The 144,179-nt window shown below is 38.2% G+C and overlaps 7 protein-coding genes, 1 non-coding gene and 3 pseudogenes across 11 annotated transcripts; 7 read left to right on the plus strand and 4 right to left on the minus strand.

Annotated features, from left to right (window-relative positions):
* The first annotated feature begins 24,167 nt into the window (after positions 1 to 24,167).
* LOC107824269 (uncharacterized) lies at positions 24,168 to 24,887 on the plus strand. The gene has a single exon (XM_016651019.2). It carries the CDS (start codon positions 24,168 to 24,170, stop codon positions 24,885 to 24,887), a length of 720 nt encoding a protein of 239 aa, XP_016506505.2.
* A 5,733-nt stretch (positions 24,888 to 30,620) lies between these two features.
* On the plus strand, positions 30,621 to 34,559 carry LOC107824268 (uncharacterized; annotated as a pseudogene).
* A 40-nt stretch (positions 34,560 to 34,599) lies between these two features.
* On the minus strand, positions 34,600 to 39,448 carry LOC107824275 (MLO-like protein 13). Its single transcript, XM_016651026.2, has 14 exons — positions 39,265 to 39,448; positions 38,831 to 38,888; positions 38,535 to 38,737; positions 38,270 to 38,386; positions 37,897 to 37,957; positions 37,704 to 37,780; positions 36,424 to 36,498; positions 36,227 to 36,315; positions 36,080 to 36,129; positions 35,906 to 35,946; positions 35,560 to 35,769; positions 35,392 to 35,459; positions 35,234 to 35,294; positions 34,600 to 35,007 (listed from the first exon to the last, which is right to left on the minus strand). The coding sequence occupies exons 1-14, from the start codon at positions 39,382 to 39,384 to the stop codon at positions 34,795 to 34,797; spliced, it is 1,443 nt and encodes a 480-aa protein (XP_016506512.1). The 5' UTR covers positions 39,385 to 39,448; the 3' UTR covers positions 34,600 to 34,794.
* A 7,395-nt stretch (positions 39,449 to 46,843) lies between these two features.
* Positions 46,844 to 52,126, plus strand: LOC107824274 (uncharacterized). The gene is made up of 8 exons (XM_075217560.1): positions 46,844 to 46,944; positions 47,176 to 47,292; positions 47,374 to 47,489; positions 47,587 to 47,686; positions 48,110 to 48,468; positions 48,666 to 50,412; positions 50,870 to 51,007; positions 51,085 to 52,126. Exons 2-8 carry the CDS (start codon positions 47,215 to 47,217, stop codon positions 51,865 to 51,867), a joined length of 3,321 nt encoding a protein of 1,106 aa, XP_075073661.1. The 5' UTR covers positions 46,844 to 46,944; positions 47,176 to 47,214; the 3' UTR covers positions 51,868 to 52,126.
* Positions 52,127 to 54,108: 1,982 nt separating this feature from the next.
* LOC107824273 (uncharacterized) lies at positions 54,109 to 58,238 on the plus strand. Its single transcript, XM_016651025.2, has 3 exons — positions 54,109 to 54,901; positions 56,217 to 56,651; positions 57,617 to 58,238. Exons 1-3 carry the CDS (start codon positions 54,376 to 54,378, stop codon positions 57,799 to 57,801), a joined length of 1,146 nt encoding a protein of 381 aa, XP_016506511.1. The 5' UTR covers positions 54,109 to 54,375; the 3' UTR covers positions 57,802 to 58,238.
* A 705-nt stretch (positions 58,239 to 58,943) lies between these two features.
* On the minus strand, positions 58,944 to 59,028 carry TRNAM-CAU (transfer RNA methionine (anticodon CAU)). The gene is given in 2 exon segments: positions 58,944 to 58,979; positions 58,991 to 59,028. It is a non-coding gene; the product is annotated as a tRNA-Met (tRNA).
* Positions 59,029 to 59,793: 765 nt separating this feature from the next.
* Positions 59,794 to 68,142, minus strand: LOC107824272 (NADPH:adrenodoxin oxidoreductase, mitochondrial). 4 transcript variants are annotated; one of them, XM_016651023.2, is made up of 14 exons: positions 67,865 to 68,142; positions 65,971 to 66,158; positions 65,755 to 65,859; positions 65,271 to 65,384; positions 65,108 to 65,161; positions 64,833 to 64,949; positions 64,041 to 64,150; positions 63,882 to 63,955; positions 63,663 to 63,724; positions 62,593 to 62,791; positions 62,101 to 62,161; positions 61,414 to 61,481; positions 61,010 to 61,152; positions 59,794 to 60,501 (listed from the first exon to the last, which is right to left on the minus strand). In XM_016651023.2, exons 2-14 carry the CDS (start codon positions 66,085 to 66,087, stop codon positions 60,268 to 60,270), a joined length of 1,458 nt encoding a protein of 485 aa, XP_016506509.1. In that variant the 5' UTR covers positions 66,088 to 66,158; positions 67,865 to 68,142; the 3' UTR covers positions 59,794 to 60,267. The 4 variants fall into 4 exon arrangements, with proteins under 4 accessions (XP_016506509.1, XP_016506507.1, XP_075073662.1 ...); XM_016651021.2 differs by having other exon boundaries at positions 62,101 to 62,164; XM_075217561.1 differs by having other exon boundaries at positions 65,971 to 66,101; positions 67,865 to 68,042.
* Positions 68,143 to 70,300: 2,158 nt separating this feature from the next.
* On the minus strand, positions 70,301 to 73,435 carry LOC107824267 (F-box protein At5g03100-like). Its single transcript, XM_075218593.1, has 4 exons — positions 72,389 to 73,435; positions 71,937 to 71,955; positions 71,434 to 71,603; positions 70,301 to 70,824 (listed from the first exon to the last, which is right to left on the minus strand). The coding sequence occupies exons 1-4, from the start codon at positions 73,421 to 73,423 to the stop codon at positions 70,684 to 70,686; spliced, it is 1,365 nt and encodes a 454-aa protein (XP_075074694.1). The 5' UTR covers positions 73,424 to 73,435; the 3' UTR covers positions 70,301 to 70,683.
* Positions 73,436 to 127,871: 54,436 nt separating this feature from the next.
* Positions 127,872 to 129,209, plus strand: LOC107795709 (uncharacterized). Its single transcript, XM_016618389.2, has one exon. The coding sequence runs from the start codon at positions 128,106 to 128,108 to the stop codon at positions 129,075 to 129,077; it is 972 nt and encodes a 323-aa protein (XP_016473875.1). The 5' UTR covers positions 127,872 to 128,105; the 3' UTR covers positions 129,078 to 129,209.
* A 7,368-nt stretch (positions 129,210 to 136,577) lies between these two features.
* Positions 136,578 to 144,179, plus strand: part of LOC107823808 (uncharacterized) — an 8,146-nt pseudogene continuing 544 nt past the window's right edge.
* Positions 143,041 to 143,105, plus strand: LOC142162520 (U6 spliceosomal RNA; annotated as a pseudogene).

Genomic DNA, 144,179 nt, shown 5'->3' on the forward strand with positions numbered 1-144,179 from the left:
AGCTGTCTCTTACAATTTGTTGTTAGGTCGACCTTTGATTCATGCCGCCAAAGTAGTCTCGTCCACTCTGCACCAGATGGTCAAGTTCTAATTGGATAGACAGGAGATCGTCGTGCATGGCGAAGATAATTTGTGTGCTCACAGTGACACCTCTGTCCCGTTCATTAAGGTTGATGATGATAAAGGGCCCTGAGTCTATTAGGTTTTTGAAACAGTGCCGGACGAGAAAGTTCCAGAAGGGAAATATGTCCCAACTCCAAAGATAACCTCCGCATCAGTCATGGTGGCCTTCGAAATGCTGAAAAATGGCTTCGTGCCCGGTAAAGGCCTGGGTGCATCTCTGCAGGGTATCATACAGCCAATGTCCCTCCCTGATAATTTGGGTACATTCCATCTTGGATTCAAACCTACAGTGGCAGATGCGAGAAGGACTAAAAGGTTGAAATAGAGGGCTTGGGCACTTCCAAAGCCTATCCTGCATCTCTCCGGGTCTTTTGTCAAGCCCGGTGCTAGGAAACGCCCAGTGACAACAGTTCCAAGTTCTGTGGTCGACATTGATGAAGAGTTAATTGAAAGGTTCCAGAGGTTGTTTGATGATGTGAATATGGTAGAAGTTGGAGAAGGTTCTATCAAAGTAGATGTGCAGTTTGTCGGGCTGAATGCAAAGCTTAACAATTGGAAGGCTACTCATCTCCCTACCCAAAAGGAGTTTTGGTAGTTTGCTTTGATTTTCTTTCAGTTTATCTAGATTATTCTAGGGTTGTAATTCAGATTTTATTTTCTGTCCATTTGGATGTACAAACCCTGTTATCTTTTATTTTCAATGAAATGCAATTTCCCTTTTCCATCATTCCTGATAGTTTTATTTTTGTTTTTCTTTTCTTCCCTGTACAGTTTTTTTATGCTGGTTTCAATGACATGACATGCCTGAGGAATCTTCGGCCCAGTCTTAAAAGTCAATCTAATTCTAAAATAATAGTTCAAGAAATAGAATATGATGAGGAATCAGAATATGATAAGGAATAGGCATTTGAAGAGATTAGTAAGGACTTAAATCATTTTGAAGAGAAACTCAAGCCTAACCTAAATGATACAGAAGCAATCAATTTAGGGGACCCAGATAATGTCAGAGAAACTAACAATAAGTGTCCATCTTGAACTGCAAATCAGGGAAGAAATAATTAAAGGGTTGTTTGAGTACAAGGATATTTTTGCATGGTCATATGATGACATGCCAGGCTTGAGTACTGATTTGGTGGTCCATAAATTGCCAATTGATCCAATATTCCCTCCCGTCAAGCAAAAATTGAGAAAATGAAAAACTGACATGAGTGTGAAGATTAAAGAAAAGGTCACAAAGTAGCTTAATGCAAAGGTCATTCGGGTCATGCAGTATCCCACGTGGTTAGCCAATGTTGTGCATGTACCAAAGAAGGATGGCAAGACCAGAGTATGTGTTGATTACCGTGATCTCAACAAGGCAAGTCGAAAGGACAACTTCCCACTTCCAAATATCCACATTTTGATCGATAATTGTGCCAAGCATGAGATTGGGTCTTTTGTGGATTGATATGCCAGGGAATCATCAGATTTTAATGGACGAGGAAGATGTAGAAAAGATGGCATTCATCACACCGTGGGGAACATACTGCTACCAGGTCATGCCTTTTAGTTTAAAAAACGCTGGGGAAACGTACATGAGGGAAATGACAACCATATTCCATGACATGATACATAAGGAGATCGAGGTTTACATGAATGATGTGATCATAAAGTCTAGGAAGCAGTCTGACCACGTCATAGATTTGAGAAAGTTTTTTCAAAGGCTCCGCAGGTACAATCTTAAGCTCAATCCTGCAAAGTGCGTATTTGGTGTCCCATCGGGGAAATTGTTGGGATTCATAGTCATTCAGCGGGGCATTGAATTGGATCCATCAAAGATCAAAGCTATCCAGGAATTGCCACCGCCAAGGAACAAGACCGAAGTGATGAGTCTGTTAGGGAGGCTGAACTACATTAGTAGATTTATTGCTCATCTCACGACAACTTGCGAGCCTATCTTTAAGTTGCTGAAGAAGGATATTGCGGTCAAGTGGACTGATAAGTGTTAGGAAGCATTTTATAAGATAAAGGCGTACTTGTCAAACCCACATGTGTTGGTCCCGCCGGAACTAGGGAGACCTTTGATTCTTTACTTGACAGTCCTGGATAACTCATTTGGTTGTATGTTGGGTCAGCATGATATCACTGGCAGGAAAGATCAAACCATCTACTATCTCAGCAAGAAATTCACATCTTATGAGGTTAAGTATACTCCCCTTGAGAGGACATGTTGTGCCCTGACTTGGGTAGCACAGAAGTTGAAGCATTACTTGTCGCCCGACACTACTTACCTTATCTCTCACTTGGATCTCTTGAAGTATATCTTTCAGAAGCCCATGCCCATAGAGAGGCTCGCAAAGTGGCAGATCTTGCTCACAAAGTTTGACATCGTATATGTGACTCGGACAGTGATGAAAGCCCAAGCATTGGCCGATTATTTGGCCGAGAACCCGTCGATGAAAAGTATGAACCATTGAGAACTTATTTTCCCGATGAAGAGGTGATGCACATTGACGAGTTGGAACAGGTTGAAAAACTAGGTTGGAAACTTTTCTTTGATGGAGCTGCTAACATGAAAGGCGTTGGGATAGGAGCTGTACTCATTTCTGAAACATGGCATCACTACCCTGTTACAGCTCAGCTTCATTTCTATTGTACCAACAACATGGCTGAGTACGAGGCATGCATTTTGGGGTGGAGGTTAGTTGTAGACATGGGTGTCTAGGAAGTCTTGGTCTTGGGAGACTCAAACCTCCTGGTGCACCAGATTCAAGGGGAATGGGAAACACGGGATTTAAAGCTCATACCGTACCGACAATGTTTCCATGATCATTTTGTCAATAGTTTCGATCAGTAGAGTTCAGGCGTATTCCAAGGATCCATAATGAGGTTTCTGATGCTTTGGCTACCTTGGTGTCAATGTTGTACCATCCGAACAAAGATTATGTCGACCTCTTCGTATTCAAGTCCGCGATCAGCAAGCTTACTGTAACATAGTGGAAGAAGAACTTGATGGTGAGCCGTGGTTCCACGACATCAGGGAATACATCAGAATGGGGGTGTATCCAGTACAAGCCAAGGGGGATCAAAAGAGAACAATTCGACGTTTGGCAAGTGGGTTTTTCTTCAGTGGAGGAGTTTTGTACAAAAGGACTCCAGATCTTGGTTTGTTAAGATACATAGATGCTAGACAGGCATCAACTATCATGACCAAAGTACATTCCGGGGTTTGCGGGCCGCATATAAGTGGGTATGTTCTGGCAAAGAAGATTCTCTGAGCAGGTTATTATCGGCTCACCATGGAGCGAGATTTTATGCGCAAATGTCATCAATGCCAAGTACACAGAGATTTGATTCATTCTCTGCCATCTGAATTACACATAATGTCCGCACCATGGCCCTTTGTAGCTTAGGGTATGGATGTCATCGGACCAATTGAGCCAGCAGCATCCAATGGGCACAGGTTCATTCTGGTGGCCATTGACTATTTCACTAAGTGGGTTGAAGCTAAAACTTTTACATTTGTGACCAAGAAGGCAGTGGTTGATTTTGTTCATTCAAATATCATTTGTCGGTTCGGAATCCCAAAGGTGATCATCACAGATAATGGTGCTAATCTTAACAGCCACTTGATGAAAGAAGTGTGTCAACAGTTTAAGATTACGCATCGCAATTCCACCCCAAACCACCCCAAGGCGAATGGAGCAGTTGAGGCAGCCAACAAGAACATAAAGAAGATACTTCGGAAATGGTGCAGGGTTCCAGGCAATGGCATGAAAAGTTACCATTTGCGTTGTTGGGTTATCGCACTACTGTTCGCACTTCAGTAGGGGAAACTCCTTATTTGTTGGTATATGGCACAAAAGCAGTGATACCCGCAGAGGTTGAAATTTCATCCCTTCGGATCGTTGCGGAAGCCGAAATTGATGAGTTTGATTTATGAGAAAAGATTGGCAGCAGTATACCATGTCCAGTTGTATCAAAAGAGAATGGCAAGAGCATAAACCAAAAAGGTGCGTCCCAGGAAATTTGAAGTGGGTCCGCAAGTATTGAAATGCATCCTTCCACATCAGGCTGAAGCAAAAGGCAAGTTCGCCCCAAATTGGCAGGGGTTGTTCATCGTAATGAGAGTGTTGTCCAATGATGCTTTGTATTTAATAGATATAGAAGGCAAATGTGTAGATATGGCTATCAATTCTGATGCAGTCAAAAGATATTATGTATGATTTCTTTGGTTTAAATTGTGTTTGTTTGTACTTGGCATGTTTTGAAGATTGGAATGACGAAGGCATTTTGTTCTGCTATCTAAAAACTTTATCCTTTGTTACCCGTTTGAGCCATAATTATTTCCTTTCATACCCCTCTTTTGGAATTAGTAACAAAATTCAGAAACACGAACGCAAAAGATAAGTAAAGGATAAGAGAAAAGAGAAAGAAAAGAATGAAAAAGAGTGGGGAAAAAAAAGAGAAAAATCAAAACAACAAAGTAATTCCTATGACATGAACTACATTCGACCTGATTCCTTTTAAGGATATGTAGGCAGCCTCACGGTTTGGTCCCATCAAAATAAAAGTTCAAAAGTCCCCAAGCAAAGAAACTGAGGCAGAAGTTGTGGTTGTAGTAAGAAATCTGATTCCAAAAGTTGTAATTTTGAACCGAGTTGAGTTGTTTTGAGCCTTTTGATATCTTTTCTTTCTAATCCTATCCAAAAGCCCACGTTACGGCCCAAAGAAATACATTCCAATCAATCTTTGAGAGATGCCAAGTCGAGCAAGCAGAAGTGATCCAAACTAGGGGCAACACTCCGGTCTAAGCAGGAAAAATGGGAAAATGAGAGAGTCTTATTGGTGATAACCCTCACGGGCACCGTAATGCGATGGAAATCTGAGAGAAATTAAAATGAGAGAGTCTTATTGGTAAAACTCCTTACGGGCACTGTAAGGTGAAAGTGAGTTGAGAGATGAACAAATGAGAGAGGTTTGTTGGTGAAAACCCTTCAAGGCACCACAGGCCGAACAAGGTCAGTGCTTTAGTGACGAAAATGAATTTTGGAGATCTCGGGGCACAATGTATGACAACTGAAAGTTGATTGGTTGGATAGACTGGGCTGATTAATCCAAAATGCATGTCATGATCATTGGCACCAGCTACTCCACTCAGATAAGTCTCTTTTCTTTTTCCCCTTCAAACAGTCATCCAATTTTGGATTTTTCTTCCTTATTCCTAACTCTCAAAGTCATTGCATTTCATTTCTTTTGGGTTTATTTCTCTAAGATGTTACCAATGTCAGCTTTGTTTAAGCAAATAAGAAAGAATTTCAAAGCTCACTACCAACTTCCAAAATTACACAAAGCATAGAAGGGTCAGAAATATAAAACAACGGTTTGGGTATAGAGCACTCGAGTTATCCAGGGTCCTACGGTTGAGGGACAGTCAGAAAGTCAAACAATTCTTGGCCAGTTCAAGGCAGCCTGTCAAAGCAAAGCACGGCAAGGGAAGAGCCACCTTCAGCAAGAATGCCACAAACTAACTATCACATTTTTAAACTGACAAGATTTTTCTTTGATTTGAAACAGGGGCAGGAAATTTTGTTTGTTTCGGAGAAACCCTCCGTAAGGAAAAGCAAGCACCAGACAGGTTTGACCGTAAATTCTCAGGACCTTCCTGGATAATGGGACCTAGTTTAAAATTCAAAACATTCATGAGTAACAAGATCTAGCATTAGTCTTACCCCAAATAAATATAAGTTGGCTTTGAAGTTTTCATTCTTAAGATAGGATTCAATTCGAAATTTTCAGGACCCTCCTGAATAATGGGACTTAGCTTTAAGACTTCCATTAGATAACAAGATTTCGCGTAAGTTCTGCTATAAGGAAGTATAATTTAGCCTTAAATTTGTCGCACTTAAGATAAGACTTAATTTTGATTTTCAGGACCCTCCTGGATAATGGGATGTAGTTCTAAGACTTTCTTAGACAACAAGATTTAGCGGAAGTCATACCTTTAGAAAATATAATGTAGCTTTAAAACTGTCATTTTACTAGGAATTCTCAGGACCCTCCTGGATAATGGGATTTATCTTTCAAATTCTTTGAGATTTTCTAGTAACATGGTTCAATTAGCACTCACAGATGTGCCCAGCTACCAAACTGGGGCAGGAAAAATTTTGTTTGTTTTGTCGGTTTTGTTGAAATCAGGCACCCATCTGGAGAGAAAGGGAGAACAACACGAGTTTCAAGGATAGAAAGCAATTCAAACGTCAGTAATCAGGAGCCCACCTGAAGAACAAAGGGAGAAGCAGTTCAAGTGTCGGTAATCAGGAGCCCACCTAAAGAACAAAGGGAGAAGTGATTCAAGTGTTGGAAGTTAGGAGCCCACCTGAAGAACAAAGGGAGAAGAAATTCAAGTGTCGATAATCAGGAGCCCACCTGGAGAACAAAGGGAGAGCAATTCAAGTGTCAGCAATTAGGAGCCCACCTGAAGAACAGAGGGAAACAGCAAGGCTCAAAGGAGTTCAGCAATCAGGAGTCCACCTGAAGAATAAAAGGAATCAATAAGGTTCAAAGGAGGTCAGCAATCAGGAACCCACCTGAAGAACAAAGGGAAAGCAGCAAGGTTCAAAGGAGTTCAGCAATCAGGAGCCCACCTGAAGAACAAAGGGAAGCAGTTCAAGTTTCGAGAAAAAGCAGCGCAAATGTTGGTAATCAGGAGCCCACCTAGAGAGTGAAGGGAAGCAGCAATGTTCAAAGAAAGACAGCAATCAGGAGCTCACCTGGATAACAAAGGGAAGCAGCAATATTCAAAGGAAGATCGGCAGTTAGGAGCCCACCTGGAGAACAAAGGGAGAACAAGGCAAGTTTCGGAGGAAAGGAAGATAATTCAAGTGTTGAAAATCAGGAGCCCACCTGGAGAACAAAGGGAAGGCAATAGTGGTCAAAGGAAGACGGTTCAAGTTTAGCAATCAGGCGCCCACTTGGAGAAAAGGGAAAGCATCTCAGATTACAATTCAAGTCAGCAACAAAGGAATTTCACCTGGAAAGTACGAGTCAACAGAGCAACAGGAACTGCAAGATCAAGTTTGATCTTCTATATAGATAGGATTCGTGTAATTCATAGATTATAGTTTAGTCTAGCTTCTTTTATTTTGTCTTGGTGTAATAAGGAGTTCAGTGAGCAGTAGCAACGGTAGCAACAGTGAAATCACAGCTTCCTGGTAGTCCTAGCTACCGAAACTTCACGAACTACACTGACCTGATTCCTTTATAGCCAAGGATATGTAGGCAACCTCAGAAGCAGGGTGCGGTCAAATCTTTCAAAAATGCTTCCCACTGAATATTCAAACGGGCAAAAATCGCTCGTATTCACTCACTTTTTCTTTGCACGAAAACTCTTCGTGTTTCTGAGCAAAGAGGGGTAGCTGGGAGCACGTGATTTTAGTCCTATGTGAATTACTCTCATAAATTCAAGAAAAATAAATTTTTCCCATTATTTGCAATTTCGTAGATTTTTGTAGCATTTTATTAATTGTTTGCATCTGTCTGTGCATGTTTAATTTTATTTAATTCATGAAAATACAAAAATACATTGCATTTGAATTTAGGATTTAATTCTACATTTTTAGGTTAATTAGCAATTTAGTTGTCTTATAAAAATGATTAAAATCACAAAACATAACTCACTTTGCATTTTTAACTTTTTATTTTAAATTTTATAGTTCTTCATTTTAAATTAGGAGTTAATTAATTATTGTAGATACTAGATGAGTAATTAGCCTAATTTGGTAAATTATTTTAATTTAAGAGTTAATTTGGGTTGTTAATTAATTATAAAAGGAAAAAAAAAGTGGGAAAAGGAAATTGAGAATTTGTCTTAAAACCTTGGAATTGGGCCAGTTTAATTGAAAATCTGCCCAAAAAACATTCCCCAATCTAGGCCCAAACCCGATTCCCACCTGGTCCAGACCTTTCTAGTATTAAGACAACTCAAACGATGTCGTTCTAAGTTCAATAGTGTCAAAAGGATCCTAGCCCTTCATCTCCTTTCATCGAACGGCCATCAAAGCTTCCCCCCATTTAATTAAAATTGTCCGAAAAGAAAAGCCTTAGAACAACTTAGGATGCTTTTCCGTTTCTCCCTCATCGTCCCTATTTAGAGACTAGGAACCCTAGCGCCACCCTAAAAACTCAACATCATCGCTGGTGGCGGCGCAGCCTTACACCACCCCAACCCGCCTCAAAATCACACCATAGAATCCCCTTCATCCCCTCATACCAAATCCACAACCCGCTCCCTTCGAATCGCCCTTAAACTCTTCGAATCTAAGATTGAAGGTCGGACACTCGAACCTTAACCTACCCAAATTTGCCCAAATTTGCACCCTACAGTCACTACATCTCCCCAAACCCAAAACGCCGGACAATTTGCCCAAATGAACCCTGTAAGCACGTGATTTTTGCCCTATATGAGAATTACTCCCAAAAAAATCAAAAATAAAATGATTTTTCTTTGGTGTGCAATTTTGTGATATTTTGTGATATTTTAAATAATTATTTGTATTTGTCTGTACATGTTTATTTGCTAAATTAATAAAAAATACAAAAATATGTCGCATTTTGCATGTAGGATTTAATTCTACAATTGTTAGTAATTAAATTTGTTTTAAAAAAATTAAAAATTACAAAAATAGGCATCGTTTGCATTTTTAGCATTTAATGTCCAAATATACAATTTTATGCTTAATTATTACTTAATTGTGCATTAATTGTTATTGGGAGTTAATTTGCGCTTTTATAACTTAATTTAATTCTTAATAATAGTTTAAGTATTTTTATAATTTAGTTTTAGAGAAATAAAAGAAGAAAAAAGAGCGAAAATATAAAGAAAGTCGGAATTGGGCCTCTTCTTCGATTTCAAGCCATAGGCCCAAAAAATGGCCCAATCTTCGGTCGACCCAGTCTATAAACCAAAAGACCCAAACCCCCTTTTGTCTTTCATTTTTTACAAAACAAAAACAAAACAAAACAAAAATAAGAGAAGAAAACCCTAAAAATTTAAACCATCCGCCCCCCTCTCCTATCTTTTTCTTCTTCCTCAAGCTCACATCCCTTCCAACCATGGATGCCCCTCTCCCATTCCCTTCATCCCCACATCACACTCACACACACACTCACCAAACACCTCCAAGCTGACCTCCCATGAACGACCTCAAGAACCTAAGCGACCAAAGCTTCATCGAGCTGCTTCATCTTCCAGTCCAAACGACCGGTTCTTCATCGAGTTGCTTCATCTTCCAGTCCAAACGTGCTGCGGACTGTTGCTGCCATGGTCGCCATTGCTGCTGGCTGCAAGCTTCTGCTTCACGCTGCTTCTCCTTCCCCGCAGACGACGCCATGGCTACTGTCACTGCTGCTCCATCGATGCCGCTGCTGCTGCCGCCGTGCCGTGATGCTACAGCTCGCCATTGACGCCACTGCTGCTGCCGATCCAGCTCGTCCAGCTGCTCCTCATCGACGCAGGCAGCCATGGCTGCTATTGCGTCTCTTCTCTTCAAGCTGCGTCTGCTTCACGTTGCTTCGTCTTCTTCGTTTCGTCAAAAGTTCGAAGGTCTTTCGTTGAGTCGAGGCTCGGATAGATTTGTTTACAATCGTTGTTGTCGTTTCATTTCCGGTTAGTTGGTTTTTGAATCTCATTTATTGTCCGTAATTTTTGTTCGTTATTTTCGGATCCAAAATCAATAAGTGATTTAATTCTTGTTTGGTTTGTTCGTCGTTGAAATAATTTTCTAGTTTGTTCATGTTGTTTGTTTGAATTAATTTTCAGATTTCAAATGGAAAGTTAATTAGTGGTTCTTCATGTTTATTTCATGTTTGTTTTATTGTTTAAGTAAGAATTTGTTAGTTTGATGTTTGTTAGATTCAAATTGAAATTTAATTAATTGTTTCTTCAATTTGTTTCATGTGTTTATGTATTGTTAGAAATTATTAAAATTGTTAAGTTCAAGTTTAAGTTCATAATTGTTTCTTCGTCGATCTTGTTATTTGTCTAAACAATTTAGTTGTGTTAGAGAAATATGTTGGTTTAATCGTTTAAATCCATCATGTTTGTTGTTTAAAATAGATTTAATTCATGTTCATACTTTGTTTGATTGTTCTTGAATCCGAAATTTGTATAGCTTGATTTCTTGTTTACCATTTGTGATTATTTCTTGAATTTGTCTCATAAAGTTTAATATATGAATTGTTGGTTGTAATGTTGTTAGAATTGATTTTAAGTTCAATATGATTGAATTTAGAAATCTAAATATACTTGTTTGTTGTTGTTGTTGAATCCGAAAATAGGATTGTTTGTTGCTAAAATATTGTTCAATCAAATTTTAGTTGTTCTTTGTTGTTCAATTTGTGTTCATGTGATTTGTTGTTGAAATGTTGTTGAAATCATGTTCATGTGCTTTGTTGTTGAAATGTTGAAGAAATCATGTTCATGAAATTTGTTGTTTGAACATTGTTAGAAATTAATCATATTGTCTATATTTTGGTTAAGTTTGATTAAATGATGTGTTATAGCTGATGGGTAGTTTGGTAATTTGTAGTACGTTCAGGGGTAGTTTGGTAATTTCAGTAAGGTCGGAGGGGTAGTTTAGGAATTGTACATTTTGTAATTGTTTATATGAAGCATGGGGGACAAAATGAAATGGGGTGGGTTATGATATGGTTATTTAATATAAAGGGGGGACAAGACAAAATGTAGTGGGGAGAATCTTGTATTATTTTATGTTAGGCATGGGGGACAAAATATAATGGGGTGGTGTGATATGTTTATTTAATGTAATGGGGATGAGTGGGAAGATAATGGGTTGGGTAGAGAAAAAGTATTGATTTTAATTAATTGAAAGATTTATGGGATGAGTTATATATAAGAAGTCTTGAAATCAGAATAAGAAGACAGATAGAGAGAATACAGAGAGATACGTGAGAAAAAACACATATAAGAGAAACGAATCTGAGAAGAAAAATAGAAGAGAGAAAAAAAGGGCTGAACATTTAAGAGAGAGAAAATTCCGAAAAATATTTAAACTTTCAAATAAAAAAAACTAAAAAATATTCTGCTTTCTTTCATTGTTTGAAATCAGAATTAATTGTTGTTTCATCAAAGCTTGAAGCTTTTGTTTTTGGGATTACTGCTCTACTGGTTTGCAAACTCTTTTCCTGGGTTGGTACTGTTGCTGGGTTGTTGCTGCTGTGCTATACTGTTATTACTGTTGCTGATTCTCATCTTCATTTTTTTGCTTCCAATATCAGGTACACAACTGAAAAGCTGGTTATTGTAATCCGAAATATGAAGCATGAATACATATGAAGAATGAAATTTTGAAGTTTTAATTTCGTTTTTCTTTGTTTCCTTTTGTTGATTATATTTAAGCTATTCCATGTATTACTAAATAATAACTGGAATAAGGAAAGAATAACTTAAGTTAGTCTTTAATGAATCAGTTCGGCAAAACAGGTTAATTCACTAGTTATGAAGGTTTCAAGATTATCAACAGTAGGTTAATCATGAATAACTAGCTAAATTTAGCTAAGACATGAATTTAAATTAAAACTTCGTAAATTAGGCATTAAGGCATGACTTGAGTTCAAGCAAGACTAGAAGAACGTTTAAGTCTAATAAACTTTCTAATAAGCTTTAGTAATTATGGTTAAATCAAGTTTCAAATGGTTGTGAATAATTAATCTCAATAAATTTTTTTTTAACAATGCTGAGTTTTAATTTAGCTATATTTGATTCTTTTGGATATTAGTTGTTGAACTTTTATTTTATCTATAATTTCGAAATTAAGAAAAAAATTCCTTTTTCATCAATATTTGTATTAATCAAGCAATTAGCATGTCATGTTTTCTTAATAATAATAATAAATAAATAAAAAACGTAATTAATTAGGATTTTCTTTATTCATTTTAGAGACTAATTTTAAATAGCAAAATGTAGTCGCTTTAAGATTTGTCCATTTAAAATAAATGAGACGAGCCTCGCCAAATAAAACACACAAATTGCGGGGCCCTCGATAAAAATTTAATTGATTACTTAAACTTCGGGATGGGCCGTTTAGCAAATTTCACGGTCTTTCCCAAAGTAATAAAGCGCTAATCGCTTTAGGCGCGATATAATAATAATACATTCTTAAACACGGGTACGCATTTATGCGACCCAAATCCAAATCCCAAAACATTGAATAAAAATATGTTCCGGATCGTGGATGCATTTTATGTAACGCAGTCCAAAGACATGTTTTTAAACGATGTTCACATTCTTTAAAAATATAATAATAACAATAAAAGCGGTTAAAAGTTAAAATTGCATTATAGCTTTTTGAACATGTATTAAAATCAGATATTTTAGCCATTACAACAGTTTAAGCGACCGTGCTAGAACCACGGGATTCGGGGGTGCCTAACACCTTCCCTCGGGTCAACAGAATTCCTTACTTAGAATTTCTGGTTCGCAGACTTCATTTGGAAAGTCGAATATTTTCCTCGATTCGGGATTAAATTGGTGACTCGGGACACCCTAAATCTCCCAAGTGGCGACTCTGAAATAAATAAACAAATCCCGTTTCGATTGTCCTTTAATTGGAAAAACTCCCTTCACCCCCGCGGGGGCGGAAAAAGGAGGTGCGACAAACCCTAGAGTTTACCGAATTTGGAATCTAGGGCTCAATCTAATCTCAGAACTGGAGTCGAGTTGACCTTTTTGCTCGTCAGGGTTCGAAGCTCGCCTTGACAGAGCACTCTTGTTTGAGGGAGTTCATTAGGGTGAGTTTCCCACCCTTGATGAAGTAGTTCGAGTTGGCAAGTCGATTCACCTCTGTTTCATTTGTTGTGGTTAGTCGTTTCATTTCTTTTGTTTGCATGTTTCTGTCTTCATCCTCTATTCCTCTTCCTCTCTTCTTTTCTTGTTCAAATCCGTATCTGTTGCATGATAGGCCTTTTAATTTAGAGATTGGTTAATTTAATAATTGTAGTTAGCATGTAGTTAATTTCATTCGTTTCTGCCTTGTTCCTTTTCACTTGTTTTTCTTTTAAAATGAGAGAAAGGGTCCGGAACCCCTTGTGAGTCATTGGGAGTCTAGGCTTGCTAGTGGAAGAAGCCCAAAGGTGTTAGAGTATACTAATGCAGAAGCCCAAGAGGCAGGGTGCATATTGGCTCAAAGGCCTATTTTGGTAGTTAGTAAATCTTTAAAGGTTAGTTTAGGAAAATTGGGCAGGGGAATCTTTTGTAACTGCCTAAGGAAGCTGCTAGGAAAGTGGGGGAAGGGATTGGTTTGTCAAACAGGTTAGAAAATCAGGGTTTAAAATGAAAAAATGAAAATTGGGGAAGGGGTAATTGATAAATGGGTAAAATCATTTCTGTTGCCCTAAAGCCCTCTATATAAGGCTTGCCTTCAATGAGAATGGGTAGAGATCAGAGGACCTAGAGCTAGAAATGACTGAAATATCTTCCAACATTACTTTCTTCACCTAGAACACTAAATACACACACATTGAGAGAGCCTCAGGATCAGAAAACGTACAAAAAGGGTCCAGGGGTACTGTTCCATTGGTCGATTTTCTAGGTTTTTTCAAAAGATCTTTCACTGTTTTTGTTGTTTCTGGGTTCCAAACATGGACTGAATTTTTTAACTTGTTGCTGATCTATTATTGCTTACTTCCTCCTAACCTCAGGTTGTTTTCTTGTTGTTTTGGTGCATTCAGGTACTTCTTAGACCCCTATGAATGTGTGAAATGCAAGTTTGAAGCTATGTAATCGATTGGAAATTTCGAGATGAATACTAGTTTCCTTTTATTGAATGTTAGCTTTGTCTCTTAGAAGTTTCTGTATTAACTTAGTATATTTGTTGTTTATTGTGATCATTCATGCCCTTAGAGTTGTATCTCATCTTAGGGTTGGATTTTGGGCTCTAGGTTATCATTCTGGAATTGTTTTTTTGTCAAAAAACTTCTCTTGTTGAATGCCTAGTCCTTAGCTGTCACGGGCTGATTTTCTTTTGTTTAAAGTTGTTAGGTGTAGTGGTCTTGCTATACTAAGGGATCATGGTATCTATGGACTGTGTTAAGGTCTAAATTGTATGTTAACTTTGTATTTTGGTGAATAAAGTGTTTTGGATTAAACCCTGCTAAGTGTTAATATCATTTAAGGATAGTTTGTATGTAATAGATGCTGAACCATTTTATGATTGGTTAAGCTTGGTTGCATGTGCAAATGTCCAAGCCATTGTTGTTAATATCAGATGTTTAGGTCATTACTGTTAACATCAGCTGGTAATCTGGTTACACATGTGTATTTTTATATATTCGAACTGTTGTGTTATTTGCTGAAGGTGAATTAAAGGGGAAGGAATTAAATCTAAGAGGGCCTTATATTGAAGTTTTCATTTGATTAAGGTTATTGGGCCAACCTTGGCCCAAATCTTGTGATCTGTTGAAATCCTGTTCAAAAAACATTTCATGATTTTCTTTGATTGGCTTTGGGGTCAATCTTGACTCAGGCTGGGCTCATTTGCCACAGTTTGTCAAAGTTTGAATGGTGCAAAATGGAAATACACGTATAATTTCTAAAATTTGATTTGGTTCGTTAAATGTGGGCCTGTCATCGGTCCATAAATTCCTTTCAGGTAATCAAGCACTGAGTATGTTGTTTGAGGCCTTCTGCGTCTGAAAATTCCAAGTTAAGCTTTTAATTAGATAAAATCAAACCTCCTCAAACTCACCTCAGTAATTACAATGACTCCTTTAATTGGATTGAGGCATGCCATATCAACAAATCTATAATTTATGGCCCTCAAAAGAGTAGTTCAAACATCCTTTAAGACTAGACTTGAGGTGTGCCATAAACAAAATTAGATAACCCATGGCCCTCGGATAATTAATATTAACTCTTTAAAATCGAGGTGTGCCATCAATTAAACTTTTCATGGCTCTCACAAATGTTATAATTTAGATATTAAAAATGAACTTCTTAGTTGCTTTAGGCGCGTATATTATATAATTATCACGATTATTACTAAAACTTGGGGGTACATTTCATGTGGCCTGGTTCTAATTTCCAACAAGGTTAAATAGAACATGTCGTGAACCGCGGGTGCATTTCATGTGGCGTGTCTTGCGATATATTTTAAGTAACCTTGAATTAACTCTTTAAATAAATAAAAGCGGTTTTAAAGTTAAAAATACACATAGGTTTAAAAGTGTTTTAGAATCAGATAATTGAGCCAAAAATAATAGTTGAGCGACCGTGCTAGAACCACGGAACCCGAAAATGCCTAACACCTTCTCCCGGGTTAACAGAATTCCTTACCCAAATTTCTGTGTTCGCGGACTGTAAAACAAAATCAATCTTTTCCTCGATTCGGGATTTGAACCAGTGACTTGGGACACCATAAAATCATCCCAAGTGGCGACTCTAAATAAATAAATAATCTTGTTTCGATTGTCACTTAAATTGAAAAAACTCCCTTATACCCTTTTGGGGGGTGTAAAAAGAAGGTGTGACAACGACTAGTCTGATTTTGGATTGTGACAGTATCTACGGGATGAGATGTTTAGGATTCACCTATGTAAGTGTGAAGTGTTAGCCGCTTCAAGGAGAATTTTGCAAGGCCGGTTCTCTATGCACTTATGAAACCAAGTAGTGTTCATGGCTGAAATGAATATAACAATGAGAACAAAGACAGTTAAGGGTTGGTTGTGTGACTTATGGTTGTCTAGGTATACACCAAAGTTTGACGGTTCAAAGATATAAAATCTACCGATTGATCGAGTATATCCGACATAAGTTTACTACGGAAAGTTCAAAGGAAAAACTACTTATCCATATGCAATTAATCCTTTCTTGCGAATCACACAATTTTTCATGCATATTTCCGTGATATAGTCATTCCCCATTCATGTGGGGAATTGTTGGGTTTTAAGTAATGGTTAAAAGAGGGTGAATGGGAAATGGAGGAAAAATGAAATATTTGAGTTTCATTTGAGATTCTCTTCTTGATGAAGGAACATTGTCCCATATTGGATGAGGAAGAGGTTGTTAATGGGTATATAAGCAATTGCTCTTATTCTAGCTCTTAAAGAGTTGAGAAGAAGGCAAGTCTCGCGCTGTCGTCGCTCGCTCGGCTTCGGCTTCAGAATGGGATTTGGTTTTGGATTTGGTCAAATGATCGATTGATTGATTAATTTTTTGGACCAAATTTGTTTGTTAATAGTAAATATTAATAGAAATGTTATTAAATATTCGTTTTAATAACAAAATATTAATATTAAATCCAAGAATATTAATATTAAAATCCAATCATTTTCATTTTTCCGTTTTTTGTTTTGGTAATAGAAAATTAACTACGCTCTTCAATTTTCCCTCATTATTTTTCCTCTTTATTGTTAAGTAAATAGCCATTTATGTTATGGAACTTATGTTGTGGCCATTTTGCATAAACATCCATTCTGAAGAGTTGTACCTCTTCAGATTTCAGCCCAACGTTGGCTATAAATAGAAGTTCATTCTCTCAGATTTTTCATTCGATTTTCTGAGTTTCTCCTCCTTCTTGTGCATTGTTTTAACTTCAAAGAAAGCAACAATAAGTGTGATTTGCTATCGAACTTTGCCTTCACTGAAACACTGGGGTTTGAAGTACCACTACACCAGTGTGTAATCCGTTCTATCTTGGGAGGAAATCATTCATAACCTTGGGCACTAGGAGGGGATTAAATTCCTTAAGGAAACACTGTGAATTTAATGGGCTCGGATTAACTTTTGTTTCGTTTATATTTCTGTTTATGTTATTTTATTTTCTCCAGAATTATTTTACAAATACTGTTTACTAATATTTCCAACTCATGTTGATGCACTTTGTCACCAACACCTAATTTTGTTGAAGCACCTGTCTTCAATACATGTTGATGCACTTTGTTACCAACACTTAATTTTGTTGAAACACATAATCAACTTCCAACTTTTTTAAACCTCTCTCCAGCTTTTAGAGAAGAGTTTTTTCATCTTGTGTCATATCTGTTTGCACCTCTTTAAACTTATTTTTTTTCTTGAATCTGTCTTGAAACTTTTCATCAAATAATCTAATTTTGTTGACAACAATCTATAATTTTGTCAACATATTTTTTGGCTAGACGGGCGCCACACGTTGCCTAGCCGTCGCCCGGCCGGCAGCGGAAGCTACTTGATTCTCCCCCAAGATCGTAGAAGCTCTGATACCAATATGAAGAAAAATATTTTATTATAAATTATAAATTTCTAAAAGATATCTATAAGTCTTTATTTTCTCCACACATAAAATAAGCTATCAATACCCCTATTTATAATAGTATGAAACTTATTTCAACTAGAAACATGAAATTTTATTCCTATATTTATTCTAACTGCAAATCCTATTAAGACATGAATTAAATAAATCAAATCCTAAATAATTAAAGTTTTCTACTACAACTTTGAATTAGTTTTCCATGGTTTAAGTATTCAACAATTTGAAGTATAATTTTTTTGTTTTTCTGTTCTTGATTTCCAATTTGATGAGCATTGAGCTTGCTCAGATAGGAGAAATGGTGTTATGTTTTGCCTTTCTGTTTCCAATTTCTCTTTATTGATCCTCTTTCGGCTTCATACATGCATGCCTTTGGTGGTATTACTTCTTTATGTGCTCAGGACCAAGAATGGTAATGTACTAGTTGTTTTGGAACTACATATGCAAAAACTACTGCTATCTTAAAGAAATTCCTGTATTTTATTATTATTATTATTATTATTATTATTATTATATTGGGGGGAAAGGGAAGTGGGAAGTGGGAAGTGGTGGAGAATAAAATACGGCAATATGAACCTTCACCAGCATGGTAAAAGGTGTGTAAACTCATCAAGGAAGCTATTAACTTGGAGTTTAAGGATCTTGGAGCCATTGACTCTAAATTCTGAGAGGTTTAGAGTTTTTAATTGTTGACCTGTCATAGCTTTTAAATAGGCTTTTGTGTATGTCGTTCCTCCTAGGAAAACTGTTACTCTCTCTATTCCAGTTTAGTTTATGCGAACCTATTTCCTTTTTGGTCCGTTCCAAAAAGAATGTCCCCTTTCTAAATTTGGTAACAATTTAACTTAAACTTACAATTTTACCCTTAACGAGAAGCTTTTATAGCCATACAAATACTATGGGCCACTTTTTGACTTGTTTAGGACCACAAATTTTAAAAGTATTCATTTTTTCTTAAATTTCATGTCCAGTCAAATATGTTCACATAAATTGGAACGGGGGAGTATCACCTTAATCATGTTTCTTTAGTACCATTATTAGGTTATAGGAATGCAGAATTTGGAGTCCAGAATTTTTTAGCTTTGTCTAGATTGATTTCTTTTCAGGGCAGAGACTCCGGGTTTGGAATTTTACAACTCAACGAGTCATTTGAGTCCACCAATTTAATTTGCTGACAAGTCTGAACTATAATGATACTTGATATAAGCTAAGTTCGGTGTTAGCAATTTCCTTCTTTCCATGTATTGGGATAGGATAGTGGGGGTAGATGGCTCAAAAGTTGAATCTCATTATGTCATGAGGAATCAGTGGTATAAAACTATAAATTACTTGGTCCCCACACTCTACGGCCAGTTTCGTTGCTTACCTTATGCAAGACCAAGATGAAACGGTATGTTCTTGGTTCTTGGTTGAGTAAATGTTAGCAGGTCCTTGTAACACCATAACTTGAAGGTGCTTGAAAGGGAAATGTCAAACCAAAATTTCCCGCCTCAACCACTTTAAACTTCTGGTCCGTGGTGTTGCTATTTATTCTTGGCGTTCTAAGGGAATAGGAGCACAACTTTTCCCAAAAGGAGTTTCGAGGTTGTTGGGACATGGCTCTTATCTTAGTGCTACTGTGAATTCTGTTAAGGGATTCTTTTTTCTGGATAAGTTCCACTAATGGATTTTATGGAGAAGAGTACTACTCCCTTTGTTTTTTTGTGTAGAGAAACGTGTCTGTCTCTTTTGTCAATGTAGATGTACTTATGATGTTCTGTGGAATGGCGTTGTTTTTATTTTTAGCTATTGGCTGGTGATTCATTTTTTGGGGGCTTATTGAAAAAAAGGACCAGGTTTGGTATAGTTGGGCTAATCTGAACCAAGTTCAGTAAAAAATATGCTCATATTACGGTTTTAGTTAAGTTACCATTTCATATGATTATCTTGATTGGTAATGGAACTTTCCTTCCTTTTTATCTTTCATTATGATGCAATACGACCCACAGAATTCTGTATACGTATGAGAATATCTTCAGTCTCTATGAGTACATATTTTAATTTGTTCATCTGTCTTTTCATCTACAGGTTTCTGGTCAACAAATGATTCAGACAAAGCAAACACTAACCGTGAGAGTCAAGTAAAGGAAGACAGCGAGTATGTGAGTCTTGTTATAAGAAATGAAAGAACAGCTGAAGTTGAAACTTCACAACCCCAATCACTGTCCAGAAGAGAGTCTATTATATTTTCACTGTCATAATTCTACTAGTTTTCATAAAGTGGGGAACGCCCCTTCTTTTTCAGAAGGTACTCCTGATTTTTCTTTTTGATCATGCTATTATCTATATATATTCCATATGTCCCTATTAGGTCAGTGCTCTTTCATTTTTTTGTCCGATCAAAAAGATTAACACATTTCCATCAAGGTAGGGGTCTATCGGAAACAGCATCTCTATCTTTATAAGGTAGGGGTAAGTTCTGCGTACACACTACCCTTCTCAAACCTCATTTATGGGAGTATACTAGGTTCGTTGTTGTTGTTGTTGTTGTTGTTGTTGTTGTTTCGCTTTAAGGGGTCGTTTGGTAGGGTGCATAAGAATAATGTTGAATATGATATATTAGTAATGCTGGTATTAGTTATGCTTTCATTAGCTATGCTGGTATTAGTTATGCTGAAATATTTCTTATCTATTGTTTGGTTTGATGTATTAAAGCATTGCACAATTTCTAAAAGAATTACTTGTTTACAAAAATACCCTCAAAACCAGTCCATCACTCTAAAACTTTTTAAAAGAAACATATGTTGAGAAATATTTTTATATGAAAGAGTTTAAAACAATTATTTGATTTGTCTACCTATATTGTAATATAGAACTAAATATTTATTTATAAAAAAGGAAATATGCTAAGTATTTATTTATTTACTAGAGATATAATTTTATTTCTCACTATTTGAATTATTTTAAACTTGCATATATTATAACTAGCATATTTTAATCAAGCATAAATTTTGAAGGACAATTTTGTCTTTAACTAAGCTAATGCATGCATTAAAACCCATTGCATTGCTAATACCATGATTTTCAATGCATTAGTTATGCATAGGATAATACCAAATAAGATGTATAACTAATGTTTGCATAACTAATGCATAAGTTCAAAATGTCTATCAAACAAGGTATTATTAATACACAAAGCTAATGCAAGCATTATTTTATCTAATGCATCCTACCAAACGACCCCTTGAGAGTCATATTAGGCAAGAATATGACTTGTAGACTCAATGAGTATAAACTAAATTGTTTGGTACAAGGGTATTTTGGTATTTCATGCATATTCAGCCTATGTTTCAAAGGTCTCCGCCTTGTCCTTTTTGCATAATTTTGTATCCAGTCAAACAATGCCAAACAAATTAATATGGTTTTGCTTGAGTTGTAGGCATATATAAACCTCTTCTGTTGATTAAAATGACTGAATGACATGAGATTCTGGGAGATTTGATGTGTGGCTATAATTCATGATTTTTGCACATTTTATGCCTTGCGTTTTACATGCTTTAATGTTAAATTACACTTTGGTTGTGCGTAATGGAGTTTATTTTATGTGTAGGTATATCGGAAATGAAAATAGAGCTAAAGGGATGCTTGAACATCGAAAGTGCACTCGAGAACGGTGAAAAGGAGAAGTTGGCAAAAGCCAGCCAAGTCAGGCGTTACTCAGGCGAGGCCAGCTTAAAGCCAGGCGACGCCTGGCGTTACCCAGGCATTACCCAAGTGTTACCCAGGTGACGCCAGGTCTAAGGCCGGGCCCAGTCCGAGTGTTGTTGGTTTTGAGTGTTTCCTGGTTCGACCAGAAGTTAACCTGCATGTTTAGGGCTTGTCCCAAACATATAAATAGACCAAAAACGCCACTTTGAAGGACTTTTGCAACTAGAGGCAAGAATAGCTCGTGCCACACATACTTTGGAGTTGGATTCATTGATTTCTACATCTCTTTATCTTTACTCTGTAAATTAATTATGCAAATTACTCTGGATATCGTTCCTATGAACATGAGTAGCTAAATACCTAATCTAGGGTTTTGATGAACCTCTTGGAGGATGAATTTCTTGCTATGTTAATATAAATTTGCCTTAATATTTTCTCTATTTGTTCAACTATATTGTGATTGTTGTTGATTGAAGGGCCCTCTATCAGGTGTGCCTATTTAGTATGCATTACTCGGGAGAGAGTGTATATTTAGGTAGTTGTTGAACAACACCACTCCTAACGTATATGAGGGATCAATATGAAGGGTTTAAAGGTGGGATTAGGGATAACGAAACCTTGGGTGCGATCTAAGTGAACTGTAACTAAGGCCAGCTTGCGTAATTTGGGAGAATATATCTAGTATACTGTTGTAATTACTCGGGAGAGAGTTACAACAGTCAAAATGCTCATGATCGATAGAGAATACTTAGGCAAAATTATAGCCAACATAGCAGAAAGGATTCTGACAAGAAGGAAAATCAGAACCTTAGACCATTCTCATTCTTACTTACAACCAGTTTACAGCTAGTTCTTAATTATTGAATTTTTATTACGTAATATTTAGTTAATAAACACCTAATTTGTTAATCTAATATCTCTGAAGATTGAATACGTGAATTTCTGCGAGTCCAATAGCTGTGATTGATAGGTTAATCCCCTGTGGAATTCGACTCCGGACATGTTAACCGGAATATATTTGCAGAGACCGCTTTGTCTTTTTATAAGGCGTAGTTGGGCGTGATCAAATTTTGGCGTTGTTGCCGAGGAATTAGCGGTGTTATTGATTGCAGTTAAAAAGAAGTGTAAAAATTCTTAGTGTAGACAATTTTCTTCAATATAAATTTTTCATTGAAATTCTAGCGTTTGTAGTCTTGGGTGTTACAGGTGCATGCCTAAAAACTCCTCAAGAACTGGTAAATTTTTTGAAGCATTATCAGATCCTGAGAAAGTTTTCAAGGCATTGAATCGAGCAAACATGAAAGGCAATCAACCACAAAACTCATCCGAAAAATTTGAACCAGATATGGGAGACGAAGTAAACAACACGGACACCATGAATGACCCAAACAATAAAAACAACGCAAATGACCCAAATTATCAAGATGTGGCACCTCTTGTGCCAGAAGCAACACTATATGATTGGTCACAACCCAGAGCTGACAACTTAGCAATTGCTATTGTAGTCCCTCAGATGCAAGCAGATTCATTCCAGATCACAAACAACATGCTACATCTATTGCAGAACAAGGGACTATTCTTTGGGTCATACGTTGAAGATCCACAATAGCATCTCAAGAATTTCCTATCAATTTGTGCTACGCAGAGGCAACACAACGTGACACCGGAAGCAATACGCTTGCTGTTATTTCCATTCTTAGTAACAGGAGCAGCTCAAACTTGGCTTAATTCACTCCCCATCAACTCCATCACTACTTGGGAGGAATTAGTTAAACAATATTTGAGCAAATTTCATCCACCCAATAAGACTGCTTGGCAATATTGAGCTTCAAGCAGAAACCAACTGAGACACTACACGAGACGTGGGAGAGATTCAAGGGTCTATTGGTTACGTGTCCACATCATGGTATTCCGGAGCAGATGTTGGGGCAGAGATTTTACATGGATTTGGCAGATAGCTTGAAAGCCAATGTTGATGCTTCAACAGGTGGAGCATTTTTTAGCAAGACATTCAGGGAGAGCAAGATCGTGCTTAACAAGATGGCACTAAACTCAGGATGGACAACAAGGAATGCTCCAATCACTCATGTGGTTCACTCAGTGGCTCTAGATCCAGCTAACTCTATAGCTGAAAATATGGCTACTCTGATGACGTAAATGAGCATCCTCACCAAAAAAGTTGAAGAATCAGGCCATAAGCAGCAGGTACACATAGTTGATGCAACCAATGGGGGTCCATGTACATCATGCATTAATCAACCATATGTATGCTCATGGGGTGCTGAAGGTGAGAATCAACAATATCATGAGAACATGAATTATGTGGCTAACTACGGGGAACCGAGACCAGGTGGTCAGAATTGGGGTCAGCAGAATCAACAATACAGACCAGCTCAGTAGCAGTACAATAACAACAATAATCATGGGGCTATGCGACCACAGGGGCAAATGGCACCTTACTAAAGGCAACAAGGGTATAACCAGCAAAATCAGCAGCAGGCTTATCAACAACCTCCACAGCAACAGATTATGAGATATGAAGATGGGTTTGCTAAACTTGAGGGAATGATGCAACAAGTGATTGGGACCACTGGGAAACTAGCTGACGGAGTAGACTCACATGAGTCAGCAATTAAGAACATTGAGATACAGTTAGGACAGATTTCTATGGCCCTAAATTATCGTCCTCATGGGACGTTACCTGCAAACACCCAAATCAATCCAAAAGAGCAGTGCCCAAAGCAGCTGATGGCAGTGAGTCTCCAAAATAGTAGGGACTTAGATCTGGAGCAAGCAATTGCTCGCGAAAGTAGGCCAACTGAAATACTGGTGTCAGTACCCATTGAGATAGATAATCCAACAGGTTTAACTGAGGTGACGGTACATAATGCGCAAGAGAACACCAACAAGGAAGATCAGGTTGAGAAAGAGACTGAGGCTACACCGGAACCGACAGTAGAAGCAGTGCCTGAACAAGAGAAAAACCAAATCACAGGGAAAAAGCGACCTCCAGCACCACTCCCATAGAGATTGGCCAAGTATTAGAAAGATGAGCAGTACAAGAAATTTTTGGAGATGTTGAAGCAAATTCAGGTAAATATTCCATTGATTGATGCTTTAAAGAAAATGCCTGGTTATGCAAAGATGATGAAGGACTTGATGTCTTGCAAGTTTGACTTTCAAAACTTGGCCATGGTTACACTAACCCAAACCTGCAGTGCTGTTGTGACGAGACCCATAGCCGAGAAGCTGTCTGATCCAGGGAGTTTTACAATCCCTTACATAATTGACAACTTTGCTTTTACTAAGGCACTGTGTGATCTGGGATCAAGCATAAACCTTATGCCCCTGGCTATCTATAAAAGGCTAGGCATGGGAAGAGCTATACCCATGTCTATGCTACTACAGCTGGCTGATCGAACAGTGAAGAAGCCCTCTGGGATTCTAGATGATGTATTGGTGCAGGTTGGGAAGTTTATGTTCCCAGTAGATTTCATCATCCTTGACTATCGGGTTGACGAGGAAATTTCCATAATTTTGGGAAGACCATTCTTGGACACTGGAAGAGCTTTAATTGATTGTGAAACTGGAGAGCTCAAGATGATATTAAACAATGAAGAGATAACATTCAATGTGCAAAAATCTATGCGGAGACCAAGTGAATATGCTAATTACTCTCTGATAGATGCGGTGGATGTAGTCCTGGAGGAGGAAGATAAGGCACTGAACATTAAAGGCCATCTAACAGCATGTCTCATGAACTTAGATGAAGCTAATGGAGAAGAGTTGGTTTAGTGGGTACTTGCTCTTGAAGGCCAAGGTTTTTGGAAAAGGGAGCTCGAATTTTAGCCTTTACAATTAGAGGAAAGAAAAACTTTTCCAGCTAAGCCATCAATAGAAGAGCCACCAACGCTGGAACTGAAACCACTACCATCTCATCTCAGGTATGCATTCTTGGGCCTCACTCAACTCTACCTGTTATTATCTCATCCAGTTTGTTAGATGTGTAGGCAGAACAGCTTTTGCAGGTACTGACTAAGTGCAAGACTGCAATTGGGTGGACCATTACAGACATCAAGGGGATCAGCCCGGCCTTCTGTATGCATAAGATTCTACTGGAAGATGGGCATAAACCCTCCAGAGAACATCAAAGAAGGTTGAACCCCAACATAAAGGAAGTGGTGAAGAAAGAAGTGATCAAGTGGTTAGATGCGGGAATCATATTCCCCATCTCTGACAACAACTGGGTTAGCCCAGTGTAGTGTGTACCGAAAAAAAGAGGTATGACGGTAGTGAAAACGAGAATAACGAGTTGATCTCTACACGAACAGTCACAGATTGGAGAATCTGTATGGATTACAGGAAGTTGAACTTGGCTACTAGGAAGGACCATTTCCCATTGCCATTCATTGATCAAATGCTAGATAGATTGGCAGGGAGGTCTCACTTTAGCTTCCTGGATGGGTACTCGGGGTATAATTAGATTTTTATTACCCCCGAGGATAGAGAGAAAACATCGTTCACCTACCCTTATGGAATCTATGCATTTCGTCAAATGCCCTTTGTCCTATGCAATGCACACTACATTCCAAAAGTGCATGATGGCCATCTTCAAAGATATGGTAGAGGAGATAATGGAGGTTTTCATGGATGACTTCTCAGTGGTGGGGAATTCATTCGATGATTGCCTTGTGAACCTGAGGCGAGTTTTGAAAAGGTGTATCGAGACTAATCTAGTACTCAACTAGGAAAAGTGCCATTTCATGGTACAGGAAGGTATAGTCTTGGGGCACATAGTGTCAAGTAAAGGTATTGAGGTGGATCGTGCAAAAGTTGATGTGATAGAAAAGCTTCCACCACCCACCTCCGTCAAAGCAATCAGAAGTTTTCTTGGGCATGCCGGTTTCTATAGGAGATTTATAAAAGATTTTTCCAAAATTGCTAACCCCTTGTGTAAATTGCTTGAAAACGATCACCCTTTTGTGTTTCCTGATAACTGTAGGGTAGCTTTTGAGGAATTAAAGAAGAGACTGGTAACATCACCTATCATAATTGCCCCCAACTGGGAGCAACCGTTTGAGATGATATATGATGCTAGTGACTATGTTGTGGGATCAGTTCTTGGGTAGCAAAGAGATAAAATCATGCATCCAATATACTACGCAAGTAGAACGTTGAGTGGAGCCCAGCTAAATTACACCGTGACTGAGAAGGAGATGCTGGCAGTGGTGTTCGCATTTGACAAGTTCAGGTCTTATTTGATAGGCTCAAAGGTAATTGTTTATACTGACCATGTTGCTCTTAGTTACTTAATTGAAAAGAAGGAGTCAAAACCGCACTTGATTCGATGGGTGCTACTGCTACAAGAATTTGATTTAGAGATCCGTGACCGAAAGGGAATGGAGAACCAAGTAGCTAACCATTTATCCAGGCTGGAAGGAGCTGAAAAGAAGGTTGAGGTAGAAGAGATTCTGGAAACCTTTCCAGATGAACAACTACTAACCATGAGTCTTGAGGAAGCGTCATGGTATGCAGACATTGCAAACTACCTAGCGAGTGGTATTGTTCCTTATGACCTTTCCTCTATTCAAAAGATAAAGTTCTTTCGTGATTGTTGTATATATTATTGGGATGAGCCTTATCTATTCAGGATTTGTATTGATAACATGATCTGGAGATGTATCCTCGAGATAGACCAGTCTTCTATTTTGCAGGCTTGTCACGCATCACCATATGGTGGGCACTTTGGGAGAGTGAGGACAGCTGCGAAAGTCTTGGAGTCGGGGTTCTATTGGCCAACATTGTTCAAAGATACACATCTATGGATAAAGGGGTGTGATGAATGCTAACGAACCGGGAACATTTCCCGCAGACATGAGATGCCCATGAACCCAATTCAGGAGGTAGAAGTGTTTGATGTATGGGGAATCGACTTCATGGGGCCGTTCATCAGCTCATATGGCAACAAGTACATACTCGTCACTTTGGACTACATGTTCAAATGGGTAGAAGTTGCAGCACTCCCTACAAATGATGCAAAAGGGGTAATTGCTTTTCTTAGAAAAGATCATTTTCACCCGATTTGGCACCCTTGGGACCCAAGGGCAATAATCAGTAACGGAGGCACTCACTTTTTCAATCAAACCTTTACAAAGTTGTTGGAGAAGTATGATGTATGCCACAAGGTGGCCACCTCATATCATCCACAAACAAGCAGGAAAGTGGAAGTCTCGAATAGAGAAATTAAGAGTGTGCTAACTAAAATGGTGAATGCAACTAGAACAGATTGGGCAAGGAAGTTAGATGATGCACTTTGGGCGCATCGAACCACTTTCAAAACCCCAATTGGCATGTCGCCATACAAGTTGATGTTTGGGAAGTCGTGTTATTTACCCGTAGAGTTGGAGTATAGAGCTTGGTGGGCATTGAGGCAGTTGAATCTTGATATTGAAGCTGCAGGCACAAGTAGAGTAATGAAGTTGCACGAGCATGATAAGTTCAGATATCACACCTTTGAGAGCACAAGATTGTATAAGGAGAGAATGAAGACGATACATGATAGAAATATTATTGAGCTGAATTTTAAACTCAGAGATACGATATTGCTATACAACTCAAGACTAAGGTTATTTCCGGGCAAATTGAAATCACGATGGTCAGGGCCATTTCGTGTGGTTGAAATCCACCCCACGGGTGCCGTAGAGATTGCTGCGAATAATGACTCTCGCACGTTCAGAGTCAATGGGCAAAGATTAAAACATTATGTGGGCATGGATGAAGCAAAGGTAGTGTCAGTGATCCATTTGATCGAGCCTTCGATGTTGAGCGTATTGTGAATGCACGTATCTGCGTCGTTCTACGCGTTAAATCAGGCGCTTTATGGGAGGAAACCCATTGATCTGTTGTATTCATCATGCCGCAATGTTAAATCAGGCACTTTTTGGGAGGCAACCCAATTCGTAGTTGATTTTTAGTGTAGTTAGAATTTTTGTTTTTGTTTTTAGATACTAACAAGTTTGCAGGTGAGTTCGGGCGAGTCATGCAAGATTTAAACATCACGAGAAGTCAGGAAAATGCTAGGGACATCCCGGCCTTAAGCTGGCCTCGCCTGACTAAAGCTAGGGTCAGCCAGGCCTTAGCCTGGCAACGCCTGGCTAACGCCAAGTAAGTGATTTTGCCTTATTTTTTTAAAGTTATAAACGAGCCTTTGGTCGAAAAACTCATTACAAACACACACTCACTTATTAATCTCTTTTCAAAGCAAACCCTAACCTCTCTCCCATCAACGCACACCAATCTCCACAAGAAATTTCACAAGCACACTAACCCATTGCACATATTGATTGTTCAACCACACACAATCACCATTCACATAGAGGTCAAGCTTCATCTTGCTAGCCCTTCACACTCATCCGAATTTCTAAGTCAATCTATTCCTCACAAAGCTTCAAAGGTATAATTTAATCTTGTTTCTTGGTAATTTCGAGTTAGGTACATATGTTGAGTAGTGGGTGTTCTTCATTATTGGTTATGTTTCATTGTTGCTTGTGCCTCATTAAGGGTGGTTGTTCTTCATGGTTTTATGGTGTTTGTGTGACCCAATCCCATAAATCCCTTAGGATTGGTGCTGAGTTTTTGAAAATGTGTGGTAATATGGAACCCCCAAGCCGATTTGGGAGGATGAGGCAATCCCTCAAGTCCACAAGAACTCCTAAAGCATTAGTGCTCGTCAAGTGTTCGATAAAATGCCTCAATTGCATTCCTAGTACCTTTGGAGCCCGAGTCTTCGGGATTGGTAATTTAGTGCTATGTAAAAGTGCACCACATTAACCTCTTAAGTGTGGGGTGGCTCACGAGTAGCCAAAACATTGTTGTGTGACTCTAATATTAAGCAAAATACAAGGTGAAGTCTGAGTAACCTTGGCAAGTTGAGGAAGCTGGTGTGTGTATTGTGTAAAGTAGCATTAACTGACGATTGCTCGCTTGTGCAGGAACGAAGATGCCGCCCAGAAAAGATACAGGCAAGGGAAAGGCCACTTCATCAGCCCAATCTAAAGTAGAGTCAACCTCTGCACCTCCTCCAAAGAAAAGAAATAGGGGAGAGGTTGCTTCAAGTATGACGGGTGCCCAAGCAGTAGCAGTTGTAGCTGCCATGCGCCGACAACCCCCAGGCCAATGGTAATTTGGCATGAACAGCATACCTATGCACACGAGGGATTGGTATAAACGTTAATCATGTCCATCCGAAGGGAGCTATTCAGGAGCGCAGTGTAAAGGCTAAGTATCCGACTATTTGGAAAGAGATTCAGGAGCTGGGGTTAAGCTATGTCTTTCAAAGCACAGGGGACATCAACCTCAACTTAGTAAGGGAATTCTATGTGGGGTTTGATCCTAAGGACACTGAGGAGCTGGTGCCAATCTGGGGTCGCTTGATTGATTTTTCACCCAAGGACATATGCCATTTTTTAGGTGCTCCCAATGTTTCTGTGGAGCCATTGGAACAATTCATTTACAGGCCAACTTATAGAGAGCTAAGGCACACTCTCTGTGGGGTAGACTCTACTGTTGCATGGGTTTGGGACAAGGAAACGAATCGTCACAAGAGGTTCTTTAAGAAGAAAATGAAGGCAGAGGCTCAGGTGGGCTCAGGTTGATAAATGCACGGCTCCTACCGTGCAATCATGACATGCTTATAAGCCGAGTGCGAACCTGTGTGTTATATTTCCTTATGACAGGGCAGAGAGTGAATGTGGGTCACCTGATTTGCCACTAAATGGAACAAGTGTGAATGAGTAAAAGGATTGATCGGATGCATTTCCTAATTTCCTGCCTCGATTCCTACAACATGGGTTGAGGTGGAGCCTGATTTTGACCACACTATCGATCAGTTCATCCGGCAAACAGACACCACGAACTTACGGCTGAAAGGCGAAGCTGGGTCACTGACAGGTGCTGAGCGCAATGTGCGTGATGACAGTCTCATGGCCCATCTTTATGGGATGATAGATTTGCAGCTGAGAATTGGGGGTCACTCGGCCACAGCTGAGGAGAGGGCTGATTTAAAGCATCTATACCCGCTCAATGCTCATGCTCAATAGATGGTTGGCATAGGAAAGGGATGCAAACTCCCCGATGATGAGGATGTCAACACACCAAAGTGCTCTGATGCTGAGCCAATGCATTCGGATGGTGAGGGAGATGGTGACAATGGAGAGGAAGAACATGATGAAGAGTGGAGAGCGTCAGATGATGACGACGCTGCTTGACTAGGGAGTTTTCTTGCACCCTACTCTTTGAATTTTTGTCATGTCTAATTGTGTATGCACTGTGGAAACTGCATGATTTAAGTGCGGGGTGAGAACTTGTAGCTATTGTTGGTTGATAGCATTGGTTTTGTTGTTATTGCTTTTGTGTGTTTTTTTGTAAGTGGTAGAAATTAGTAGTTGTTAGATTGTGTTTATTTTTAGAATTTGCTAAGATTGTTTTGTTTTCTCTCTAAAACAGAAATAGATTGGACTCTTCCGGACGATGGATTTCGTAGGCAGTTTTCTTGAGGGAAGTAAGTCTAAAGAAAATATCAAAAAGAGTTTTTTTTAGGTAGTGTAGTAATTGTCCCTTGGTTTTTCTTTGGGTCGTGGTTCTTTTTCAAGGGTTTTTAGTTGAACCAGGTGTAGGTAGTTTTTAATTTTTAGGAGTAGGAATCACGTGGCTAAGCACTTAATCGCAGCAATATCCCGACCTTGATGATGCCTTGAGAATAATCAGTACTCCGGTTGAGATGCTTAGGCTCAATTTTTGACTCTAGGATAAATACCTTAAATCAAACTCTTAAATTTGCTTAACTGATTTGACTGGAGTGTCGTGATAGAACCAATTCTGAATGAGTTATGTGTCATGTGTTTGTAAGGTTTTGTTGTATTCTGTGCAGTGCAATTGATGTCGAGTACTTGCCCCGTGTGTGCAAAGCGAAATGGAAATCTTGTTCAGTCTGAGAAGTGATATAAGAAGTTCTTTGTTGAGCCAGATATATATAAAGTACCCACCTGAATGTTATGTATCATAGTTAACTTCTTTGAGCTTATAATCATGTTTCTTTGGTAAGCACATTACAAGTCGTACCCTTTTGTTTGAATAAACCGTATATTTGAACCTTGTCACCTCTCGTAAGCACTTGAATTGTGATGAATTATTGAAAAGTTAAAGTGTGGGGTGGTGATTTGGCTTTTGAGTGGAACAATGAAATCAGGAGAAAGGTGCATCGAAAAAAAAAATGTGTCAATAAAAGCCATTTGGATAGAAAAAAATATATTGAAGGTTAAAGAATATTGATGGTGGTGGCTTTGGACATAGTGGTGCTTAAAGAATTAGGGGTAAAATATATTGAAGTTAAGGTGGAATCTTGGTTTGACATAAATAAGGGATTGAAGGTTGAAGTATTTGTATTAAAGTGCTTAAGGGAGGTGTAATCACTTATACCAAATGTATCCTACCTGACCTGCAACCTATATTACAACCAATGAAAGTCCTATTTGATCTTAGACTGAATGAACTCGATTAGTAAAGTATTACACTAAGGGCAAGTTTATGGTACGTCACTTGGGGCATATGAATGTTATTTCTAAGAGCGAGTGAATTTTTCCTATCTTGAATTCCTACAGTCTTAAAATGCAAGGTGTGTGGAACTAAAGCTCTTTGATTGGGTGAGGGCACATGATTCATAAATGAAAGGTAATGTTGTTGACCTCCTTGTTAGAGTAAGTAAGTGAATTGTGAATAAAGCATGGTATTTGTGAGTCAATTATTGAGGCGAGGATGTCACGCCTTTGTGCTTAAACTATTTTAAAGATTCTTGGTATAATAAGTTAAGGGAATTGCTAAATAGGTGGTGTCCATAAGTGTAACTTGATTGCTCGAGGACGAGCAAATGTTTAAGTGTAGGGTATTGATGTGTGGCTATAATTCATGGTTTTTGCACATTTTATGCCTTGCGTTTTACATGCTTTAATGTTAAATTACACTTTGGTTGAGCGTAATGGAGTTTATTTTATGTGTAGGTATATCAGAAATGAAAATAGAGCTAAAGGAATGCTTGAACATCGAAAGTGCGTTCGAGAACGGTGAAAAGGAGAAGTCGGGCAAAAGCCAGCCAAGCCAGGCGACGCCTGCTTAAAGCCAGGCTTAGCCTGGCATTAGCTAAGCGCTACCCAAGCGACGCCAGGTCTAAGGCTGGGCCCAGTCCGAGTTTTGTTGGTTTTGGGTGTTTTCCGGTTCGACCAGAAATTAACCTACACATTTAGGGCTTGTCCCAAACATATAAATAGACCCAAAAACGTCACTTTGAAGGACTTTTGTAACTGGAGGCAAGAATAGCTCATGTCACACATACTTTGGAGTTGGATTCATTGATTTCTACATCTCTTTATCTTTACTTTGTAATTTAATTATGCAAATTACTTTGGATATCGTTACTATGAACATGAGTAGCTAAATATCTAATCTAGGGTTTTGATGAACCTATTGGAGGATGAATTTCTTGCTATGTTAATATAGATTTGCCTTAATACTTTCTCTATTTGTTCAACTATATTGTGATTGTTGTTGATTGAATGGCCCTCAATCGGCTGTGCCTATTTAGTATGCATTACTTGGGAGAGAGTGTATATTTAGGTAGTTGTTGAACAACACTACTCTTAATGTATATGAGGGATCAATACGAAGGGTTTAAAGGTGGGATTAGGGATAACGAAACTTTGGGTGTGATCTAAGTGAGCTGTAACTAAGGTCAGCTAGCGTAATTCGGGAGAATATGTCTAGTATATTGTTGTAATTACTCGGGAGAGAGTTACAACAGTCAGAGTGCTCATGATCGATAGAGAATACTTAGGCAAAATTATAGCAAACATAACACAAAGGATTCCGACAAAAGGGGAAATAAGAACCTTAGACCATTCTCATTCTTGCTTACAACCAGTTTATAGCTAGTTCTTAATTATTGAATTTTTATTACGTAATATTTAGTTAACAAACACCCAATTTGTTAATCAAATATCTCTGAAGATTGAATACGTGGATTTTTGCGAGTCCAATAGCTGTGATTGATAGGTTAATTCTCCGTGGGATTCGACTCCGGACTTGTTAACCGAAATATATTTGCAGCGACCGCTTTGTATTTTTATAAGGCGGGCGTGATCAAGATTCGATCACGTTCTGTTAACAGATGTTACATATGTACTATCTATAATGAAACTGATTAGTTTTGTGAGCTGCACCAAAAATATTGATAATGAAACCGGAGGTGGAGAAAGATAACACTTCCCCGTTATTTATTAAAATCGAAATTAGTGTGATTCAGCTCAAGATTCTCAGACACGGGACTCCGCCTGTAGCTTACAAGTGGATTACTCTTGCAATGGCTATTTTGTTTTTCTTCTTCTGTTTCTTTTGTGTAGAAGATGCATAAGTAAGGTTTCTTTGTTAATCATTGCATTCTTCAATTTACAGATTCTAATTCCAATCCTACAATGGGAAGCCACTGCATTTGGCCGTCCAGTGCTTGCTCTCGTACTGGTAGCTTCTTTGGCACTGTTTCCGGTATTCCTGATTCCTTCTGGACCATCAATGTGGCTCGCTTGAATGATCTTTGGATATGGTCTTGGATTTGTTATTATAATGGCTGGAACAACAGTTGGGATGACCCTGCCATATTTCGTTGGTTTGCTTTTCCGAGATAGAATTCATGTGAGATACCTTCATGTCTTGTCTAGTTTATTAGTTCATTGGTCTTGTGGACTGGTAATAGTAATTTCCTGTATTGTGCTTCATGCTGTTTAGTTGATTGCATCTGCAGCAATGGTTAAAGAGATGGCCTCACAAGACAGCCATGATTAGACTGGTGGGAGAAGGAGTTGGTTTCATCAATTCCGTGTGGTTGCTGCATTTAGGATTTCGCCATTTCCATACGCAATCTTCAATTATGCAGTGGTAGTGACAAAGATGAGGTTCTGGCCTTATTTTTGTGGATCTATAGCAGGAATGATTCCGGAATCCTTCATTTATATCTACAGGTAAATACCCCACACAGCACCCCTCCCTTCTTTTCTATGTTTATTTGCTTATGTTGTCTTCCTGCAATTTGTATTCAGTGGTCGGCTAATGAGGACATTTGCGGATGTGCAATATAGGAACCATCACCTGACTAGAGTTGAGATTGCCTATAATGTTATTTCATTCATTATAGCGGCATTCACAGTCTATGCCAAGAGGACACTGAGTCAACTTGAAAGTGAAGAAGAAAACAATGGTGAAGGCTCTGCCTCCGACCGTGGGAGGTTAGAAATGGAACCTCTCCCAACTGAAAACTCCAAGCGTCCTAGTTTTTGCTCAACTTTGTAGTAAGAGGAATGTTAACCCTCAACTCTGTCTAGGGAACTAGTGTAAATAATTTGAATTGGAGCGGCATGTTTTATATATCCCTCCATATTTGTATCTAGAAATCGAAAGATGCTTATTGAGAAAAAAACAGTGTTATGTAACTAGAGCTGATGCCTGACTAATTGATCCTGGAAAATGAAGACAACATTTGATTGTGGAGCATGAACATCTCTCCTTCTCTCTCAATGCAAAGACAACCACATATACTTTTAAAAGAATAGTTAATTGTTCATTCTTATTATGCTCATCAGAAATGCTAATAACTGTATAACTAAGGAGTTGTGTGATGATTGTTTAGATAAGAAAGTTCAACAGTTGATGAGATGCCTTCAATTGCAGGTCTCTTGGAAACACAGATGCTTTCTAGTGTTTCCATGGCCATCTTATTTTGGGTTGATGAACCAGCTCTACCACCTGTTGCCCAGAACTTGAGAAGCCCTTCTATTTGCTGATCAAATATTCCTTTCTTAAATCTGCTTCCCATCTGTGTCCATGTCAAATTTGCACAATCACACACAATTCTTATTGAAGAATCATCATCACAACAACAACAAACCCAGTGTAATCCCGCTAGTGGGGTCCGAGGAGGGTAGAGTGTACGCAGACCTTATCCCTACCTTAAGAAGGTAGAGAGGTTGTTTCCGGAAGACCCTCGGCTCATTGTCTTTTATATTATATATTGCTTAAAGACATGTAGAAGAACTCTATACCTGTGTGACAAGAGCATATAAGGGCAAAGTACTGTAACTGCAAAGAACTTGGACAATCACCCTGACACAACAAAATGTACATGGTTACTTTAAGCCAAAAACCAATACTAGTGTTTCTTGAAATTAAAAAAAATTACTATGGGATGTGAGGGTTTTACCCAATAACAAGTCTTGGAATGATGAAACCTAATTCTTCCATGATGCATGATTTGAACCCATAAGTACACTGAAGAATTGTCAATTAACATGTTTCATGTTAGAGCACTCAGCTAGGGTGAGACAAGAAGAAAAAAGTGATTGAAGTTAAATAAAGAAAGTGAAGTTACCCAAATCCAGACAAAGAAAGCAATCTCAAAGGAGTTTTGGAACAAAATGAAGTGAATGAGGTAAAGAACTAGAGTTGGACTGTGAAACCAAAACAATTCATCAGAAGGTCTAACTGGTGTGGTTTCATCTACTACTGACGACCTCTCTGCTACTTCTTGAGCCAATTCTGTTATTATGTGTTCCAATTTTGTTCCCACTAGTAGTAATAGCTGCATATATTTTTACACATGTCATAATATATATTGTTATATAAAGCAACTTGACAATGGCTTGTTTTCTTTTGTTATTGTTTTGTGAATTCTTGACATTAAAAGGGGGTGGGGGAAAGAAAGATTTCTCACTTACAACTAGAGGTAAAAATGATAGCCAAAAGTAAGTGTGCCATCCTGCAAATTTGAACATTTCATTACATTATTAGGAGCAGTTCATTGCTCAAAATTAGATATATAATTCCAGAAATGGGAAGAAAAAAAGAAGCAAGATTAGGACTAAGATCCATAGGCTAGGATAGAAAAATACCTGCAATGTTCATCAACAAAAAGAGAACGACAAAAAGCCACAAGTACCAACTGTTCAAGATCATTTTCCAAAATTTAGCTTGATATTATATATAATTGAATCTAAATTATCATCTTAGCTATAATTAGTATATGTATGCTAATTTACCTGATTCCGACAATCTTTTTGAAATCATGCTCTAGTGTCCGCATCATATATTTGTGAAAATCAAATTTAGGATTGGTTGGACAATGTTCCTATATACATAAACGAACGTATTGTAGGTAAAAAGCTGTAGTTCCAATAAAAACATAGAATTGACACAAATTGATAAATGAAAGATAATGGAAAGAATTACTGCTTACTCTGATAAATGCAGACCGCAAGACAATATAATCTGACTTGGTTACTGAACCATAAAATTGTTTTAAAAATGCCACCTATTATATACACATGAAAAATGTTAACTCTGGTACCAAGAAAAAAAAAGTTATGTTTCCACATTTTTCTTCTGAGGAATACTATAAATTTGTGGTATGAGAAAAATATTTTTCGGAAAAAAGTCATCTTGATATTTGGTCGTCAAAATATATTTTCAAGGAACATTTTTTTTTATCAAACCATGGAATTCTCACTTTGTGTGGAAGTCGTTTTCCTTCGCATCATATTATTGCTCCAAGCCTCCAACCAACAATTAAACATTATCATCAATCTTTAATACTATTAAATCTCGGTTGCACTTAATGAAGATCTGAATCTTAATTATTATTAAGTATGTTTTTTTTTACTTTACCGTCACTTAATGGGTTTGAATAGGTCTGTATGATTAATATCTATAACAAAGACTTAATTTCATTAAGATGATATCATCCACATTCATTACTAACAGCCGTCACCGCCTACCATTATCAACTATTACCACCACCATCACTACCATCCTCAACTGTAACCGCCACTACTACCCTCACCCACCATCTCCACCACCATCATCCTCAACCATAACCACATTTTCACCCACCTCAACTACCACAACCAGTCACCCCATCACCATCCGACATTGTCCACCATTATAAACTACCACCACCCACCATTTCCTTCCTCAATCACAACCACCACCCACCATTATTAACTATCACCATCCACCACCACTATCCTCAATCAAAATCGTACATTATCGCTATCAATCACCACTAGTACTACCTAAAACCACCACTATTAGATTAATTAGTATTTTATTCAAATTTTATGTTTACTAATTTTTTTTAAAAAGATAAATTTTATATATTCAGATGTTAAAAAAACACTCAGTCTTAATCATTTATCAGATCTTAATACACATCTTCATATTCAGTTATGTATCCAGATTCAAACGTTTTAATCTTAAATAAACAAATGAGGCCTAAATTTCTTTATTAAAATATTATCCGATTTGCTAATATTATTATCATTATTTAATAAATATATTTTAGAAAAATTATTATTCACTCTCCAACCAAGCATCAAAAAATAATTATCATTCTTTAATAACTTATTTTCTATAAAATATTCTTCAGTACTCTCTAACCAAATACCGATTATTTAAAAAAAAAATACTTTTTGAAAAATATTTTCAGTCATTCCAAATACACCAGGTCGATCAACTTACCGTCCAACTCACGACAGTGTATTTCCTCCAACGTCTACCAGCTCTATCCATGAATGATTTAAGATGGATAATATGCACTACACAAAGAGGAGATATCATGGTAATAATTAGTTAAAAATCCTATATTGACTTCAGAAAAATTTAGAAAAATGAATATAAACAAATACCAAATAAATATCAACACAAAGTTTACCATGGTGTGGCCTGGGTTCCCTTTGAATTGAGTGCTCCCAATGTCCCCATTGACGTTGTATCTATTTACACAAAGAAGGAGGTGCTAAGTGGTAAATTTTACATTACGTGGTTGCGTACTAATTATTGAAATATATTGTTACAAATTACAAGTAAATAAAAGGACAACACTAACTTAAGGTCATGATATTAATGAGACAATATAAGCTAAGTTATAAGCTTTTGAATAATATTATCAATTTATCATGCGGCATAATATATCCTTTTTCTACTGTCAATTTGGTATTTGCTCAATATGTTCCCTTCCAGAATTTTTTGAGAAGAAATTAAAGAAGGTTGTAATTTTCTGTCAAAAAGATTTAAAGGACACCTACCTTAGCAACTCCAAGAACCATGGTCGTGGCACAAAAGACCACATGTGTGAGTGCCAACACAAATATGAAAATGTGCAGTTGATGCAATGCCTCCAACGATAAAAGTGGAACTTGTCCCTACACAAAAAAAATCAATAAGATACTTAAAACAATTAGTGTGGATTGTGGATCACACTCTATATATGTATACAAATAGACTTAATTTGAGTCGCGCTAAGCACTATTTAAAAAACTATTTTAGAAATGTAACAACATATATATATACCTTATGACGGCTACAATGGTCTACACCGTTACCTCCAGCTAAAAGATGTCTCCCAGTTGTTGTCGTGAGATGATTAGAAGTACCAGATTCTTTCAACATACATGGAAGCATTATTATGGATATATTTTTAGGAATGCATAGTTGGCTTACTGGCCCTTGGAACACCGTCAATAATAAGGAAATAAACCCCAAAAGCATCAATTCTGGAAATTCAAGAGCCAAAAGTTTTTTAAAAAAAATTAACTATATAATCGCGTTTTCCTCAAAATATTGTAACGAAAATGTAAGTGTCAAACCTTCTTTTAATTTCTGCAGGGCCTCAAATAATGCATCTTGTTTCTTGTCCCGGAAGAACTGTATGCAACATGGTATCATTAAAACAATAATAATATGATACTAAATGCTTTTAATTTTGCCAAAATGTACAATAAATTAGGCTCCGTTTGTCCAAAAAAAAATCCTTTTTTAAATTTATTATTTTAAAAAAAAAATGTGTTGGTCCATGAATTTTAAAAGCTTTTTACAAAATTTCGAAAATAAGTTTTTCAAATATTTCAGAAAAAAAAATTCTCCACTTACAAATGTGCAACATTTTTTCAAGTAAAATGCATGCATGTCGAAACATAATTTCAAATTCCAAATAACATTTTTCAACTGAACTCCAAATACCATTTTGTTTTCAAACATTACCATTTTTTATGTCCAAACGCCTACTTAATAAAACAAGTACCTTTCCAAGACGATGAAGGCCACGTTCGGCAAGAAGGGAAATAAGAACAATGACGATACAGACGACGGCGACCACCCATGTTGGTGTATACTCCAGCGACTGTGACTCTTCTTCCGCCATTATATTAATTAATTACTAAAGCTTAATTAATGCACTCATGCCCGCGTGATCTGCAAATCCCTGAACCATTCATTGTATATAAAGGAAAATTAAAGGTAGAGAAACAGCTGCCATGTCTGAAGCTAAGGCAAAGCATAAGTGAGAGAGAGGGAAAGTAAGTAAAGGTGCGCACGCAAAGAACAAATGCTATCACTGTGCTTGTGAGATTTTTCCAATTAAAAAAGACTTAGTATTTGATTAATTGTGACAAGAGGGGTTGCTCTGATGGTAAGCAATCTCCACTTTCAACAAGAGGTTGTGATTCAAGTCTCCCCAAGAGCAAGGTGGAAAGTTCTTGGAGGGAAGGATGCCGAGAGTCTAATTGGAATATACACCAACTAGAGGTGTGTAAAAGTCTCATCAGAAATATATTTTTGTTAATTAAGTATTTTGGAATACTCTCAAAAAATAACTTCTACTAGAAACTAGAGGTATGTAAAACATGTCTTTGCTTTGCACCATATCTTTCTAAGAAATTCTTAATTACTTCTCTAGAAAAAAAAGAAATTCTTAATTACTTTTCTAGAAAAAAGAAATTCAAAAGTACATTGTCCAAATGACACCTTTGTTTTGCTTAAAACAAAAGGCCTAAGGTACTACTCCTGTCATCTCATTTTTGGAACTTTGGGATACTATACCTTGTAAAGGCATATTTTAGAAAGACTGATATCTTCGGATTGATAAACATTCTCAAGATTTGGCATCACACAAAATTCTTGTCGATGGGTCTCGCACTCCTTTGTAGAGCAGTGACAAATGCGCTACAAAGACTCGCTTTCGCTATGGCTCTGGTGGGTTTCATTAACTAAGCCACTGTCTATAAGTCACCGTCTCGTTCTTCAAAAGGCACACGGTCAGAGTCTAAGTTAGTAATGCTTTCAAGTTTCAACTATTGGACTTTCGCCATCTAGGGTGCAACATTCGGGTTGCTTCACCTAGTTGCACGACACTTGTATTGCTCTCCGATCCCACAACCCCCATTATTTTCGCGGTGTAGGCAGCTCGCATTTCGCCCGCATCTACTACCAGAATCGTTTTTGATTTCTTTTCCTCTGGCTACTAAGATCTTTCAGTTCACCTGGTTCTCTCTTGCATGCCTATGGATCAGCAATCGAAAAGTTGCCCTATTCAGAAATCTCAAGATCTATGGTGACTTTCTAACTCCCCGAAACATTTCGTACTATGTGTGAGTGATAGCGTATGCGTCAAGACTTACTAATCATGGTCTAGCCTAAGCTATCCTCTAGGAACGTTTGTGAGAGACGAAGGGGAAGTCAAAGGGTGAAATGAAGGGGTAAATAGATTTGGGCAATTTATTTTCACATATATATATATATATATATATATATATATATATATATATATATATATATATATAATGAAATAGAGAATAAAAGAATCCAAAGAAACATGCATATGTTTTAAAGTTTAAACGTTACACCTTAACACCCTCAAACAAGGATGCATAATCAGTGGGTTCTTATCATTGGGTCCCCAACAACACACTATATAAGTCCTACAATAGCCCAGTTAAGGGAATACTTCCTTATCAAAGAACCACACCCAAGGAAATTTGAGGAGATTGTTGCTAACGCAAGCTCCTAAAAATATTCAAAACAATAAGGCAATGGATCAACTATAATAACAAAATAAATATAAGTCAAAAAGATAAATTTATCGAATAACTAATTAGAAAGAAAAAAACCTTCACCTAACAAAATTTACAACCAACTAATAATAATTACGATCTATTGATTGATACGAGGGGAAATATTTTTCATAGAAAAAGAATTCTCGAAAGATATTATTTTAGTGTATATAGATGTATGGGAGTTGGACGCGAGCGCATAAATACCAACACTATACACACTATCATATGTAAGAAAGCATATACGAGTCAGTCATGCCAACAAGAGCAATTGCCTATAGTGTCGTGATAAAATGTACTCCAGTTAAGTTCATGGAAAAATGGACAATAATTTTGTGATAAAATATGAGATTATTAATCTTGAATTTGGTTGGTTTTTGCCTCAATATAAATGATTCCAAAACCAATTATAACTTCGCTATTATTTTTATATCACATTCATGTGAAATAATAACCACAATGTCTCTCTTGATTCAAAGTTCTTTAAGAATACCATAATTAAAATTGAAAATAGAAGTTCCGATCCGTTTTTATAGCTCTTCTATAAGAGCGGGCCTTTTTCGAGTCCAATTCTTTTCTATTTTAAGACGACCTCGGGTTCCACTAATCCTGCTCTATCCAGTTTGAAGTCCTATAAACTATCCAAATTTGTATATTATAATTCAAACATATATATTTTTATTATAATCAGTGTATCTTTTTCTTTTTTAATTTAATGAATCTATCTATCCAAGAATACATCTATTAAATAATCCGATTATTATTTATTTACTAGTAGTTGTACCCGCGTGATGTGCGGTCAATATTATAATTAAATTGTGATCGGGCTTGTTTGACATTAGATCGTATTGCTTTAATAAGTATCAATTGTCAACTTATTTGTTAATATAATATACTCAATAATAAAATCTCTATTAAATTAAAAGAACTTATATAGTCATTGAATAAATTTTTTGCTTTATATTTTCTTTATTAAATTATTCAATATTTAGTATTCTTACATTGTTAATATAAAATATTACTTTATTTAATATTTTGTCATATATTTTATTACTTTTGAAATATATTTTTATTTTGAAGCTAATTCTATTGTTCTTTATTTTTGCAACTTTTTGACTGAGAGCACAGTTAAACGGTTAATTTTTCTTTTTCAAAATGACAACTCGCTATCCATCTCCATCTCCTTTCTCGCTCGCCGGTCCAAGGCGCCCTTTAATCAGCCCCATAGTTAACCATTTTCACTGAACCGGCCAAACACTCCAACAACCACCAGCACCCGCCGGAAAAGATCCGTCATTATCATCTGAAATTGGGAAGACAGACACTTGGACAAAAAGCGCGATTCAGCACCAAAAAGCACAAAATACATGTACTTATAATCAGATCCATTTCTTAGTTGCTTGCATTTTCATAAAGCATTGGAAAAAATGCTGCGCCTAAGGGCATTTCGTCCGACAAACGATAAGATCGTGAAGATTCATATGCATCCGACGCATCCTTGGCTCGTCACCGCTGATGCATCCGATCACGTCTCCGTTTGGAATTGGGAGCACCGCCAGGTTTGTCTTCTCGTGAAATATTTTCGGTATTATGCTTTCTGTTTGTTGGATTAACAAATAATAGCAAATTGTGTTGCTAGATTATTTATGAACTGAAACCTGGTGGTGTTGATGAGCGGCGTTTGGTTGGTGCTAAACTGGAGAAGCTTGCCGAGGGTGAATCAGGTAGGTCTGCGTGCTTATTAATTTATGCTAATTATTGTTAAATTGGCATTTCAGTAACATTAGCAACATCTGTTACTACGCCTCAGTCGCAGACTACTAGGAGTCGGGTATATGTATCATCTTAAATTGACTAATTTAGGTGGAATTTAGATTGATGTTAATGTTGTATGCAGAGCCTAGAGGGAAACCTACAGAAGCCATACGAGGTGGGAGGTAATTGATTCTTACCTTGGACTTCCATTTTCTTTCAGTTTCTTTAGTGTCTTCGTTGAATCTTAGTATGCCATTCTGGTGCATGGTTCAAGTGTAAAGCAGGTTAGCTTTTACGATGATGATATACGCTTTTGGCAACTCTGGAGGAATCAATCTGCTGCTGCCGAGTCCCCAGCAGCTGCTGGTCATGTCACCTCAACTTTTACTTCTCCTGCTGCATCAACCAAAGGGCGCCATTTTCTTGTGATTTGTTGTGAGAACAAAGCTATATTCTTAGACTTGGTGACAATGCGTGGCCGCGATGTACCAAAGCAGGAGCTTGACAACAAATCACTTCTATGGCAAGTCTTAAATCCGTCAATATCTTTTTTGTGTTATCTACTTTTTGGGACTTTTTTTGTTCTTAACGAATTAAATCTTTTTGAAGCTGCCTAAAAGCTAAATTATCTTGCTGCACTATTTTTTAGGACTACCATTTCCCTTGGAAATTAAGTTTTCTATGCCACTATTTGATAGAATCAGCGTTGCCAACTACCAGCCAAGTTAAAGCATCTCATGTTTGTCCCACTTAATCAACACTTCACTAAGTGTGCTTGCTATTTCTGACTGCTTTTACTCATTACAACAACCACTCCTCATTCCTTGCTCTCCAGTATACTCCTTTTTTAGTCTGGAAAAAGTAGATTTTTGGGACCAGCATCCAGACGATGCAAAAGCAATACAAAAACAGGTGGATCCTGTACACTCCTTTCACTCCTATCTAAAATTCAAGTGGAGTACAAAATCCAAAAACATTAGAGCATTATTTACATTACAATGGTTACACCAAGCAAAAGGATTCAATAAGCATACATGAATTGGAGTTGAGACTCCATCAAAAGATTCAAAACACCTCAGGCTCCTCTCCTTCCTAAGGCTCCAATGCAACAAGATGGAACCACTTGCCATGTATTTCTGATGGATTTCCCAATTTTCGCCAGCTAATAAATACTTCCTTCAGCCTCATTGGTACTAACCATTGTACTCCCAAAATGCAGAAAAACATGTCTCACATGTTCTTTGTTATAGGACAATGCAAAAACAGATGATCTATGTTCTCATTCTTTGTCAAGCATAAGTAGAACCTGTTTCAGATTGCTATACCTCTTTTTGTTAAATTGTCTTGAATTAAATAAACCCCCAAATTGCCAACCAGCTAGAGATGCCACTTTTCGTTCCTCACCGCTAGACTTTATACATTGAAGTGAGGAAAAGTCTCAACAACAATTGGGAAACCGAAAGTGAGGAAAATTACTATGTTTAACAAGCTCTAAGTTGAATTAGGCAGGTATGTCTTCAACACTTCTTTTTGTTTAGGCTAAATGGGATTATGAAATAGTGAGTTGGAAAGAACCTTTCGAGATGACAATGGAGATAACTAAATCATATATCAATGACTTATCACGCAATCACAGTGCAAGCAGAGGGGGGTGAACATGATGTAAACTGGGTTTTAATGGGGTGTATTGACTTGGTACAAGGAAAGACGAAAAATTCTATAGGAAGAGCCGTCTGCGTAAAGAGGGCTTTGGGATTGTTCATGGGTGATCGGTAGAGATCTTTGAATGCTAAATTTACCAAATTCATAAAAGAGTTTGTGGAGATGACACCAGACCTGTCTTTAGTTGATTTGCCTCTTCATGGGGCCAATTTACTTGGTTTAGAGACAATTCTGGCAATAGAGCTTCAAGAATTGAGTCAATAACGATGACTGGGTTCAAGTACATGAAACAGAGAGTTCTTGCCAGAACCATCTCAGATCATTGCCCAATTTTGTTGAAATGCGGACTGGGATAAATCGAGAATGACTTCAAATTTGATAATATGTAGTTGGATGTCAAGGGTTCATTGAATTGGTTGAAAATGGTGGAATTCCTACCAGTTGAATGACAGACCAGATGTTAGAATTGCTAAGAAGCCAAGATTGCTGAAAAAGGATGACTAATTATATAAATAATAGAGTTTAACTTTTACCTTATCAAAAAAAAATTATATAAATAATAGAGTTTGTTGGTTTTTGGTTTGAGCTAAAATGGATACTTCTTTTTCATACTGGTGTTTGGTCTTCTTGCTTACAAAAGTTGTTTTCTGGGTCATGGAAAGTTGAAAGACCATATCTGATTATCTTAATTTGCTTGTTCTTTTGAATCGCTTGCAGTATGGTGTTCCTCTCTAAAACAACTGCTGCTGATGGGCCTCTTGTGGCTTTTGGAGGGTCAGATGGTGTAATTAGAGTTCTTTCAATGATAACATGGAAGGTCTCATTTTAGGATATTTGGTTTCTCAAGTCTTTCTGATATTGTTCCATTCATTGTCAAAATGAGTAGATGAATAAGACTTCTTCTGCAGCTTGCACGAAGATACACAGGAGGTCACAAGGGAGCAATTTCTTGTTTGATGAGTTTCATGGCTGCTTCTGGCGAGGTACTTGTTATGCTTCCAGTGGATGCTTAGATCCTTTTTATCCCCTTACACTATGTAGTGGACTTGAAATTTTGATCCATAACCTAGTATCTCCCATTTATAATTCTAGAGATAGATTGTGTTTGAAAAATCTCTCCTTGATTTATACTTGGCTAAGGCGATGAACATGACTTGGTTAAAGTTGAAAAAAAGAGTATTTGAATTTGAAGTTGAAAAAAAGTTGAAGTTTGTGAGTTGAAACTTAAAATACTCTTGAACGTGTTTTTCAAACTTAAAATTCTCTATTTCAAGTTTGAAGTTGATATAATGGACCAGATTGTTAAAAAAACACTTATTTCAAATATTTGAAATAATATCTAAGCAGCAGATTTTGGTTAAGCTGGTTTCCTTTTTTGATGTGCTTGACATTTTCCTCTTCTCTCTTCTTGAAGAATAGAAGTGTTTTTCGAGAAAGAGATGGTACCATATTATGCCAAGATATGGTGCATCTCTGCAGCTTTCGTATAAGTTAAACCTGCAATTTGTTTGAAATTGATCTTCTGTGTGCGGAGGAATCAGCCAGTAAAGATTGTGAATCACATCAACAATAAAAAAAAATTGTGAATCACTTCTCTTTTAGACTTTGAAGGCTTGCTGGAGCCAAAATAATAATAGATTGATTGTGAAAAGTATGTTTTCCAGTTTTTATGATAAAACACAGAGAGCTTAAAGAGGATTTTCAACCTACAATATAGCTGTACTTCAACTTAAAGAATGGTGTCCTCTCTCTAACAGCTTAAACTTTCTTTTTTGATAAGGAACAACTTAAACTTTAGATTTGGTGGTTCACACAATTCAATAGAAGGTGAACTTAGGTTCTTCTGAAGTATTTCTTGTCTTAGTAATTCATTTACTGTCAGATTGAAAAATCTCAAATGGAGCATATAATTTGTTAGGACAATGTTGGTTTCTCTGTTAGAGAGAAATAAGGGGAAAAAGGGTAACATCGATCTGAGGTTCTTCGCTTGCGTGGTTGTATACCTAGTTCACTTTGTAGTTATACATTGTTAAATGAAACTGGATTACAGAAGTATATATGCTTGTTGTCCATCCATTCCCATCTGAATGTCCCTTGTGTTTCCCTCTCAATATGTTAACTGAGAAAAAGAAACTGAAGTTCCGAAAAGAAAATGAATTGTTGTAATGAAGAACATGGACATTTTACTCTATGAGATTTTTTACTTTAAACAGAACTGCTGTAAGTGTCAATTATGTGTTCTCGTATAATTTACATAAGAAAATTGACTAGGTTCACCAGGCAGAAACTGTTATACTTTTAATATTTTGTCTGTTTGATATCTCATTGCCATTTTCTTTGCTATCATGTGTATGCAGTCTCTTCTAGTTTCTGGTGGTAGTGATGGATTGCTTGTACTTTGGAGTGCAGACAACGCTCTTGATTCGAGAGAGCTTGTTCCTAAGCTCAGCTTAAAAGTATCTTCTTATTCCTTCAGTTTTATCTCCTTTTAAATTTCTATTGCAACTTAATTTCACACTAGTAAGATTTTCATTTGCCGTTGCTAAAAGCAAAAATGAGAACAATTAAGCCCATGGAATGCATCTGGAAAATCACTGATAGATGAAATTTGATAGAACTGCAAGTCCTTACCTGCTTCTATCAAATCCTTGAAGCTTTTCTTCACCTTCCAATGTTATATTTTATAGGCTCATGATGGTGGGGTTGTTGCTATATAGCTCTCTAGAATGATTGGTAATGCACCACAGCTCATTACTATTGGTGCTGATAAAACATTAGCAATCTGGGACACTGTCTCCTTTAAGGTATTGGTGCAAGATCTCTTTGTTTGTAGCTTTACTACGTGGGGATATATTCTGATAATAATAATTTCAACCCAATTGTAGGAACTGCGTCGAATAAAACCTGTTCCAAAACTAGCTTGTCACAGTGTAGCATCGTGGTGCCATCCACGGGCTCCCAACCTCGATATCTTGACCTGTGTCAAAGATTCCCATATATGGTAGGCGTACTTCACATGCCTCCCTTGGAACATTATTAACACTGCTTAAAGTTTTCCCTCTTCGGACAGAACATGATATTCTGTTGCAACTTTGCAGGGCAATCGAGCATCCTACCTATTCTGCTCTTACAAGGCCATTGTGTGAACTTTCTGCACTAGTTCCTCCACAATTGCTTGCCTCTCACAAGAAGCTGAAGGTGAAACTACGGATAAATAACGTTTTTTATTTTAATGTTCTTCTTGCTGTATATCTTGTCTTTCAAATTCGACCTATTTTTCCTTATGCAACTTATTAGGTTTAGGAAGATTGATTATTTGAAATGTTAAATCTACATTATGATGGCTGGAAAAATGAATAACCAATAAGAGTTTAGTGTTTAAGACGAGCAAAGCCTTCGTGTATCAAGTCTGGCAATTGCAATGGGAAAGTAATTTTTATCGTAGTTTCCTTTTTGTAAGAAGAATTTCCACTAGTTTCTTCTGCTAGATAATTTTGAGGATTGTTTACACACTATCATATCGTATAGGGTTAAAATTCTACATTGAGAGGCATCTAGTTATTTGACTTTTTGAAGATGAATTGACTACATCTTTTTCATGTTTTCTCTCTGGTCTTTTAGGTTTATTCTATGGTTGCACACCCTTTACAGCCACACCTTGTAGCTACTGGAACCAATATTGGCATTATTCTGTGTGAATTTGATCAGAAGTCTCTTCCTCCTGTAGCAGCACTGCCAACACCAACAGGAAGTCGTGAACATACTGCTGTCTATGTAGTTGAACGAGAATTGAAGCTGTTGCAATTTCAGTTATCCAACACCACTCCTCCAGCACTCGGAAGTAATGGCTCTTTGAGTGACACAGGAAGGTTCAGAGGAGAGATACCAGAACAACTCTATGTCAAACAAACCAAAAAGCATATTACTACTCCAGCTCCACATGATTCATACTCGGTTCTTTCTGTCAGCAGTTCTGGAAAGTAAGTGGTTCACAGATGCTAGTGATACTCAATCCCCATATCAGCCTTAGTGTAGCAGGCGGCATTTAGTATCTTCAACATTGTCATGATTTGTCTTATTGCCTCATATTGTTAAAAGCCTCATCCATTATCTCTATTATGCCTTTTTTAGGTTGTACCGGACAGTTTTACAAGGTTTGAACTGTAATGTTTTGCAGGTATCTAGCAATCGTATGGCCTGATATTCCTTACTTCTCTATCTACAAGGTCAGCGATTGGTCAGTCGTTGATTCTGGAAGCGCAAGGCTGTTAGCTTGGGATACTTGTCGAGATAGGTTTGCTTTGTTGGAATCTGCACTCCCTCCTAGAATTCCCATAATTCCAAAAGGTTCATCTAGAAAAGCGAAGGAAGCTGCTGCAGCTGCAGCACAGGCAGCAGCTGCTGCTGCTTCTGCTGCTTCTTCTGCTACTGTTCAAGTTCGTATATTGCTGGATGACGGGACATCAAATGTATTAATGAAGTCAGTGGGAAGCCGAAGTGAGCCAGTTATTGGCTTGCATGGAGGGGCATTACTTGGTGTGGCCTATCGAACTTCTCGAAGGGTTAGCCCTGCTGCTGCTACAGCAATCTCAACAATTCAATCTATGCCGTTATCAGGCTTTGGAAGTAGTTCTGTGTCTTCATTTAGCACTATGGAAGACAGTTCTCAAAAATCTGCAGCTGAAGCAGCACCGCAGAACTTCCAATTATACAGCTGGGAAACATTTCAACCAGTGGGTGGTCTTCTTCCTCAACCAGATTGGACCGCGTGGGATCAAACAGTTGAGTATTGTGCTTTTGCTTATCCGCAGCACATTGTCATATGTTCCTTGCGTCCGCAGTTTAGATACTTGGGGGATGTGGCAATTCCTTATGCGACTGGGGCAGTTTGGCAGCGAAGACAGTTATTTGTTGCTACACCAACTACCGTTGAGTGTGTTTTTGTGGATGCTGGGGTTGCGCCTATTGACATAGAAACAAAAAGAAGAAAAGAGGAAATGAAACTTAAAGAGGCACAGGCAAGAGCTGTTGCTGAACATGGAGAATTAGCATTGATAGCAGTCGACAATCCACAAACAAATCCACAAGAGAGGATAACATTGAGACCCCCAATGCTACAAGTTGTGCGGTTGGCTTCTTTTCAACATGCACCCTCTATTCCTCCATTTCTGTCATTGCCTAGACAGTCAAGAGTTGATGGTGATGCATCGAGTGTGCTCAAGGAGATGGAAGCTCGTAAAACTAATGAGGTGGCAGTTGGTGGTGGTGGGGTTGCAGTAGCTGTCACTCGTTTTCCCGCAGAGCAAACACGACCAGTTGGACCTCTTCTAATTGTAGGTGTTCGAGATGGTGTTCTTTGGCTAATTGATCGATATATGTGCGCTCATGCAATATCCCTCAGCCATCCTGGTATCCGTTGCCGATGTTTGGCAGCTTATGGAGATGCTGTTAGTGCAGTAAAATGGGCCAGTCGACTTGGCCGAGAACATCATGATGATCTAGCGCAATTTATGCTTGGGATGGGTTATGCTACTGAAGCACTTCATTTACCTGGAATATCCAAGAGGTTGGAGTTTGATCTGGCCCTGCAGAGCAATGATTTGAAAAGAGCACTTCAGTGCCTTCTAATAATGAGCAACAGCAGAGATATTGGGCAAGAAACTCTTGGATTGGATCTGAACGATCTTATGAGCATGACAAAGAAGAAGGAAAATGTTGTTGAAGCTGTTCAAGGAGTCGTTAAATTTGCCAAGGAGTTTATGGATCTCATTGATGCTGCAGATGCTACAGCACAAGCTGATATTGCTCGTGAAGCTCTTAAAAGACTAGCAGCTGCTGGTTCCATAAAGGGAGCTCTACGAGGTCAGGAATTAAGAGGTGTTGCTTTACGGCTTGCAAATCATGGGGAGTTAACACGACTCAGTGTATGTCACTTGCTTTCTTTCTGCTTTTGTATCCAACTGGTTTTGCTGACACAACTTGGAGTATGTCACCTGCTTCTTTTCTGCTTTCGTTTCAGATCCTCATATACGTAGAATTTTACGAACTGGCTCTTGGCTGCCTTTATACCTTTGCCATTGATAATAAACCTCCCCAAGTCTGGATTGACCATCTATGTTATCAGATTTAAATTGATTTGACCTTCGGATTAACCATTGATTTACATTTCTACATTATATTCTTTTCCCATGCTTCTGGGTCTGAAGGAATAACGGAAGTAGTCAAACTCTAAGGATACATTCAGTTTTTTTCTGCTTCTAGTATATTTTGTCATCCCCCTTTACTCGACTCTACTAACATTATAAGGGTTTTTTGTGAAATTTGAGATCGGTCGAATCAGCTGCATGTCAGGATTCAGAATAACTGATAAATCTTTTGCAGAACTTGGTAAACAATTTGATATCAGTTGGTGCGGGACGGGAGGCTGCATTTGCAGCTGCACTTTTGGGAGACAATGTACTTATGGAGAAAGCATGGCAGGAAACTGGGATGCTTGCTGAGGCTGTACTGCATGCACATGTAAAATTTCATTCTCTAAATGTTGGATTTCAGTCTATTGATTTAGTAATTGTTATTAATGGTCTCATTAATTTCAGGCTCATGGGCGACCTTCATTGAGAACCTTGGTCCAGGCATGGAACAAAACATTGCAGAAGGAGATGGAACACACTCCATCAACGAAAACCGATGCAGCAGCTGCATTTCTGGCCTCTCTTGAGGGACCTAAGCTCACAAGTTTGGCAGATGCTGCAAAGAAGCCACCAATTGAAATACTGCCACCCGGTATGGCATCTCTATATGGTCCTAATCCCGGTCAAGCCAAACCTCTTTTGGGGAAACAGGGCCTTCCACAACCTGGCAAACCACTACTTTTAGAAGGATCTAAAACGACAGCACCAATTGCTTCTGTTCCTGCTGGAAGTGATACAACTGCAACATCAGAATCAGGTGTTCCTCCTAAATCAGAAAATGGGGCTTCAACTACACTGGAATCAAGTAATCCACCTGTGGCGGACTCTGCTGCTGCACCTGCGTCAGAAACTGGTGCTGCACCTGCATCAGAAACTGGTGCGGCACCTGCGTCAGAAACTGGTGCTGCAACTGCTCCAGAAACTGGTGCCGCTTCTGCCGAATCAAGTACAACCCGAGCGTCAAACTCAGATGCTTCTGTTGCAGCTGAATCAGTTGTTCCTGCTGCACCAGCATTGAATGAAAAACCTTCAGACAATCAGGCCTTGGTCTTGTCGACGTCAGCTGCTGTAGAACCAACCACAACAGGTGAAATTATTCCATCGACTTCAGCCGCGGGTCAACCTCCTGCACCAGATAGTAAGAAACCAAGTGTTCCTGGTGAACTTTTGATGATTGATTTTTCTTGACGTGCTCTTGTATTCTCACCTCTCCTCATGCAGATTCTCCACGTATGAGCGGTACAGTTCCTTGCATTACATTTCTTATAATCTTGGAATAGAATCTCTTTACTCTTTCTATTCTTTTAAAGCACTACGCATGCTGCAGCCCGAAGCTGCGTGTTCATTGATAGGAATGTTACCTTAGGTGTTAGATCGGTTTTGTTGTATATTTGTTTGTCCCGTCCGTTCCTTATTCTTTGATTTGGTGAAATTTTGCCATTCACATTATTTTGTGCTCGTCTTCCTTGATTTTATAACCTTTTTCTTTTTTAAATTTGACTATACCCCTAATTAATTTTTGCTCCGCCTTTTTTCTTTTTCCTGTTTCTTTTAATGGATGGAATTAATCTTGATTTGGTTCAAATTCTTAGGGGTAAACATGCTTGTGAGTTGTGACGCTTCGTTTTTGGGGTTTGGCATGCTTCTTCAATCACTCTCAATTTCGTGGTATTCAATGTGATCTCAAGGCTTTGAATGTATCACTCATCAGTTTCCTATTTAATGTGTTTGTGATTCAAACCAGTCAGATAATTAAAAAATCTCATTTCATGCTTGGTATACGGAAAAAAATGAAAAGAAAAGGAAATAAGTAGGTGAGACCTCGTCAAAAATTCGTAAATCAGATGGAGAAGTTTCTACTTAGGTTCGGAAATAATCAACATTTTGGAGCCTTTTATCAAGTTTGACCAATAGTTGTACCAAAAAGAAGCAGTAGGGCGAAGTTTGAAAATGGCCTTTGGCGTTCGATTCACATGGTATTTCTGAGTTCCAACTTCCAACCAACATTGCACTAATTGCTATTTCCTGCGCATATATTTTAAGTACATATGAGAATAGACGTCAAACGTTGAATACTTGAAAGCGAATAAGACTTTAATTTGAACCAAACAATCAAACTATGATCCTAACCTCATTGATTAGTAGGATTTGAAATTTATCTTGCACTAATTAAGGTATTAATTTGTCCATTTTCTTTTTTTCTTGTAACTACTTTAAAATAAAGTTATGATAACAGTGATCTTATTTTCTTATTGAAGTAATTCAAATATCGTAGAATCAATCTCTCAATTGTAAAGTAATTAAATGTTTCCGTATTATAGTCTAACAATGTTGCGGATTATGTGCCGGCTGTTATGTTTCATTGACATAGGGAATTTTATCAAATCTTTATTTCTATACACCAAAAAGAGAAAAGAATCATCCATTTCTATGGGAATGTGATATAGAGTGGTCTCTAATTCCCCCCACTTTTAATTCAAAAATTGCCATACCATCTTTATAGAAATAAAAAGTTATCTCGTCATTAACATGGAAATAGAATATGAATAGAAGACTTTAAATTAAACAAAATCCAAAATGTAGGAGGATTTTGCTTTCATGTTTGACGGAGAGGGAAGAGGAAAGATAACAATGGGAAAGAAAAGTTATACCATCAGATAGAGCACTTGATTCTAGTCTGTCGTATCCCATTCTTTTTAAGGGGCAGAGAAAAGGATGGAATACCGATCGTATTTATTAGTAATAATTTCCAGGCAACTCCATCAATTACAACTTATACTAGAAGTTGATTTTCTTCAAGAGATAAATAAATTAATGTACCTAAGGTGTAAACGTAGCTATGCTGTTAATGAAGTGGGATGAAATTATTACTATAAATTTAGCGAAGTAAGTTGATAAAAGATAAACAGATATAGTCCAATATTACTGCCATAAAAAAAAGGATAAATAGCTCATCTAAGGTATAGTTTTACGTCAAAAGAAATTCAAATTTCAAAAACAAAAAAAAACTCGTGGTCCCTATTTCTTAAAAGATGGTGACACATATTAAAAGAAGTTTCTATTTTGAAATTTTCATTTGAAAGGGAAAAAAAAGAAACTGGAGACAATCTGGATTAGTTTTGCTTTAATTTTTTAACAAGTCCTTGAAAGAGGAAATGTCGCATACTTTTGTGAAACTTCAGTGACCACAACAACAACAACAACCCAATATAATCCCACTTAGTGTGGTCTGGGTAGGTAGTATGTACGCACACTTTATCCCTACCCTAGGGTAGAGAGACTGTTTCCAAATAGACTCCGTCATCCTTCCCTCCAACAACTTCTCACCTTGCTCTTGGACATACTCGAACTCACAACCTATAGACTTAATTTTAATTAAGAAAAATTCAAAAACAAAATGGTTTTTGTGAAAAAAGCGTAACTTGTTCTTGAAGAAGAAGCCAAATTAATAAACCAAAACGTGTTCCCATAACTCCAAAGTCGCTGGACTTGAATCGAACGCCATATAACACGTCTCTTTTCACCTTTATTATTATTCCGTCTTTTCTTCCCCAAAACAAACCCTCGTTGCGGCGGTGAAAGAATTTCTTTTTCTTTCCCCAAAAGCTCCGATGTCCAAAACCTAGCTCTTCTCCTCCGCCGCAGTCGCCGAACCGGGAGCCGAAAATTTCGGTTTTCTTCTGTTCCGTTGCTATTATGCCGACTTACACAGCAATAGCCTTAGAGAATCTTCTCGAACCTCGTGTTCGTAAATCCTACGGAAAGCAACAGCTAAATGACGACAAAAAGGAAGAAGAAAAAGTGTTGGAGAATATTGAGCCAACGCCAGCCCCGGTGAATCACATATACATATCACCGGCTTTGTATATAACACCTGAGCAAGCTCCGATTCCGGAAACTTCTTCTGGCTCGCTGTCTCCTTCTCCGTATGTAGTCAACCACAAGCGACGTGGCGGTGGTGGAGAAGCCTCATTTGCGAACCGGAAACTTGATGAGAAATTGGAGGAACCTGAGAATATTAAGGAGAGAACTGATTTGGATTTGAAATTGAAAGAAGAGGAGTTAGCTGAGGATAATTTGTTTGAGGCAGAAGATGAAGATGAGGGATTTTTGGATCCGAGCTGTGATGTGTTAAGTGTTGGAAGTGTTAATAATGAGGTGAAAGGACTTGATTGCCGCAGCTTTGTTTCTGTTCAAGGCGAGTTCTTTGATGCTGACGAAGGTATAAATATATTTGCTTCTGCTTTGCAATTTAATTCTTTTTTTGTTTCTATGGTTTTCATTCTGCAAATCTATGATAATATGTCCTGTTGTTAGGTTAAGATGTCTAGTTAATTGTCACTATGCATCTGTTTTTATTTTTGTTAAGACCCTTGAGTTTTTTTAATATCTTATTGACAGCAATTCTTGAGGCTAAGTGTGTTGCTTTTTGCGGGAGTCACTTTGAGCAACTTGTCACATACAATGCTCTAGTCTATAAACAGGGTGTAAAAGAAAAGAAATGGTTTGCCCCGTTCAGATCTGACTTGTTGAGTAGAATAGCTCAACCCCCCCCCCCCTTCCTTTTTTTTTAGATTGATTTTTATTGCATAATCAAAGTTCTGTAGAAATGAGAACATTTCACAAAGGGTGCATGTGGCACGTAGAGGATAATGAGGTTTTCATACATGGTTTGGCCATTTCCTTTGTAGGCCTGCTATACACCTTTTCCAGGTGTGGCAATATATTTGAAGTGATGAAAGTTTATGAGGTAGACCTAAGCTTACACGGAGAGAAATTGTCTCCATAGACTTGAATTCTAAAATTATAGGTAAGAGCAGAACAAGATTGAAGGAAAGAATAGATATAGGCGAAACCAATTAGCTGGCTTCAAGGTTTTGTTGTTCATACTCTTAGATTAGGCTTGATTTATGTCAGGAGTCGTTCATTTTGATTTGAGACTTGTACACCATGTAGGTATAATTGTTATATCAGATAAGTTCGTTTGCCAGAATCCCTAATGTGACTTGATAGTCAGATTGGAATCGGGATACTTTATAATTAAAAAAAAGTCAGATTGGAACTAGAATGAGAATAGAGCGGGATGGATCGATTACAACTACTTTCGAATTAAGGTATATTTGATTAATGTTGTCGTAGAAGTATATAATACTAGGGATTTCTACTAGGAGAAACAATACCTGTTAAAAAAAAAGTTGTATGCAAGAAATTCTTATGATTTTGACTTAACATAGTAATGTTTATCAAAACATACTCGAATGTAAGGTGACAATTGACGACAGGATATTCTATTTTGATGGTTGCTCAGACAAAACCTGTCATGTCTCCTCGATAATTTCTGTAGTACAGTGATGAATGTAATTGTTCTTTTATGATAGCTGTCAGACAAAAGAATTCATGTTTCCTAGGTTATTCCTACAGTATTATGCTTGATTGTAATTGTTCAGTCATGGTAGCTGTCAGATAGAAGAAGTTGTGTTTCATAGGTTATTCCTATAGTACTATGCTGATTGTAATTTCTTTATATGGTATCTCAGATTTCTCCTCGGAAGGGTCAGCGCTGAACTCATACGGCCCTAATATTGAATTTGAACTGCGTGCCACAAGGCTCAAACTCCTTGAGGAAATTGACAGGAGAAAAACTGCAGAGGATTCTCTTAATATGATGCAATGTCAGTGGCAGAGCATCAGTAATGTTCTATCTCAGGCAGGGTTAACACTTCCATCACCTTCGGATGTCATTGGTGGTATGCAGCCTGATAATCTTTCAATTGAGCAGCTCTCTCAGGAAGTAATTGTCACAAGATTTGTTGCTGAAGCAATAGCAAAAGGTCAAGCTCGTGTAGAAGCTGAACTAGCTGCAGAGGCAATACTTGAATCAAAAAACCAGGAAATTTCAAGGTTGAGAGACAGACTCCGATACTATGAGGCTGTAAATCATGAGATGTCCCAGAGAAATCAGGAAATTGTTGGTAGGTGTTGCTTCTCTTACTACTTGAACGCCAATTATAACAACTCTGATAAATGTCTTACCATCCAGACATCACCCTTCTGTAAGTAAACACCCGCATCACAGAAATCTGATAGGTTTCTTCATAATCGCTAACTAGCATCTTTGATATTGTTGTGGTCTTTCTTCAGCTTTAGTTTCTTATAACTGAAGGAATCTTATAATCCAATAGAAAAAGATTATCTAGGATAAGTGTCTTGCATTTACTTGAAACACTTCGCTGGCATCTTTTTCAGTCAGCCAGGCATCTTTACTTAAATAAAAGATATATCCTATTTCCCCCACTCAACCAAAAAGAAGTCTATAGACTATGCTTTATAATAAGCTATGGTTGTGGGATACCTCTGAGTTAGCACGAGCTTCATTTATTGTCATACACGCTTTTGGTTGATCAGAAGTTTCTGCATCATGTGATTATGAGAATGAGACAATAATGCTTACTTAAACATAGACTCTGCCCTAAATAAAGTTGAATGGGAGTGGGTTAGTTACTTCTGCCACAAGTCTATTTAACTTGTGCAAACAGTGGCACTGTTATTTGCACCATTGATGTATCTGAATGTTTTGATCAACCTTTTTCAAAAGATCTACCTCATTAGTTGCCCAATCTTGGCTTAAAGAGACCCTTGGTCAGGATTATTTTTCAGTTAAAGTCTGTTGTAGCTTGAGAAAACCACCAAATTTTCATTTATTATTGGCCTATAGTCCCTTGGTCAGGGTTATTTTTGGTCGGAGTCTGCTGTAGCTTGGTAAACCGCTATTTTCATTTAGTGTAATTTAAACATTAATCCCCAACTACTTGTTTTAACTCTCTCTCTCTCTCTCGCCTATAATTTAACTGTTATAATTGAATTATATGCTTATGTGCCACCAGGAATGATGCCATTTCTTTATCAGTTGACAAATTTCATTTCAAACATTCTGCAGATGTTGCTAGGAAGCAGCGACAGAGGAAAAGAATGCAGAGGAAGTGGCTATGGAGTTGTATAGGGCTCTCTGCTGCCATTGGCGTTTCAGCGGTTGCTTATAATTACCTGCCACAGACTAGTAAACATCAACCAATTTCAAAACCTTGTGATTCAACAGGTGCTGGCACTCATGAAACGGCCTAACAATATTGGTTAATTTGCTCGGCCAACACGCACACTCCAGGGTTTTTAGACGAGTTATACATAGGTTAGGTATTGCGGCAGCTTCATGCTGCAGTTTTGCTCTAATAAAAGTTGGACGGGCTAGTTAATCTTTTTTAAGATGCAACAGTGTTGCTGGTACTAAATCAAGAGGGTTTGCTTAGAGCCTGTGCAAATCAGATTTCAAGGTTGTTAGCCATCTTGCAGTTTGCTCACATAATAATTAGTGTCCTGAGTTTGTACTCAGGTCTGTTGGGCATTTGAGAACATAAATGTCTTTCAATGTTGATGTCTGTATTTGGTACTGTTGCAGCCTGGTGGATGATCAGATCAGTCATGTTTGTATACCATTAGCTTGTAGTAGGCGTATTCTGCCTTCTTTCCATCTGCGATATAAAGTTTTTAATCATTTTTTCTGCGAAGAGATTGAGATCTATATAATGTTGTCAGTGCCGCCACTGAGAGATATATTTAAATGGTTTTTGAAGAGGACCAGGGTAAGTTGTAAAAAAAACTAGATAACACTAGGTAGTAAGAACGAATAAAAGAGCTCTTCTTTAATACCAAGAGGAGCTGCACATATCTTGTTTTTCTTTTTTATTGGTCAATGTGAAAAGTAATTATCTGAAAGCCGAACAAGTTATCTGTTAATTCGACTCCACTGTCAAACGAGTTTGGATTTCAAAATGTGAAATGTATCTTCTGTAGGTTAGTTTTATTACCTGTATCGTTTGGATAAAATGGGTTCCTCTCCGAAACAAATTATGACTTGAATAAATAATTTGGAGGCAAGTCTGAATATGATACAAGATAAGGTAGTAGCATTGGAGGACCATGAAAATAAAAAAACTGGTGAAATTCAGAGATTCTGTTAGCATAATAAAGGCGGGGCTGTAGTTCAGTAACAATGTAATAGAGCAATCAGGTACTTGTATCAAATGTCAAAATTATATTTCAGTAAAGAGACAGTTACCACAATAATGATGACAACTATCAGGGTCCAACTCATTTTTCAATCGCTTTATCCATTCCTTTTCTGAAAATGTAAAATCAAAGTGCAATTTGGTGTTGGTTCCCAAGACATGAACATTTTTCTGGAAGCTGTTACTTTTGAAAAAGGCGGATGGGGTGAGAGAGGCTCGAACTCTCGACCTCAGGATTACTCAGAAGCTATGAGACCTACGCGCTAGCCAACTGCGCCACCACCCCTGCTCGTTGTTTATTTTCTTAAGGCAAAGTAGAACCCCCAAATGATAATGTGAATGGTAAGTGCTCCAGTCTAGACAAACAAGTTGTAGTACCCAAGTCGAAATAGATGAGGAACAAACGTTTGAGAAAGCGCATTGGGAAGTACATTATTATATGAAAAGTGTTATAGGTGAGCTCATTCTAACTGAAACACCATTGTGTTATGGGTTCTAGAATTATATTTGGTGAACAAAAAACTCTTGGAAAAGCAAGAGCGGTTGAGTAGGTTAATATCTGATACAAAAGTTGCTTTCCCCCAGATACAATTGGGCAAGTGTTAGTACCTTATAATATATAAAGCATATATGCTAAAGGTGTCAAACATATACTCTTTCCCTTTCTACTCGACGTTCTATTTGTTTAGGCTTACAATGCGAAGGAGCTTTTTGTTTTCCTTATCGGTTTGTAATATCAACAGTTTGACTTCGAAAGGAATATCGAGCAGCACCACATAAGTCTGGAATCTTTTGAAGAAACAAGAAAAGTAACAAAAGTAGCAAAGAGGACCATCAAGGCTTCTAACTAAACCTACCTCCATTCCTTCCACTGGTGAACCATAACGGAGTCTAATTCAGGCTTCAAGCAACCAATTCTTCAAGCGCATTTACTAGCTTGACTTGACGATAAGTATGTAATTTTTAGCCTCGATGATGAACTAGGTAACAAACTCTTACTACCAAATATACGTATACTTCTAGTGGTCAGATCATCCAAATTGCACGGAGATTAACAATGAGACCCCGTAAAAGAGGAATTGGATAAAACGATAAACAAGATGAGCATATGTTAAGAGTGTTTGGATCACTCTCCCCTAGCAATTCCATTTACTACCCTCAACTGAAATGGATTACATTTGAGTGAAAACACACTTGGACAAATGAAAAATGCATATGCTGAGCTTCTAATACAACTGCAGTGCTCAATTTCAAATGATGAATGTGTTACCAAAGCACAACACTCGTTATCTGCCACAACCTGGTTAGTATGTGTCACCACATCAGTAGAAGGTTCAAGAAGAGCCCACAAGGAGTTAATTAGGCAGGACTGATTATTTCTCATGTTTCCTTAAATGCACTGTCAATCCTCTATATGCCGAGGGCCAATCAAAATGCAACACATCTGAAGGCGTTATCAAGTTCATGCTTCACCAGGAAAACGACCAGATGTGAGCAAAATCTGCCATCCTGGACACACTATTCATCACTTGGCGGCAACTTCTAGTAATTCCTGCCAACTGGTAAGTTTTTCCCTGGGTTTGTTTTTCAGACTCCCTCTCCTTTTCTCTTCACTGTCGATCTTTTCCCAGCCACCAAATGGAACGATTTTGACATTCCTGCTATCTAGCAGTTGGAGCAGGCCATCCCTTCCGGGCTTTGATAAGCCAGAGCTTGAAGTTACCAATCCTCTCTGTATGTCTTCTAATATACTAGCGACCTGTTATGTCTTAATTAGCAAAGCTAACTATAATATTCTAGACTTATTGCCTGTTTGGCCAAGCTGTAAAAATCCGCTTATTTTGAGATGTGTTTTTTCTTAAAAGTGCTTTTCTCAAAAGTACTTTTGGTGAGAAGCAGTTTGTGTTCGGCTAAGTAATTTGAAAAGCACTTGTGAGCAGCAATTAGTGTTTGGCTAAGCTTTTAAAAACTGCTTCTAAGTGTATTTTTCTCAAAAGTGTTTTTCAAAAAAGTGCTTTTGGAGAGAAGCTACTTTTTTCTGCTTCTCCAAAACTGCTTCTGCTTCTACGCAAAAGCATTTTTTTCCTTTTAAAAGTTTGGTCAAACACTTCTACTTTGAGCAAAGTACTTTTTTTGAGAAAAAAATGCTTTTGGCTTTGGAGAAACTTGGCCAAACATGTTATTAATCCTATTAGCTTGTAAGAAAATTCCTTGGTCATGATGATGAGAATAGTAAAGCAGCAGGTTTATGAATGATTTGGACTTACAGTTTCTTCAGCACAGTAAAGATTTGTAGCTATTATCCCAGTTGGTCCTCTCTTCAACCACCCACATGCATATAAGCCTTTCTCTACTAGTGCATCTCCAGAAGCTTCGCTTAACACACGTCCTTGAACATTTGGAACAATTCCTGGAAAAGCAGCCTCACTTAATTTGCAACAGTGATGGACCGCACAGCAATCAAAGTTTTCATGCAAATTGAGGCGAATGCTGAAAACACTTACCCATGGGATGGGATAAAGAAGGGAATAAAAACATTAATGTGAACGGAAGTATTTGCAATTGCCAAATAGATATACAAATGATGAATTGGAAACTTAAAATTATAGAGAAATCTATCCAAGCGATGAGCTTTAAGGCAATCAAAATTTTGTCATGATTTAGCACATACCTTTATGGAGATCAAAGGGCAAGCCATCAACAGGTCTCGACTTGTAACCAACGCTCTTCAATACCAGCCTACAAACAATTCAGTAAAACACATCAACATTCAGTACAGAACACCAGACTGCAGAAAAAAAATAAAGGAGCCCACTGGTGCAGCGACCAGTGACTGACCCAGTAATACATATGGCTTTGGAGGCCAGAAGCAAAGGAAGATTAAAACCAAATAAAAGCTAAAAAGCATCTTCCTTGGTCCAAGAGGAGGTGCCCATCGTAGCGTATTGAGTAATTAGTGCAAATAAATTTAGTTGAGGAATCTATCGAAAGCATGGGCTATCTCATTTTCTTTAACTTAAAGGTTTTTCTACTCACTATTATGTCACAGACCCCTACTGGATGTTCAACTACTCTGCTCGCTAGTTGTATCTTCTCAGACATTGCTTTCTTCCGATCTCACCACTTCATCTACTATATTCTTCTTCCCTCTTCTGTATTCTTTCTGTTTTTTTATAAAAAAAAATATGATGGGAATCCAGCGAAAGATACGTTTAGCTGCAAATAAAAAAGGCTCTTCCTACAGCACAGCAATGTGAAATAAAATCTAGAGCTGATGGGTTTCATACATGTTATAAGAGTTGGTAAATCATTTAAGGAAGAAAATTTATGGGAAACAAAGGAAACTAAAGCAGTGTACCCGCATTCCATTTCATCAAAAAGTCCAGTACCAACTGCAATCTGCCTCCCAGAGCCAGCATCTTCTGGAGGTAGACAGAAGTTCAGAGTTAGAAGTGGTTATCTGTCATGAACAAGATCTGCAACATGCACATTTACTAAAATATAATTGTGACATAATGCAAACACTAAGTCAAGTCTTTAACATTTTTTAAACTAGTTTTATGCGTGAATTACACAAACACGGGTTATTTGGTTTTCAACCAAGTTTTGTAGATTATTTCTTTATAGTTAGAAGTGGTTATCTGTATGCGAGATTCCCTCATCATATCAATAAATTTACAACTTTAAATTTCCTCACTGGACAATGTCAACTCCATGCTAAGACCATTAAATAGAACAAAAAGAGCAGAAAATTCCTAGTGAAGAAAATATACCCTCCCCAAAACAAAAAGGCAAGAAAATTTTTATAAGCATGCAGTCTCTTTAACAAGCTTTAACAGCAAACAGTTACCTTTAAGAATTGTCCTCTCCAAGCGCAAACCAGCAACATGACCACTTCTACAATCTGATTCCAGAAACCTGTCTGGTTTTCTGAAGAAGACAAAGTGCAGTTCTTTTTTACCTGGACTACATACGGAAGCTGCAGAAGTGGCTGCCTTGGACAGCAGTTCATGAATTCGCCTTTTAATCCGGTTACTCTTTAGTTCTTCCTTTGCATACAAAACAAAAGAACAGAATACTCAACTTGGGGGAGAGTTAAGCATAACATTAGTGCATCGAAGCAATAGTGAAATTCCTTTTTCTCTTTTTTGATGTCTGATTTGAAGCAATAGTGAAACTCTTGGAGCAAAGCTCATCAAATCCCTCTTAACTTTAGGGTGGTGTTTGCTTAAAAAAATGAAAAAACGTTTTTGGTTGAGACACAGTTTTTGCAGAAATTGTTTTCCATATTTTTGACTTGCACCACCGGCCAGTAGTGAAAACTTTTTTTTTTTGAGTAGTGAAAACTGTTTTAGTCTCTACCCCCGATATCATGTGAATAAACATGAGCCTTGGTTCTAACTCAACCTCGAAAGCTAGCTCATGAGGTGGAACTTTCCCAAAACTATACGAGGAGACAACAACTCACTCCGTCAACCAATTTGGACTCTTAACACATCCGATTAGTTTTCTCAGCCAGATAGGCTTCTCTTTTCTCAACAAGACCCGTCACCGCACATTATTCTTGGTCTTGCATTTTATTTACTTATCTGGACTCTTAACACATCCGATTAGTTATCTTTTTTTTCTTTTATTTACCATTGGGATATCATTGAAGAATCAAATTTACACTTACCCTTGTAGTTAGCCGACCATTTAGGTATTTCTCTCAATCATGTGATTGTATCCTCATTTTCTTTTTCTTGTTTTTTATATGGTAGTTGAGGCATAAAGGAGGGGCAAGTTACTTCCCTTAAAACGTTTCTCATCGAAGAAAAGCAACGGAAGCTATCATGCTACAAAAGAGTAAAGTTTAAGGGCTTCACAATTATACATCATTTCCTTAGGAGCCTGAACTAGTAATACAGATAGCAAGCGTACCTCATCTGCTGGGGTTTTACTTAAATCTGCTTGCTGAATTTCAATGAATAGATCCTTAATACCTGAAACAACACAGATTTCATCTAAGAAGTTAATTACTTTTGCAAACAATATTTGGATCTAATTATCTTGCGAGGGTAAAGTTAAACGAAGATGATGAAGGAAGTGGGAGGAAGGGAACCACCAATCCTAGACAGAAAAAAAGTTGTATGAGCTCACCTAGAACTTCACGCAACTCTTTTGCCGTGAAGGCTGCTTGTGCTGCTCCACGTCGTCCAACCAAATAAACTTTTCTGACAATATTCAAGCATAAGCTCATCATTTAACTACAACATGTGATGACACTTAAATTGCAAAAGCAGAAGACAGAAGACAGACCTAATGGAGCTCTCTTCTAAAGCTGCCAATGCATGGGAGGCGATATCAGTTGTTGCCAATTCTGAAGTTGGTCGTAAAAGGATACGCGCCACGTCAAGAGCTACATTACCCTTAACAGAAGTGCAAAAATCACTTAGCAAGGAGCACTATTTCCCTGTGCCTGTTCATATACAAAGTTCTAAGCAAAATAATAAGTTCTAAGATTATTTCCTAGAGAAGACTTTGCTTCAAATAAAGCCAATATTTCATGAAAAAGATACCATCTCTGATGAAACAATTATGCATTTGCCAATCTCCCCGTAGACATCTCAGACTATAAACTGATGAGTTGATGTGCATACTAATGCAGTAAAGCATCCAATTTGGAGCAAGTTACAGTATGTATCAACTAAGCACCAGAAACTATCCCTTAGCCTCAGTTCTAAACATTAGCAGATATGATGTCTACAAAATAAACTTTGGCTGTGGTTAAATTATACAACAGGACAAAGACATACCAACAGGCATAGAGATAGAAGAAAAGATTTCATACGGCAATTATTAACCCAAAAAAAGAACTTGGTAATGCTATTTAAATTTAAGCAAATAGTGGTTTATTCTCTTGTAGAAGAATCCGCATGTCATTGGAAGTTCAATAAATGGAAAAAGAAAAACAACCAACTTATCCAATGAGATAATCTATAACAACAAAATCAAACTAAAAACATCGGTAGTGTTCCTTAGAAGTACAACTTTACCATAATTGCACTGCGGCTAACACATGTACCAGTATTATGGGCATTATAGACATACCTGACCAATAATTACAGCAGTATCGGAGCTCTTCAAATCTGGTGCCAGATTTCGGCAGTCTGGGTGCCCATTATACCACCAAACAAATTCTCTGGCAGCGTATATACCAGCCAACTCCTACAAGACATGCAGTGCTAGATGGTTAAACAGAGACTATGTTTCTTTAAGAAATAACAAATGCAAAGTAGTAGAAGATTGATAAAATGACACCATCCGTAATATTTATTCCCTAAGACACTAATTATAAAGGAAAGAAACCCATTGAGTACACATACCTCTCCTGCTATTCCTAGAGCTTGATCACTTTCAGCTCCATAAGAAAGCACCACCTGTGAAATGATATGTTAACTTTGAATCTGGTGATTAATACATAATACACTAAACAAGTAAAAAATGTCAGAGATTCAAATGCCTTCTCATCACTATGTAAAGTCTTACCACATCATATAATTCACGCAGCTCAGCCAAGGATATGGAAATTCCAATCGACACATTCCCAATGAACGAGCAACGTCCATTTTGAACAACCCGAGAAAACTGGTTTGTCACAATCTGTTGCAAGTATTCTGGTAAACTAAGCACAAATAAGAGCAGTATCTCATGAAGTTTTAAACTTTAAAATGTCCAAAAGGTTATTGTACAACGCTCCAATTCATTGCTTTCATTGTCTCAAATAGAAGCATTCTGTTAATTACTCAAAAATTGCTTTGATTTACTCGTATAGTGAAATACAAGATGGGAATTCGTTATTGAAAAAATATGGTCACGGCAAAATTTGTGTCCTCCTCCAAATAGTAATATGCCATTATTATTAGAGAACTGCACAAATGATATAACAAGATGCAAACTTGTGCATTTAAATAGAAAATAAAAAGATTTTCAAGCAGCTATAGCTAAATTTATTTCCCAGAAAGTAAAAGACCTTGGTATCAGGATGATCAGGAGCGACTCCGGACCTGACTAATCCAAATGGCGTCGGTAACCGATCCACTATATCTACTTCAGCTCTCTTGTGAGCTTTCAATATCTGTCAAATAGTAGTCGACAAAAAAAAAATCTAGGTTCCTAAATTCAGTTGCAACAATAGGAAATATGCGAAATTTGTAGAAAATTCAAAGCGATGATAGAGGTACGGTACCTTATCAGCAGTGTAGAAACCGGCAGGTCCGCTGCCGACGATGCAAAAGCGTAGTCGCTCCGACGAAACCGTTGAATAGGTTCTCCAGAACCTTCTGAGTGCTCGTGAAACAGCCATCTCTCCAGATTTCTCTATTCCGGCAAGGGAGACTATTAGCCACTTTTAGAGGCTGCTCTTTAAAACATAGCCTACATTTGTAATGCATTTAAAATATAGACAGATATATTTCTTCCAATTCCATAGTAATAATTTTTAGACCACTGTCCTAAATTTCAATTCTCAAAAAAGATGTCTGATTTGGTTTTCCGGCAATGGATACTTTGGATTAAAAGTTAACATTAGCAGATAAATCAGCAAAAATAAAGAAGGATAAGGAAAAAAGAATTCAAGTAATTATCTTTTGTTCTCTCAATTAAATTTTAACTCAACTCGGCCAATACAATAAAAATTGTTTTGTATATACTTTGACTACGTTGTTTTCAGTAATCTCATATTAATCTAAATTTGATACATAATGCGTTTCTATTTGAAAATCAAAGTCACAAGAATTTATTCATTTTCTTCCTATACCAATTTTTATTGTAAACTAATTACTTTTTGTTAGGGGTGTTCAAACCGAACCAGAAAACCCCACCAAACCGAAAAACCAAACCAAATCGATTAAAAAACCCGACTAGGTCTGGTTTGACTTGGTTTAATATTGAGTAAAAAAAACCCGAACCAAACCAACATATAAATATATAAATTTTATTTATATTTTTAAGACTTTATAGTGATTTTTCTTTAGAAAATATAGAAATATTTGGGATCCTCTTATGTATTAATCTTGAAAGCGTAAATTAACTGAAAAATTATTGTTAGACGACTAAGAAAATAACTATCATGTGTTACTAAAAAATTTCTCCCATTAGAATATTTTAATAGATCATATGTTTGTCAATTTTTTCCATATTTACTAAACATATATTCACTTATCAAAGTTTTATCTATAATTTTAATAAAGTAATATTGAAATAATATACATGTAACAAAAAAAACCCGACAAAACCAAACCAATCCGAACTGATATAATTGGTTTGGTTGATTTTGATAAAAACCGAACCAACCTGGTCCATGTACAACCCTACTTTTTGTCATGTGCTTTGTGTTATTATGGATGTTGGTGGTATTCGTGGCAATTATAAGGCGTAATGGGTTCCTGACCACTTAAATTTGTAGAACTTTTGAAAGCTGATACACAAACTTTGGACTTTCTCATTTGAACACTCGAAGTCATGATTCCCTTAACTAATAAACACTTCTAACCCTTGAGCCTATGCGCGTGTATTACACATACACAGACGTGTCCATCTAGTCAGCAAATGACCAATGCAATTGTTACACGTCTAAGGGTGCGAAAACAAACCCCAAGTGATTGGGGTCCCCCATCTTTTAATCAATAGACCAACCAAAATCAGCCATGAACTTACATAAAATCCACCATTTTTCACTTCTAACAAAATTCATATAATCCATATCCCAATTACAAGTCAAAGAATCGATGAGCCACCTTCTATAATTCCGTCGAGGCAAAAAAGAGCCGGCGAAGCTATGTCAAAGAAGAACACCAATGGTGAAATCCAAAAGAGAGAAGAAGTCGGACTGCGTAATTAGAAATTTTCACCCAAAATTCGTATTTTTTTATGGTCTTTCTCTTTTCTCTATCCGTCTTCCAGTTTGAGAGGGAATTAATGTGAGAAAAAAAAATTGACAGAAAATTTTTGATAAAATTTATTGCTTTTCTTTGTTTTTCACCACTGCTGCCTGGTTTGGAACAAACAGATGAAGAAGCGGGGAAAGATTGGAGTGGGGGAGAAATAAAAGAAGGAGGGAGGGGGGAGCAACAGAACCCTACCGATAAATCCTCGTCAAAATCAAACTCCAAAACCGACATCCAATCTCTCAAGCAGGATTCATCATCTTCTTTGGCTTCCAGAGCACTAAGCGACGAGCAAAAAATCGATGATTTAAACCTTCCCCGACAGGAGGTGATTCGCCGCCTTAGGTTTCTGAAACAACCGGTGACTTTGTTCGGAGAAGTTGATGTGGCGGGGGAATAGGGGTTTAATGATTTTGGGGCAGGGCTTATTTTCTTTCTTTTTCTTTGTATTTTTTTTTATTTTAGATTTGTTTAATAAAAATCATTGTAGTGACGCCCTTAGTTTAGGTGATTTGCACATACTTTGTCCATATTATCTCTGTCACTTGTCACTGCCACAAGTGCATGATCAACGTCAAATATGTTTACTAGTTATCAAATACTATACAAGTTTGAGCATTCAAATGTAAAAGTTAAAAGTTTGTGTATCGACTTTCAAAAACTTTACAAATTTAAGTGGTCAGAAAGTTATTACGCCCCAATTATAATTATAGAAACTTAACAGAACTTTAAGAAATGGATGTACTTAGTTCAGTTTTGGTTGAATGCTTCTTAATTGTGGTCACGTTTCAGTTCATCCTTAGACTCTTACTATAATAATAATTACTACGCCTCTTCAATTTTAAATTAACTAGTATTAGGGTACGGGCTTTGTGTGTGTACCCTATATCAATGAATATATAATTTTTTTAAAATACGCTTAAATAATGTGAGTTATTGAATAAAATAAAATAAAAAGTATAAGTTCTTAAATATGATGAACATTGATCATTTTTAGCCCGTTAGCTCGATAAATAAATAATAATATAAAATCTTTAAAAAATACTATAATATTAGAGTTAATACTTTATAAAAAATAATGTAAATATAGGAAGCTGTAATTTATTAGAATGGTTATAAAAAGAAAAAAAAAGACTCTGTAGGTTATCATACGAAAATTTTAATCGAATGGTCGTATAAAATAAAGGTCACAAAAAATAAGGTAGAAAATCAATGTTTATTGTTATTTTATTATAATCATTCAAATTTTAATTGATAAAGTTATTTTTTTAGACCTTTGAATTATAGTAAAAGAGAAACGATAGCTGAAACCATGGTAATATCACAATGGAAGTTTAGCTTTGCTTTGAATGGCAAATAATCACGTTAGTTTTGATTTAATAAATATATTACACATCATATAATTCTATATATTAAGACTTTTACATAGTTCCAATAAAAAAATATAATAAGTAAAATTTCAGCTAATTTTAACGTCCTAAAAGTTAGAAAAATAATTAATAATTATTTTGAGTGTAAAATTAATTTTCTTGATTTCTTTTTATACTTCTTATATTTGTCGAAGGATATCTAACAATGGAAATGTAGCTTTTCTTTGGATGGAAAATTACTCACGTGAGGTTTGATAATTAATGTGTTATATTTACTACGCCTCTTCAATTTTAAATTAACTGGTCTTAGGGTACGCGCTTTGCGCGTGTATCTATATCAATAAATACACAATTTTAAAGAATTAGATTAATATTATTCATATGCTTTAATTTAGTTTAACTGAATACGGAATTTTGAATCTTTTATTTTTATTGACTCTTGCCAACCACTTTTTCTCTCTCTCTTTTATATTCTAAAATTTTTTATTTGTTCTAATTATTTAATGTAGTTTTAAAATAATGTCATATAAAAACCAATGAATAAAAACTTTCTTTTAAATAAAAATAATTTGTTCTATATGATTATGTTAAGTATTTAATTTATAATTAAAGAGAATGTTGAACCATGAAATACGCTTTGTCCAAAAATGAACTATTTTAGTATGTTCCTTCTTGTATTATCTTACTTTGTAGTATGTATGTGTGCTTTTTATTCCTTCATGTATTTCCAAACTAATTTTATCTATTTGTTGATTTCGTGCTAATCAAATAAAAAAGGATTTAATAAATAAAATAAGTTATATAATACTAAAAAAATTAACGTGGAAGGAATTCAAATACGGAAAGGAAACAATTAAGTTGAAATCTTAACAAATTTTAAGGTCCTAAATTTTAGAACTTTCTACATAATTCAAATAAGAAAAGGTTTAATACTTAAAATATTAGTTGCTTTTTAACTCCTAAATTTTAGGAAAAATTATCAAATTACAGTTTTGTTTAATGTGAAATCTAATTTTAAAGGGTAAAAAAGTCGGACGACATTTTGCTATGGAGCTTCGTGCTTTTAATATAGTACTAGTCATACACTATATAAACAAGTCTATTGCAGTAAGTTCATTTCCGGGAAATAAAAATCTGCACTTTTCTTATGTTTGTGTTAATAACATAGGCCAACAGAAAAAAACCTTGGTCACATAATGAATCATGAAATACTGCTTTCAACCTTTAACTTTCCATACTGCAAAAACATGATCATGGTTCTGCAACACGAATAGAAGTTTACGTAACATTTAGAGCAAGATTTCTTACATGAGGATCACAGAATAAACACACTGTTGCTTAGACATGAAGAACTACTAACAACTCCTTGGATACAGACAAGCAGAATCCTAACCATATCTATCAGCTACAAACCAGTGTCTAAATGAAATAACAGCTGTTAAGTACGTCGCAATCAATACAAACAAGAGGGAAAAAAGATTATCGATAACAAAAGACAACTGAAGCGTGCAAAGAGGATCTTGGAAAGCTTAGGAACTCTTGTTCCACTTCAACATAATCCCGGGGCACATCACTCCCTTCATATTTGGCAACAATGACCAACTTTTCTAGAGCTGTTGCATTCTCTAGCAAATATTTTACCAATCAAAGTACAAGATCATTTCCACTTAGTTTTCCATGAAAGTTAATGATCTTGATGACCTTTAGGTGTAGCAATGAGCAGTTTTTATGTGCCTCAAACCTCCTGCTCTGTTCAACCTCTTTTGTGTAACTTAAGAGCCGGTCCTGCAGGAAAAATCCGCTATATTAACCAGTTATTCTCCTAAGATGGAAGTAGAAAGTCAAGGAGTTACTTATGGATAGAATTAAAAAGGAGATGAATTTTCAGATTTAAGGAGCATGTTAAGTGCTTAGCAAATGTTACAAAGTGCTACATGCAAACAACAAATGGAATGTTTGAAAGCTTCATTGAAGCTGATCTTTCATCTCCTCACGTGAAGGTGAGTACTACTACTACCCCTTGTTAAAACATCTTTATCTACAACTACAACAAAGTTGACTACAGAACTGGATGACTCAGAGAATTGATAGTAATAAGATGAAGTTTCTGCCAAAGTACTATTTCCTTGAGGAAAATAAATTGAGAGCAGATTTAGCAAAGAGAAATGATCAACTTTTAAGACTAAAAGCAGATCCGGAACTTCTTGTAAAGTAGCTATTATCATTTATGAAATATACCACCAAGGTGGATCAAATTTTTATAACAAAAATTCAATGATTGTTTTCTCTTAAGTATTAGAGAAGAAATATATTGATACATATTGCCGTCTTCTACCATTAATAGTTGCTTGATAAACATGGAATAACGAGAATAAAGGTCTAAAAGGAACGTACTATTGGTTTGTGATTGTTCCAGTCAATGACCAATGTCTCAAGATCCGATGAACTCTGCACAAAGCTGCAAATTCCAGCGAAGTCCAAGTGTTTTAATGTTGCGTTAAGTTTTAAGAATTTGCAGCCTGATGGTGGAGACCGCCACCCTCTCAACTCTAGTATGGGAAGCACTTATAAACCAAATGCATAAACCAGAATATGTCAAACAAAGGAATGCGATTCACCAAATAAATGACATGCATATTGTTGAATAATTTGTAAAAACAGCTTGGATTATACGACAGTGTTTTGCCACAAGCCACATCAAAGTGTTCAAGGTTGGTTGGAAATCTAATTTGATTTTTAATCACTTGGAGAAACCGATTTTAAGTCAATCGGAATTTTAAATATTTATGTCCATTGCAAACTCTTTATTCTCACAGTTCATCATTAAAAAAATTTGTTTAATAGCCAGTGTCCAACCAAATGGGCAATGAGAATGTTATTCTTCAGGAGTTACAAACTTATAGCCGTTTGGCCAAGCTGCAAAAATCAGCTTATTTTGACAAGTGTTTTTTTTCAAAAGTGCTTTTCTCAAAAGTACTTTTGGTGAGAAGCAGTTTGTGTTTGGCTAATTAGTTTGAAAAGCACTTCTGAGCAACAATTAGTGTTTGGCCAAGCTTTAAAAAATTGCTTCTAACTGTATTTTTCTCAAAGGTGCTTCTCAAAAAAGTGCTCATTTTTTTTTTCTTTCCAAAAGCTTGGCCAAACACCTCAAATTGAGACCAAAAGTGCTTTTGGCCAAAAAAAGGCACTTTTGACCAAAAATAAGTCTGGCTAAACAGGCTATTAGTTATCAGATTATCCTACGTAGTGGAACTGTTCATGTTACAAACGGATAAATTAATAGCAAATAAAAAGTCGCAAAATGAAAAAAGAAAATATGAATAATCAAAACTCAAGAGTATGAATAAACCTCGATGCACAAGGGACCCAATTCAAGATTCTCGACATGGCCAACGCTGAGAAGAAGTTCCTTCAAATATCTAAACTCCTTCTCCAATTTCTCTTCTTCATCTTCAAATTCAATAAAATCAACATTAAAATGAAGGACTGCAGTGACAAGTGAAGCTACATTGCTCTGCTGCAAGCGTATCTCGTTGTATAAGAACCCCGAAAGTACCAAATTTTCAATATACGGGGCGAATATTTCGAGCGGATGGGTATCTTCGTCATGCCACTGGCTATAACAATCATTTTCATCATTTAATATGATCAATTTTCTCAGCTTCACAGAGCTGATTTCCAAACGACTAATGCCCAAAACACTATCCAGTTCCAAGCTCTCCAAGTTAGGGCAACCCGACAATATCTTCTCCAACGTATTATACGTCAATTTCAGGTGACCAATTGAAAGAGAAACGAGACTGGTCCAGGTCACACTACCAGAAGGGTTTAGCTGGCAGCTGCCTAAAACCAAATTCTTCAACAACGTATTTTTATACGCAAATTGGGGAAACTTATACGCGCAATCTGGAAAATTGATAATACAAAATTTAAGTGTAAACTCTTCCACATTAGCAACTTTCATTGCAAAATATACCCAAAAATCATAATCTTTAACAAGATACTCTTTGTATTTAACGGGAAAAACCCTAAATGCTTTGATTTTCTCACAAGACCTCCAATAATGAAGCTCTCTATTGATGGAAGCTACGAAAACAAGAATTTTCTTTTTGGTTCTTTCATCATAGGGGTAATCGGGGACGCCGAAATTGAGTGACACTGAAACGGACTTCCAAAGAAACTGCCATCGCTGAGATAATACGCTGGTTCTCACAACTTCTTTTCCCTCCCCCAACATAGAGAGGATGTAAAGTAGAATCGCGTCGGGTAAATCACTGAGTCGGTCTCGATCTCCTCTCGCCATGATTTTCCACTGCATTTCCATGGAGTTTGAAGAGCAATGGGTAGTAGGGCCGGGCATAATTTGGTAAATACAAATTACCATAGCGAAACCGAAAATTTGGGCATTTGGTATATGGTATTTGGTATGGTTTTTAATTTAAATTTTTTAAAAAATTGGTATTATATATGGTATTTGTTAAAATACCGAAATATTGATACCGTATCGAAATATATATTATATTACACAAAACATATATTATCAATTATAATATAAATATAAAAAAATCTAAAATTTTACTTTTCTTTATTCTCAAAGTTAATCAATTACTCTAAACAAGTAACAAGACATTTCTAATGATCAAATATTCTTTTGTGTACAATTTTCTCTACTTGAGTCGATATTTGCTAGAATTGGACAAAAAATTTGTCGACAAACATTTTCAGTTTTGTATTTTTGAGTACTTTAATTAGAATATTAGAGTGTATGGCTCTGTGCACTAGTTAGTATTCAAATCGAAGTTACCGAATCGAATAAACCGAAATCGAAAGGAGAAAAATCGAACCATACCGAATTTAATTAGGTACGATATTGGTATAGAATTTTAAGGAACCGAATACCAAAAATACCGAACCGAAATGTCTAAATAACGTTGTGATGACCCGAAATGTCATCTTTAAATTAAATAATCATCTCGGTGTTTTAAGAACTTGAAAAGAGCTATCAATAATTTCTCAACTTGCGTGCGCAGTCCGTATAATTTTCTGGAAGGTTTTTGTATGAAAAATGGATTAAATTATGAATTAGAGCTTTAAAACTCAACTGAGTTGACTTCGGTCAATATTTTGAGCAAACGAACCCGGATCCAAGATTTGACAGTCCTAGGAGGTCCGTAGGAAAATATGGGACTTGGGCGTATGCCCGGAATCGAATTCCGAGGTCTCAGGCCCGAGAAATGAATTTTTGAGTAAAATTATTTTCTGAAAATATTTAAGGAAAATGGAAATGAAATTTGATTAGAAAGTGATGGTATCGGGCCCGTATTTTGGTTCCGGTGTCTGGTACAGGTCTTATATATGGTTTAAACACTTTCTGTAAAGTTTGGTTGAAAACGAACGTCGTTTGACGTGTTTCGGACTCAAAATGGAAAATTTGATGTTTTTATGAAATTTGAAAGAATTCTTGGATTTTAAAGCTTAATTCGTGGTATATGATGTTAGTTTGGCGATTTGATCGCACGTCTAAGTTTGTAGGATGTTGTTGAGTTAGTGCATGTGTTTGGTTAGGAGCCCCGAGGGCTCGGGAGTGTTTCGGAGGTGTCTCGGAGTGATTTCGGACTTGGGAAAATAGCAGAAAATTTGCAGAAATAGTACCCCCATGAATAGTACCAGTGTAGAGTACCCCGTGAACAGTAAAAACGCATGAATAGTGCCCCCGAAAATTCTGGGTAGTTAAAGGACGAACAACACGTCTTTTTTTCATTTTTTTGAGTTTCAAACTCGGATTTTGGGCGATTTTGAGGTGTTCTTCACGATTTCAACTCAAGTAAGTGTCCTATACTCGAAAGTGTTTATATTACATAAATCCATGGTTATTTTCATCATTTAATTCGGATTTAAATGGAAGAAATCAAGTTTTTTGCAAAATCTTCCAAAAATGAAAATTTTAAATTTGGAGGTCGAGTTGTTATCGGAATTTGATAAAATTTGTATGGGTGAACTCGTGGTTGAATGGGTTATCGGATTTTGTGAGTTTCGTCGGAATTCGAGACGTGGGCCCCACGAGCGATTTTGAGTTAAATTTCGGATTTTGTTGGAAATTAGTATTTTCATATGGAATTAATTCGTACGATTTATATTGAGTACATTGAATTACTATGACCAGATTTGAAGCTTCGAACGAATTCGCGAGGCAAAGGCTTGTTGGAATTTTGAATTAGTTGCAAAGCGAGGTAAGTGTTTGGTCTAACCTTAGCTTGAGGAATTAGGAGTTGTGTCTTAATTGCTACATGTTAATTGTAGAGTACGACGTATAAGCATGGTGACAAGTATCTATATGTTGGTGTCAAGCATGTCCATGAGTCTTGTATTATAATTGTTATGACTCTGTTGTGGTTTATTGCGCTTCATATGTTATTATCACCATTGGTCCCTTGCCAGGATGTTTGTTTGATATTATTGTTGTCTTGCCAGGATGTTTGCTTTATAGTATTATTGCCTTCCCAGGATGTTTGTTTTGATAGTATTGTTCCCTTGCCAGGATGTTGTTGAAATATTATTGTTCCCTTGCCGGAAAGTTGTTATATTGCTCTTGTTCCCTTGCCGGGATTCCTTGTGATTATTGTTGGCTTGTAACTGGGAGCGGGTGGTACGCCTACCACAAGATATATAATGAAATGGGAGCGGGTGGTACGCCTACCACAAGATATAATGAAATGGGAGCGGGTGGTACGCCTACCACAAGATATAATGAAATGGGAGCGGGTGGTACGCCTACCACAAGATACATGAAATGGGAGCGGGTGGCACGCCTGCCAAGAGATACATGAAATGGGATCGGGTTGCACGCCTGCAACAAGATGTGAAAAGAAAGTGAAATATGCTTTTGTTTCTGTTATTCTTGTTAGTGATTGGATTTTGATTCCTTTATAATTCTCTTGATATTCTATTTTTACTTCTTCTTTTTTATATATGTTCAATACTCCAAATTTCAACAATTGTTACATTTTTTTTAACTCAATTGATTTCTCAACTAAATTTTCCTTAAACCGTTTGAGGTTGTACTTTACAAAAAAAAAAAGAATTTCTACTATGTTTTGATTTATTGATTTCTCGTATTAAAGGTGAAGGATTCATTCGATATTGTACTTTAATTGAAAAGAGTATCTTCTTTATCAAATGATTTCTAAAAATAACTTCATATTTTCTTGTTGATTTCCTAATTGGGTTGGAAGTTGTACTCTACTTTATGTTAAGTGAATGAGACGTCACAAGGTGACATTTACTCGAAAGAATTATATTCGAAAGATGCGTATCTGAAAGATATTTTATTTAAAGGAAATATATTCGATATATATTCATTGAAAAGCATATTATCTTGGAGATTATTACTTGAAGGATTTATAGGCGAAAGATTTATATTTGAAGGACTTGATGAATTGATTGCACTTGTATCTATTATTTGTTGAGAAACATTTATGGTGTTCTTGTGGCCTGCTATTTACATCACTGGTTGGTCATTGTTGCCATCATTGTTATCTGTTTCCTATTATTTTTGTACGCTATATTGTACAGGTTTATTTGGTAGTCTGGCCAGAGACAGTATTGTATTTATTTCTTTCAGACCTTTATTTGTAGTACTCCTAGACAGTCTGTGAAGTTGTGACACCAGTCTTGGGTAGATTTGTTATGGTTTGGTATTAGCAGTATTATTAAATCTCTACAATGCAGTCTTCCGCTTATTCAATTCTGTTGTTATCTAATTGTTGGCTCTTAACCGTTATCGGATTAAAAATGGAAATAAGGTAGATAGTTCAGTTGGTTGGCTTGCATAGCTTTCACTAGTAGGCGCCATCACGACTCCCGAGGGTGGGAAATTCGGGTCGTGACAAGTTGGTATCAGAGTTCTAGGTTACATAGGTCTCACAATTCACAGACAAATTTAGTAGAGTCTGAGGGATCGGTACGGAGACGTCTGTATTTATCCCCTAAAGGCTACAGAGTTAGGAAAAGTTTCACTCTCATTCTTCTCTGTCGTGCAATTTTGTTCTCTCATTGCTAAATTGAAACCTCTACTCTTGTCCTTTCACAAATGGCGAGGTCACGTGCCGCTTTTTCAGCCAAACAATGTCACAGACCGGTGATAGATCAATTACGTCTTCGGAGACTTTGCGGAGGCTGGATATGTCTCACCAAGCTCTTCGCTACCACTTTCAGCGGTGCATCTTTTGAGGACCCGCGGGATTTTCTTGACCGCTGCTATAAAGTATTGCAGAAAGTGAAGATAGTCGAAAGTGATGGGGTTGATTTTGCTGTGTTGGAGATGACAAGTAGAGGTAGTGGAAAGATAATGTATTTACTAGACCAGTTGTGGTTCCGACGAAAGATGTAGACGTATCAAAAGATCACCTAATGAATCATGTTGGGGTTCAACGTACCTTGACGTCTGGTTGATTTATTTGAGTTGTGAAGGTCAAATATTGTGGATTATCGGATGTTGTGACATATGGATTCGTGCCAAGTGAGGGGAGTCCACTATCTACGATCAAATTGCAGGGTCGTGTGTTATACCGATTTTGGCCTGAGATGTATTTATGTGGTATTGAAATGTTTTCCAAAACTTGTATATGATCAAGAGTTGAGATTTGAATGGGATGATGATGAAACTTGAGATATTCCCGCGTCCTTAATAATTCTACATTTTAGTATCAACGGGGTCATGAAAACATATTTAGTATACTCGTAATGCTTAAGTTAATCACAACACTCGCTGGGGCAGTCATCTTTTAATATACCAGTGGCATGAAATTTCTTGCAATGGTTATTTAAGTTATCCGGTACAGACCTAGTATGAGCAACCGAACTGCGGATGAGTTGTTATGAAAATGGAGATACTAGGAACATCTTGAAAAATTATCCTAGACTTGGGAGAGACATATTTCGTCAAAGCACTCAGGCTACATGCCCCATTGCAGTTACTACTCCACTTACATGACCAACCATAGGTAGGGGTCAGGATATTAGAGGTGGAGGTGAGACTCCTAGAGGTGGAGACCCAGTCCGTTGATATGTTTTCTATGGTATAGCTGAGGTTGCTACACTAGACGGTATCGTTATAAGTACGGTCTCGAATTATTATAAACTCAAAATTTCCTTAACTTGATTCGGTTTTGAGTATCGAGGAAAATTCTCCTATTGTGCTCCACTTATGAGTGAGCTTCGTAATTCTTAAACCTACATATGTGAATACTTCTGCTGGGAGATTATATGGAGATAGCCATGTCTATCATTATGTGTTGGTCATTAAAAATAGTTGTGAGGCTAAAAGTGACTTTTGTGAATTAATTCGATAAGTTTGATTTAATTTCTAAATAATTGATTTCCATTGTAAATTATATGCCCTACCGGTAAGAGGGATCATTGTATGTTGTGATTTTGTTTAACCGAAATTATTTGAAAGAAGGAAGAAAGGAAATGGAAAATTTTAGTTGGCACAATGTGTAAAATACTTGTGATTCAGAGTTGAGGATGAGATCCTCATATTTTTATATGATATGAAATATTTAAATCGGGCTACAAGCTGCGGTGGATGTTATATAAGGACGAGGTCCTGGTGGTGAAAATTTTATGTGTTTAAATTCTCTTTTTGTGAAATTAAAATTTGTGTTGTAGCACTTGTAGGGAGTCATGCCTATTAGGCTTATTTGAAAATTCTTGTATGAATATTTCTGTGCATAATTTGCCAAAATTGTATTGTAACTATTGCGTTTTAGCCTACAAGGTGAGAGCCCAAGTGGTGTTAAATTGTGATTCGTTATTTCGGGTAAGTAATTATAAGATCTTCATGCCTTGTTGTTAGTAATCTGGAGGTTTGAAACAAAATTTTGTTAACATGAGGTTAATTGGCGATGTTGTAATCTATTATGAGCAACCATTAAGACCAGAGATGTGGTTATGGTCATACATATGGTGCGTTTTATGTCAAGATATCATTGTGATAATGTCGTGCTTGTAATGCAGAGATTAGTGTTATTGATATATACTTTGTGTTGCGTTGTTGGGTTGTGGACATGTTATTAGGAGTTGTTTTGGCGTTACTCTGACATGTGGATAGACCCAATTACAGGGGAGACTCTGCCGAAATTTCTGAAAAATTTGGGAGTTAGAAAAATTTGGGATATTGAGATGTGCAAAGAAAGAGATAAGTTACATTATGTGTTTGAAGATGGACTCTACTTCTCATTTAAGGACGAATGACCCTAAGTGGGGGAGAATGTAATACCCCGTATTTGATGGGTGCGTAGGCATGAGTTGCTATAGCCAGTCGTGACTAATATCGTGTGTTGACGTAAAAATCGGACCTTTCTAGAAATGATTGGAGTGTAAGAAATTTGGTCTTGAAGTTTACGAATATGGATAAAGGAAATGATCTCAATTGAAATGGTGTTGTCGGACTTATGTCGAATGCGATAATGTGGGATCAACCGCGAATAATTGTGTAAAAGTAAAATCATCAATTTGGTAACTTGAGAATAATTCTTAATACGTTAGAGGACGAACGTTTGTTTTAGAGGTGGAGAATGTGATGACCCAAAATGTCATCTTTAAATTAATAATCATCTCGGTGTTTTAAAAACTTGAAAAGAGCTATCAATAATTTCTCAACTTGCGTGCGCAGTCCGTATAATTTTCTGGAAGGTTTTTGTATGAAAAATGGATTAAATTATGAATTAGAGCTTTAAAACTCAACTGAGTTGACTTCGGTCAATATTTTGAGCAAACGAACCCGGATCCAAGATTTGATGGTTCCAGGAGGTCCGTAAGAAAATATGGGACTTGGGCGTATGCCCAGAATCGAATTCTGAGGTTTCAGGCCCGAGAAATGAATTTTTGAGTAAAATTATTTTCTGAAAATATTTAAGGAAAATGGAAATGAAATTTGATTAGAAAGTGATAGTACCGGCCCGTATTTTGGTTTTGGTGTCCGGTACAGGTCTTATATATAGTTTAAGCACTTTCTGTAAAGCTTGGTTGAAAACGGACGTCGTTTGACGTGTTTCGGACTCAAAATGGAAAATTTGATATTTTATGAAATTTGAAAGAATTCTTGGATTTTAAAGCTTAATTCGTGGTATATGATGTTAGTTTGGCGATTTGATCGCACGGCTAAGTTTTTAGGATGTTGTTGAGTTAGTGCATGTGTTTGGTTAGGAGCCCCAAGGGCTCGGGAGTGTTTCGGAGGTGTCTCGGAGTGATTTCGAACTTGGGAAAATAGCAAAAAATTTGCAGAAATAGTACCCCGTGAACAGTACCAATGAACAATACCCAGTGTACAGTACCCCGTGAACAATACCCCGTGAACAGTAAAAACGCATGAATAGTGCCCCCGAAAATTCTGGGCAGTTAAAGGACGAACAACACGTTTTTTTTTCTTTTTTTTGAGTTTCAAACTCGGATTTTGGGCGATTTTGAGGTGTTCTTCACGATTTCAACTCAAGTAAGTGTCCTATACTCGAAAGTGTTTATATTACATAAATCCATGGTTATTTTCATCGTTTAATCCATGGTGTCCTCATCGTTTGAGTTGTTATCGTAATTTGATAAAATTTGTATAAGTGAACTCGTGGTTGAATGGGTTATCGGATTTTGTGAGTTTCGTCGGAATTCGAGACGTGGGCCCCACGAGCGATTTTGAGTTAAATTTCGGATTTTGTTGGAAAATTAGTATTTTCATATGGAATTAATTCGTACGATTTATATTGAGTATATTGAATTATTATGACCAGATTTGAAGATTCGAACGAATTCGCGAGGCAAAGGCTTGTTGGAATTTTGAATTGGTTGCAAAGCGAGGTAAGTGTTTGGTCTAACCTTAGCTTGAGGGATTAGAAGTTGTGTCTTAATTTCTACATGTTAATTGTAGAGTATGACGTATAGGAATGGTGACGAGTATCTATATGTTGGTGTCAAGCATGTCCGTGAGTCTTGTATTATAATTGTTATGACTCCGTTGTGGTTTATTGCGCTTCATATGTTATTATCACCATTGGTCCCTTGCCAGGATGTTTATTTGATATTATTGTTGCCTTGCCAGGATGTTTGTTTGATATTATTGTTGCCTTGCCAGGATGTTTGTTTTGATAGTATTGTTCCCTTGCCGGGATGTTGTTGAAATATTATTGTTCCCTTGCCGGAATGTTGTTATATTGCTCTTGTTCCCTTGCCGGGATTCCTTGTGATTATTGTTGGCTTGTAACTGGGAGTGGGTGGTATGCCTACCACAAGATATATAATGAAATGGGAGCGGGTGGTACGCCTACCACAAGATATAATGAAATGGGAGCGGGTGGTACGCCTACCACAAGATATAATGAAATGGGAGCGGGTGGTACGCCTACCACGAGATACATGAAATGGGAGCGGGTGGCACGCCTGCCACGAGATACATGAAATGGGATCGGGTTGCAAACCTGCAACAAGATGTGAAAAGAAAGTGAAATATGCTTTTGTTTCCGTTATTCTTGTTAGTGATTGGATTTTGTTTCCTTTATAATTCTCTTGATATTCTATTTTTACTTCTTCTTTTTTATATATGTTCAATACTCCAAATTTCAACAATTGTTACATTTTTTTAACTTAATTGATTTCTCAACTAAATTTTCCTTAAACCGTTTGAGGTTGTACTTTACAAAAAAAAAAGAATTTCTACTATGGTTTGATTTATTGATTTCTCGTATTAAAGGTGAAGGATTCATTCGATATTGTACTTTAATTGAAAAGAGTATCTTCTTTATCAAATGATTTCTAAAAATAACTTCATATTTTTTTGTTGATTTCCTAATTGGGTTGGAAGTTGTACTCTACTTTATGTTAAGTAAATGAGACGTCACAAGGTGACATTTACTCGAAAGAATTATATTCGAAAGATGCGTATCTGAAAGATATTTTATTTAAAGGAAATATATTCGATATATATTCATTGAAAAGCATATTATCTTGGAGATTATTACTTGAAGGATTTATAGGCGAAAGATTTATATTTGAAGGACTTGATGAATTGATTGCACTTGTATCTATTATTTGTTGAGAAACATTTATGGTGTTCTTGTGGCCTGTTATTTACATCACTGGTTGGTCATTGTTGTCATCATTGTTATCTGCTTCCTATTATTTTTGTACGCTATATTGCACAGGTTTATTTGGTAGTCTGGTCCTAGCCTCGTCACTACTTCGCCGAGGTTAGGCTAGGCACTTACCAGCACATGAGGTCAGTTGTGCTGATACTACACTCTGCACTCTTTTGTGAAGATCCTAGTGTTGTAGACTTTGGACTGCAGTGAGATTGATGTTTTCTTGTTCATCAGGCGATCCGAGGTAGTCCTGCAGGCGTCTGCAGGCCTTGGCGCGTCTCCTTCTATCTACTATTCCTGTTTCTTTCATGTATTTCCAGAGACAATATTGTATTTCTTTCTTTCAGACCTTTATTTATAGTACTCCTAGACAGTCTGTGAAGTTGTGACACCAGTCTTGGGTATATTTGTTATGGTTTGGTATTAGCAGTATTATTAAATCTCTACAATGTAGTCTTCCGCTTATTCAATTCTGTTGTAATCTAATTGTTGGCTCTTAACCGTTATCGGATTAAAAATGGAAATAAGGTAGATAATTCAGTTGGTTGGCTTGCGTAGCTTTCACTAGTAGGCGCCATCACGACTCCCGAGGGTGGGAATTTCGGGTCGTGATAACCGTATTTTACCGACCGACGAACACCCCGGATGGGTAGAGAAGAAGATTGTAACTGATTTTGTATACGCGCTTTAGGCGTGTTTCCCTGTTAATAAGTAAATAATTTTTTTAAAAATACACAAGTATTATTAAACAATGTATTTGAGTTATAATAAAAATAAAATATATAACTTTCTATATATATCCTTAGTGTTATAAATCCTGCAAATGGATCCATCCACTTGCAACGATGGATGTCTCCCATGACAGGTTTTGGATTGGTTATGTATCTATAACTGGTTTTAGATTGGTTATGTATCCAAAACAAGTTTTAGATTGGTTATGTATGCATAGCAGGTTTTAGATAGTGTCATCAGAGATGAAATTTCGAATGTCTTTAACGCCGAATAAATAATCAACATTACTGCAACTAGAATTGTCACGATTCCTCCAACTATGAATGTTTTTCACTTTTCGATTTGGATCTTCATTATTATTTTCAATAGGACCAAGACTGCCCATTGATTTATTTAGCCCATACCTACGTTCGAACTCCTTCTTAAACAACATCGAATTAAACCACCATCTTTCCATTGAGCTACGACACAATCAAACCCGAACGAACAAAATGTTGAATTGAATCGTACCAGTCTCTACTGGGGGTTATTACTCATTTTTGTACTTGTTGTTTTATTGCTAATTATTTCTTCAATTAAGAAAACGAAAGAGAATCAATAAGATTCTCTTAGCTCATTTGGAAGGATCTCATAATTTAATTATCCATGACTTTTATGTCTCTAACATGACCACTTGATGAAATCTGGAAGGAAGTGGGGGTAAATGGCCGATACTACTGGAAGGATTCCTCTTTGGATAATAGGTAATGTAGCTGGTATTTTTGTAATCGGTTTAATAGGTATTTTCTTTTGGGTTTGTAAAAACGAAATGCCTCTATAAATAAGTTCACTGATGAACTTATTCCACACTCAAAAATGAAGAAATAAATCCTCTCTTCTGATGTTATCATTCTCTTCTATTATTAGTCCTAATTAATTGCATAGTTCTTGCTATATTGCTTTTATTTTATAACACGTTATCAGCACGGGGCTCTAATCTGTTCCATTACCATTTTAAGGTTTATTTTCATATATCCTCCAGGTATGTCTTAACACATGTTACATATTTTATATTAATTCAACTTCTTATAGTAGTTGTTATGTCGTCACAGAAAAGAAATTGGTAGACATAAAATAATTATATAGTAATTCATTATTCACATGTATATCAGAAAGCATTTGGTTAGAGATATTGTAAAAATCTGCCATGATTTTTAATTGATAGGAATACTCGTTAACTCCTCTTAATTGAAGATGACCTTAGTAATTTTATTTAACCAATTTCTTTTAGATCTATATTCAGATATAATATTTTTTTAAAAAAGGATATATTTATATGTAATTGAAATGACTTGATCAAGTGTTTTGATTCATTCAATAACTATTGGACATGCATATGTTTCTCACTTGTCATGAAAATCTAACTAGGCTACTAATATATTGTGAAAACACTTAGAGTTGTCCAGTAAAAATTTTGTTTATGTGTTCTATAATATTTGTCAGATACCATCATAATTTATTACAAGTTATTTGCTGCAAATTTAAAGCCTATAAATACACTAATAATTCTGAAGATGGTTCTCTCATTTAAAGAAGAGAATTTTAAGATTCATTTTATTTGGAAGATGAGAGGATAAATAGTAGTTGGCATATGTGAATGCTTGGTTATACGTTTTACTTGTCAATGAATCATAATGATCTCTTAATCAATTTTTACATGGTTGTTACTACTTTGCTGATGGTTTGCCAGTGCCTAAAATTTATCAACCAATAGTTAATTATTTGTATTAGAAGATATACTTGAACTATATTCAGTTTCATGATATACATGACTAGCAGAAGTGATTATATTCTTATAACTAATTTTGTTTTGGCTTATGACCACAAGAGTGATAATTGATATTTTCATAAATGCTCAGGGATAAGTCCCATGACACTCCGAGAATAATGCATCAAGTTCATGTGCACCGTAATAATAAGATGTTGGGTTCGAGTCCGAATGATTAAGGCATAATATGAATTTATGAAGGTAAGCCATTGAGTTCAAGTCCCAATGCACCATATTGATGATGATTTTGAAAAAGAAAATATAATTATCGTGGCCATATGAATTGGCATGGTCGTGGCAAGAAACGAAATAATAGTCGTTGTCACACCTCCTTTTTCCGCACCCGATGGGGCGCAAGGGAGTTTTTTCCAATTAAAGGACAATCGAAACGGGATTGGTTTAATTATTCCAGAGTCGCCACTTGGGAGATTTAGGGTGTCCCAAGTCACCAATTTTAATCCCGAATCGAGGAAAATAATGACTCTATATTACAGTCTGCGTACCAGAAATCCGAATAAGGAATTCTGTTAACCCGGGAGAAGGTGTTAGGCATTCCCGAGTTCCGTGGTTCTAGCACGGTCGCTCAACTGTTATATTCGGCTTATTTATCTGATTTTTAATACAATTATGAACCATGTGCAAATTTTATCTTTTAACCGCTTTATTAATTATTATTATTAAGAAATGTGAACATCGCTTAAAACATATCTTTGGACTGTGTCACATGAAATGCACCCACAATCCGAAACATATTTTATTTGATGTTTTAGAATTTGGATTTGGGTCGCATGAAATGCACACCCGAGTTTAAGAAAATTAAATTATTAAAGACGCACCTAAAGCAACTAGCGCATTATTATTTTGCGGAGGCCGTGAAATTCGCTAAACAACCCTCCTGAATTCTAAGTAATTTAAACACGTATTTACTGAGGGCCCCACAATTTGTGTTTTTATTTGGCGAGGCTCATCTCATTCTTATTTTTTTTTAAAAGAATTTGCAACGTCATGAAATGCATCTCGGGCCACGCCACAATCAATGCGCCCGTGACTAAAGACATATTTCGACTCCGTTGAGATTTGGATTTGGGTCACATAAATGTGCACCCGAGTTTAGGGAGATAACATTATTAAAGGCGCGCCTAAAGCAACTAGCGCATTATTATTCTTGGGGTAGGGCCGTGAAACTTGCTAAACGGCCCGTCCCGGAATCTAAGTATTTAATATATACGTTTAGAGGGCCCCGCGGCTTGTGCCTTTTTTTTTCTTTTTTTTTCTTTTTATTTTTTGCGAGGCTCGTCTCATTTTCACTTTTTAAGGGCAAACTTAAAACAACTACAATTTCCTACTAGTGAAGCCATCCGAGATTAAACAAAAAAACGATTCTAACCGGTAATAATATCCATGAAAAAATGAAAAATAGAATAACCTCGTTCATATGCTCACATTAACTTTGAGCATGCAGTAACTAAACATAAAATACCATTTTTGACACAACAACAAAATTGCATGGTTGACATTCATACATATCGAATATTTTCATTTATTGCCTTGAACCATAATATGCAAAATGAATGAAATGAAACAAAGGATGAAGAACACCAACCTTCGAACCTCGACAATCCTAGAACGACAAACAGTGCTTCCTACGGAACTCGAACCGGACCTTTCTGAACGAAGAACAACGACGGAACCTCGGACAGCGCCTCGACGTACCGGACCTCAACGAACAAAATAACCTCACCGGACTGAAGCAACGACTGAGCTACTCAGCAACGCAGCGACGCAGCAACAGCTGCTGTATTTTTCGACGCAGCAACTGTTGCGAGAAGCTGCAACAAAGGGGTCGTTGGAGGTGATGAAAGGAGCAGCTATGGAGGTCTGTTTGGTTGTTGACGGAGCTGGTTGTTGCTGCATTTGGAGAGGTTGTTTGGGCAGTTGACGATGGGGGCTGGTTGGACGACGATGGTGGTAATGGAGGTTGACGACGGGCCTGTTTGGTGGTCCGTTTGGCGCTGGTGCTGGGTCGTGGACGCGGGTGGTTTCAGGCGATGGAGGAGGCTGGTAGGAGGAGGGTATGCTTGGTAATGGAGGAGTTGGTCCTCGCTGCGACAGTAGGGGTCGTTAATGGTGGTTTACCGACGGGGGGTGGTTGGACGACGATGGTGGTAATGGAGGTTGCTAGTGGCAGACTGCTTGGAGGTTGACGACGAGTGAGTAGGGGCTGTTTGGTTCAGACGGTGGTCGACGAGGGTTTTTTCGGACAATAGGGTTCTTGTTTCTTCTTCATCTGAAGAAGATGATGAAACAGTACCTTTTCCAAAAAAAATCAAAATCTTTCAGTAGGGTTTTTTTTTCTGCTTTTACCGTAGGGTCTCTTTTGTTTTTCAGAAAGAAGAAGATGAGGCTACAGTGGTCACGTGGGGGGGGGGGAAGCTGGGATCGTTTTTTGCAGTAGTCTCTTTTCTTCTTCTTCTTGTTGAAGAAGAAAAAGGAACAGTCGTTCCTTTCTCCTTTTTTTTTAGGTTTACTCACTTCTCCCCTTTTTTTAAAATTTCCCCCCTGTCCTTTTATGCTTTTGTCCGTGTTTTGCACTGGGTTCTGCCCAGAAAAATGAGCCCACGCGTGGTGGGGTTCGAGGCATATGTCCCCCACGCGTGGTGGGGTTCCCCATGTGTCCTGGACACGGTTTATTATGGGCTAGGTCCGAAAATTAGGCCTAAAACCGGGTAGTTTAAACCCGAATATTATTCTTTTGCCCGGACCCGAGAAATAGGAACACGTTGCTTAACTAGTCCTATGTAAGCAAAATAACTACCAAAAATAAGACTAGTATTCAAACAAAACTATATATTTTTTAAATATTTTTCAAGATTTTAAAATAGCTACAAAATATTAATAAAACTATTTTTTTTGTAATTTTCGTTTTAAATATTAATATAAAATATGAGGTAATATTTTTGTATTTTTCCAAGTTAAAAATGACTATAGAATATTAATAAAACTATTTTTTGTAATTTTTGTTCTTTAATAAAGACAAAAATATGACGTAATATTTTTGTATTTTTCAAAGTTAAAATGACTATAAAACCTTAATAGAACTATGTTTTTTTTTTTTTTGTAATTTTCGAAATTATACAAAGTACAAAAATAAAGTGCAAATTTTTGTATTTTTCAAGTTTATGAGAAATACATAAACTAAAATTATATTTATATTTTTTGTGATTTTCTTTTTTTCTTTGAAATAAAGTAAAAATAGTTAAAATAGCTATTCTAGACCCAATTTCACATATTCACGCTAAAAATGTGAAAATTCTCGGGGAGGGTCAAAAATCACGTGCTTACAGCTGCCCCTCTTTGACTGGAAACACGAAGAGTTTTCCGACAAAGAACGACTAGCCGTGTTTTTGACCCGACCATTACTTGGATGGACTACACTTCAGGAAAGGGAGGGAATGTGACCGAGCCCTGGTATCTGAGCTGCCTACATATCCTTGGTTATACAGGAATCAGGCCACGTGTAGTTCGGGAATGAGAGAGATGGTAGAGTGTACCGAGGTGAAGAGCCGATCGAGGTTCCGTTCCGTTGAGGTTCCGGTCCGCGGTCCTGTCATTACAACAAAAATGAAAACTGAAAAAGACTAACTAAGCCTATCAGCTACTAGTTACAAGGATTCCTATCTCTTAAGTCTTCTGAAACTTGGTCTTGAGTCTTGAATGGTGCTTCATACAGACTTTGGATCTGAACCTTGACACTTGCTAGTTGTAGGCGCTAGTTCTTGAGCAGATCACATCTGTTCTCCTCTTCCGTGCTTTGGATTCATTCATTTTTTTCTTTTTCTTTTTTTCTCTTTTTTTCTTTTTGTGACTAGCTTTTGTTGACCCTCTCAGACTGTTGACTCGCATTATTGGGGCGAGATTCTTGTTGCTTCTATCTTGGATTGAGTGCTGGGGATTTTTGTTGTGTCTTTCTGCCTTCCAATGGGTTACGGCCTGACTTTGAACGACCCCGCTGTTCTACAGGCGGACCCCTAACTTCTTCAATCTTTGACATATAACAATCTTCTGCTCTACAGGCAGGCCCCTGACAATCAAAACAAACAAAACAAACAAAATTTCCTAACTCAGTTTGCACTGGGAAGGTTTGTGAGTCGTTAGCAAAATCGTAGCCCACTGATACTACTGGTGCAATGCTGAGAGTGAACTTAAACACTAGATTAGGATGTATTCCCTTGTTATGCTGGTGGGCGCCTAACTTCAATGCTTGAAATGTAAGGACTGAAATGTATTCCTCTCGTTATACAGGTGGGCGCATGGCTTTAGGAAAACGACTCTTTTTTTTCAAAATGTTTTTTTTTAGCATCTTAGGAGAAAGATTCATCAGACTAAGATTTTGATCCTAGGAGAAAGTTCATCAGACTAGGTCATTTTTTGTTTTTTGGTTATCTTAGGAGAAAGATTCATCAGACTAAGATTTTGATCCTAGGAGAAGGTTCGTCAGACTAGGTCTCTATCTTAGGAGAAAAATTCATCGGACTAAGATTTTGATCCTAGGAGAAAGTTCATCGGACTAGGTCATTTTTTGGTTATCTTAGGAGAAAGATTCATCAGACTAAGATTTGGATCCTAGGAGAAGGTTCGTCAGACTAGGTCTCTATCTTAGGAGAAAAATTCATCGGACTAAGATTTTGATCCTAGGAGAAAGTTCATCGGACTAGGTCATTTTTTGTTTTTGGTATCTTAGGAGAAAGATTCATCAGACTAAGATTTTGATCCTAGGAGAAGGTTCATCAGACTAGGTCTCTATCTTAGGAGAAAAATTCGTCAGACTAAGATTTTGATCCTAGGAGAAGGTTCATCAGACTAGGTCATCATTTTTTTTTTGTTTTTGGTTATCTTAGGAGAAAGATTCATCAGACTAAGATTTGGATCCTAGGAGAAGGTTCATCAGACTAGGTCATCATTTTTTTTTGTTTTTGGTTATCTTAGGAGAAAGATTCATCAGACTAAGATTTGGATCCTAGGAGAAGGTTCGTCAGACTAGGTCTCTATCTTAGGAGAAAAATTCATCGGACTAAGATTTTGATCCTAGGAGAAGGTTCATCAGACTAGGTCATCATTTTTTTTTGTTTTTTGGTTATCTTAGGAGAAAGATTCATCAGACTAAGATTTGATCCTAGGAGAAGTTTCATCAGACTAGGTCATTTTTTGTTTTTGGTATCTCAGGAGAAAGATTCATCAGACTGAGATTTGGATCCTAGGAGAAGGTTCGTCAGACTAGGTCTCTATCTTAGGAGAAAAATTCGTCAGACTAAGATTTTGATCCTAGGAGAAAGTTCATCGGACTAGGTCATTTTTTTTTTAAAACAACTTAGGAGGAAATGCATCTCCTATGGGTAAAACTTAACTTTGAGGAAGTGCGTCTCCTGTGGGTACAATAAACTTAGGAAGTGCGTCTCCTATTGGGATAACTGTTTTTTAGGAGGTGCGTCTCCTACTAGGTGCAATAAACTTAGGAAGTGCGTCTCCTATTGGTAGAACTGAACTTAGGAGGAAATGCATCTCCTATGGGTGAAACTGAAACAAACCTAGGAGGAAATGCGTCTCCTATGGGTGAAACTGAAACAAACCTAGGAGGAAATGCATCTCCTATGGGTAAAATTAAACAAACCTAGGAGGAAATGCGTCTCCTATGGGTGAAACTAAACAAACCTAGGAGGAAATGCATCTCCTATGGGTAAAACTAAACAAACCTAGGAGGAAATGCGTCTCCTATGGGTGAAACTGAAACAAACCTAGGAGGAAATGCATCTCCTATGGGTAAAACTAAACAAACCTAGGAGGAAATGCATCTCCTATGGGTAAAGACGTGGAATGTATTCCCTTATTATACAGGTGGGCGCCTAATGGTAAAGACACAAAATGTATTCCCTTGTTATACAGGTGGGTGCCTAGAATATGGAATGCACAGACAAAAGTATTCCTCTCGTTATTCAGGTGGGCGCCTGTTTAAACTAAGACCTAAAAGTATTCCTCTCGTTATTCAGGTGGGCGCCTGGTAAAGACATGAAAAAATGATATGCCCGCATTATACTGGTGGGTGACCTTGAACAGAAACGAAAAGACAGAAAATGTATTCCCGCATTATACTGGTGGGTGACCCAGAACAAAAAAATGAAAAGACAAAAATGTATTCCCGCATTATACTGGTGGGCGCCTGTTTAAACTAAGACATAAAAGTATTCCTCTCGTTATACAGGTGGGCGCCTGGTAAAGACATGAAAAAATGATATGCCCGCATTATACTGGTGGGTGACCTTGAACAGAAACGAAAAGACAGAAAATGTATTCTCGCATTATACTGGTGGGTGACCCAGAACAAAAAAATGAAAAGACAAAAATGTATTCCCGCATTATACTGGTGGGCGCCTGTTTAAACTAAGACATAAAAGTATTCCTCTCGTTATACAGGTGGGCGCCTGGTTTTAAAACTTGAAATAAAAAGACTGAAACCAACATATCCTATTTGAGGGCGGATGAACCCAACAGATCCTATTTGAGGGCGGATGAACCCGACATATCCTATTTGAGGGCGGATGAACCCGACAAATCCTATTTGAGGGCGGATGGACCCAACAGATCCTATTTGAGGGCGGATGAACCCGACATATCCTATTTGAGGGCGGATGAACCCGACAGATCCTATTTGAGGGCGGATTAACCCAACATATCCTATTTGAGGGCGGATGAACCCGACAGATCCTATTTGAGGGCGGATTAACCCAACATATCCTATTTGAGGGCGGATGAACCCGACAGATCCTATTTGAGGGCGGATTAACCCAACAGATCCTATTTGAGGGCGGATGAACCCAACATATCCTATTTGAGGGCGGATGAACCCGACAGATCCTATTTGAGGGCGGATTAACCCAAAATATCTTTAAGACTTGAAAATGTCTTACCTCGAATACTTGCTGGGGGTTGGGATGAACATATCCTATTTGAGGGCGGATGAACCCGACAGATCCTATTTGAGGGCGGATTAACCCAACAGATCCTATTTGAGGGCGGATTAACCCAACAGATCCTATTTGAGGGCGGATGAACCCAACATATCCTATTTGAGGGCGGATGAACCCGACAGATCCTATTTGAGGGCGGATTAACCCAAAATATTTTTAAGACTTGAAAATGTCTTACCTCGAATACTTGCTGGGGGTTGGGATGAATTTTCCTTTTCTACCTTCCCTATTTTTATTATTATTCTTTTTTTTTTTTTTTTGCATAGCTTCTTCCTTCAAAGACTACCTCCCTTGATTTACTTACCTGTTGGGGGGTAAAATGTTATCAGCTGGGGGTACCTGACTTCCAGAAAATTTTCTAAATGGAAGGAAAATTTTCTGCCCCAGTTTGATAATATCCCTTGTGGCATGCGTTTCTGCCTCAATGTCATTTCCCTTACCTGTTTCAAATCAAACAAAATTGTTAGTTTAAAACGCGGTGGTTGGTTGTGATACTCCCAACGGGATGGCTTTTCCTCTTTTCCTTCCTTGCTTTGTGTTGCACAACTTGTTGGGGACGATTTTATTTGCTGGGTACAATCCCTTTCTGATGGGGATATCCCTCTTCTTTTGTGGCATAGCTCGGAAACTGGCATTTCCCCGACCTTTTAGTCTAGTATGGATTTCGCCAAATCATGCTCACTGCTTTCCTTGCTTTGTCCATGGGCCTTGGCCTTGAGGTTTATAACGCTTGTCAATCCTTCTGTCAATTCCCTTTTGCTGGGGATATCTGTATTGACACTGGCCTCGCGTTTGTTCCCTGCTGACTATACCCCTTGGATGTACTAGTCAGATCTCATTTTTGGAAAGCTGATGGCCTATTCGAAGTCACTTCATACTTGTTCTGACCAGACAGACTCTATTGGGGATTTTTCTATGAAAGGAAAAAGATAAAAGGGAACAGAATAAAAAGACAAAGGAAAAAACATGACTCTTTTAACAAAAGAAACTATAAATAAAAACCCTATCAAATGCAGATGCCGACTCTAATGGCCATGACATGCATATGGGGCCTATCCTTTACCGTCAATCCTCTTTCAAGATCTTCAATTGGCGATTCCCCATCTGATTCTCACTCTTATTCGACTTGTAGTGCCCGAAGGGTTTTCACTATCAAGCCTCTCTCATTTTGGTTTTCTCTCAGCTTTTATCGCCTTATGGTGTCTGTGAAGGTTTTCACCAATAAGACTCTCTCATTTGTATCACTTTCCAGCTGGGAATTTGGAGTGTTGCCGGCATGACTCTTTTTGTTGGAGATTAGAGTCCATTCTGTTGTGGAAACAGAATGTTATGTTCGCCGGTAAGAATCTTATTTGTCTGACTTGGCATCTTTTGAAGACTGGTCAGAAGGTCTTTCTTTGGACCGTAATGTGGGTTTTGGATAGGGCTAGAAAGAAAGGGTATTAAAGGCTCAAAAATGCATTAATTTTGGGTTATTAATTACAACCTTCGGAATTAGATTTATTTACATCAAACGCAACTTTTGCCCCAGTTTCCTGCTTGGGGATATTTTAATTGTTTTTTTTTTCATTTTTCAAAACTATGACCGAGCCGTGAAGCGCCTACGTATCCTCTTTGAGGAATCAGGTCAAACGTAGTTCCCAATTCCTCTTTTCATTTGACTTTCTTTTGTTTTTTTTTCATTTTCTGTTATCATTTCTCTTTTCTTTTCTCTTTTTTTCATTTTTCTTTTGTCATTTTGCTATTCTTTTTTTTCATGTTCGTATCTTCTAGTCGTTGCTACTGATTCCGAACGAGGGGTATGAAAGAAAAACAAGTAAGGCTCAAAAGGGGTAACGAAGGATAAAGTGTTTAGGTAGCAGAACAAAATGCCTTCGTCATTCCAGTCTTCAAGACATGCCAAGTGCAAACAACACAATTAAACAATAGATTTATAGTCTCTTCCGATGGTGCTAGACTTGACAATTATATTCAACATTTGTTTGTTCATTTGTCACTTCTAAACACCGCTGGGCGATACTCTCATTATCATGAACACCCTTCATGCCAATTTGGCGAATCTTGGTTTTAACGGTTTTTCTTCATATTTTACTTGCCCCAGTTCCACATGACTCGAGCTCTGAATAATCTCAAACCGTCCTTATTTTCTTTAAATGGTCTGGTCGCCTTTCCAGAGTTTTATGATTAACTTTAAAGACTAGGCCCAAAGTGTGTGCGCATGTCATGTCCCTAGAATCGGCATTGACCGAAATGATAACACGACTAAACAAAAAGATGACCGGGAATAATCAAAGACCGGATTTTGCATTAGACTACCGGCGAAATGGTTTGAATAAAAAAACAAACAAAACAACCAGAATAAAATCCTAACACAAACTGGACAAAATTTAAACAAATTGCTATGACAGAATGGAAAGATAAGAAGGTTTGACACAGGACAAAATCCAAATTACAACCTTAATAATCCGGACAACAGAAATGACAACAAAATAAGCCACTACAAGCTTCTCTCTTGCTGACCAAGGAACAAAACGTCCTCCCACTTTATCAAAATTGGCATTTTAGCCACTGAGCTTTGCATCAATATTACCAGCTTCAACCTCATCAACCTCCGCAGGCAAGTTCTCGAGGAGGTTCGAGTGCTCCATGTCACTGTTATTAATCACAATCCGCCCTTCTTGGATCATTCTTTCTATTTCTCTTTTCAAATCCCGACAGCTTTCAACATTGTGCCCCTGGACATTGGAATGGTATTCACACCTTTTAGAAGGGTCAAAGCTTCTTGCACGTGGGTCCACACGATTTGGAAGAATAGGTGCAATCATGTCATGATTCTTTAATTTCTCAAATAAGCTTTCATAGGACTCTCCTATTGGTGTAAAATTATCTTTCAGCCTTTGTTCACCTTTATACCACTGGCTTGGCTGTGGGTTATAGGGCACCTGAAAATTTTGTGGAGACTTCTGGAGATTTTGTGATGCTCGTGCTCGCCTCCTGGGGTGCTTTGGTGGCTGGACAACATACTGAGGTGGAGCGACAGAGTATTGAGCGTCCTGAGGTGGATAATACTGCTCAGAGGAGCCATAGAAAATCTGAGGAGGCTGCTCATACCTTCGAGATGTACTCCTGGGACCTCTTCTAGGCCCTGATGTCATCATAATTTCTTCAATCTCCTCATTTGTGCCGCTAAGATTATCTGACTCAACCCGGACAGCCTGAGTTGCGGCCTTAAGAACAGCTTGACTTATAATTTTGCCTGTCTCAAGACCATTCTCTACCATTTCTCCAATCTTGATTGCTTCCGAGAAGGTTTTGCCAACTGCGGACACCATGTTTTGAAAGTAATCTGGCTCTTGTGCTTGAAGGAAGACAGTAATTAGCTCGTGGTCATCCATGGGTGGCTTAACTCGAGCTGCTTGCTCTCTCCATTTTATGGCATATTCCCTGAAACTTTCACTTGGTTTCTTCTGCAGGTTTGAAAGGGACATGCGGTCTGGGGGAATGTCGATGTTGTATTGGAACTGTCTGACAAAGGCCTGTGCCATGTCATCCCAGACATACCAGCGAGACGTGTCTTGATCCATAAACCATTCGGAGGCTACTCCCGTAAGGCTTTCCACAAAATAAGCCATCAATAATTTTTCATTTCTTCCTGCCCCTCTCAGTTGATTGCAATACCTTTTCAGGTGGGCTATGGGATCTCCATGTCCATCGTACTTTTCAAATTTTGGAGTCTTGAAACCAGGCGGCAAGTGGACATCGGGGAACATACATAGATCTTTGAAGGCAACACTCTTTTGGCCTGCCAACCCTTGCATGTTTTCCAACCATTGTTCTAAGCTTTTCACTCTTCGGGTCATTTCTTCCTGTACCATCTTTCGGGCAGGCTTCTCAGTTTTTGCAGCAAGATCAAACGAGTACGAGTGGTACTCAGGAGAGTGGTACTGCTCTTGTTGTGTCGCAAATTGTGACTCATGACGAGGAACCTTCCCACTTTGAGTCTCTGGAGCACTTGTAACAGCTTCGACGTTAGTCGTCATTTTTCTTTGAGGCACAAACCAACCACCTCAATTTTCTTCACAATTCAAAACCAAATATGTTAGAATGGACTCAGTCGGTCCTTATTATTATCAATATACATATATATATATTTATTTATTTATTTACCTTTGTTTTTCTTTTCCTTTTTTTCGATGTTTTTCTTTTCTTTTTTTCAAAAAATTTTTCTTTCGCTTTTTCCTTCTTTTTTCATTCTCTTTTTCATTTCTTGTTGTGGTCGAATCTTATGGAGATTGCCTACGTATCATGACCCCGCATGAATCAGACCTTGCGTAGTTCGTGCCAATAAAAGATAAACAACAGTAAACATTTTTCAATTTTCATATTAGAACAAACTGGGTTTCAAGGATTTAAAGATGACCCGCAAACTTGAAAATCAAACAAACTGCATGTTCTAATCAAAAGATTGGCAAAAAAAAAACAAAATTCCAGCTCCCTTTCTCTGTTCGACAAATGCAATCAAATGGTTATTTTTGCAAATGTGGCCCCTTCCAAATTTCACATGAATTTTGAGGTCGGGGAGGATTATTTTGACACTTTACAAACTTGTCCATTCTTTTACGAAAATAACCTTTCGACAACTGAAAGATACTCTAAGGCTATTTCGGCAAGAACGGTTTAAGACGCGGCCGAAGCTGGCTCGGCTTATTATGACAAATTTTGAACGGTATTCACTTGACCGTCGACTCTTTGTTTTTTTTTCAAATTATGATAAAACTTGGTGTTGCAAAACACGGCCCTTCAGCGTCTCGGGGACGAAGCTTTTTTAAGGCTGTGTGGGTCAACTGGACCAAAATCCTAAACATGACCCAAAGGTGGCTGTTTATGTAAAGTCAGCCTTCCGGCGTCCCTTTCGGGAACATTTGGCTATTTATGACAAAGCAGAATCACCTGGCTTATTTATGACTCCTAAAATTTGACATATTTGTTTTTGCTATTTTTTTTGTAAAAAGGGGGAAGTTACATCACTAGACTTATTTACGACAAAATTAAAAATCTTTGACACATTTTTTTTATTTTTTATTTTATATTCGTTTTTGGCTTTTTTTAGCAAAAGGTGGGGTTGGACCCGATGAGGGTTGCCTACGTATCTCACATCCGGTGAGAATCAAACCCGCGTAGTTCGGGCAAATAAACTATTATTGAGAAAACCCTTTTCCATTTCTATTTTTTTTTTATTATTATTATTCTTTTTTCACAACAATCATTATTAGACTATTATTTCATTATTTTCATTTATAACAAACAAACGAATTAACGAAAAACATAAAACATTCCTTCTTTTTGAGAAGGTGGGGTTGGACCCGATGAGGGTTGCCTACGTATCTCACATCCGGTGAGAATCAAACCCGCGTAGTTCGGTCAAATAAGAATAAGTAGGCAAATAATAATAAGCAGATGAACTAACTCCCCTTTTTTGAATTTTCGTTTAAAAGAACTACTTTAAAAGAAGTAAGGAAATATTATTTTTTGATTGATTTTCTTTTTTATAAAAGAAAGACTAATGTTTTTGGATTTTCGTTTTTTTTTATTCTAAAGAAAAGAAGAAAATATTTTGAATTTTGAATTTTCTAAAGAAGAATCAAAATATTTTCGGATTTTTATTTATCTATTTTATCTTTTTGAATTTTGAACTTTCTTTTGAAATTTTTTTTGGATTATATATATACTTATTTTTGGAACAAATAATAAAATCACATTCAACGCCGGACTCTTTTTATTTTTATTTCTGGCATTTTCATAGACAAGCAAAATAAAATAAAATAAAACATTTTTTTTTCAAAAAAAAAACAAACTCTTTTTCATTTTCATTTCATGGCAAAACAAACTATTTTCTTTAATATTTTTAAAAAAACCAGACAGAACAATGATGATTTTCTTTTTTATTTTTCCTTTGCTTTTACTATAACAAAATAACAAGACATTTTTTCATTTTCAAAATTTCGGCAGAGTTTCAACTCTACTCGGACTTCTATACTGTTATTTTCTCCTTTTTTCACGATTTTCTTATGTGTGGAAAATGATGACAACATACAAAATCTTTTTGAATTTTCATGCTTTGTTTTTATTTGTATTTTTATTTTTATTTTTTCTTATATTTATTACTTCTTTCAAAAATGTGGCATGGGAGACATAATGATTTCCAAGACTTTTTGGATTCCGCAAATGCTCCCCATGCGCTTTTCCCAACATATGAAGCGTGGGGGACATATGGGAATTCCAAGACTTCTTGGATTCCACAAATGTTCCCCATGTGCTTTCCCAAAAAGCAAGCGTGGGGGACATAGGGAATTCCAAGGCTTCTTGGATTCCACAAATGTTCCCCATGCTTTGATTAAAATAACATCATGCTGGAAATGACCAAATGACTCATACGCCCTTGACTAAATACAACATGTAGCACATAGGATGCCGAAAGATTGTCTATTATTTTCAGGTTGCTTGTCCTAGACGGACCCAACCCCTATGTTGAGTCCCCTAAGTCAAATGCACATGATGCAAATAAACGTTCCTACTAGGGATCCGGCATGTGGCTTTGTTATACTAGGTTCAAAAACCTGGGTCGGTGTTCTAGACAGTGTACCCGAGCGGACAACTCGAGCTGAGGAAGGTGCTCCTTTCCGGGAACCAAAAGGCCAGCCGGCTTAGAAACTTTCCGAGCCTCTTTTATTTAGGGTATGACACTAACAGAATAGGGAGTCTCAACCAGTAAGCACATCCCCGGAGGTAAGAAGAGAAAGGTTTCGGCACAGTTTATATACAGTTCAAATAATATCAAAGCGGTAAAAGCAGCATTTAGCACATTAGGCTCAAAACATGTAATAATCAGATAATAAATAAAGCCAAATAATAACAATTATTCTAAGCTCGAATTCTTAACCCTGAACCAGTGGTTCTGGGTTTTTTTATCCCCCAGCAGAGTAGTCGTTGTCACACCTCCTTTTTCCGCACCCGATGGGGCGCAAGGGAGTTTTTTCCAATTAAAGGACAATCGAAACGGGATTGGTTTAATTATTCCAGAGTCGCCACTTGGGAGATTTAGGGTGTCCCAAGTCACCAATTTTAATCCCGAATCGAGGAAAATAATGACTCTATATTACAGTCTGCGTACCAGAAATCCGAATAAGGAATTCTGTTAACCCGGGAGAAGGTGTTAGGCATTCCCGAGTTCCGTGGTTCTAGCACGGTCGCTCAACTGTTATATTCGGCTTATTTATCTGATTTTTAATACAATTATGAACCATGTGCAAATTTTATCTTTTAACCGCTTTATTAATTATTATTATTAAGAAATGTGAACATCGCTTAAAACATATCTTTGGACTGTGTCACATGAAATGCACCCACAATCCGAAACATATTTTATTTGATGTTTTAGAATTTGGATTTGGGTCGCATGAAATGCACACCCGAGTTTAAGAAAATTAAATTATTAAAGACGCACCTAAAGCAACTAGCGCATTATTATTTTGCGGAGGCCGTGAAATTCGCTAAACAACCCTCCTGAATTCTAAGTAATTTAAACACGTATTTACTGAGGGCCCCACAATTTGTGTTTTTATTTGGCGAGGCTCATCTCATTCTTATTTTTTTTTTTAAAAGAATTTGCAACGTCATGAAATGCATCTCGGGCCACGCCACAATCAATGCGCCCGTGACTAAAGACATATTTCGACTCCGTTGAGATTTGGATTTGGGTCACATAAATGTGCACCCGAGTTTAGGGAGATAACATTATTAAAGGCGCGCCTAAAGCAACTAGCGCATTATTATTCTTGGGGTAGGGCCGTGAAACTTGCTAAACGGCCCGTCCCGGAATCTAAGTATTTAATATATACGTTTAGAGGGCCCCGCGGCTTGTGCCTTTTTTTTTCTTTTTTTTTCTTTTTATTTTTTGCGAGGCTCGTCTCATTTTCACTTTTTAAGGGCAAACTTAAAACAACTACAATTTCCTACTAGTGAAGCCATCCGAGATTAAACAAAAAAACGATTCTAACCGGTAATAATATCCATGAAAAAATGAAAAATAGAATAACCTCGTTCATATGCTCACATTAACTTTGAGCATGCAGTAACTAAACATAAAATACCATTTTTGACACAACAACAAAATTGCATGGTTGACATTCATACATATCGAATATTTTCATTTATTGCCTTGAACCATAATATGCAAAATGAATGAAATGAAACAAAGGATGAAGAACACCAACCTTCGAACCTCGACAATCCTAGAACGACAAACAGTGCTTCCTACGGAACTCGAACCGGACCTTTCTGAACGAAGAACAACGACGGAACCTCGGACAGCGCCTCGACGTACCGGACCTCAACGAACAAAATAACCTCACCGGACTGAAGCAACGGCTGAGCTACTCAGCAACGCAGCGACGCAGCAACAGCTGCTGTATTTTTCGACGCAGCAACTGTTGCGAGAAGCTGCAACAAAGGGGTCGTTGGAGGTGATGAAAGGAGCAGCTATGGAGGTCTGTTTGGTTGTTGACGGAGCTGGTTGTTGCTGCATTTGGAGAGGTTGTTTGGGCAGTTGACGATGGGGGCTGGTTGGACGACGATGGTGGTAATGGAGGTTGACGACGGGCCTGTTTGGTGGTCCGTTTGGCGCTGGTGCTGGGTCGTGGACGCGGGTGGTTTCAGGCGATGGAGGAGGCTGGTAGGAGGAGGGTATGCTTGGTAATGGAGGAGTTGGTCCTCGCTGCGACAGTAGGGGTCGTTAATGGTGGTTTACCGACGGGGGGTGGTTGGACGACGATGGTGGTAATGGAGGTTGCTAGTGGCAGACTGCTTGGAGGTTGACGACGAGTGAGTAGGGGCTGTTTGGTTCAGACGGTGGTCGACGAGGGTTTTTTCGGACAATAGGGTTCTTGTTTCTTCTTCATCTGAAGAAGATGATGAAACAGTACCTTTTCCAAAAAAAATCAAAATCTTTCAGTAGGGTTTTTTTTTCTGCTTTTACCGTAGGGTCTCTTTTGTTTTTCAGAAAGAAGAAGATGAGGCTACAGTGGTCACGTGGGGGGGGGGGGGAAGCTGGGATCGTTTTTTGCAGTAGTCTCTTTTCTTCTTCTTCTTGTTGAAGAAGAAAAAGGAACAGTCGTTCCTTTCTCCTTTTTTTTTAGGTTTACTCACTTCTCCCCTTTTTTTAAAATTTCCCCCCTGTCCTTTTATGCTTTTGTCCGTGTTTTGCACTGGGTTCTGCCCAGAAAAATGAGCCCACGCGTGGTGGGGTTCGAGGCATATGTCCCCCACGCGTGGTGGGGTTCCCCATGTGTCCTGGACACGGTTTATTATGGGCTAGGTCCGAAAATTAGGCCTAAAACCGGGTAGTTTAAACCCGAATATTATTCTTTTGCCCGGACCCGAGAAATAGGAACACGTTGCTTAACTAGTCCTATGTAAGCAAAATAACTACCAAAAATAAGACTAGTATTCAAACAAAACTATATATTTTTTAAATATTTTTCAAGATTTTAAAATAGCTACAAAATATTAATAAAACTATTTTTTTTGTAATTTTCGTTTTAAATATTAATATAAAATATGAGGTAATATTTTTGTATTTTTCCAAGTTAAAAATGACTATAGAATATTAATAAAACTATTTTTTGTAATTTTTGTTCTTTAATAAAGACAAAAATATGACGTAATATTTTTGTATTTTTCAAAGTTAAAATGACTATAAAACCTTAATAGAACTATGTTTTTTTTTTTTTTGTAATTTTCGAAATTATACAAAGTACAAAAATAAAGTGCAAATTTTTGTATTTTTCAAGTTTATGAGAAATACATAAACTAAAATTATATTTATATTTTTTGTGATTTTCTTTTTTCTTTGAAATAAAGTAAAAATAGTTAAAATAGCTATTCTAGACCCAATTTCACATATTCACGCTAAAAATGTGAAAATTCTCGGGGAGGGTCAAAAATCACGTGCTTACAGTCGTCATCATGATAGTACTTATGAAAGGGAGAACAATAATGGTTCTCAATATATCCTTCAAAAGGTGAAGACAATGTTTACCATCAAATTGGTATGGAAAAATAATAAATCATGTCGCAATGATTATACTCCATTCCTTGAAGATGATGTGACTTGTGATAAACATTTAGAATGCAGACTCATTCCTGAAGGTGAATGTAGCAATATGTGTATAATGAACAAAGACATGTTGGATACACACCACAAATCACCTTTAAGGGAGGTTTAAGAGTAAGAAAGATAATGAATATTACTGTGTGGTTACATAATATGTCATTGGTCGCGGACATGTGGTACGTCAAAAATATTTTGACATGCCTTATAAAAGGTTATTAAAGGCAAAACTCATGCAATAAATAATTTTGCTTATGATGACTTTGACCATGACAATTTATTATAATATAACTTTCTTTGTGAAAGATACATTCACCATATGAATGGTGTGACAAAAGATCTTGTAGTACAAAATCAATTAAGAGTTCCGGAAGAACTAATTTATTATTACCTGGATGAGTAAAATTGTTCATGACATTGATATTGTAGTAAGTCTCAAAAGAAATTTTTTAAGTTTCAAATGTATAAGCCAAAGTGGTTGGCATATTGCGACTATAAATGAAAGGAAAGTTGAATATATTCTTATTACTATAATTATACCGGGTAAATATAAAAGGTTATCCGACTTTACTTCTATTTGTACTACACAAGTATAAGTATGATGATGCAATCACATGCCACAAGTAAACTAGAGGTTTACTGAAATAAATATTAGTTGGCATGACTGATAGGCCATCCCGGTTCAATTATGTTGGTCATGTTATTTCGAATAATTGTAATAGTTTTTGGCTCATGACTTAGTGACACCCGAAGTTGGGATTATGTTTTTTCCGCTGGATTTGGATTTATACTTGTATCTTATTCAATTTTTGTTAAAATTATGATTTTTCCTTAAGTATTTATCTGAAAAATGGAGTGTTTGGAAATAAGTGGCTGGCCTAGTATCACGATAGACGCCATCACGACATGGTTAGATTTTGGGTCGTGACAGGTATGGAGTGAGTGAAGATGGTGACAGACACACAGTGAATATAATAATGAAGAGATGCATGTGTAGGACGTGAGGACCTTAATGGAATCCCATGTCCACATGCAATCAAAGCAATAGAACACAACAAGATGAATCCCCTGGCTGAAATACACTGGTGGTACACCAAAGAGGCCTATCTCCTAGGATATTTACATAAGCTTCAACCAGTAAGAGGAGAAAAATTTAGAAGATAGAAACATCCCATGCAATGGATCCACCAGAATTTGTGAAGATGGATGGCAGGCGTAAAGTCAAAAAAATAAGAGAAAAAATGAAACAGTCAACAGACAAGGTGAATGGATGAAGTTTAGGAAGGGGAGGATAATGAAGTGTTCCACATGTAGTCAGCTTGGACACAATGTTAGGGTTGTGTAAGGGTAACATTTTTTATTTTCAACTACTGTGTATTCTGTTTTTACTGATTTACTCGAACTATATCTATTCTATTTCTTTTGTTAAATATCATTCTAATGGAAAACAACCAATGACAAGTAAGAAAAAAAAGGCAAACATGCAAAGAGACAAAGATGTTTAAGAGATGAAGACAATAATAATGAACAATTCATGTTGCCACTTGCTTCAAATACACCAGTTGAGGAGGAAATACAACTTTCAACACTACAATTCAGTCAAGAAGTAAGTTAAGTTACCCAGTTCAAGACAAAAATTTCAGTTTATGAAACTCTTTCAGTGCAAAGGAAACTTCCCAACAACAGTTGTCACACTTCCTTTTTCCGTACCCGCGAGGGTACAAGAGAGTTTTTTTCCAATTAAAGGATAATCGAAACGGGATTGGTTTATTTATTTCAGAGTCGCCACTTGGGAGATTTAGGGTGTCCCAAGTCACCAATTTTAATCCCGAATCGAGGAAAAGGATGACTCCATATTACAGTCTGCGTACCAGAAATCCGGATAAGGAATTCTGTTAACCCGGGAGAAGGTGTTAGGCATTCCCGAGTTCCGTGGTTCTAGCACGGTCGCTCAACTGTTATATTCGGCTTGATTATCTGATTTTATGCAAATATGAACTTATGTGCAAATTTTAACTCTTGACCGCTTTTATTATTATTTTTTACGAGAATTGCAACGTCGTGAAAATATATCTCGAACCACGTTACATCAATGCACCCGTGGTTATTGACATATCTCGACTCGGTTGAGATTTGGATTTGGGTCACATAAATGTGCACCCGAATTAAGGAAAATAAATTATTAAGACGCGCCTAAAGCAACTAGCGTATTGTTATTTTGGGGATGACCGTAAAATTCGCTAAACGGCTTGTCCCGAATTCTAAGTATTTTAATATATACATTTAGAGGGCCCCGCGACTTGTACATTTGTTTGTCGAGGCTCGTCTCATTTATTATTAAAGAATTTGCAACGTCATGGAAATGCATCTCGGGCCACGCCATAATCAATATACCCGTGATTAGAGACACATTTCGATTCCGTTGAGATTTGGATTTGGGTCACATAAATGTGCACCCGAGTTTAAGGAGATAGCATTATTAAATACGCGCCTAAAGCGACTAGCGTGTCATTACTTTGGGTAGGGCCGTGAAATTTGCTAAACGACCCGCCATGGAAAACTGAACGCTTTGATATATACATTGAACGAGGGCACCGCATCTTGTGCGTTTTTATTTGTCGAGGCTCATCCCGTCTTTATTTTAAAAGGATATCCTATAGCAACTACGTTTCTTGTCGCGTTTGTCTCTACTAATTGAAAGCAGAAATAACCCTAGTTAATTACATGCTTGCCGGTAATTTATAGCAGGATTCCGAATACTTTTACAAAATTCAGAAACAGGGCCACGCCTACGGGCAAGCGATCGAATCTCATGGGCCCAAACCCAGCTTGTGCGGGGTTGGCCAAACCCGGGCCACTGACTCTCTGACGAGGGCCTGCTTGGTCCGTTTCAACTTGGGCTCGACCTTCATGAGGTTGAGACCGTAAACTTGTGTTCTTTGTTCTAAAGGTGTGGTTTATCAATTATAATAAGGTAGTTTATCAAAAGGGAAGGAGATTTAACTAATGATGGATAATTTTCATGCATTAATGGACATGCTAATCACAGACATAGCTCATTTATGAGTTATAGCCTATTATACTGTCAAACATTTTATCTATCAACCTACACACATAATAAAATATCAAGTTACCCTACCATTGACATTTGCTATGTATGAGAGCTAACTCAAGTATCCAAACAGAAATGTAAAACTACTATACATTCCGTGATATTCGGTATACAAGCTATGTCTAAAAATAAACAATCTTCAACTCTTCTCTTTTGTATTCATGCTCAACTTTCAAGTTACATGGACAGTATTAATCGTGTACCTGGTATAGCAAAGCAAAAGAAGAAGGAGAATGATCAGCTGAGTAGTATGCAACAAACACAGCAACAGCAGATAAACAACAACAACACAACAACAACAACCAGCCACAAGGATGAAGCTCACAGGTGGTCGAGCAACAAACAAACAATCCCAGAAACAAGATAGTGAACCAGCAGAAAAACCAGAGTATTCAATGTAACAACACCAGCAGTTCAACAATCACAAACAGCTCGGCAAATGAACAACAATTGGCCAAGACAGCTTGACCAACTTGAACTCTTGTGCAGTTTTCAGACAGTGTTTGGGTTACAATATTCTGAAATTTTCTTTATCTTTCTTTCTTTCTCTGAAGACTAAAAAATGTCCCAGCCCCTTTAATGTTCTGAAACAACTTATTTATAAGCTAATCCGGGTCAGTTAAGCTGCCCGAATGCGTGCAGGTTGTAATCTGCCCATACCCCTTAACTCCCCATGCCTAAAGGCATTTTTCTTGGTAAACTCCTCAGCCCCCATGCTTTGTCCTATTGTTCTAATCAAGAGTTATGGGTTTAAAGTATTCATTTACTTCCCATGCTCTTATGTTTTGTTCCCCATTGTCATTAGGTTAATAGTACTTTAATTACCACTTGACATGCTCTTAAGTTAATGCCTGACCAAGCTCTGTTAAATGCCAAAATTACCCTTAGACTTTTGCACATTACTGTATTACCCTAACTCCTAATGGTCAGTATGTAAACCTCTCTGATTTCAACTAATTACTGACCACTAATTACTTAACTTAAACTCAATGCTGACTTCAGGTGGATCTGTTAGCTTTCCACAGCTAACAATCAATTTTCATCCTAAATTCAGCCAATGATTCCAATCCAATCAAACAGGGGTGCCAATTAAAGGGTACGAGTTGGTCATGCTGATACAAGTAATACCAACAAGAAACAGGCATAGTAATCAATACTGAAATTCAACTCCTGATTTTCTAATCTTTCAAGTGAATTTAGTTGACGACACTTATTTAAACGACTACACAAACTATAATATACAGCAAACAATCATCAAAACTATAAAACAAACTAAACATTTAACTCAAAATTCACACACATGGACAGACAAATCAGAAACCAACCCAAACCAGAACATGAGCGACAGATTGATTTTAGGAGGACAAAAGAAAAGGAGAGTTACCTCAGGGAAATGAAATTAAGACTGAAAAGCTCGGAATCGGACCAGATCATTTTGGGGTCGAATGGACTTTAATCGGAGTGTTCTCAACTGAGAACTCCTCGGCAAAAGTCTATTAGACCCTGATCTTGTTGCTGATTCGGACAGACCTCCATAAATCTAAGTTCTAGGGTCCTTGGTGGTCTGATTCGGGATCCGTTCAGTTCCAGTCAGATTCGAACGGAACCAAAGTCATTCAGGGGGTGAGGGAAGTCAGGAGATGTTGTGGTGTGAGTTTGGGGTCAAGGGGTGTAGATCGGGTTTTTGCTCGAATCTTCGATTGAAAATTCGAGAAGCTACGGGGTGATTCGAGGTGAACGGTTAAGGGATTCATATTCAGGGTGGTTGGGTGCATCGGGGGTGTTATTTTGGTGGTCATCGGAATCCGGGTGGCCGGGTTTACGGAGGGGAAACCTAAGGCTGCTTAGGGTTTGAGAGGAGGGGGTCTGGGACGATAGTGAACAATGGCTGAAGAGGGGGGTCTAGTTTGGGGCGTGGGGTAAGAGGTTAGGTTTATATATGGGGAGGGTGGTTCAATCCTGGCCGTTGGATTGATTACAATTGATGGCCAGGATTGGGGAAGTTTAAAAATACGGTACCGTTTTGGTTAAGTAAGGGGTCGGTTTAAAATGGGAATGGGTCGGGTCATGAGGGCCAATAAAGGCCATTGGATCAATGGAGATGAATGGCTCAGATTAACCGTCCCTGAAACGACGTAGTTTTAGTGTTGCACTACGTCGTTTTGATGGCCTGGGGACGGGTTGCTTGGGCTGGCTGATGTGGGTTGATTTGGGGCCTCAATTTTAAAAATGAAAATAGGCCCAAGTCCGATTTCCTAAACAATTTGCACTTTTTCTTTTGTTTTTCTAATTTTAAACACAATTAAAAATAAAAACGAGATAAAAACACCCATTAATTAACACTTAACACATTTATCTCACACATATTAAAATATTTAAATAGGTTAAATCACATCCTAAAATAAAAGATGCATATTTTTGTGAATTTTCTTTTAATGACCGAATTATGGTTTAATTACACATGACATACATATTTTGTATTTTGTTTGATGGGATTAAATGAACAATGGACAGAACCACAAATGACTACCAACACATGTCACGTAAAAATCGAAAATTGTACAGCGAGGCCATTTTCCATTATTTTGATTTCTTTTTTGGAGTGATTGTCCGCGAAGCAAAAGTCACGTGCTTACAGCTGCCCCTCTTTGCCCGAAGACACGAAGGGTTTTCGCGCAAAGATAAAGCGGGCGATTTTTGCTCGTCTGAGTACTCCGTGTGAAGCATTTTTTTGAAGAAGATTGGACCGAACCTTTGCTTCAGAGGTTTCCTACATATCCTGGGCTGAACAGGAATCAGGTCAATGTAGTTCGGGAAGTTTTGGTAGCTAGCCGTGTGACTGTAGTGTTTGCTGTTGTTGTGTGCTGTTACATGCTACTGGAGGATGTTACCGTTTACCAATCTCCTTGTTACATTGTTCTGAAAGGAAAAACAAGAAGCTAGACCAGACTATGGATCATAAGATCTCATCTATCTTCAACTTGTTCTTGTCGGCTTGCGCTTTCCTCCGATGCTTTTATTTTGTGAACTTGGGGGATGACACTGGTCTTTTGCCTTTTCGGAATGTCGGCTTTCATCATTTTGCTTGGTCCGTTGGGGACACGGCCTTCTTTATTAAGCTTTTCAATGGTTCCTCTAGCGGTACGACTCTCTTCATCGGATTTGTTATGTTGGGCATGGTTTAACGTTCGCAAGCCGCTTCTTTCAAAACACGTCTTTTCTTCCTTCTGACGCATGCACTTGAGTTTGCAACCTTCTGCTTCTCGGTGCTGGGGTTTTTTATTGTTTCATGCTAGGCATTCCTGCTGTAACCTTCCGCCTTCTGGTAGGGTTACTGATTTCAAGATCTGCAGTATAAGACTAAAAAGTATTCCTTTTGTTATACAGGTGGGCGCCTGAATGCAAAATTATGAAATGTATGCCCGCATTATACTGGTGGGCGACCTAGAACATGAATGAAAAGACAGAAACGTATTCCCGCATTATACTAGTGGGCGACCTAGAATAGAAGTATTCCCGCATTATACTGGTGGGCGACCTAGAACAGAAAGTATTCCCGCATTATACTGGTGGGCGACCTAGAACAGAAAGTATTCCCGCATTATACTGGTGGGCGACCTAGAACATGAATGTATTCCCGCATTATACTGGTGGGCGACCTAGAACAGAAAGTATTCCCGCATTATACTGGTGGGCGACCTAGAACAGATAGTATTCCCGCATTATACTGGTAGGCGACCTAGAACATGAAATGTATTCCCGCATTATACTGGTGGGCGACCTAGAACAGAAAGTATTCCCGCATTATACTGGTGGGCGACCTAAAATATGAATGTATTCCCGCATTTTACTGGTGGGCGACCTAGAACAGAAAGTATTCCCGCATTATACTGGTGGGCGACCTAGAACATGAATTGTATTCCCGCATTATACTGGTGGGCGACCTAGAACAGAAAGTATTCCTGCATTATACTGGTGGGCGACCTAGAACAGAAAGTATTCCCGCATTATACTGGTGGGCGACCTAGAACATGAAATGTATTCCCGCATTTTACTGGTGGGCGACCTAGAACATGAATGTATTCCCGCATTTTACTGGTGGGCGCCCTAGAACAGAAAGTATTCCCGCATTATACTGGTGGGCGACCTAAAACATAAATGTACTCCCGCATTTTACTGGTGGGCGACCTAGAACAGAAAGTATTCCCGCATTATACTGGTGGGCGACCTAGAACATAAAGTATTTGAATTTGTTTCCTCGTTCCTCCGAGAAAATTTTTGACAACGGCAGAAAAATTTCTGCCCCGGGTTTGGTGTCCTTTCTGACATCGCGTCCTTCTGCCATCATCAGCCTTTATTTTCCTGCAGCAGACAAAAGGACTTTGTTAGTTTTAATCATGGTGGGCAGCGGTGTCTTTTCCCGCTGGGGATGCTTTTTCTCTTTTCACTCTTGCTCTGTGCCCCTCACAACTGGTTGGTGGACAGAGTTGCTTGCTGGGGGTGACCTGTCTGATGGGGATGATTTTCCATTTATCCCCTTTTCTGCTTTTCTCTTTACAGAACCAAACTGCGGGAGTCCGCTTCCCTCCCGAAACCAATTCCTTTAGGAGTTTTATTTCCTCCCGAAACTGCAAGGCATAGAACTTTATTGCCTGGGGATAACCCTTAGGACTGTTAGGGTTATCTTGCATCGGATTAATTTCTCTTTCCTGTGGAGTCTGACCACTTCGGCCTCGGGTCCGTGATTTATCGACATTATGCGGGGAAACCTTCTCGGAACTTGGTCCACAGGTCCTTCACCCGTCGTTTTCCACTCTCTTTCCGTCGCTCTTAACTTTCTATGCAATTCGTCCTTTGGTTTTGCAACCGACGCCTTTTGTCTTATTCTCGGCTTTTGGCCTATCCCTTTCGTATTTTGCTTTTGTACCCCTTCGGACTCTGGTAGTAAACTTTGAAAGATCCTTTCAAAACAGATTTCTAGAAAGAAATGAAAAAGGTAGAAAAGGAGAGAAATCTTTCTGAACCAATACTTGGTGGAAAGAAAAACTTATCTGGATGACCTGACTGGTCCTTATGATCATGACGTGCACCATAGATTCCCGACCCAGTCTATTTGTATCAATCATCTGCCTGATGGACTTACTTGCTGGGGAGAAATGAGTGTCCATTTCTTTGCGAACGTGGACCCTTTTGTCGATCTGTCTTGTCGCCTCATAGCGCCCTTCGAGGGGTTTTCACTAATGAGACTCTCTCTTTTCTCTCAGCTCCCGGCGCCTTATGGTGCCTTTGAAGGTTTTCACCGATAAGACTCTCTCGTTTTATATCTCTCATCTTTCGTCGCCTCGTGGTGCCTGCGAAGGTTTTCACCTGCCAAGACTCTCTCATTTTATTTCTTCACCGGAGAATTGGAGTGTTGTCGATATGATCCTCTCTTTTGGAGATTCCTTTGGACTATCGATTCATTTCCAGTTTTATGATCCTCTTCTTTGCCGGGGACCAATGTATTATTCTTTGCTTTATTTGCCTGACTTGGCACCTCTTGGAGGTCGATCGGGAGGTCTTGTTTGGACATCGATGTTGGTTTTGGTGTGGGCTAAAGGCTATCAAAAATTTGAAATAACTTTGACGGGTGAGTCACTACAACTTTTGGAATCAAACCTTTGCTGGAACCTTAAAACATAACCTCTGCCCCAGTTTTCTTGCTTGGGGGATTTTATTTTTTACACTATGTTGAGCTACGTGCGTTACGCACACTGTGCCTACTATGCACACTTATGTATACTATGCACACTATGCACCCTATGACCGAGCCGTGAGGCGCCTACGTATCCTCTTTGAGGAATCAGGTCAAACGTAGTTCCCACCGGTTTTGTTTTTCTTGTGATTTTTATATCTTTTTTTCTCTTTTTTTTTCTTTTCTTTTCTTTCTCCTTTTCATATATTTCCATTAGTGATTCCAAAAGAGGGGTATGAAAGAATAACTTAAGGCTCAAAAGGGGGAAACAAGGGTTAACAGTGTTTGGATAGAAGAAAGAATTGCCTCCGTCATTTCATTATCCAATAAAGTACCAAGTACAAACAAACGAACCAATAATTGCCATAATTAAAGAAATTAGGCATAATATCTTTTGACTGCATCCGAATTGATAGCCATGTCAACATATCTCCCCTCGATATCCGTCAAACACAAAGCACCGTTGGACAATACTCTGGTCACGATATAAGGCCCTTGCCAATTTGGGGCGAACTTGCCTTTTGCTTCGACCTGATGCAGGAGGATCCTCTTCAATACCTGCTGCCCTACTTCAAACTTCCTGGGGCGTACCTTCTTATTATATGTCCTTGCCATTCTCTTCTGATACAGCTGACCATGGCACACTGCTGCCAATCTTTTCTCGTCTATCAAGCTCAACTGTTCCAATCGAGCTTTGACCCATTCATTATCATCAATCTCGGCTTTAGCGACAATCCGGAGGGACGGAATTTCGACCTCCGCTGGTATTACAGCCTCAGTTCCATATACCAACAAATAAGGAGTTGCACCTATGGAAGTCCGGACGGTAGTGCGATAACCCAACAAAGCAAAGGGTAATCTCTCGTGCCATTGTCTAGATCCTTCCACCATCTTTCGCAGTATCTTCTTGATGTTTTTATTGGCTGCTTCAACCGCTCCATTCGCCTTGGGGCGATATGGGGTGGAATTGTGGTGTGTAATCTTGAATTGTTGGCATACCTCTCTCATCAGACTGCTGTTAAGGTTTGCACCGTTGTCCGTAATGATCACTTTTGGGATCCCAAATCTGCAGATGATATGGGAGTGCACAAAATCCACCACTGCCTTTTTAGTTACCGACTTGAAGGTTTTAGCCTCAACCCATTTGGTGAAGTAGTCAATGGTTACTAGAATGAACCTATGACCGTTGGATGCTGCCGTCTCGATAGGTCCAATGACATCCATGCCCCATGCCGCAAACGGCCAGGGTGCTGACATCGTATGTAACTCTGTTGGTGGAGAATGAATCAGATCTCCATGTATCTGACACTGATGACATTTTCTCACGAAAGAGATACAGTCATGCTCCATGGTAAGTCAATAATACCCTGCTCGAAGGATCTTCCTTGCCAATACATATCCGTTTATATGTGGCCCGCAAACTCCAGCATGTACCTATGCCATGACCGTCGTGGCTTGACCAGCGTCTATACATCTTAACAATCCCAAATCCGGGGTTCTTTTGTACAAAACTCCTCTGCTGAGGAAGAAACCATTTGACAAACGCCGAAGGGCTCTTTTTTGGTCTCCAGTGGTATGTTCCGGATATATCCCCATTTTGAGGTATTCCTGGATATCATGAAACCAGGGCTCGCCATCCGCTTCCTTTTCCACCGTGTTGCAATAAGCATGTTGATCACGAACCTGGATGTGCAGAGGGTCAACATACATTTTGTCAGGGTGGTGCAATATTGATGCTAAGGTGGCCAATGCATTCGCAACCTCGTTATGAACTCTCGGGATATGTTTGAATTTCACCGATCGAAATTGCTTGCTCAGATCGTGCAAGCATTGTCGATAAGGTATGAGTTTCAAGTCCCGTGTTTCCCATTCGCCCTGAATCTAATGTACCAAGAGGTCCGAGTCTCCCAAGACCAAAACGTCTTGGACATCCACGTCCGCAACTAATCACAAACCCAAAATGCAAGCTTCATACTCGGCCATATTATTGGTGCAATAGAAGCGTAGTTGAGCCGTAACAGGATAATGGCGTCCTGTTTCAGAAATGAGTACTGCTCCTATTCCAACCCCTTTTGCGTTCGCAGCTCCATCGAAGAAAAGCTTCCAACCCGGTTCCTCGGGTAATTCCCGCTCACTTGTATGCATCACTTCTTCGTCGGGAAAATACGTTCTTAAAGGTTCGTATTTTTCATCAACGGGATTTTCTGCCAGATGGTCGGCCAACGCTTGGGCTTTCTTGGCTGTCCTTGTCACATAGACGATATCAAACTCTGTAAGCAGAATTTGCCATTTTGCCAACCTCCCTGTGGGCATAGGTTTCTGAAAGATATACTTCAATGGGTCCAAACGGGATATGAGATAAGTAGTATACGAGGACAGGTAGTGTTTCAGCTTCTGAGCTACCCAAGTTAGGGCGCAACATGTTTTCTCGAGTTGAGTGTACTTGACCTCATATACTGTGAATTTCTTGCTAAGATAGTAAATGGTCTGCTCCTTCCTTCTTGTGTCATCATGTTGCCCCAGTACACAACCAAATAAATTTTCCAGGACCGTCAGATAAAGAATTAAGGGCTTCCCTGGCTTAGGCGGGACCAACACGGGTGGATTAGACAGATACCCTTTGATTTGGTCGAAAGCCTTTTGACACTCTGCCGTCTAACTTACCGCAGCATCCTTTTTCAGCAGCCAAAATATGGGCTCACAAGTTGCTGTGAGTTGAGCGATGAACCTGCTGATATAATTGAGTCTACCTAGCAAACTCATTACCTCTATTTTGTTCTTTGGCGGTGGCAAATCTCGGATGGATTCGATCTTGGATGGGTCTAACTCAATCCCCCGTCGACTGACGATGAATCCTAACAGCTTTCCTGATGGGACCCCGAATGCGCATTTGGCCGGGTTGAGCTTGATATCATACCTTCGAAGTCTTTGGAAAAATCTCCTTAGGTCTGCTACATGGTCTTCTCGACGCCAAGATTTTATGATCACATCATCTACGTACACCTCAATTTCTTTATGTATCATGTCGTGAAACACAGTAGTCATTGCTCGCATGTACGTTGCCCCGACATTCTTCAATCCGAACGGCATTACCCGATAGCAGTAAGTTCCCCATGGCGTAATAAAAGCTGTCTTTTCCGCATCTTCCTCGCCCATTAGGATCTGATGATAACCCGCATAACAATCCACAAAGGATCCGATCTCGCGCCCAGCGCAATTATTGATCAGGATATGGATGTTGGGCAATGGAAAATTGTCCTTGGGACTTGCTTTGTTGAGGTTGCGGTAGTCGACGCACACCCTGATTTTTCCATCCTTCTTTGGAACCGGTACCACATTGGCCAACCACTCGGGATATCGAGTGACTCGAATGACCTTCGCCTGCAACTGCTTAATCACCTCTTCTTTGATCTTTACACTCATTTCTGTTTTAAATTTCCTTAGCTTTTGTTTGACCGTAGGGCATACCGGGTCAGTGGGCAATTTGTGAACCACTAAATTGGTGCTTAATCCCGGCATATCATCATATGACCATGCAAAAAAATCTTTGAATTCCACGAGGGTTTTGATCAATTCCTCCCTGACATTCGGCTCAATATGGATGCTAATTTTGGTTTCTCGGACATTATCAGCGTCTCCTAGATTCACAGCCTCAGTGTCATTTAGGTTAGGTTTGGGTTTTCCTTCAAATTGGCACAGTTCTCGGTTTATCTCTTCGAAGGCTTTATCTTTGTCATATTCAGATTCATCATCACAAACGACCTCTTGTATCATTAAGTCAGATGCAAATTGATTTATTAGACTAGGTCGAAGATCCGCTGTGCATGCCATGTCATTAGAACCAGTAAAAAGAGAACTGTTCAGAAAGAAAAAGAACAAAACAAAATTAAAATGAGACAAAAGAAGAGAACTTTATTAAACTTGCGGGATAGAAGGGTTCACACTTTTACAAAACAAAAATTTGGATTACACCCTGGAATAATCCGAACAAAACAAAACAAACAAAAACATAAATCAAAGCCTACTACCAAGACTCCCCTCGGACAGGAAGAGGAGTAACCGTCCAATTGTTGGTCTTGGCCTCAGGCCCCACAAATTGTATCTCCGCTCTGCTGGAACTCTCTCCAGATTCTACCATACTGACATCAGCGAATAGCCTCTCGAAACTCTGATTCAGGTCCCCATCCATACCAATCAATGGTCCTAGAATCTTTGGGACTGGCGGCCCCTTGGCACTTGCTCTGACAAAAGACCTTGAGAGACGTGGCACCGGCTTGGGCAGAAACCAAACCCTTTTCTTCATTTTTCGCGCTTGTTTCCTATCTGCCGCGGTTGGTTTGAACCCCAAACCGAAGTTTGCCAGGTTCTTGGGCAGGGAGACGGTTGGACAATCCCCTGAAGCTCAACCCCCAAGCCTTTTCCCGGCACAAACCCGTTGCCCAGCATCTCCGAGACCATCATGATAGTTGCGGAAGCTACCCTAGGGTACTGAAGGATCTCACCCTCAGAAATCTTATTTGCCGACATTGTATCGAAAATCTGGTAGACCCAAGGACCTTTGTCATCATCGGTCTCTATGAATGGCACAATGGCGCCACCCATGGTGCACGTCGTGTCTTCGCCGTGTAGTACGACCTCTTGTCTATCCCACTCGAACTTAACCATTTGATGTAGGGTGGAAGGCACTGCTTTGGCTGCATGAATCCACGGTCGTCCCAACAGAAGGTTATAAGATACTGTGGCATCTAACACCTGGAACTCCATGGTAAACAGGACTGGACCAATGGTCAATTCAAGTATGATATCCCCCACAGTGGCTGTTCCATTTCCGTCAAACCCTCGGACGCAGATGCTATTCTTGTGGATTCTTCCGTGGTCGATCTTTAACTGGTTCAGGGTGGATAATGGATAAATATTGGCACTTGACCCGTTATCCACCAATACCCGAGTAACTATCGCGTTTTCACATTTGACAGTCAGATAGAGAGCTTTATTATGCTCCGTACCTTCCACTGGCAGATCATCATCTGAGAACGTTACCCTATTCACTTCGAAAATCTTGTTGGCAATGGTTTCCAGGTGGTTTACAGAAATCTCGTTGGGTACATGAGCTTCGTTCAATATTTTCATCAGGGCCCGGCGATGTTCCTCAGAATGGATCAGTAATGATAGCAGCGAGATCTGTGCTGGTGTTTTCCTCAGCTGTTCGACTACGGAGTAGTCCTGCACTTTCATCTTCCTCAAGAACTCCTCAGCCTCTTCTTCGGACACAGGTTTCTTGGTTGTAGCGGGGTTGGTTCTTCTTAGCTCCACCGGAGCAAAACACCGACCTGATCGAGTTAGCCCTTGCGCTTCACAACTAACTTCCTCCACTTGTTTTCCTTTGTACATCACCACTGCCTTCTCGTATTTTCAAGGCACAACCTTACTATCAATCATCGGCAACTGAACTACAGGCTTTATGGTGACCATTTCCCTGTATACCCCTTTTAACACAACTGCAGGTATGGGCGGAGTCCCTGATATTACCAACTTGTTTGGCTCGGGTTTGCTTGTTATGGCGGACGGGCTCTTTCCCAATATCACTACCGGCTTGACGCCTTCTCCCTGGGACTGTACCCCCGTTCCTCCACTGGTCGGTCCTTCTTTCGGAGCGGCCTGGATCATCATCACTGTTTGTGAGGGTTTTATCAACTCTCCTCCCTCATACACCAACTCAATCATGTGAGTCTCGTGGTGCGCTGGCAGTGGGTTCTGGTTGATGTTAGGAGCTTCCGGTGTCTGGACCTCGATCTTATTGGTGTCAATGCATGCCTCAATTTCCAACACTTTTCGGTATCATGCCCCAGCATCCCTGAGCAGTACTCACAACTTATTAATCGGTCCAAATTCTGGGGTGGGGGATTTGGTTCTCGAGTCTGGACAGGACTAACCAAACCCAACTGCCTCAATTTGTGGAACAAAACGGTGTAGGTTTCTCCCAACTCCGTGAAAGTTCTGTGCTTCCGCAGCCTGTCATTTCTAGCATCTGGATTTCCCCGAAATCCTGCCCCTGGAGGGTTTCTATATGCCCTCGGTGGAGGATAGGTGTTTTGGGGTGGTGCATATGTGTTCTGGGGAACCGGCGCGCACCATTGCGGGCGAACCGGAGGCTGAGTGTATGTCTGGGCTTGGTATATGGAGAAATGTGGTTCTCGAGGTGGATAGCAGTGCTGTGGTGGGTCGTATGGGTAGTTTGGCCTGTGAGGTCTAGGTTGGTTGTAGTGTGGCTTGCCAACCCTGGACCAATTGCCTGCCTCGATTGTGGCAATTTCTTCTTTCTTTCTTCTTCCCAGCGCACCTCCTGTGCCGCTCTGAATAGCCCGGGTCGTAGCCTTGAGTGCCGAATAATTCAAGATTTTGTCAGATCAGACCTTCTTCTATCATGACCCCTATCTTCACTACCTCGTTGAAGGATTTTCCAACTGTCGTCACCAAGTGACCAAAGTAGGTTGGATCCAATGTTTGCAAGAAGTAGTCTACCATCTCTCCCTCTCTCATGGGAGGATCGACTCTGGCCGCTTGCTCTCTCCAGCAGAACCCGTACTCGCGAAAACTTTCCCCGGGCTTCTTCCCGGTCCTCAATAGCGTGATACGGTCAGGGACTATCTCGAGATTATATTGAAAATGACCTGCGAAAGCCTGCGCCAGATCATCCCAGGTGTACCATCTGCTGGAATCCTGCCTGGTATACCATTCTAGTGCCGATCCGCTCAGACTTTGGCCGAAATAAGCTATCAACAGCTCATCTTTACCGCCTGCCCCTCTCATTTTGCTACAGAATCCTCGCAAATGCGCCATGGGATCACCGTGCCCTTCATATAAATCAAACTTAGGCATCTTGAACCCAGCCAAGAGTTGGACGTCCGGGAAAGGGCATAGATCTTTGTAGGCCACGCTGACCTGGTTGCCCAATCCGTGCAGGTTCCTGAAGGACTGCTCCAGGATTTTGAACTTCCTCAATACCTCATCTTGTTTTGGGGCTTTAACCGGCTTTTTAATTTCTGCCGGTACTTCCAAGTGCGGATTGTAGGCCTGTGGTTCGGGGGCATGGAATGTGGGCTCAGGGGGATAGTATTGCGTATCGTGAGCCTGAAACAATGGCTCGCTGGTCGCTCTTTGCAGGGTGGCTGATGTGGGTCCCACAAAAGTGGGAATATTTGGTGTTGGGAGAGGTTGATGGGGTGGTGGAGCTTGGGAATCATGGGGGCTTCTTTCCTGATGATAACGGGGATTCGGGAGGCTTGTTGAAGGGCCGGAGTGAGGGTATTCCGGCATGTGCCCCAGTGGCTCAGGGCTCTTTTGCGCTTTGGCTAAAGCTAGCTGCATTGCATTCATCTCTAGTCCCATTCAATCTTTTCCATCGCTTCTTTTAACAATTAGCTCATCGGCCTTTCTTCCTCGTTATTATTCTCTGAAGTAGTCATGCTTGTTGCTACCGGTCCTTTGGATCTGGTTTGGTAAGGGTGTGTTGCCAGAATTCTTTAACAACTAACTGTCTGGTATCAGACAACAACAAACTTTGTTAGCGTTAGAGTTTAACAGATTTGATCACAACACATAGAGGATGCAATGCTCCTAGGCAGTTAACCATTTCTACATGCTTTGCTTCAAACAACATGCGTCATCCCGGCTTGCTCATTTGTCCCTTTTTAAAGTACTTTGGGAAACCCTGTATTTTATTTTATTTTTGTATTTCTTTCTTTCTTTATTAAAAGTGGTCGAATCTTATGGGGATTGCCTACGTATCACGTCCCCGCGCGAATCAGACCAGGCGTAGTTCTGCCATAAGGTAAAGACACACAAAATTCTTTTTTGGAATCATCGAATTCATCATCAAAATTTGCTATTACAAATTACTTCAACCAAAGAATAGCAACAGTACAGACTCCACAGTTTTTAACTTGACTTGGCTAAAAGAAAATAAAACAACATATGGGAAAGCAAAAAGCCAAATGAACAGGACTCGACCGAAGATCAAATTTCCAACTTAAGGGCCCACGAGGCATCATTCGGCCTTTTCGTGGTTCTAGGTGTGAGGTCTCTCTGCAAGCTTTTCAATTCATTCATGATCCGGTGGACGCAGCCCATGATGGAAACAAGGAGGGTTTTCCGAGGCATTTGCTCGTATGCTAGGCATCTCATGTAGATGTAGTGCCCAATCTCGTCGATCCTTCCTCGAATGTTGTCCCTTTCAACGAACAACTGCCTTATTTGTCGGTTCTTCAATCCTAGTGTTTGCGCATTGTTGGCAAGTTGATCCTGGAACATCTCCATTTGCCTTTCCATTCTGGTCATTGCATCGTAATAGCGCCTTCTGTCGGCTTGGGCATCTCGTGTTTGTTTGAAGATCCGCTCTTGAAGAGTGGAATTCGTTTCCCTTAATGTCCCGATGCTCAGTTCGTAATCCCTTATGACTTGTTGCAGGCGCTGCCTCCGGGCCATTGTACCTTTTGCCCACTTGGTCCGTAATCTCGCTGTGCTAGCCTTGGATCTTTCCAATTCTTCCTGGCATTCCGCAACCTGATTTCTTAACCCTGCTATCAACCTTTTATCCGCCCGGCTTCTTAGTTGGTTATCGACCTCTCTTTTCATCTTCCGGATCTAGGTTTTGAGGATCTCGCCTTCTCTAATTAATCTGTTCTTTTCTCCCTTGTGGGCGGCGAACTGTAGTTGGCTTTCAAACTTCATATCTTGGAGTTGTTGTTTCAGTCTTCCTGTTTCGGCAAGATATTTCCGCTCTTTGGCCAACCAACCCCATTGCTCTTGTGAAGACTTGGCAAATTCTTGCAGGTGAGGTCTTTTAGTCGGCCTTCCAGATGATGTTTCCCTTTTGTACTAAGCCTGATACCCGGGCGAAACTTCCCCTTTTGCCCGATTCACTACACAAGTATTTGCTTCTAAGTATTGACATTGGCTCCAAATTTGGCGAACCCTTGCTTCAGGAAACTGGCCATCGGGACTGATCTCAATCACCTGGGTGCTTAGATCCTCGTCTTTCGGCACTATTTGACACCTCCCAAGTTGCCTTAAAACCCGATGCGGCGCATATGGTTGAATGCTCTTGAGTCCCATTAAAAGAAAATGGGGCCTGGCTGCTGGCATGTATATGACTTCGTCGATCGATAACCATCCCAGCGTCCACTGTATTTGACTGGCGTTGAGGGCACAGAAATATGAGGTCCATGCCGAGACTCCTTCAGGTAGGTAGGCCTCATTAACTCTGGTATAGAACTCCTCTATGCAGTCTTTTCAGTGGATCCATGGCTCAGAAACTGGGCTCGGTGACATAGGTGTTCGGTCATCCACATTTGCAACAACAAGTTGCAACCCTCGAAAAAGTTTCCTCCGGCCTTGCAAGATGTGAGAGCCCGGAACATATCAGATACTATCATGGGCGCCAGCGTACTATCTTTCTGTGTGAGCAATGTACTGACGACCCCTGCTATCTTTATGTCGATATTCCCGTCTTTTCTTGGGAATACTAAGAGTCCTAAGAAAGTTATCATGAAAGCAATCCGTCTATGTTCATCCCACTTTTGACGATTACTTTTGCTGCACAACTGGTTTTCTGGCTTGTCGAATCCTCCTATGTGACCATATCTTTGGTATATGAAACTCATAGTGCAAAAACCTTTTGCCAAGTCAGGGTTATGAATTGTTCTGACTATCTTTAATGAGTCTAGAAACCGGTGTATTGCCACAGCTCTTGGAGCAACCAGGTATTTGTGCCTCAATGGAGCCTCAGCACTGCCGATATACCCTGCTATTTCTTCTAAAGTTGGGGTAAGTTCAAAGTCCGAGAAGTGGAAGACATTGTGCGCAGGATCCCAGTGGGGGACCAGTGCCCTTATGATATCTCCCCGAGGCCTGATATCCAACAAACTTGTGAGGCCTTTCAGATATTTCTTGATTTCGTCATGCCCTTCTTTGCCTAAATCATTCCACCAGAGCCGCAATTGGAGGGGAATTTTATTCATGATTGAAAAGGGTTCATTTGGAGTCGTGCTCATTCTGCATATTTATTAATAAGATTTTAACAAACAAAACTTATTTTGATAAAAACAAAAACATATGCTACTTTTCTCAAAAGGATTTCTGAACACGACCTCTCAGCACTTCATGAACGAAGATTTTTAAGGTTGTGTGATAAAAAAACAACAAGAGGTGGCCGTCTGTACAAAGGCAGCCTTCCGGAGTTCCTTTTGGGAACATTTGGCTATTTTTGATATAAGCGGCGTCACCCGACCCTGTGACAGAAAAATATACTTTGGCGTTTTTGCTACTTTTATCAATTTTCAAAAATGGGAGGTTGGACCGACGGAGGTTGCCTACGTATCTCACACCCTATGAGAATCAAACCCGCGTAGTTCGGGCAAATTAACCGAACCATTTTAAAACAAGTCTCTTTTTTATTTTCATTTTTCATTGCAAAACAAACCATTTTCCTTTCCTATTTTTGAAAACAAAACAAAATAACTCTCTTTTTTTCATTTTCAATAAAATATCCTATTTTTCCAAACTAAAATAAAGACTCTTTTTCATTTTCTTTTCAACAAACGACTTTCCAAAAATAAAAGACTTTTTCTTCTATTTTTCATTTTCTAAAATAATCAATTAACGCCTTAACTGTTACTTCTCTTTTTGTTTTATCTTTTCTCCTTTTTTTCAACATTCCCGAGATTCAGAAACCGGTCAACATGCAGGATCGAAACAAATATATGTACATAGCAAGTAAGATGCATCAGGATGGTCTTTTCTATTTCAGGTTGCTATTCCTAGACGGACCCAACCCCTGTGTTGAGTCCCCTAAGTCAAAATGCACATGATGCAGATAAGCGTTCCTACTAGGGATCCGACATGAAGTCACGTCATTCTATGTTCAAAACCTGGGTCTTTGTTCTAGACAGTGTACCCGAGCGGACAATTCGAGCTGAGGAAGGAGCTCCTTTCCGGGAACCAAAAGGCCAGCCGGCTTAGAAACTTTCCGAGCCTCTTTTATTTAGGGTATGACACTAACAGAACAGGGAGTCTCAACCAGTAAGCACATCCCCAGAGGTAAGAAGAGAAGGGTTTCGGCATAGTTTATATACAGTTCCGATAATATCAAAGCGGTAAAAGCAGCATTTAGCACATTAGGCTCAAACATGTAAAAATCAGATAAAATCAAATATAACAATTTTATATAAGCTCGAATTTCTAACCCTGAACCAGTGGTTCTGGGTCCCAAAAAAGTCCCCAGCAGAGTCGCCAGAGCTGTCACACCTCCTTTTTCCGTACCCGCGAGGGTACAAGGGAGTTTTTTTCCAATTAAAGGATAATCGAAACGGGATTGGTTTATTTATTTCAGAGTCGCCACTTGGGAGATTTAGGGTGTCCCAAGTCACCAATTTTAATCCCGAATCGAGGAAAAGGATGACTCCATATTACAGTCTGCGTACCAGAAATCCGGATAAGGAATTCTGTTAACCCGGGAGAAGGTGTTAGGCATTCTCGAGTTCCGTGGTTCTAGCACGGTCGTTCAACTGTTATATTCGGCTTGATTATCTGATTTTATGCAAATATGAACTTATGTGCAAATTTTAACTCTTGACCGCTTTTATTATTATTTTTTACGAGAATTGCAATGTCGTGAAAATATATCTCGAACCACGTCACATCAATGCACCCGTGGTTATTGACATATCTCGACTCGGTTGAGATTTGGATTTGGGTCACATAAATGTGCACCCGAATTAAGGAAAATAAATTATTAAGACGCGCCTAAAGCAACTAGCGTATTGTTATTTTGGGGAAGGCCGTAAAATTCGCTAAACGACCTGTCCCGAATTCTAAGTATTTTAATATATACATTTAGAGGGCCTTGCGACTTGTACATTTGTTTGTCGAGGCTCGTCTCATTTATTATTAAAGAATTTGCAACGTCATGGAAATGCATCTCGGGCCACGCCATAATCAATATACCCGTAATTAGAGACACATTTCGATTCCGTTGAGATTTGGATTTGGGTCACATAAATGTGCACCCGAGTTTAAGGAGATATCATTATTAAATACGCGCCTAAAGCGACTAGCGTGTCATTACTTTGGGTAGGGCCGTGAAATTTGCTAAACGACCCGCCATGGAAAACTGAACGCTTTGATATATACGTTGAACGAGGGCCCCGCATCTTGTGCGTTTTTATTTGTCGAGGCTCATCCCGTCTTTATTTTAAAAGGATATCCTATAGCAACTACGTTTCTTGTCGCGTTTGTCTCTACTAATTGAAAGCAGAAATAACCCTAGTTAATTACATGCTTGCCGGTTATTTACAGCAGGATTCCGAATACTTTTACAAAATTCAGAAACAGGGCCACGCCTACGGGCAAGCGATCGAATCTCATGGGCCCAAACCCAGCTTGTGCGGGGTTGGCCAAACCCGGGCCACTGACTCTCTGACGAGGGCCTGCTTGGTCCGTTTCAACTTGGGCTCGACCTTCATGAGGTTGAGACCGTAAACTTGTGTTCTTTGTTCTAAAGGTGTGGTTTATCAATTATAATAAGGTAGTTTATCAAAAGGGAAGGAGATTTAAATAATGATGGATAATTTTCATGCATTAATGGACATGCTAATCACAGACATAGCTCATTTTTGAGTTATAGCCTATTATACTGTCAAACCTTTTATCTATCAACCTACACACATAATAAAATATCAAGTTACCCTACCATTGACATTTGCTATGTATGAGAGCTAACTCAAGTATCCAAACAGAAATGTAAAACTACTATACATTCCGTGATATTCAGTATACAAGCTATGTCTAAAAATAAACAATCTTCAACTCTTCTCTTTTGTATTCATGCTCAACTTTCAAGTTACATGGACAGTATTAATCGTGTACCTAGTATAGCAAAGCAAAAGAAGAAGGAGAATGATCAGCTGAGTAGTATGCAACAAACACAGCAACAGCAGATAAACAGCAACAACACAACAACAACAACAAGCAGCCACAAGGATGAAGCTCACAGGTGGTCGAGCAACAAACAAACAATCCCAGAAACAGGATAGTGAACCAGCAGAAAAACCAGAGTATTCAATGTAACAACACCAGCAGTTCAACAATCACAAACAACTCGGCAAATGAACAACAATTGGCCAAGACAGCTTGACCAACTTGAACTCTTGTGCAGTTTTCAGACAGTGTTTGGGTTACAATATTCTGAAATTTTCTTTATCTGAAGACTAAAAAGTGTCCCAGCCCCTTTAATGTTCTGAAACAGCTTATTTATAAGCTAATCCGGGTCAGTTAAGCTGCCCGGATGCCTGCAGGTTGTAATCTGCCCATACCCCTTAACTCCTCATGCCTAAAGGCATTTTTCTTGGTAAACTCCTCAGCCCCCCATGCTTTGTCCTATTGTTATAATCAAGAGTTATGGGTTTAAAGTATTCATTTACTTCCCATGCTCTTATGTTTTGTTCCCCATTGTCATTAGGTTAATAGTACTTTAATTACCACTTGACATGCTCTTAAGTTAGTGCCTGACCAAGCTCTGTTAAATGCCCAAATTACCCTTAGACTTTTGCACATTACTTTATTACCCTAACTCCTAATGGCCAGTATATAAACCTCTCTGATTTCAACTAATTACTGACCACTAATTACTTAACTTAAACTCAATGCTGACTTCAGGTGGATCTGTTAGCTTTCCACAGCTAACAATCAATTTTCATCCTAAATTCAGCCAATGATTCCAATCCAATCAAACAGGGGTGCCAATTAAAGGGTACGAGTTGGTCATGCTGATACAAGTAATACCAACAAGAAACAGGCATAGTAATCAATACTGAAATTCAACTCTTGATTTTCTAATCTTTCAAGTGAATTTAGTTGACGACACTTATTTAAACGAATACACAAACTATAATATACAACAAACAATCATCAAAACTATAAAACAAACTAAACATTTAACTCAAAATTCACACACATGGACAGACAAATCAGAAACCAACCCAAACCAGAACATGAGCGACAGATTGATTTTAGGAGGACAAAAGAAAAGGAGAGTTACCTCAGGGAAATGAAATTAAGACTGAAAAGCTCGGACTCGGACCGGATCATTTTGGGGTCGAATGAACTTTAATCGGAGTGTTCTTAACTGAGAACACCTCGGCAAAAGTCTATTAGACCCTGATCCTGTTGCTGATCCGGACAGACCTCCATAACTCTAAGTTCTAGGGTTCTTGGTGGTCTGATTCGGGATCCGTTCAGTTCCAGTCAGATTCGAATGGAACCAAAGTCATTCAGGGGGTGAGGGAAGTCAGGAGATGCTGTGGTGTGAGTTTGGGGTCAAGGGGTGTAGATCGGGTTTTTGCTCGAATCTTCGATTGAAGATTCGAGAAGCTACAGGGTGATTCGAGGTGAACGGTTAAAGGATTCATATTCAGGGTGGTTGGGTGCATCGGGGGTGTTATTTTGGTGGTCATCGGAATCCGGGTGGCCGGGTTTACGGAGGGGAAACCTAAGGCTGCTTAGGGTTTGAGAGGAGGGGGTCTGGGACGATGGTGAAAAGTGGCTGAAGAAGGGGGGGTCTGGTTTGGGGCGTGGGGTAAGAGGTTAGGTTTATATATGGGGAGGGTGGTTCAATCCTGGCCGTTGGATTGATTACAATTGATGGCCAGGATTGGGGAAGTTTAAAAATACGGTACCGTTTTGGTTAAGTAAGGGGTCGGTTTAAAATGGGAATGGGTCGGGTCATGAGGGCCAATAAAGGCCATTGGATCAATGGAGATGAATGGCTCAGATTAACCGTCCCTGAAACGACGTAGTTTTAGTGTTGCACTACGTCGTTTTGATGGCCTGGGGACGGGTTGCTTGGGCTGGCTGATGTGGGTTGATTTGGGGCCTCAATTTTAAAAATGAAAATAGGCCCAAGTCCGATTTCCTAAACAATTTGCACTTTTTCTTTTGTTTTTCTAATTTTAAACACAATTAAAAATAAAAACGAGATAAAAACATCCATTAATTAACACTTAACACATTTATCTCATACATATTAAAATATTTAAATAGGTTAAATTACATCCTAGAATAAAAGATGCATATTTTTGTGAACTTAATGACCGAATTATGGTTTAATTACACATGACATACATATTTTGTATTTTGTTTGATGGGATTAAATGAACAATGGACAGAACCACAAATGACTACCAACACATGTCACGTAAAAATCGAAAATTGTACAGCGAGGCCATTTGCCATTATTTTGATTTCTTTTTTGGAGTGATTGTCCGCGAAGCAAAAATCACGTGCTTACAACAGTGTCCTTCTAAATTTTGAATTTTCTGATACCAGATATTAGTCCAAGGAGTTTTTTTGAAGAAAGGACAAAACTGTTTATGAGACAGCAAGGAACCATACCAGCCATAATAAGGACCATCGACTTTGTTGATGACTCATTTGGTGTGAGTGTGCCCTCAAACCTACCATACTCAGCTAAAAATCTCACTTGGAATGATAAGAAAGCTATAACAGGAAATCAACTTGAAAAAATAGCCAAGATGAAGACAAGAAAGGATAATGGCAAGTCACAAAACTATTATAACTTGAACTAAAGGTAGAAAGTCAATTAAATGGTGAAAGTTTTTGTGAATTTTAACTTTAGAATGCTTGTAATTATTGCTATGACGATACAATTTTAATTTGCTGGTTGATGTAATTACTGCTATGACAGTACATTTATTTTTGTATTTGGTGGTATGGATTTCCATGAAGTCCATTATGTGAATGTTATGACGGTTGGTGATATGAAGTTGGCGATGTAATATGGCAGTTGTTATTATGAATTTATGTCAATGTTAGTAAATTATGAACAGTTTGTGGTATGAATTTTCAAGTTCACCATGTTCCCTTTATTCTGATACACTATGACATTATCTTTTTGTTAATATAAATTGAACACATAAGGATATGGCAAAAATGTAATTGCTGCTATAACAAGTATTTGTGCAGATTAACACCTACTAATTCAAAGTGGAGAATGCTAAAAATCGAAGCCTCATATTCATTCACCATTTCAGGCCAAAAACAGAAGCATCATACTATTACATCTCCAATTGGAGTATCATTCTAAGGGCCTAAACCAATACATGCTGATAAAAAATACATTTCTAGATTCTTAAGAAACTAGTTCCCTACTTCACTAAGCAATACATATCAATTCACTACACAAAGAGAGGGCTGAACTAACACAATGATAATCAACTAAACAAGGAAGAACCATAATGAAATCTACTTCATTATCCAGGCGACAAAGAATCCAATAAACAGTGCCTAAGAGTCAATTATCACCATCATTAATTGTACAACTCTTTCTTCCAACCTTTTGACTTTAGTAGCTTCAGATTTGTTCATGGCTTCCATAGCAATTACTTTTCCCCTCAACTTGTCTCTTTCAATTGCAATCGCATTCAAAGACGACGTCAATTATCTTATTTCAAGCTGGGAACCATCCGTGGATATTTCATCTTCCCTTTCAAAATAACCACATGAATTATTCTGTTAAAGAACCATTTAAAAGATTCAATTTTCAAATCAAAACAGCTAGACATAGTAGAAAGATTAGACAAATTCACTTGCCAACACTTACTTTAGGCCGTGGACATTATAAAATTTCCTACCGGGGTTAGCTGGAGTGGTTGATGTAAAATGGTTGGCAATGATACCACATCAACGCCTTCTCTGAGAGGAAGTATTACTCTGCGACATTGAATCTCACCTGAGAGGACAGAGTAGAGCAAACAAGAGGAAAGAAAATTTTGTGCCCGAACCCTAGTTTTTCATCGACTAAATATGGTCTTATTTAATCCATAAAGGAGACTAATAAACAGGTTATAAGGGTGGGGCGGGTTTCTAAAAGAATGGATCGAGAATTGCCTAGTTGGCAAATTATTATGGGTTCCCGGTGTCATGTTGGACATCTGTTAAGATTAAGGACAAATTTATACACTATATTAATGGTAGATATGATTTTGGATCAAAAGTAGAAATGGATATAAATGTGACTAATTTTCAATAGTAGAGCGGATAATTTTAGCCTTTTTCCCTTTATTAAACAATTGATACAAAAAGGGACAATTGGCGAAATTCTTACAAAATAATTTGAGGTAATTCACCTGAAATTGGGCTTCCACTATTTCATGGGCCAAAACAACCTAATCTAATGGCTTAAGAGCGGGAAAAGGCGTTAACCCAATTCCAACTTCTAGACTCTTCGCTGCTCAAATCAAAACGGAGCTGCTATTATCACATTTAACGCTGTACTCCGTCACATCGTCGATGGCCGGAATAACCATTACCCGGTGGCTCACCGTCTCTCCGGCGTCTTTTACCTCACTACTTCGCCGTCTGCTTTCCCCTTATTCCCTTCGTTACCACCACTCCTCTTTGCCAACACATTTTCCCAAAACAGTGTCCTCTTTTTCAGTCTCCACAATTAGCTCATTCAGAAGCAGACCATTTTCCACCACTACTACCACCCCTGAAACACCCATTTCGAATACCCCAACTCCAGCTCCTCCGAAGCGCAACACATTAGTCAATTTCTCATTATCTGATTCAGAGGACTCCGATTCTGAGGCGGATATGAACGAGGTAACAAAATCGTCGACTAAACAGATAGACAAATCCAAATTACCACCACCATACGACCCATTTAATAAGAAACCCGTAATTGAGGAACCTGAAGACCCAACGAACTTGCAAGAAGTGTTTCAGAAGATGCGTTCAGATGGGCTGATCAACAGTGCAGTGAAGATGTTCGACGGATTGTCAAAGGATGGCTTAACCCATGAGGCATTGGAGCTATTCTCTCAGATCAAGGACAAGAGCCAGATGCCAGATGTGGTGGCTCACACGGCGGTGATCGAGGCATACGCCAATGCGGGGCAGCCCAAGGAGGCTCACAAGGTGTACCTGCGGATGCTGGCAAATGGGGTGCTTCCGAATGCCTATACGTATAGCGTTTTGATCAAGTCGTTGGCAGAAAGTGGAGAAGGGAAGTTGGCGAAAGAGGCGAAGAAGTATGTGTTGGAGATGGTGGAGAAAAGGGGAATGAAGCCCAATCCTGCTACTTGTTTGGGCAGTTACGAAGGGTTGGTGAAGGCAGGAATGGAGGAAGAAGGGAATGAATTATTGGAGATAATGAAGAGCAAAGGAGCTGTGCCTGAAGAGAGTAAGATGAGGGAGGTCTTGAAGAATAAAAGAGGACCAATTCATAGGACCATAATGCAGGTTTTCTATGGCAAGTAAAAGATGTTTTTTTTCTTTTTATTTAATACTAGCTCTTTGCTGTGTAAATTGTTGTATTAGGAAGATTCTTGGTATTTGTCATATGGAAACAAATTACTACAAGAGATGCAGAGAACATTGTGATTGGGGAAATGGTTTTCTAGTTTTTGGCAATTACTCTTTTCGGATGAACTACATATAATATTTGGAATCAACAAAATCTTCTACCAGAAAGACTCATGAAAGCTTCATCCTAGTTCCCGAAGTTCACATAGATCTAGCGGTATCTGTTAATGACCAAAAATGATGTTACTTCTCTATGAAGTATTTTGCTATAGTTTGACGAACTCCACCAAGCATAGCGACCACTTGCTCAGCTGGTGACTCCAAAACTCCTTAACTGATGTAGGACTAACAAATTCGAACTTGCACCTGTTTGTCCTTAAAATTGGATAACAATTAAACTTATAATGTGGTTTTAAGAATACATGTAACTGTGTAAGAGTAATAATAGAAATTAACAGTAATATAAAGCAAACCAGTGTTTGAACAGAATTCAGCCCTCGAGCTTGAATACCCTCGAACTAGTTTGTGGGAGAACAGTTAAAATATAACAAGCTGATAAACAAGAAAATGAACTGTAGAAAAGGCGTTATATTGCTTTGATATCTCAGAGTGTCAGGTGCTTACAAAATGATTAGGACCCTCTTTATATAGTAGAGGAATCCTATTTATGGTACAGTTCTAATTACAGAAGTAAATCCTATGATTAACCTAAACAACTGCCTTTGATTTGATTCGTTCCGAGATTCCCGCCATGATCTTCGACTAGTCACGAATATCTCGCTGGCCTCGATCTCGGCAGACACTTCGATTTTCGAACTCAGTACCTTGCCTTCGTCACTTTGATCTGCTCCACTACAAGGCTAACCGTCGATGCAACTCCCTGGTCTCGATCAAATAGTAAAATCGGGTAAGCCCGGTGTTAGCGGAAACGTAAAAGAAAGAACACAAGATATAACGTGGTTTGGATCAAAGTAATCCTACGTCTACCAGAGAACAGTTGCCTTTTTAATATTAACAAAGGAAGGGGAGATTTCCCAATTACACTTAAGAGAATTTCTCTCTTAACTCTCTACTCACTACAATGTATTGTATTATTTTTGGGATGGTTTCTACAAATGAAGGAGTGCATCTATTTATAGAGGTAAAGACCTCCTCTTGATGTCATTGGTGACATCAAACTACCTCCTCTTGATGTCATGGGTGACATCAAAGGAAGAAGCTTCCTCCTAGCATCCACACAAACTCTTTCCACCAACTCTTCCAATTGACATGCCATTGTTGACTAAACATAAACCAACACTTTCATTCTCCACCTTAGTTTGCGTTTCGAGTGTGAGTGTGAACAACTCTGGCCAAAATTTCTAAGCTTACTCGGCAACCCCGTTGTAAGAAACAAGAAGAATCAAACCATTGTTGAACATACCACCTCCACCTAACAACTGTTCTCTTCGGAGTTGCATCAGTTGATGCACACACCCTCCAAGTCTTTGCAGTGTGCAAACTTAGCGAGCAGGACTATCTTGGTCAATATGTCTGCAACATTATCTTCTGTGATAACCTTCACGACCTTGATAGTTCCCTCTTCAACAACATCTCGAATAAAATGAAATCTGACATCAATGTGTTTAGTGCGCTCATGAAATCTCTTATTTTTCATTAGATGAATAACACTCTAACTATCACATCTAAGAGTTGATTCCAGCTTAACCAAAGTCAATTCCGCTACTAAACCTTTCAACCAGATAGCTTCCTTCACCGCCTCCGCTGCTGCCATGTATTCTGCTTCTGTCGTAGACAAAGTGACAATCGACTGTAGAGTCGACTTCCAACTAACGACACTGCCAAAGTGGGTAAAAATGTATCCAGTTGTGGACCTTCTTCTGTTAAGATTTCCTGCATAGTCAGAATCTACATAACCGAGAATTGAAATACCTCCACCACTTTTTCGAAAGGTTAGACCAATACCAGAAGCTCCTTTGAGATATCTCAATATCCACTTGACAGCTCCCAATGCCTCTTTCCTGGGCTGGACATGTATCTACTTACCACACTTACAGATTGAGCAATATCTGGACGTGTGCATACCATAGCATACATAATGCTACCAACTGCACCAGCATAAAGAATCTTTGACATATGCTCCACCTCATCCTCGGACTGAGGCATTTGTAACTCTGAAGGTTTAAAATGAGGAGCTAATGGTGTACTTACAGGCATGCACGTATGCATATTGAATCTCTCGAGAACCCTTTCAATATACCTCTTCTGAGAAAGATGTACAATACCGTATTCTCTTGAAATCTCCATACCAAGGATTTTCTTTGCAGCTCCTAAATCCTTCATGTCAAATTCCTTACTCAACAGTTTCTTCAAAGCATTTATCTCTGTAATGTTGTTAGCAGCAATAAGCATATCATCAACATACAACAGTAAATAAATCATTGAGTTACCAGACATCTTCTTGTGATACACATAGCTATCAAATGCACTCCTTGAGAATTCATGTGTAGTCATGAATGCATCAAACCTCTTGTACCACTGTCTAGGGGATTGCTTCAAACCATACAAAGACTTCTTTAGTTGGCATACATGATCTTCTTTTCCCTCAGCTAGAAACCTTCAGACTGATCCATATAGATTGTCTCTTCTAGATCACCGTGTAAGAAAGTAGTTTTGACATCAAGCTGTTAAAGCTCCGAGTCAAATTGGGCAACCAATGCTAGTAGCACGCGAATTGAGCTATGCTTCACGACTGGAGAGAAAATCTCATTGTAGTCAATTCCCTCCTTCTGACTGAAACCTTTTGCAACCAATCCCGCCTTGAACCTAGCATTTTCCACTTCAAGAATTCCCTCTTTCTTTCGGTAGACCCACTTGCATCCAAGTGTCCTCTTCCCCTTTTGTCTTTTCACTAAGATCCATGTCTGATTCTTGTGAAAAGACTACATCTCTTCAGTCATGGCTAACCGCCATTGCACAGTATCCTTGCAAGAAGTTGCTTCAATATACGAGGAGGGCTCCAGATCCTTAATCTTTTCTTGTGCAGCTACGAACGCATATGCAATCAAGTTTGCTTGATTTATAAGGCGTTCCGGTTCTTGTGTCTGCCTCTTCTCCCTCTCCTTCGCAATTGTGTATGGTTCATTGACATCAAGTTCTTCAAGGTCTACATCTTCTGACTCATCTTTAACCTGAGTCTCCTGATCCTTTTCCTTGGAAAGCTCCACCGAAAGCTCGTCGTTCTTGTTTCTTGAAAACTCCACAAAAACTTTACGGGGATCAAGTATAGAGGATTCATCGAAGGTGACATCTCTACTAACTATAAATTTGAGTAAAGACAAACACCAAAGTTTGTACCCTTTTACTCCATCCACATACCCTACGAATATGGCCTTCTTAGCCCTTGGTTCAAGCTTTCCTTCATTAACGTGATAATAAGCTGGACACCCAAATACTCGTAAGTATGAATAGTTAGAGGGTTCACCTGACCATACCTCATTCGGAGTCTTAAAGTCAATTGCCGATGCTGGAGATCGATTGACAATATGAGCAGCAGTGTGAACTGCTTCAGCCCAAAATACTTTGGACATTTTGGCTTGTAGGAGCATACAACGAGCCTTTTCAAGAAGAGTTCTGTTCATTCTCTCGGCAACTCCATTCTGCTGTGGGGTATGCCTGATAGTCCTATGTCTTGAGATCCCATGAACCTTGCAGAATTCATTAAACTCTTCATTGCAAAACTCCAAGCCATTGTCTATGCGAAGATACTTGATTTTCCGCTCCATTTGATTTTCAACCAAAATCTTTCACTCTTAAATGCTTCAAAAGCATCACTTTTTGCCTTCAAAAAATGCACCCAAACCTTTCGTGAGAAATCATTAATAAAAGTGAGAAGATATCTCTTTCTGTCCTTCGATGGAAGTTTAGAGGGACCCCATAAATCTGAATAGATATAGTCTAGCACTCCTCTTGTCTTGTGTTTGCTAGTGCTGAAGCTGACCTTCTTCTGCTTCCCTAGAACGCAGTGCTCACAGAAGTCAAGTGTGCTGATCTTCTGACCTTCCAAAAGGTTACGATTGCTCAACATCTCCAGTCCACGTGCGCTCATATGACCCAGTCTCATATGTCATAGTTTTGCCTTGTCATCATTAGATAACTGCACTGTAGATGCATTTGCAGAGCCAACAATGGTGCTTCCGACCAATGTGTAAAGGCCGTTCTCCAGCTTGCCTTTCAGCATGACTAAAGAACCTTTAGTCACCTTTATAGTTTCTGCTTCGCTCATGTACCTGTAGCCTTGTTCATCCAGTGTACTCAGGGAGATCAAATTCTTCTTCAGATCAGGAACATGACAGACTTGTGTAATAGTCCTCACGACTCCATCATGGCAGCGAACCCGAACTGAGCCAATGCCAACTATTGCACAAGTTGCATTATTGCCCATTACTACGGTTCCTCCACTTTTTTCATAGCTGCTAAACCAGTCTTTTCGGAACATCATATGCAGAGTACAAGCAGAGTCTAACACCCATTTGTTTCCATAACTACTATTATTATTACACGATTTTGTTAGTACATAATCATTATCAAAATCATGTACCTGTTCAACTGTAGATGCATTCGCCTTTTCCTTGGACTTTGACATTGGGCAATCTCGTTCAAAGTGCCCCTTCTTGCCACAACCCCAACACTCTGTATTCTTCTTGTTTACACGAGACTTTGATCTGTGCTTTGATTTGCTCTTTCCCTGTTGGCTAGTCCGGCCTCTCACAAAGAGCCCACTTGCCTGGTCATCTCTATCTCCTTCAATGTGCCTCCGCACATCACTAGAGTTAAGTGTCTGCCGCACTTGCTCAAGCTTGATAGGCTCCTTGCTATACATCATTGAATTCTCAATATCACGATATCCTGAAGTCAATGAAAATAGCAAAGCACATGCAAGCGTCTCCTCCTCCTTTTTAATTCCTGCAATCTATAAGTCGATGACAAGTTTATTGAACGCATCTAAGTGATCTTGTAACGAAGTACCTGACCCCATCTTAAATGTGTGAAGACGCTGTTGTAACAACATCCTTGTTGTCACTGATCGGTCTTGGTATAGCCCTTCTTGCTTTTCCCATAACTGTTTGGTCGTCTCTTCGGTATCCGTACTCACTTCACAAAGCATGTTAGGTGCAAGGGATAGTTGGATTGCACTCAATGCATCCCCTTCAATCTTTTCCTTGTCAGGAGATGATATATCCTTAGGATACTTTCCGTCAATAGCATGGATTGAACTTTCCCTCCGCAGTAATGCCATCATCTGGATCTTCCGGATATTGAAGTTGTTGCGTCTACTGAATCTATCAATTTCAAACTTCATGGAACTCATCTTTGCTTGTTCTTCCTCCTTGGATCGTTAAAGAATCTGGTCGCTCTGATACCAATGTTAGCGAAAACGTAAAAGAAAGAACACAAGATTTAACGTGGTTCGGATCAAAATAATCCTACGTTCACCAAAGAACAGTTGCCTTTTTAATATTAACAAAGGAAGGGGAGATTTCCCAATTACACTTAAGAAAATTTCTCTCTTAACTCTCTACTCACTACAATGTATTGTATTATTTTTGGGATGATTTCTACAAATGAAAGACTGCATCTATTTATAGAGGTAAATGTCTCCTCTTGATGTCATTGGTGACATCAAACTACCTCCTCTTGATGTCATGGATGACATCAAAGGAAGAAGCTTCCTCCTAGCATCTACACCAACTCTTCCAATTGACATGTCATTGTTGACTAAACATAAACCAATACTTTCACCCGGTTTTAACCGTATACAACACCCTAATTCACATTCAGGAGATCTGATAGTTAACCTCTGGCTAATAACAGTGCCTTCCTATTCTGCGAGTAGTGTTCAACCAGAGCGATGAACAGAGTCTGTGGATTATAATCCTATAAAGTGGCCTTCTTTAAGGCCTATAAAGTGGCCTTCTTTAAGGCCTATAAAGTGGCCCTCTTCTAGTCTTTGGTGCTTCTGCTACCCTTTTCCCTTCTTTAAGGCCTACGGGATTTTTCTAATGAATTTATTTTGAAAAAACCTTTGTTTTTTCACATCCTAAACATGCAGCTGTCACAGACCAGTAGTAATACGAGGGTCTTTGCTCTTCTATCAGAAATTTACCACCAAAGGGAAAAGAAAAGAAGAAAAAGTAGTAGTGTACAATTGATACTCGCCTAGCATGTTCTGTCTTTGTGTCCTACCTCTTCTCTAAAGAGACATTTTCGACCTTTACCAAATAAGATGGTCTATAAATCTTAGTGTCATCTGTATTTTTGTATTGATATAGTAAGCTGTGCTTTGGAAAAAATAATAAGAAAGGAAGTGTCAGAATCAAACAGGATTGTGATGTTATCCCGTGATAACAAAAGGGTATTAAGCATCAAAATTCATTATATTTTTAATGTTATGAGTCATATCTATTATTTTTGCAGTTTTAATAAATTTAGACCCAAAAGATTTTATTCCGCATCGAGAGTTATGAATTCAGTTGAACTCATAACTAGCACACAACATCCGCCCCTTGCGACAAGTTCTAGAATGTTAGAAAAATATTTGAGAATGTCCAATTGATTAGCTCAACTCGTCTTTGACCTTTTAGCTTGTCTTCCTCGTTGAACACAGAATTAGTTTTAACAGTTAGTAGTTTTATACTGATGCTATGTTTCTTATTTATTTTATCTTATCAAAGAACGCACCTACTAAAAATCCCATCTGTAACTTTTTTAAAACCTATCTTTATTACCACTTCCCCAAAAAGCTTATTCTGTATCTTTCTCACGTATGAATGCTCATTCTTCATTTCCAAAGGAAAATAGTGAAAGCTGATTTTACATGATTGTCAAGTTTGGAATCACTTTTTCCTATGCACATCTTTGTGTATGAAAAATTACAATCTTCTGTATCTTGTTTTTATACAAATAGTCTGCTCTTAAAATTGCTACACAATTATAGTAGGCAGTTCTAATGGTTTCACAGATATTATCTTTTTCTTAGATTTAAGAAGAAAACATAATCCTTGTAGTTTGACCGACCAATTACAAGAATAATGATGCATAGTGCAAATTTATCAATGGAAAAAGTCAAGTCCAATTCTGTACTTACCATTTTATCTCCTTTTATTCTAAAAAAATATAAAATGTATTTCCCCAAATTCTATACTTATACTTGCAATTCAAATAGAGTAAAAAGCAAGTGTTGAATTTCGAATATGATTGGGAACCAAAATTAAAAAAATAAAAGAAAAAATATGTTACTAATGATTAGTGATTGTTAATAATTGATTTAATTATTTGAATAGTGGAATCAGAGACAACTCAACGAATATCTCTTAAATACAAAATTGAATGCCACCTGTCTCTTTTTACGAAGAATTACAGTTAAGAAAAAGAAAAATGAAGGAAAAAGATTTTATCCTTTGCTGGCAAGTTTTGTTGAAGCGATATCTGTTTTCCAATTCCAGCAATAAAATACGTCTCTCCGTGAAGCCGCCATTATTGCTTCCCTTTGTCCCACAAGCCCCCACAATTCACTTACAACGCTTTGGCCAAACCTTTTTTTTTCTTTTGATTTATTAAATCGCAGATCTATTTAGTTCCATCGTCTTCGTTGAACTTTCACTTTCTCTGATAATTCCCCAATGACCCAGTTTTGCGCACTTCTTTAATATCTTTCCCCCCCGATTGCATCGATAAGGTGAGTATTGCTTAACCCATTTCTATATTTTTTAAAATATTTCGCGAACATACCCATTCTCTTTTTTATATAGGGAAAACCCCAGTTGGAATTTGAAGTTTTGTTTAATTTCTTTGATCATTAAATGAATTATGTACATTTTTATCGAATTACACTTTTGTTGATAAGTTAAATCTTAACATTTGTATTGAATTAGGGTTTCCTGATGTCCCGAGGTCGGTGTACATCCAATTAAAGTTAAACAAGCCCAAGTCTTGAATTATATCAACAGTTTCTTCTCTTTGGTGAAGCAGAGAAGTTCTCAGCTATAGGGGTTTTTGAGCTCTTTCTTTAGTTCTGTAAGTGGATTCTTTGTTTTTTCCCCATTTTATTGGATTTATTTATCTATTAATTTCATAAATTGTCTCAATTTTACTGATTTGGTTGTATTTCTAAAGTTTCAGAGAAGGGTGTTTATGTTTGATTTTTGGTAGCCTGCTGAACAAATGGCGCCCATATACTATATCCTCATTGCATTGCCTTGCACCGTTGGTGCCATTGGACTGGCGCTTTTGCACATATACAGACATCTTTTGAATTACACTGAGCCTACTTATCAACGATACATTGTCCGCATCATCTTTATGGTTCCTGTGAGTCTCTCTCTCTTGGCCTTTATTCTTCTTCCCTGTCAAACCTGCAAATGTAATATTATAGACTACTTGCTGTATTTGATCATCTGCATAATCAAAACTTGTTTGTTTATGTTTCCTAAAGAAGTTTTTGCAAAAAAAGATTTTAAGAATTTGGGCTTTGATACCAAGGTTATCCAAAAAAAAATTGTATTTCTTTGATGACGTGGTTTGAGTAGTTATTCTACTCACTAAATACTCATAATCTTCAAAGATTACGACTATCCAAACATATTTTCCTTTTGCATGCAACATGCACTTCTTTTCAAAAAACAATCTTAAAAAAGTTGATTAAACCGCTGCAAGTTAATTCATTTGGCTGTATGTAGGTATAAGATGACCAATAGACCTCATTACAACAACAACAACAAAAAAACCAGTATAATCCCATCAAGTGGGGTATGGGGAGGGTAGTGTGTCCGCAGACCTTACCCCTACTTAATGAAAGTAGATAGGCTGTTTCCGATAGACGCTCAGCTCGACCAATAGACCTCATTGTATTTAAAAATAAAATTTTGTAGGTCCAGAAGTAGGGATCAAGTTGATTTTAGAATGGGTTCATACTGCCATTTTGTTGATATTAGATAAAACTTAAAAGAGTTGTCATCCTACTGGAGGGTAGGATGTCCACAAATTCTGACAGGAACTAAATTGGGAAGTCGGTGAGTTTAATCTGGGAAAGCTGGTGTAGAAGATATAGAAAATGAGAAACTGTGGTATTAGTTAAAAATTGAAGTAGGAGGAAATATGTGCATGTAGGGATTTCAAATTCATTGTCACTTAATGTTGTTAAGTTTGTAGATCATTGTCCATTAATGGAAGAACTAGTTTCAAAGGTGTCTATAATTGGAGGTTAAAATCGGGATGCGGTGCTCAAATGTGCAATTGTCCTATGACTTGTATCAACAATTTGCATTGACTAATAAATAAAAACCCCTGCGTTCTAGGCTATTTTCACAATGATGGTTACATTTTGCAACTGCAATTTTCACAATCCTAGTAGAATTTTATAATTTTTTGTCTTAGATAATACTAAGTAAAACTAAATTAAAGAAAACACATGCATTGAATGTACCCCAACAGGTTGGTGAATATTAGAGTTATGAATCTTTATGGATCTTGATATCAGGTGTATTTGCTCAAGTCTGGTTTTTATGGTGTTAATTTTTGTTAATAACATGAGAATGCAAATTTTTTATGTATGACCATGACAAATATGTTTTCAAAACTAGCTTGACTCTGGGCTGTATATTACATTGTGCGAATTTATAGCTATGTTCCAACTCTTTTACTTTTTGAAATTCTCCTTGTCTCCTTGACAGGTTTATGCACTAATGTCATTTTTGTCACTCATCCTAAATGAGAGTGCCATCTATTTCAATTCCATTCGTGAAATGTAAGTATTGTTCAAGTTTGTATTTTCGTGGTGTAATTCTTTTTCTTGATGGTATATAATATGACTGCTCATTGTTTGCTCCATGGAATGGTGCCCTGATTTTTCCCTCTTCGTTCTAAACTCTTGCAATAAGTAGCAATCATGAATACAGATGGAATGATAGTTTTCATGAGAGGGCTTTGTAGTGTGAAGAAACATGTATTTATTCTTAAAAATATCCTTTTTTACGATTGTGTTTCTATGTCGACCTTTAAAGCTTTGCATCATCGTAGATGGGTTATAGTCAAAAGTTTTGTGGGTTCAATGAGATTGCTTAATGTCAAAAACTTGTTGTTTCTCCTATGCTAAGTGGGGACTGGATGCCACTGTTGAGCTTGACTGCATGCTCAATTGTTGAGCTTCCAGTGCGCTAGATTTTATGAAATATGGATATGCATCTTCCAGTCGAGTTGCTTGACTTGGTATGCGTGTCTATACTTGCATTTGTGCTTTATATGTGCTATATTACCTTTGCAAAAAATATGTATAGATTGAAGATTTGAAGTTAAATCGGTTAATTGCACAATGCTGTAGTTTTCTATAAATTGAAGAATAAAGATCACTCCATGCTTTGTTCAACCACTAATGCATAGATGTATTCTGATATGGCATTCATACACCAAAGTTATTGAACTGTCAAGTTAATTACCCAACTTGTGGACTGCTACTGAATACTGATTTGTTACGTCAAGAAAACCAAAGAAGCTTATTGTTAGTCTTTTTTGTCTTTTTGTTGGCTGAGAATTTCCTTCTTTTCTAATCCTTGCATCTTCTTGATGCCTTTGTTAATGATATCCTACTTACTTCATGAATAAATAAAAAAACGAAGAAGCTTGAAGCATATCAAACCTAGAACCTTGAAGAATGTCGAAGGAAGCCTTAAAATTTGTCAAACGACGTAAAACATTGTTGACATACACTTGCTGAGATTGTAAAATAATTGCAAGTTATAATAGGTGATATCCCTCTGACTGAAGATCGACTGAAATATCCAAACCCTGAGATACAGATGTCCCGGGTGTCTTAAGAATCAATATAGTGAAAACTATTTGGAGAGAGACCTTGTCGGGGCGAGGAGACTCTTAGCTGAAAGTTTAAGATTTACTTAAAGACCCACAAGGAACCCTTATCCAACCAACCTCAGTTATGACATAGGCATCTTCTGCGATCATCATCATCCACCTAGACTTTCCGTTCAAGTGTTTCTGAAAACTACACTTCCTCTGTCATACTGACCTCATCCAACTAGACCATCTCTTCAAGTGTTTCTGAAAACTCTCAAGCTGTCTAACCCACCTCTTTAGATCACCGCAATTCTCAGAGATCAATCTTCAACATATTCCGAGTTTTTATTTCCTTTTTAGAATGGTCTGATTCACTCTGTGTTACCTGGACTATTTTTCTATTGCAGTTTTGCTTATGATTGCAGTTATTGCTGAAGATTTGATTCACAATAACTTAAGCCTAGTATATGACAATGAGACATCTGAATGAACCGTCTTTGTACAAAAATAGGATGGAGAGAATGTTTTTCTTGCTGTCAAAAGTTGTCTGAAATAGAAGAGGCGGCTCATATATTTAATGCAGGAGAACGACATTAGAGGAGGCACAAACTGTTATTTAACTTTAAATCGTACTTCATAAAAAAAAACTGTTGTTTGACTGATGGGCATGGGTAGCGGCATTTAGCGAGTAGGAATTTATAGGTTAAGCATGTGTGGACTACACTTTGTCGTCGTCAACTACATCTGTGGTGGAAAATGCTTTAAGATCATTGGTGACTATTATGGAGGATTATGGAGCTAGATGTAGAGACAAGGCACAAATTGCATTTGTGGTGGGCTAGATTATGTGAGATGGATGAAAAAGTCGGTTCCAGCCACAATTGACATAGCTGCATGAGGTATATACATGGTTCCGACATGGGAAATATCGGCGACGTGGGTGGAAGAAGCCAGAAATTCAATGGAGAACCTCAGTGATGTAGATATTCGAAGTCGGTTTTATTTTGGAGGGTCTTAGAAAGATGTTACGTAGCCATGTAGATGAGGGTTCGTGTTGGAATGGAAGAAAAGTGACAACTATTTTTTTTTTCTTAGTGATTTGGAGGGCAGACAATTGTTGATATGCAAGAACTGCACCCCAATTCCATATTAGTTGGGATTGTTGTATGGCACCGTTGTATCCATTCGACATGATTTAGACAATTTTCATTCCATTATTCAATAATACCGAAGGTAATTTACACCTCACACGTTTCTCTATACTAATTTACAAATCTATAAACAAACAAAAATGATTTTTGTCAAACACTTGACGTGATGTAAATGTCCCAACACAGCCTGTTTTACTAGCTTTGCTTTTTTTATTTGACATCTTCTAACAATACACCTAACTTGTACACATTTCTGGTCTTAAGATCAATCATTAAGTTTAATAGCCTGTTTGGCCAAGCTTCGTTTTGGCCAGAAGTGCTTTTTTTTTTGGCCAAAAGCACTTTTGGGAAAATATTGATGTGTTCGACCAAGCTTTTGGAAGGAAAAAAAGTACTTTTGAGGAGAAGCAGAAGCAGTTTTGGAGAAGCAGAAAAAAGTAGTTTCTCTCCAAAAGCACTTTTTGAGAAGCACTTTTGAGAAAAATACACTTAGAAGCAGTTTTTTAAAGATTGGCCAAACACTAATTGCTGCTCAGAAGTGCTTTTCAAACTAATTAGCCAAACACAAACTACTTCTCACCAGAAGTACTTTTGAGAAAAGCACTTTTGAAAAAAAGCACTTCTCAAAATAAGCTGATTTTTGCAGCTTGGCCAAACGGGCTATAAGTCTCTCTAATATGCAGGAAAAAGTTCAACCTTTTCTTTTTTAATCTCTGTGCTATTAAATTGACACAACATATATTAGGTCGAGGGATTACTTGGTGAATGATTTGCATGAGTTTGCATCTTTCATATGCTTATGTTTAGACATCTCTTATGGTGAGATCTTTTCATTAATTTGTGAATATTTACTTTTAATTTCAGATACGAGGCTTGGGTCATATATAATTTTCTATCACTGTGCCTGGCATGGGTTGGCGGCCCAGGGTCTGTTGTTCTAAGTTTGAGTGGCCGAGTTCTAAAGCCAAATTGGTGTCTGATGACCTGCTGCTTTCCTCCACTTCCTTTGGATGGGTAAGTTGCGCATATGCATAAAGCTTCTTTTATTTTGTCAATTACGAGCAACTCCTTGAGGATTCTCCAGCATGAACCATTTTTAAAATTTATACATTACTCACACCTCTATGTAGGAGACTCATATTGATGGTTTATATGATTGGTTGCAGTGCGTTTCTTCACTTGAATTTGAGATGACTGAAAAATGTTTCAATGGATATTTTGAATAGTCTTGGTGCTGTTGAATTTATGATTCCCTTGATTTCTGTGACGAAATTATTATTACCTTGTTTTACATTTCAACTATGTAGGTTTCCATGTTGCAATGTAGTTAATTAATTTCATGTATTGACTTTAGGTCTCTTGTTTATTTTTTGTTTAAAACTGTATTTCTGATAATGTTCAAGAAATGCAGGCGCTTTATTCGAAGGTGCAAGCAGGGATGTTTGCAGTTTGTGATTCTCAAGCCCATATTAGTGGCAGTTACAATCATACTTTATGCAAAAGGAAAATACGAGGATGGAAATTTCAGTCCAATGCAGTCGTACCTCTACCTCACAATTATATATACTATCTCATACTCGATGGCACTTTATGCCTTGGCTTTGTTTTACGTGGCATGCAAAGATTTGCTCCGGCCATTTAATCCAGTTCCGAAGTTTATCATTATAAAATCTGTCGTATTCCTTACATACTGGCAGGTATTTTTTTTTTGCCTAATTTTGATTTGGAATCATATATTATCACTCACCTGGTTTGCTTATTTACACTATTTCTCCCTTTAGTGCTAAGTAAGCAATTTTTTTTTTTTTTTTTAAAACTATTGAACTCATTTTGCTTTCACAATTCCGGCATAATTTGGTGCTTTATTACTAATTGATTCTGTTAGCACAAAAAAATATAATAATAATTTTTTGTAACGTTTGCCCTATGGGGAAATCGGATAAAATTGGAACGATATGGAGAAGATTAGCATGGCCCCTGTGCACAAATAACTTTTTCATGATGTTGCCGTCAAGGTCAGCTTGCGCTATACCAATGTTACTTGTAGTTAATTGTTTGGTCCTAGTAGAGGTTGGCAGTTATTTGACTCATTATAACAAGCTGAAGAATTGTTCTTACAATGTGCTAATTGATGCACGTGGGTAAAACTGTTCTATACCTAAAATCTTTTGTTTTCTTTGAACCAGCTATTTTCCTTGATCTTCGTTTTTTTCCGATTTTGGTTCACAAGTTGAGCTATTTGGTTTTTGGTTCACAAGTTGAGCTAAAAAGGTGAATTGATGTAATTTTGACACACTTCAACATTTTCTCCTTTCAAGCCAAACCTAAACAGGGAGGAACAAATAGCTTTTACCTGTTTAGTTAAGATGTGGTAGTTTGCTTGCTGATGAAGTGATGCTGCCTTATTGATATATCTAAATTGGTCATATTTTTTTAATGGGGTTCAACTAGCTGAAAGATAGACTATCTTATCTTTATCTGCATTTATTTTAATATTTTTTGTTATGTGATGCTGTATAACAGAGCTTTTACTGAAATAATAGCAATTGGCTGGCTCTTGTTCTTTCAATTACATTTTTGCATTGAATTATGTGGCAAGTTCTCATAATCCTCTTAACTTCCGCTCCCAGGGTGTTCTGGTGTTTCTTGCTGCAAAATCTAGACTTATTAAAGATACCGAGGAAGCTGCTGAATTTCAGAATTTTATAATTTGTGTTGAGATGCTTATTGCAGCTTTTGCTCATCTTTATGCCTTCCCGTATAAGGAATATGCTGGTGCAAACATCGGTCCTTCTCGTGGTTTTACTGCTAGCCTTGGACATGCTCTTATGCTAAATGACTTTTACCATGACACAGTCCACCAGGTAAGACAATCACTTGCTCATTTTCCCTTGTGCTGTATTTTTACTCAGTGTCCTGACAGATTCTGTGTTCTACAATGGATGCAGTTCGCTCCTACTTATCATGATTATGTTCTCTATAATCATGGTGATGGTGAAGAAGGGGTGCAACTAAGTACAGGGCAAGGACATTCGTCCCAACTGGCCCAGAGATGGAT

Source organism: Nicotiana tabacum, chromosome 7, assembly GCF_000715075.1.
Source record: "Nicotiana tabacum cultivar K326 chromosome 7, ASM71507v2, whole genome shotgun sequence".
NCBI classification, from domain to species: domain Eukaryota; kingdom Viridiplantae; phylum Streptophyta; class Magnoliopsida; order Solanales; family Solanaceae; genus Nicotiana; species Nicotiana tabacum.

Excerpts from the sequence above, each read along its gene's own strand:
- LOC107824269 (XM_016651019.2), top strand. The coding sequence starts at position 24,168 with ATGTTGAAGCAAATTCAGGTAAATATTCCATTGATTGATGCTTTAAAG.
- LOC107824275 (XM_016651026.2), bottom strand. The coding sequence starts at position 39,384 with ATGGCGGAAGAAGAGTCACAGTCGCTGGAGTATACACCAACATGGGTG. Across the intron at positions 38,387-38,534 it reads ACCATTGTAGCCGTCATAAG|GGACAAGTTCCACTTTTATC; the intron begins GTATATATATAT and ends TTTTTTGTGTAG. Across the intron at positions 36,499-37,703 it reads ACACTGTCGTGAGTTGGACG|GTGGCATTTTTAAAACAATT; the intron begins GTAAGTTGATCG and ends TGTATATAATAG.
- LOC107824274 (XM_075217560.1), top strand. The coding sequence starts at position 47,215 with ATGATTGGTAATGCACCACAGCTCATTACTATTGGTGCTGATAAAACA. Across the intron at positions 47,490-47,586 it reads GTCAAAGATTCCCATATATG|GGCAATCGAGCATCCTACCT; the intron begins GTAGGCGTACTT and ends GCAACTTTGCAG. Across the intron at positions 48,469-48,665 it reads TCTGTCAGCAGTTCTGGAAA|GTATCTAGCAATCGTATGGC; the intron begins GTAAGTGGTTCA and ends AATGTTTTGCAG.
- LOC107824273 (XM_016651025.2), top strand. The coding sequence starts at position 54,376 with ATGCCGACTTACACAGCAATAGCCTTAGAGAATCTTCTCGAACCTCGT. Across the intron at positions 54,902-56,216 it reads GTTCTTTGATGCTGACGAAG|ATTTCTCCTCGGAAGGGTCA; the intron begins GTATAAATATAT and ends ATGGTATCTCAG. Across the intron at positions 56,652-57,616 it reads GAGAAATCAGGAAATTGTTG|ATGTTGCTAGGAAGCAGCGA; the intron begins GTAGGTGTTGCT and ends AACATTCTGCAG.
- LOC107824272 (XM_016651021.2), bottom strand. The coding sequence starts at position 66,087 with ATGGCTGTTTCACGAGCACTCAGAAGGTTCTGGAGAACCTATTCAACG. Across the intron at positions 64,151-64,832 it reads CTGCTGTAATTATTGGTCAG|GGTAATGTAGCTCTTGACGT; the intron begins GTATGTCTATAA and ends ACTTCTGTTAAG. Across the intron at positions 60,502-61,009 it reads TTTACTGTGCTGAAGAAACT|GTCGCTAGTATATTAGAAGA; the intron begins GTAAGTCCAAAT and ends AAGACATAACAG.
- LOC107824267 (XM_075218593.1), bottom strand. The coding sequence starts at position 73,423 with ATGGTAATTTGTATTTACCAAATTATGCCCGGCCCTACTACCCATTGC. Across the intron at positions 70,825-71,433 it reads GGAACAATCACAAACCAATA|GACCGGCTCTTAAGTTACAC; the intron begins GTACGTTCCTTT and ends TTTTTCCTGCAG.
- LOC107795709 (XM_016618389.2), top strand. The coding sequence starts at position 128,106 with ATGGCCGGAATAACCATTACCCGGTGGCTCACCGTCTCTCCGGCGTCT.